This window comes from Sander lucioperca, chromosome 9 (genome assembly GCF_008315115.2).
Source record: "Sander lucioperca isolate FBNREF2018 chromosome 9, SLUC_FBN_1.2, whole genome shotgun sequence".
NCBI lineage: Eukaryota > Metazoa > Chordata > Actinopteri > Perciformes > Percidae > Sander > Sander lucioperca.
The window spans coordinates 11,100,793-11,211,829 of record NC_050181.1 but is presented as its reverse complement, the minus strand read 5'-3'; the positions used below and the strand labels follow the sequence as shown (position 1 = coordinate 11,211,829).

Genomic DNA, 111,037 nt, shown 5'->3' with positions numbered 1-111,037 from the left:
TATTTTGTTTTCTATGATACATAATCTGTGTGGATCAGCGGCTAGCAGCAGGTCATGGTCTGATTCCAGTAAAGCCCTTGAGTTATGTTTTCACCTGCAATAGACAAAATACTTCATTCATTTACTATAATACATTAGTCTTTTGCTCTAGATCTCCTTTGGTTGGATTTTATTTATTATGCTAGGCATAATCTATGTCAAGGAAATTATGTGAAATGCATTTTTTGTTTATTTTATGTTAATTTAGAGCACTAAAGCTTGTAATTCTACCATAGCACCATGTGCAGTACAGCAAGGCAAGCAAATCAACATACTCAAATCATCTTCAGCTCTAACTTAAACCAGCACACCTAGACAATACAGGAAGGACCGACTGGGCTCCAGTCAAACTGTCAAACTGCATCTTTAACTTCAATAGTGTTTTAGCTTCAGTAAGTGCAGTCTCTTGTTTGGCCTTTGAAATGACACATTGGAAATGATTCATAGATTTAAATATTCAGCCTTCACATTTAGTCACTTGGTTTTGAAAAAGGTTTGTGAGGGAGTTGTTTTTAAAAGCTGTTTATGAATAATGCACAGAAAAAGATGAGGCAGTAAGAGAGCTATACTGTATAATCTCAATGCAGTAGTCCTAGTGATTTTAAATTATAAACAGTGTCAGTGTACAGCCTTGTACAGTTTTCATCATCATAAAACAAACAAATAAAAACGACAAGTGAGTTTTTACTAAGCCCCGCCCCGGTTGCTGCCTATGCAGGTCAATCTTTCCATTCTTGCAAGTTTACAGTGGTAATGCTGGCAGATTAACCAACCAAAAATCCTTGCTGTCAGACAGACAAGGTCAAAAGCAGGCTTCTCAATTCTAGCTGGCGACCATAAAGCCTACATGTTCGAGGAAAAAGGTTAGCACCCTTATCAGCTGTCATATAGTTGACTTGGACATAAAGAATCAGCAGTGTTCTTGTATTACTGTGTAGAGCTGATTAATATAAGTATGATAAGGTAAAATGTAAGACCAGACTGTTATTTCATTCTCACATAACCATAGCCATAAGGCTTTAAAGTTTAGTACTTGTTTGTATTTTCAAACAATGTTTCCACTTTTAAGGTTACAAAAAGCTGGAGCTGCTAATTTTAGCCTAAATGTATTGTTCATCTGTTCTGTGTAACATTCTCATCTGATCTTCAATATCACAATCCAAATCATATCCATTATGTTAACTACTCTTATGTAGCGCAGAGCTAACTTTTGGTGAGCAGACATGTAGAACGGAGATGAGGAGTGTCAGATCCATTGAAAAGAGACAGTAAACTGTTTGCAATTAAGGATTTAAGCTTCAGTCTTCACTCGTGCTAATTAACGGGGCTCAGCGGGCGGACATGTCACCCCCCAGAAACATCTCTAAATGCACAGTGGGGTGCAGATTCTAGAGATTTTTTTTTTTTTTTTTAAACATCTTGGTTCTGATAGTAAATTAGTTCAAATCAGCTTAATATCAGCGTAGGAAAAAACAATCGTCGACCATCCTTTTCAATAGTTGATATATGATCCAATCACCAATTGGCACCAATCCAAGCCAAGTGTTGAAAACTGTTGGTTTTACAAAATATTAAACCAAAGATAGAAATCTATAATGCTTCATCATCATCAAACAAGGGTCACTCCATAAAAAGGTCTCTTGACCAGTGTTGGGCAAGTTACTCATGTGTAATATGTTACTCTTTACTAATTACTCCTTAAAAAAAGTAATAATACTTAGCTCATTACTTTGTATCAAAAGTAATTAAATGCGTTACTTGTTATATTACTTTATTACTTTCGTGCCCCCTCCCAAATACAACACATAAAACAAACACACAACCTGCCAGCTCCTTTAGAACTCATTCTACTTTATTCAAACAATAATTAACCTTACAGGATCGGAGTCAACAATCAGCCAAACAACTGCAAAATGCATTTAGGCTGTAACTGTACATTACCAAGATTATTGCACATTTACACAGGCCTGTTATGTTTTTTTGTCGAGTTTCACATAGGCTTACATTATAAAAAGGACCTGGCGACATAGATTCCCATAACCTTAGTAACTCGCTGTGCCTGCGTGCACAAGGCGAGAGAGGAGAGGGAAGCTGCACTGCTCACAGTGACATGTTGGATGTCATCGATGTTCCCACTAGAGATGGTCCGATACCATTTTTTGCTTCCCGATACCGATTCCGATACCTGAACTTGCATATCGGCCGATCCCGAGTACTGATCCGATACCAGTGTATCATATATTTTATTATGTTTTAACAACTGTACTACTATCCCAGTATGGATGTGATATGATTTCTATCTTTGTTGTAAGGTCTGGCTCAGGTTAAACTCTTTGTGAAACATGAACAAACACAAACAATGAATGCCACAGAACTTTCTTTTATTATCCAGTTTGACAGTCAGTTATAACGGAAAAAGAACATAAATAAACTACTTTAACGTAGATTTTCTTTAGGGCTTTATTACGTGGTATCGGATCGCTGCATAAACTCAGTACCTCCCGATAACGATACCAGCATTTTAGGCAGTATCAGAGGCAATACCGATACTGGTATCGGTATTGCCTCTGATACCGATATCTCCGATACTGGTATCGGTATTGGAACAGTAGTTCCCACTCGCATCAATGCCTTTATATAATGACAATACGTCCAGCTGTTGAAATAATTCCTCTCTTCGTCATCCTTCGTTTAGCTTTTTGGCTAGTAGCCGATGTGACGTGAGCTGCCCTTGCCCTGACCAGCCGCGTGCTAAATTACGACAAGTGTACATGTCACGTCATCATATAAGAAAGCCTACCTTGGACAAAAAACAAAACTCTTTCGGGTAACGCAGCGTTACTTGGAACGATAATTTCCAAATTACTGTTTTGGAAATTGTAATCCCTTACACTCGTTGGTGTTGAAAGTAATAATATTACAGTAATATATTACTATGTGTTATTTACTATGTAATGCGTTACTGCCCAATACTGCTCTTGACAGTGAAAAAGAAACTGACTTTATCGAGAATGTGGTGCAGTCTGTGGATATAAATGTTCTACTCCTTGTGAACTGGCAGTCTGAGCTTTTGCACCAAAAGCTCAGACTGCCAGTTCACAAAGTCAGCCTAACATGCCATAAAATATGAATAAATAGTTTTATCATAACTTGAAAAAAGTTGCCTCTAGTCTTGTTTGGATTTTAGCTCTTGCACTGTAGCTTTTTGCCTTGAGTGACTCACATGAAATAATTTACATTTATTTATATATATATATATTTATATATATATAATATGCTCTAAATTGAACTATTACAGTTGGAGCTTAGACTATGTAAGTATTACCATTATACTTGGGAAATGCCACAGACAATTTTATGATAGATTTCTTTGTAAATAAAGGATGCTATTTTACCTGTGAACATGCATTTCCATCATACATTTTGACCAGGATTAAGCGATGACATTAATAAATCTATACTGAGATATGAGATAGTTTTCACAATTTTTCTCTAATTTGTCACATTCTCAGCTTTCTATCGGATGCCGTAGAACATTCTGTGCTTTGTATCTCATTTCCAAGGTTTGTGTACATTTACAAAAAAAAAGAAAAAATTTGAAGTGCACCTTTTTCAGGGAAACCTCTTTATTTTACAACAGCACTTTGACCAAGAGCAGTCTTTATACATCAAATTACCAAGTGTCCTTGAATGTTGATGGTAGCTTTTACGGAAGGGGAAGAATGTAAAATAAGTGCAAAACCTGCCAGCGTGTGTTAACATGTAGCACTCATTTAAGTGTGCTGAATGTTTTTTATTACTTTAGACAAGAGAAAGTACAATTTCCTTTCATCAGTTGCACTCTGCATGCAATGATGCATGGAGGAAATAAGATGGTGATTGGGGACTTGGGAAGCAGGAGAAAGTGGGGACGGTGCTAGTATCATCATGACTGGCCTGTCACTACGTGTGGACAAACCATGTGGGGAGGATGGGCGACAAAGGAGGCGATTAGCTGGACAGAGCACCCGTAATACACTCTCGGGGGACCAGTAAGTCAGGCAGCTCAATGCTGCAGCCAGGTTCACTGAGCAATTAAGAGAGCCGGGAGAGTCAAAGTGGCTTAGCCTGATGCTCTGCAGCTCTGCGCCAGTATTGAGAGCAGAGGGTCACTTTCAACCTCTATCAGTCCACCTGTGTCTTAATGCACCCATCCACACTGGCTAAATGAGCTGAGAACAGAGCCAAAGGGACAAGTGGGGCCAAAGCAGTACATGGGAGGAATGATTCTCCCCTTTCCCCATAATTGTGTCTGACATATCCTTTGGCTTCCCTCCCAGATCACTAGCAATACATATATTTTTCTTCATACCCTTGTTATCCCTGGCTCCTTAATGAATTATTTATAGTGGGGGAGAGCGAAGGAGTAGAGAACATTGCCCTCGGAAGTAAACATACCAATAAAAGGAAAGATGACTGCAATAAAATTATATGGAAGGCATCATTTGCCCTTTTACCAAAATGGGTTTCAAAGTATTATGGGCTACTCACATCACACTCATATTTGAACTTCAAAAACAGCCAAACTATTGAGCAACATGATTCTCGAGAGAAACGAGTGAAATTGTAGAAACCTTGAATCAAAAGAGCTGCCTTAGTATTGCAGGGGCCTTTGTGCACTCCATCATTATTAATTTGTGCTGCACAAACAATTGACCTTAACTGTAATAATACTGGCTACTGCATACATGGAATCTGTTAAATCCTTTTACATATTGCGTTTTCTAATGCAGGTTGACCTCCATGATTGAGTAAGTTCAAACATAGGCATCAGATTTGCAGGTTTCTCCCAAGTTAGCGCTAGCATAAAAATATTACCCCATGACTACCTGGTGATAAGAAACACCAATAAACATCTTTCTCTACTGGAAACATTTTAACAGTAAGGCCCCAGGACAATTCTCAAAAGGTGTTTTTATTTATTTGCTTTTTTTTATCTCTCCACCAGTCTGCAAGATTACAAGAATGAAGGAAGTGATGCCTTGAGGGAAACAATTTCTAACGTACTGGCAGCACATTCACGAGCACTGTCTCACCTAAAGGTCCTCAGAGAAATATGTGAAATATTTGCTGCTTCCACAAGAATGTGAGCAATAACTGTCCTGAAATGAGGAATCAAGCTCTTTGTTACATTTCATTTACTTGTAGGAGAAACCGTCAGCTTCATAGAAATATCACAGGGTCCAAATTAAAACCGCACTCAATGGCCCTACCTCTCCCTAAGCATACTGTATATATGGTCTGAAGTCAGGCAAACTTGCATAATGTAATGTAATGGACAATTCCGCTTCCAACCTGTAGGGGGACCGAAGTGGGAAAAATTCTCTAGTGTTGCTTTAATGATATTCACACAAACACAGTGAAGATACGATTCTTCTACACATTAATCTGCATGAAGATTTTGCTTATTGAGACATTCTTGCTTTCAGAGATCCAGTGTTTCAGAATTGCAGGGCGAGGGCAGTGATAGGTCAAAGCAGTGAGCCTGTTAATTGGAGTTGTTCATAGTAAAAGAAGGGGGGGGGGGAGTGTAGAGGTGGTCATTAATAATTGATCAAAGAGCCGTTAAATCGAAATGTGTTTGCATTAATTAATCATCCACCCAGATGCCACTAATCAGCCTTTTTCATCGCAGCATCATATCAATCCTGCAGACTACACCAGTTGTGCTGAGCCTAAGCCATCATTCATCATGTCTCACTGTGCTCTTAAAGTGCTCACATTATGCTTTTTGGCTTTTTCCCTTTCCTTTATTGTGTTATGTCTTTTTTGTGCACGTTATAGGTTTACAAAGTGAAAAAGCCCAAAGTCCATCCCAAAGAGACTTACCATCTTCCAGAGAAAACACTGTTCACAAACTGCTCCAAACAGCTCAATTGTAGTCCAGCCTTTACTTCCGTGACGAACATGCGTCACTTTGTAACATGTTATAATGCTCACCTAGCTGCTAGCATGGCACTCCCTCATGCTCTGCAGCTGACAAGCTAGCAGTACTTACTGCGCATGTGCGACTCCCAACAAAGATGGTACAGAAGTGAGATGCCTCACTGTAGCTAAAACAGAGGGCTCAACACACAGGGTGAAAAGAGGAGCTGCAGCAATGTGCAGTACAACAAATGTATGGTGTCTTCTGAAAATTAAACCACATAAACCTATTCTGGTACAACCTCTAAATACAATTATGAACCTGAAAATGAGCATAATATGAGCACTTTAAAGTTGGCCTCAAGTCTGTGACAGAGTGATTAAAACACTATTGCCATTGAGCGCATGCCAGTGGGCTTTTCTCACAATCTCCTCTGAAAATAGGCGGCAGTCTACACTGTGTACAATGTGAAACTTGATTACCATGTTTTCTACGAGTTATTGATATTCTTTGAACTTCAACAGGCTTGTGAGGCGTTCTGCAACAGTCTGCGGCGACAGTTTCACTTCTTAAAATGTTCAGTTCAATCACTGTCAGGCTCTACAATGACCTGGTTCGATGAGGTGGTGGACACCCATTAGCAGTTTGAGAACAGTACAAAATAGAATTGAAAACAAAGGATGACTTAATTATAGCTCATGATTAAAGATGGTGTCGTTTTACCTCGGCATAAAAAGGTTATATCTACAGTATTTTAAATCAATGTTAAACGCATCATCTGGTGAGCATTCTACTGTACCAAATCAAACACACCGACAATGGTATTGTGCAGCAAACATGCATCAATGTACAGCTGTTGCTCAGAAGAAATAATAATATAATAAATAAAATTCTTTTGAAAAACAAAAAACATATAAAAAGAATGAACAGGAAAGGAAAGTTGCACTTAGGCAAACTGTGAAGGGCTTGCAGCCTTGTGGAGTGAAAGCCTTAAAGACCGTAAATAGGTCTTTACTACAGTTTATATTTACCTGAGTCACTAATGGGTTGCAACCCACTCTCCATGTAGGTGCAGTTTACAAAGCGTGAAATTGTTTCTACATAGTTTGGTCTGGTCTGTATGTTTGGTTTGGTCTACATAGAGATAAACTAATCTAACAGCAACAGTTATTATTGCAATTATTACACGTCTTTTTATGATAGAATCTCAATGCTGGCATGCCATGTCTTACCTAAGCTAAGGTCATGACAAAAGTGATGTGTTCCAAAGAGTCACCTCCATCTAATCTGCCTGAAATCAGAGCCCCCATCTTTAATTAAGATGAAAGCATAAACCTGATGCCTTTTTATATTTACTACATTAGTGAACATCCAGGTTAATCCAAGAATGGATTATCTTCGCTGACTGTGAGTGACCACTCATGTAATAAACTCTCAGGTAAGGCGACTCAGTTTCAGAGGGCCTGTTGAGTTACTAAGTCCTAATAGTCAGTCCCACTAAGCCATGTTAGGAAATGTCCCCATCATCTTTATTTAAAGTTTAATATCTCCAGGCTGTGTCTCAGGCCCGTTGCTGTTGACATGAAGATGATCAATGACAGTAGATCAGCCCCATGGGAAGAGCAAGATACACATCACATGATTAATGGCTTTGCCAGCTGTCATGAACTATACTGGACCAATACAGTGAAGGCTTCATAAATCACAAGTGTTCTGACACATGATGTTTTTGTGCACTTTATAAAAGCTAACATTTGGTGCATTTTCATTATTATTTTTATCTTATTTTTCAGCAGTACTCTCAGTAAGATAACATGATCAATTTCTGTCTGTTTATAGTTACTGTATTCTGTTGACAGTTTGCTATTGCAAAATGCCTCTGGTCTAATGATGAATTAAACATGAACTTTAAGAGTACAAATAAAATGTCCCTCAGGAAAGTCTGTCATGCGCTGTCATACGCTAATGAATGTCTTTTAAACCTGCATTCAGCATTTACCACTGGAGAGAATGAAGACTCAATAGAGTCCTGATATACCATCAGCCTATCAATTGCTTAGGGCTAAAGTATTAGTAGAAAATTGGCTGCTTACACATTCAACGGACACAGAGCAACATTTTTTTCTTTATACCTGTCAACTGTAACTCACATGTCAGCCCTGGTTTGGTCCATGAACCCTTGAGATGAACACATGTATTGGATTTCTGCTTAGATATAAATGAACTCCAAAAAGCTATAACACAAAAATCACTTCCGGGTAGACAAATGGCCGATGATTTGTGGAGATATAAATCGGCAAAATTGTTGTTGTATTTCTGTTGTCATTTTCAGCCATAACTGTAACGTTTAAAGATGTAGTTAAACACGGTGGTCCGACCTAGCTGACGTCTGTACTGTGTTGCTTTGCTAGTATCTTTGATAAACCAAATCTAGTGTTACGAACTGCAACATCTCACCGCCGGTTGGACTCACTGCTAGTTTGGGTGGTGTCATTTTCTTTAGTTTGTGGCCCAACAGGTAAATTAGGTCTCCAACCTAATGTTAGTGAAAGTCTGAATATGAAAGCATCAAACATGCATTTCAGATGAATGAAATGAGGGTATATCCAGCCGTTTCCTAGAATGTATGGGATCCAGGGGTTTTCTACCCAGAAGTTATTGTAAACAAATATTGTGATTGGGTCTATACTGTAGAGCTGGGTGTTGATTTTTAAAGTTGTAATCCTTAAAAGGGGATCTCGGTCCAGATCAAACTGAACCATGGCCTGTTTTTTCTGGGAAAGCATTTTCTTGGGTGTTTGGGAACTTAGGACCAATTAAAGGAAAGTCTGACAGGCTATCGTCATGTTATAAGAGCAGCTTAGCTCATTTAAGGAACAACTCGGTGCATAGCGATTGTGTGAGTCGGGTGAGAGAGAGACAGTGAAGGCACTCACCACAATGACTGATGCATTGCGTTTCCTGTGGCTGCTTCACAATAAAGGCCAAAACATGTTTGGCCGTTAATCGTTTTTATTGTGAAGCAGCATCAGTAGGAAATGTATCATTTGCATTAACCGTAACTTAATTTGGCTCTAATGTAAAGAGAGTGACCGTAAACAGTGCAGTAAAATTACGGTGGATACATGCATCGTTTCCTGTGAAACATTCATGCATGTGAGGGGAATTTTAATCCAGCTACGGAATGGCAGACTCCGCCACTAACTATGAAAACTATTTAATTGAGAGGTGATTACTGAAATACGCTATTGCCGAGAAAATGCTGACCATAAATAGTATAAAAAAAATTTAATTAATATTATTACAACTTTAAAGTGAGTAGCAGTAAACGCAACCCCTTCACATTTAAGGAAACCATTTGATTCAGTGTAATTCAAAATGGAGCTTTTAATGGTCCATAATGTTTTATAAGTAGTCATTTATATTCTTTTAAAGTGCATGATTTTAATTCCCCAGATTTTACTGCTGATTATTTGTTTCTAGAACCCACTTTCTGCATTCTTCTGTGTGTCTCTGAGAAACATTTTCTTACTCCTTATTATAATAATGAACTTGAGATGCTATTCCAATCCATTTTTCAGCATTTGCATTCCACACGAATCATTATGCTGATGCCATGTGGTCACAATAACTCTTCTTAATAGCCGTATTAGTAAGACAAGTCACCAGGGGTACAACTTGGGAACGATTACATATCCAACCACCAACCACCTACACATATATGCAAAAGTTCATTACTCAAACATGCATGTGTGAGCACAGCCTGCACAGACAGCAAGAGGACAACAGGAGGTGATGTAGAGAGAGGGAATGGGAAAAGAAGCAGATAGATAGAGGTCAGAATTAATAGAACATTGAACCTTTACTAACACTGTAGAATAGTGAGGCCATTACGATTATAATTATACGCATTAGCCTAATATCTCCTCCTCCATCCTGTTCAGGATGATATGCAGCTCTATTGAGATCCATCAGCTTCATACCCGTTGGGACTTGGCGAACATATGGTGCATTTAATGATGTGGAAAAATAAAATAAATAAAAACTTCACATGAATTTGAAATAACTGGTTATCTGATGATGCCTTGGGAATGTATGACATTTCTATTACCACCTACAAAATATAAAAAACTCTTACTGTAACATTTCTGCACAACCCAGCATGTCGAGTTATCACTTTCCTATGTGTTGATTGTATACATCAAATCTGTAGCTTCACTAATTCAACCATATTTCTTTATCATTATCGTAGTTTCCATAAGGAACACATTTCCATGCTAAGTTTTAGCATGGAAATGTAACGGTTTGAATAACTCATATTGTTAGGATGTGTTCTTGCTTTTAGTCTTCAATTCAGAATTTGCCAATTTCTTAGCAGTGCAAGGTTACTCCTCAAACCAAACTCTTTCACCCTCTACTCAATCCAAACAAGAGCTTGTGGGAATTAACCAGGTCTGTAAGTTTTAAATCTCACATGGCAAAGTCAACACACAATGAAGAGCAGCTATCACTGAGTGGATCTGCAGAAATATTTGCCAATGCCAAGAGGCAGAGAAAACCATTGAAAATACATCACAATTTTGAAGCATGTCAAAAACAATAAATACAGTTATTTGTGACCTGGTAAATGGAATAGGATCATTTGAAATCTGTATGTTTACCATATTTTAAAATCAGTATCTGTGCCAGATGCCCATGACTGAACCCATGGTGAACTTAGGTGGTCTATTTCAGTTTGTGTTTTCACCTTAATATTTTTAGAGCATAGATATACTTGCAATCTGCCCAGGGTACTGTATACGCTACTCTGTCTCAAGGCCAATGCATGCTGGGACAGGATCCAGCCCTATTGGGACACTAAACAGGATAAGCTAGTATTGAAAATGGATGGATGGCTGGATGCAGTGGAGTCTCCCAGGAGAGAAGATGTGCGCTATCTGTTATGAGAATGACAGGCAATCTGTTCTTACCAGCATATAAAGCTACAGGTATTCTCAAACATAAAGGCGTTTGTTATATTGTCGTGTTACATTATAGGTTAGAGCAGCAGCTAGCACAAGCAAGCAGCAGCATAAAAGCAGAAATTAGAAGCCGGGAGATACCAACACATTGCCCAGGAGCACATGGCAGCCTTGTAGGTTACTGAAATTGCAAAGCACACAAATATCACAACATAGGCAAGATCATGACACATTCATGTTAGTTTGGTGAAGTGTGCTTGATGATGTGAAGTAGTGATCCCTGGCATCTCCTCAGAGAACCATCTGTTAGTTGCATTTATCACAAATTGCCACACAATAGAGAGGAACACGGTCTTCTGTCTTCTTGAAGTGTGTTTTTGAGGCCGAGAGCTAATATAAAGAACAGAGTTGAGAAAATTGGAGCAGCACCAATGGCAAGCAAGGTTATTCCTACTCAAGGCACAATTATTTCTTCCACAAAGCCACCCTCAAGCAACACAATTGGACTCTCAGCAGGTGAGCTTCCTTATGATAAGCAATATGAGCAGTAGTGGTAGCAGCAAGTGTTACAGTAGACTTAGCTAATGAGCAGGGCAGCCCAATAACCTGAAAGCTTGTACAGACTACACTGTAACAAAGTGTGCTTTGGATGTATTATTTAGCCAGTAGAGTATGTGGGAGTAAGGCAGTGCCATTTAAGTTGTGTGTCTGAACTGGCTCGCAGGCTTCTCAACTGCTATATATAAAAAAAAAAAACAGAATAGGAATTTCTCAATTTTGGGATAAAGACCAATTTGCTGTGGCTATGGGCATACATATTTCCCATGAGTCACAAGCAGGCCTTGCTGTTAGTTAGCTTTATGCTGTCCACATTCGTCATATACCCTTACCAGGAAACTGACTGGCTTTATATTGCTTAAATGGTCAGTTTATCCACAGTAGGTTTGATATTTTGGACATTTTATTTAGATTTTATTGGCACAAACCTACTAACATTTGTTTTGGAAAAAAAACAGCTCTTGCACAACAACAGTGCTCCATGTAAGGAATATCTAGGTATTTGGACATCTATAAATGAGGTCTATCAAAGGTCTGGAAAATGCAGTGCTGTAATCAGCACACTTATGTGTCCAGTGGCTGACATTGAAGAGATCGCTTGTGAGTGTTATGGAGCCAGGAAACAACATCCTCATTAAATGCCGTGTCTTGTGCTGTGAGCAGCAAGGCCTGACCCTTTGATTACACCAGAGCTGGGAACAAAGGCAAACCAAAAAACCTCCCTCACCACTATGATTAATACTGCGGAAACCGAGGCTTTCTTCGCACATTTTTTTCACCATATCAGATAATTTCTGTCATAGTGGGTCAATCAATAAAACTAAAAATGTATATATATATGTATATATATATATGTGTATATATATGTGTGTATATATATGTGTGTATATATATATATATATATATATATATATATATATATATATATATATATATATATATATATATATAAAAAACACTGCAAACACCATTAAACAATATGGGAGGGAAGAGACTACAATATTGTCAAGTGAACCAACTCTCAGTTGACTCTTGACTTTGTGGAATCTTTGGGCAATTGAATTACAGTGTTAATTAAGTTCAATGAGAATATATTATATAATTAGTGTATTCTACAAGGCCTGTGCATGTTAATCTATTTCGCAGAAAATGTGTTAAAATGAGCCCCAAAGATTAAGTATACAACAAACATGACATATTAAACTATTACATGCATTCTAAAAATCTAGATGATGTTAAAACATCTAATGTTTAATGTTTAATATTAGCTTCCAGACAGAATAACGCCACAGTTGGATATGTTTTAACAGCCACTTTTTTTGGGGGGCATGCTGTGCATGACTCTATTGCAGGCCAATGAGGGTATAAATGAAAATTCACAACTAAAGAAAAGTAGGTTGGTGCTTCAGCTATGGACAGACCAAGGCCAAGTTGCTTCTAAATTAAACATATAAGGCTGAATAACAACAACGAGGAGTTAAATGTAATACAAAGCAATGCACAAAAGACACATTTTAAAGGGCAATTACAGGCTTCATCGCCACAATAACAACATGGATATACAGTACATGAATATATAATGTGTATATATGAAATATTTGATGAAAGGCTGAAGATCTCTCAAGTTTACTCTTCCCAGTTCGTTTCTGTTGAAGAATATATTCATTTTATCTAATTTAAAAACTAAATGTATGCAAATTTTTCCCTGCATGTGCTCATGCTTGCTTTTGCAAGCTATACGTTATTAGCTTAATCCATTAAAAGCATAAATTGAGACTGCTGTCATGAAGCTTGACAGTTTAAGCTCTTCTTATTATTATACAGCGCGATGCTAGAAAGCCAGGGACCAATGCAGCATATTGCAAAGATGAACTCTCAGCCAAGAGATAATACTGAAGTGAAAGGGAAAATGTTATGTTCCTAAAAGAACTGGAATATTAAGTGATACTAAAGAAAGATTACATAAGGTCCCTTAAACCATTAAAAAAAACTCACTTACAATAAAGTAAGGACAGACTTTAGTTTTTATGCCTCCACAATAGCCGGGGCTGGGGCCATTATGTTTTTGGGTTGTCTGTCCATACGTCTGACCCATTCTCGTGAACACGATATCTTAGTAACGCCTTCCGTGAATTTCTTCAAATTTGGCACAAACATCCAATTGGATTCAAGGATGAACTGATTACATTTTGGTGGTCAAAGTTCAAGATAACTGTGACCTCAAAAAACACATTTTTGGCCATAACTCAAGAATGCATACACTAGTTGATGACAAGATCTCACTCAAACGTCTGATAGGATAAAATGATGAAGTGATGATATTTTGTATCCAAAGGTCAAAGCTCAACTTCACTGTGACATCATAATGTTCTGCAAAATCACTTTTCTGTTGATTATTCAACGCCATAGCTCAGGAACAGGAGAGACTGTGGCTATATTTTACATTTGGTCAGATACTGAATTGGTGACACTAATCTCATCAAGGCCCACCTTGAAACTGTGATGATTGTATATCTTCTGTGCTGCCGGGTTGAAGATGTGTGTGAAGCATCCTTGTTTTAGAATTTGTAGCTTCTTTGCAGCAACATCCATATTTGAAGCATTGTCTACTGTCATAGCTACAATTTTATGCTCTTTCCTGTTCCTCTCGTGCAGTTTATATTTACAAATTGTGGTGGCCTTTCAGAGACAGAAATTTGTTTATTTTAAGTACTATTTACCCCTGAATATGAACTGATAATGGGTACAAAAAGGTATGTGGTTAAGTTTACTGTAATTCAGATGTCTTTCTACTGTTCAAACCTACTCTTTTCCACAAATGATGATTGGGATGAGCAGCCATTAACATGTCAGTGCTGGAAGTGACATCAAACCAAAGTTCCAGAGAAGTACTAATTGCTCTACTTAAATACAGATTTAGAAATATAAAGCCATAGCCTTATTAATAGTTTTGTAAAGTATTATGGATCACTGAGTTCTGTGATTCTAATAGGGTTGGTTATCATGTGCACACAAATAAGACATTTATTCTCAATTTGATTATATAAAATATAAAATGAATTGGACATGTATAAAGACAAAGAAAAAATAGGAAACAGGGTTTTTATACAGGAATTTGAAAATATGTTATTTGAAATGGCTTTAAATTGTAATAAATAAGTTTATATCCTTGATTACGGATTGTTTAGGAGGATCCTATATTCAATGTTTAGCTTTCACTGGGATTTTGTGAAATGTGTGCAATAGATTCATCATGTTCTCAAATGTTGTAATTGATTACTGCTTTGGTGTCATCTGGTAAGAATGTATCCATACCTACACTCTGATTACGCCATTTGTTGTCATCTTTGCTGTAAAGAGCAGTTACATAATGTATTATTTGTATTATCTATTCATCACTGCAATGTAAAATCGCGGACTCAGAGCACATGCAGGCAGCCCTGCGCTCAGGTAATTTGTGTCCGCAGAGAGCCAGCCACAGGAATGAATGATGGGTGGGGGGGGAGGTTGTGAAATATCATCTGTGGACGTTCTTCTGAAAGCAGACAAACAAAGTGATGGAAAAGGTGTCAAGGCTAATGCTTTAGGTTGTTAACACTGCTGATTTTTGGTGACCAGACTCTGCCCCCGGCCCACATGTGGCTCTGATTATAAGAGGCTTTGTGGTTTTGAAAAGCAATGACCCTAAGCTGTTCTGTTCTGAATCAAGGGCAAGGAAATACCCTTCACAAAATGTTTATTTTGCCTTTTCTGTGCTGCCTGCTCTAAAATATCTTAATATGATCATCAAAATGCTCTGAAACCCACACAGCATATACAATTACCAAATACATTAGTGTGCAACATCTGGAATCATTAAACTTCACTTTTTGGGGTTTTGGTGAAAGGGTTGTTAAAGTAACCAGTGTGGTATAAAACTTGAAATAAGTTAGCAGGTGGATGTGACATGAAATGTATGCTAATCACACTTCCACTGTGAAACATGAATGAATGTGAAATATGAATATGGAGGAGTGCCATCCACGCCTGCTGTTTCAGGACATCTGGCCATTACGCCGCAACATAGCTCCTACTTAGGCAAGTTTCTCCAAGGTTGCTTCTGTGCTATACCTGTACTTGCAGGCTGCAGATCTTCATTTAGCATGTTACATGACTAAGACTTTTATCTTATACGATACAGCACTACGGCTTGTTACCAATCAGAAGATGGCATTCAATGGGGAACATATCATTATCCGGAATCTATTTTCAGAGACATGGTCATTAGACAGTATTGAAGTACAAGCCAGTAGCTGAAATTAATAATACAAAAAATGAAAATGGGAAATTGATTTTTATACATTTTGTTTGATTAAGAATCATCTCAGGGGAGCTGTACAGCTTCTCAATGCCCGACATTAAATAGGCGAGCAGTGAGAGGATCAGAAGAGTTAGAATGAAAGCTAAAATCTTAAAGTAATTATCATCATTCTGTAACTAGTAAAAGGTTTCCACAGCTGAAGCTCACACTTGTCAGTATCTCTCCATTCTAGGGCAGTGTAGTTGCAAGAGACAGCTGTACTCTTCCCGATGCACTGTATGACCACCTCCCTGGTTTTGATAATCTCTTGTGTGTCTTAATCACTGTCTGAGTACTCAAGGAGGGCATTTTTTGGAGGAAAAATCATTTGATAGTGTGAATTATTAATTTAGAGAAACTAAATCATTTTGGCCCTGGATTTAGACACCACAGGATACACAGCGTGCTCGCCAGGACAATAAAAGCACAGATGCACATGAATGCATTCAGAACAAACACGCACACAATGCAGATGCAGGAAATGAGAGTTCCTCCCCCCCCCTCTTAATTCTGGTGGAATATTTTGTCATTGCTGGCTCTTGTGTGAGCGAGGATGCAGGAATGCAGCATCCAGTAAGTGATGCCCTGCAGCCAACACTGGGAGAGCCCCTGCTAGCCCGATGTGTTCTGCTAGCAATCACAGCCCATTGAGTCACGGGCCAGTGGAAAATGTCAGATAAACATCACACTGGGAATGAGCTTCCGCCCTCTCTCTCTGGCAAGTATGAGTGGTTTAAGAGTAGCATTAGAGATGGAGCTGCTTATTTTAAGTGACACCATGAGAGTCAAAAGGTCGAAAAATGGCGAATATGGTGCTGAGTAGATATGATGACTGACGTTCATGCCAGGGTATGCTGTGAGTTTCAGTCTAATTCAAACGCCATACCGCATGTTATTCTGTCTCACCGGCATCTCTGCTGTCATCCTCTATTATGTACTATGCAATAACGGAGGAAAGTCTACAGTATAGGAAGTGGGAAGGAGCAGAAACCTGAGTCAGTGCTTAGAGTTCTGTTGCAGGAACACATTAGGACTAAGCTGAGGCACTCTCCGCCATCTCAATCTCAAACCTTCACACAAACATTCACAAAAGCTTGTCGTAATTTCCTGTGAGACTTAAAAAATTAAATAAATAAAAAAAACACAGGCACAGCTCTCACTGCAGGCTGCTATTGTAAATCACATGAGGCCAGCTCTGATATTTCATTCTTGTTGAACATTTCTCTGCTCATCGACCGGTGGGAGAAAGTAGCCTGTGAAACATCTCTTCCAATTTCATGACATATTACACAAACTCTATGCTGTGCTGCAAGTGGGACTTGCACCATGTAACATTTTTGTCGGATATAATAGCTTTTTTACTTGTAGAAGAATTCCCTGACTTCTAAGGTACTATGCAGTGGTGGAAAGTAGTACATTTACTCAAGTACTGTACTTTCAAGGAACTAGAATATTCCCATGTTATGCTACTTAATACTTCCACTGCATTTCAGAGGGAAATTATTTACTTTTATTCTACTACATTTATTTAACAACTATGTTTACACATTACGTCACATATCAACTAGTACTGTCAAACGATTAAAATGTCTTTTTATCCTATTATTTTTTTCTCATTTTAATGCTCTTATCAATATGATACAACAATACTTTTAAAACGGTGCCTGAACTGAAAAATATATATATATATATTTAAAAAACGAGCACCTTGTTCAATTGTATTTGTATAACAATAAAAAGTCGATCTTAAAAAAAAAGAGCACAAAACGGTGAAAACAACCACTGGATGGGAAAAGGGTAAATGCATCAGTAATAATACTTTATCAATATATAACATGATATCATGACTTCGCGTAAACATACACGCCACTTTCCTAAAGCCAAGTGGCGTGTTATCTGCACGCATTTTGAGCTATCTGCGTGTATGTCTACGCTGTATACAGCCTTATCGCGAGGCTACGTGTTATCGCGAGGCTACGGTTGGGTTTAGGAAACGTCACACGTGGGATTAGGAAAAGAAGAACCGGTTGGGATTAGGAAAAGAAGAACGGGGTTGGGTTTAGGAAACGTGACACGCCATGCGGGTTGGGTTTAGGAAAAGAACAAACGTGGAAAACATCACACGTGGGACACGAAGGAAACTTAAGGTAAAAAGTCCTGTGTTTTACCCATCCTCCAACCTGACTAACCTTCCTATGTGGATTTTCGCCTTTTCATACTACTCGCTACGGCATCAATTCACACGCAATCGCAAGGTAATGTAACAGCGTTGATAAACACGCTAAAAAGCGAGTATGCGTCTTGATAACACACCAATAATGGCATACGAATTGGCGGGTCATACATACGCCACTTCATGAGATCAGTCTGCAATATAATATTTTGTAAAATAAATACTTATAGTTTTGTACTTTTACTTAATTGTAAATGCAGGACGTTTACTTGAGTACGTCTACATTGTGATATTGTTGTTCTAATTAACTCCTTATCATGCAGTTTTCCACTAGGAAAACTCATGTATTCCACACTGTCTGACAATATCACATACATAATGTGTATTAGGGCTGAACGATTTTTGAAAATAATCTAATTGCGATTTTTTTTCCCAAATATTGCGATTGCGATTCGATTATTTTTTTAAGCTCTTTGTCTTCTGTATTATTCAACAAATAATATAACAATTTATAGTATGAACACACAATTGCACACTAGACAGTTAAATAAGTAAAAATATAGTATATATCTATATACACACACACACACAACAGTGTATTTTTTTACAGTGCACAGAGAGGATCTGCCTCCAGCCCCTCCCCTTCGTGAAGTTGCGTGCTGCCGTGTGCACTTGTTCAGAGAGGCTATCGTTGCGTTAGCTAGTTGCTGGTGTTCTTGCCATGGGATTAACTGTACTAATAAAACTGTTGAAACACCGCGGCCACGCTGCTGTGAAAGCTCCCCGAATGTCATTTATTAGTCTGATTGTTACCGTGGATTTCCACAGGATGCAGAACGTCTGCGAACCGGCTCCGCTGCGGAACGGCTGCGTGCTCCGCCGTCCATCAATACCCACCAGGTCCGTATTTGTTGCGTAACGGCTGCGGCCAGCCAACCATGAGATCTCGCGAATTGACGTATGTTCGCGCGATATAACAGGATGTAGTTTCTATAAACAGAACCACAAAACCAACAACAGTTTGTTTCCATCCAGAGGAGTAGAGGGGAAACCACTCTGAGCTGTGTTTTCAAGGTGTAGTGCAGGAAAATATGACCCGCCGTGAGCACGGTGTATTTTATTTTGAAAAGTAACCGGATGTTTTATTTTGTTTCTGTGCTTGACTTCCTGTCCCCCACAATCTGAATTGTGCTGAATTGCTGCGGAGCTCTCCGTTGTCCGTCAAAAATAGAAGCTCTGCGTATCTGCTCCGGAGGGCTGCGGACTGACGGAACTGGGACGGAGTAGGGACGCAGACGTTCTGCAGTCAGTGGAAATACACACATTGACTTTAATGGAAACCTAATGACTCCGTCGACGTTCCGGAGACGTTCCGCAGACGTTCCGCATCCAGTGGAAATTGCCGGTTACCCCTCTCAGTGGCAGCTCCTCCACTCCATATCTTTATAACGGAGCTAACCGCTAATCAGAGCTAATCGTTGCCAACCGAGCCTTGAGTTCTGTGTGCCTGTATCCATTAACTGCTTGTATAGACTCAAGCCCGAATAAAACCCTTCATTTTATTAAAATGTCTGTAAAGGTTTTAAACTACAACTCAGAGTTGTTTGAATGACAGAAATCAGCTCAAGGTACGGCGTAGCGTTATCGTGGTAGTTGATGCTTTCTCTGCGGAGTGCAGACTGATTTGCTCTCGCGAGTCATGTGACCAAATCGCAGCCTTTGCGATTAGGAAATCTCGTTTTAACATATCGCGATATTATCGCAAATGCAATTAATCGTTCAGCCCTAATGTGTATCACCTTGTTCCAACTCTTCATTGAAGCTATATATGATGTTTGAACTGAGTGATAGATTCAAACTTAAGTCTTTATACACAATTCCCAACAAACCACGTTGACATATTTGGTGGGTTTGGACACAGTGTGGCTGCATAGACATGGGTTTGTAGGCGTAACATCTAAATTCATAAAACTTAACTGAATAAAACAATTTCCAGAACTCTTCTCAGTCGCAGTTATCTGTCTGCCTTAAATGATTCTTTTCCAGTCTTAACCCTTGTGTTGACTTCGGGTCAAACTGACCCGTTTTCAATTGTTGTTTTATATCAGAAAATATGGGACGTAGAAATAAGCGCTGAAAATGTGTAGAAGAAAAATTTAACAATTTAAAACGTTGGAAAATGCAAAAACAAAACTGAAAAAATGTCAAAAACGTATGAAAAAAAAAGTTTTTGGTCTACTTCCTCAGGACTACCTCATTGCTGAGCTGACTGAGCACTGCCCAGTTCTCTACTATTGCACAGAGCAGGGATGAGCTACTGTAAGAACCTTCTAGTTCCCCCTCTTCTTGCTCCCTGGCATTCACTTGCGGTGGCAGCCGGTGATCATGGCAACGGCGGGTCTTCTGGCAGGCCAGTCAGGTCTAGACTGGTCCAAGCTGCAGTAGTCTGCTGGCTGCAGTGCTAAGGCGCTATGTTTAATTAGGCCCATCCTGCTGAGCTGCTGCTGTTTATTTCCCCTGTGACACTCCGCTGATCTCCGCTGAGCAGCCAGAGAGAGAGAGAGAGAGAGAGAGAGAGAGAATCGTTATGCATACACTACTGCGGAAAAGCACCTTCATAGACACTTAAAGTTACGCTCACATACACACTCACACCCAAACGCAGGACAGCAACACTGTCATATGACTTGACTATACTTTGTCATACACACACACATTCATTTTCTGGCAGATTTCATTATGTGCACACACAACCACTTTTGAAAGAGACAGTATAGCAGCTCATAGTGCTCAGCCAGTGATCCTCTGGTCTTAGCCTTCCACAATATCACACTGCAGCAATGTGCTAGCCTCACACATCTCTTAAAAGCATCTCAAAAGTCCTACAAGCCAAAAGTGTATGTTTGATATTAGCTCTGTCATCATTTGGACTTGTGATCAAAGGTCTAATGAATTAGTTGTGGGTCATGTTTCCTGCTCGGAGAGAAAATCTATCTTTAAAAGACATTAGTTCGACATTTTGGGAAATACGTGCTGAGTTGAGATGAGCCGATCGATACCACTCTCATGTCTGTACGGTAAATATGAAACTATAGCCAGCAGCCAGTTACTTTAGCTTAGCACAAAGACTAGAAACAGGATGACAGCTCTGTCCAAAGTTTACTATTGACACCTTGAGGTTGGAAGCAACTTCCCCACGGCCAACAAATGGTCCAGCCCAGAACCCCCTGGAAAACGTTGTTTTTTTGTACAGATTAAATAAACAAGATGTAATGTGTTAATTTGTGAGCTTAAACCACATTTGTGTTTCCATGTTGTTTTGGTAGAAACACCTGTTCGAAACACCGAATAGTGGGTTTTTTGACGGGGTTCGGTTTCTGCCGAACCTTAGAATTTCTTTCCACCAAACCGAACCCTACGCTTGCACTGCGGCGCTACGCTGGTCGAAGTAATGTAGGTGGACCGTTCAATGCAGTAGGCTGTGAGAAAGTGAAAATGGAACTTGCTAACAGAAAAAGCCTGGCATCACCCCCAGCCAAAAGAAGGCAACCCAAGCCGAGCCTCACACCCAACCCGCAATGGCGATCTGTCCCGTGGCATCAAGGACCCCAAACAATACACAACATCACCGCTGCCAAAACACCTGCACATGAAACATTCGAAAAAATACGAGCCGCGCATTAAGGACTCCACAGACAGCAGCCAAAACGCAGCAACCCCAGGTACGGCAAAGGAAGGACAGTCACAGCTAAAAACTTGTGGTAACCAGACAGTGCCTCTCCCGGGCTGTCAGCCGTTCTCCCTACAGTGGGAGCGGAGCGACCGAACAGCTGGCTGCTGCTCGTTAGCTAAGGTTGGCTTTCTAATTTCACCCACCCAACATGCCTTCATCATACACTGGTTAGCGAAAATTTGCCAAACAAAATTGTCACTCATCTGGCGATAGCGATGTCCTTTCCTACAAGGTGAAAAGAGCGTGTGAATTCAACATTAAGTTGTTACATTTAACTATTTTAGAGGCTGTGGACGTTGTTTACATCATCATGTGTTTACTGTGTTAATGGACTGAGGATGGGAGTAGTATTCGGATTCGGCAGAATCTTAACCATTGGATTCGGTATTCGGCTGAACCCCAAAAATCTGGATTCGGTGCACCACAGACAGAATATATTTTTCTCATCGCCATACTTTGGCAGAAAGCTACATGAGTATGCCATGTGAGTAAAGCATATGCTATAAACGCAGAGATGTTTTTGTGACATTTGTTGGTGCACAAATGTATGTAAGAGTGCTACTGTGACACCTCTTTATGGATAAAATCTGAACTTCTTGTATACATTTTAAACATATACACACACCACTTTCTCCGTCTCACACACAACTGAAAATGGAGTGCACACTGTATGGGGGAAAGGGTAAAGTTATTGTGTCTCTCTGGGTCAAAAATCAATCCATCAAAAGTTAAGTTCGACATGTGGCTTTTTTCAGGGTCCCTGCAGGACAGAAACTCCATTGAGTTTGAGTATTAGCTGTTTAATTTAACTGTGGGTCCAGTGAACTGGAGAAGAATTACTGTTTATCTCTACTGGATCTCTATGCAGCAGGGAGAGGCATCGGGTCAGCACAACGCTGCAGCCAAATGGAGAGACAGAGATGGATGATTGTCAGAATACCTCAGTATCAAGCGGCTCATACTGTAGGGCACATTGTCCCTACATGCAATTTAAGCTGCTTAGCTCAACAAATCTGGATGGAGCAAAGATAGACCAACAAGATAATGTGCTATTCACACCTTTTTTTTCGTGGTTGTTACTTTCCTCCTTGTGGTTTCAGGAGCTGCAAATTGAGAACAATTGGAACACATGGCATGTTAGAAATCAGTTTGACTACGCTGGCACCTACCAATCTGTGAAAGTAGGACTGGCAGAGCAACCATATGCTTTGTGCCAGATCCTTCCTGTTCCTACACATACACACACACACACACACACACACACACACACACACACACACACACACACACACACAATTAGTTAGGGGAAATATGATTGATTTCCCTGCTTTTAAAATATGAACATCCACTTATTTATGCCCTCTGGTTGTAATGTCAGGCAGACCTGCAGCTTGAATGAAAAAAAATTAGGTTGCTTCTCTTACAGTTATAATGGCACAATTTCAATACCAAGATCATTTAGATGTTGAAGTTCAGATGAGAAGCTTGTAAATCTATATTTCAGCTCCACGTGTTTTAATTGTTATGACATTATACAAATTACATTTTTGTTTTCTGGTTTCTGGCAGGCAGTTCCCTTGGTCCCTAGGACAAGAAGAGATCCATTGTTAAATGGAACAATTTCTCCTCTTTAGGCTAAATATATGTGAAGAATAATTCATGAGGCACACTCTTATAGTATCCGCCTTGGCTTGTAATTCATTGGTGTCATTTTGTCTGGATGATAAAGTGACTAACGGCAGCGAAAAGGACATCCAGGAATTCGTTTGAAGTGCACAGCTGTGCTCATATCAGTTGTGTATGAAGTATAATGAGGGACCTCCTTGTCATTGTCACCTGTGATAGACTTATCAGACTGCAAATCACAGGGCTAATGGAGAGATCGCCCAGTGGGATACAAAGGCGAGATATTGTTGCAGCTTACAGTGGCAACTGAGCATTGAAATTGGATGCATAATAGCGGATTTATTTATGGTGTTAATGTATTTGAGAGGAGCTCATTTGTCAGTCACTATGTATACTTAACTGGAGAGGATGGAGATTAGCTGTGGAGTCAATGTGACCTTTCTTTCTGCCATTCTTCTTTCATTATTACTGTCTGTTGCACCCAGTGTTGGTATTTCTCTCAGAGTGAGTGACCGTGAACTTGGTTTAAAGAGGTGCTTGGCAGCAGCGTTTCTGTACGATGATAAAAAAAGTAGGAGAAGGGCTTTAGAAAGGAGCTGATTGCTGTATGTGTTTACTGAACCTGATTGAAAAACACACTTATCATGCACAGGCATATGGGAGTGGTTACGAAAAACGTGCTCTTGTAGTATTTGTTTGTTTTAGCCTGTCATCCCTAAATGTAATAAATATAGAGCAGATGAGAAAATGTGAGATATGTGCTAAAATTGGTTCTTTGGGAAGTCTCACATCTCAATTAAATGATCAGCAATAACAAATTATAAATAATGTGATACCCAAGGTAGTATCATGATATCCAATTAATCAATGTTTGGGAAGACTCTGAAAGACAGACATTTCTTTAGTGCCTTGACAGGCGTCAGAATCCGAAGCCAAAACAGATTCACAGCACAAAACCTTCTTGCCAAATGTTTGTAAAGATTAGCCACAGCCTAACTGGCAGTTTCATTATTTTTGATTGCACATTATTAGCAGCGTTCTCAGTACACATTTCTGTGTCGCTTGTTTGGCAAATGAGGCCCATTGTTGATTTCCTTTTCTCCATGTCACCAGAGTTCAGGACAACACTGTTGGCTTTGAGAATGATTGGAAGAAAAAAAAAGAGCAACGACAGGCTTGAGCAAACAATCTCAGCATGATCAAAGCTGCTGAGTGGAAGAGAACACTGTGTACAATGATTGGAGAGGGGCGGGAGGAGGGAAATGTAGTGAAACAGATCACCTCAACACAACGTTTCTCTGACACTGCAGTTCATGGGATGGAATGGGGGTGCAGTTCCATACCATTAATCATAACTACCACACTAATGTCAAGCTTTGTAGGCCATACACACACTCGCGGTGTAACGTTGTAGTGAGCCTGGACGTGATAGCTGTAACTGCATCGTAATTAAACAGCAGCCTTTATTTCTTCACTTATATTATTACCTGACGTGTGACAGGCAACAGGAAGCAACAATAACAACAAAACAGATGTAAGAGGGTGAGGCCCAGTTATCCGTGTGCATTGTAACCAAACTGACAATGCAACAACCTCCATTTTGTATCCCGCTCACAATCTGCCTACTTGTACATAACGTCTCTCCTGCAGTGAGCGTCGCAGGTAGGAGCTGCATCCCTGTAGAGGAGGGAGAGACGTGTGACAACCATACCCACCAAGCACAGTCATGAGACACTAAGTGGAGGCAAAGTTCAGTAGACGACTCCTGTATTAGACCTAATGGTCGCACATTGGCATGAGGAGCTGATGGGGACAGAGCAAGTAAAAAAAAGTATAATGGGGTGGTGGAATTAAATGGAGGCAGCTAACTGGGTGTGATTTAGAGTAAGACTGCAAAGCTGTAAATAACGCTTACTGATTTTAATCCTACATAAGACGTCATCCTATTTCCTCTCAATACAGCAGCTTGAGCCTTTTCTGATTATTACATCAGCCACAGAATTCATTGTAGTGCTGTATCTTCTTCTGTTCTGTATCATTTGAGGGTTTGACTAATATGGTTTTATAAAAGGCAAAATGTGTTCACATGAGTAACAATTATTTAAGCATAAGACTAAAATAGGCATTTATTTTCTATTATGATCTGCTGGAAATGTGAGTCATGGCAAGTTAAGAAACCCTTACAGCTGAGACACATGGGACATAAATGCATGCTCATTATTGTACAGTAAATGTTGACATAAACACACGTCATAGTTTACATCATATCCAATATATCAAGGTTGACTATAATTATTCAATAATCTGTATCATTCAGTTTTTTTCTGAATATTAAGTTTTATTATCTTTATTCTACATCAACAAAATGATGTCCATGACATAAAGAGTAAACATGTTTGTTCCCATGTTTTTTGTTCAGTCTATGGTCTAATTCAGTGGAGGCTTATTCTGTGTTTTGAATGTAGGGAATGTTTGTGTACTTTTGTGCAAATCTGTTTGTGTATACATTGTGTATACCAGTCTTGATATATATGCACATACTGTAAGATTATTTTAAGCGGACACTTCTGGGTCAGTTCCTTGGCAAGATTCTAATCCAATCTGTTCCTTCTATGTACAATTAAAACACCACACAGGAATACTATACTGTGTCCCAATTATACTTCTCCAAATGTTACCGGCAACATTTCTGCAGTGTGCTGTGTGCTCCTCTCCCACTCCTCCCACTTCTAAGTTTGGGTGACAGGCACCTGGAATACCTGGTTTGTCTGTAGAGCTTTTCACACAATGCCCCAGATCCATCATTGCAGGGCCATTGAGGCTCATTGTGTGCATCCATTAACTGTATCTATGGCAGAACCTTACAAAGGGCCAACTTGAAGAGGGTCACTGGTGCGTGGGCCCCCACCATCATAAATCTGGTGCAGTCCAGAGCTAAACCTCCCCTGTGCTCAACTAATGGCACTCTAATCGCTGGTACCACTTCTTGGGTGGCGCTGGGGGGGTGTGTGTATGTGCGTATGTGGGGGTTGGGGGCTTAAGAAAGGACGGGGTGTATAAAACGTTACTCATTTGTTTCCAAGCTTTGAGACCAATGAGCCCTAACTAATCACCCGGCTTTTTGTCTTTTCCGTAAAAGTGTTTTTTTGAGAGCACAAATTAGCCAACCGTTTTAGAGACACTTTCTTTCACTCCAGCACAGTGTTAATATCCATATGAATAAAATATAGACTGCGCACAAAGGATGGTCAAATGTCGTCCCTCGCTTGCTTTCGAATGGATCTCATTGTCTCTCATTATTGAAGTGGGTCAGTGCCTCTTCACCTCTCTGCTCACCTGTAGAAAAACATGGGTTTAAAGAGACATGCAATATTAATGGCCCCATGAAGCAGGCAAGACATTCTCTGCAACCACATTCAACCTATAAATATAGGTTCATGTTTTGTTTCATACCAGCTCTAGACAGTATAGTTAGTAATTTGTTCCCCTGTGCTTGTTTTTAAAGGCATTACATGATTATTTACAGCAGTTACGATATTAAATATTGTAAACTTCATATACAGTATGTTGATATAAACATTGATTACAATGGGTGATGATTGCTGCTAATCATCACAATAATAAATTATAAAACATTCTAACTATAAGTATGTTGGAATATCTTACCCTGAAGCAATTCGCAATTAGAAGAATTTGGAAATATATAAGAAAAATAGGCTTTAAAAAATTTTTTCACTTTCTTTCACTTTGTATGAAGAAAGCTGTGTCAAAGTGTGAAAACTGGCATTGGTACCAAAGTCACAACTTGTTAACTCTCTTAATGTGTTTCCCTGCTCTCTGAATGCTCAGCAACGTCCCTGTAAGCACTGCCATGCAGGTACACGTGTCTCACTAATTTATTTGAGGGCCCTGAAAACAGCAAATTCCCCTGTGCTGTATAACATTGTCTAAATTGGGTTATTTTGAGAAAGCTAAGCAGGATATGAGAAGATTCTCTAACACCTGGTATCCCACAGTGTGTCCTCTGTAGATTGGGCAAATAATCTACATTTTTTCCTTTGCCTTTTTTTCTTCTTCTCTCCACCTCCAGCTTTGTAGGCAGCGCATCTCTCACCGGAGTCTGTGGGTGTCCTCTCAAATAAAAGGAGCTCCTATTGGTTTTGCATCCCACCAACACACATCCAAAGGTTCCCCTCTCTTCGCCAATCAGTCCTTGCAAGTCCTGGCAGCCATCCCAGTGTCTGAAACACAAAAGGATTGTGTCCACCTTAATACTGCATTCTCTGGGTACAGGGAGATGCAGACTGCTGGTATTGGCAAAAAGAGGAGAGTGCCTTTGCTTAAGGGCCCTCAGTCCTCCTCTCTCCTTCATATGGTGAATGATCAAACCTCAGAGGAAGATGTGTTTTTCCTGCCAAACACTGCAGGGTTACTGGTGGAATGTAGCCAGTCGATTCTCACATCAATTACTCCATTTAGATAATAGCCTTTGTACACTGCTTGATGCCCATGGTACGTACTTATGAAACCCCAAAGTGTTCAATATTAGATAAATAAATATGAAATAAATAATCACATTTTTGTAAAATACACATTTATGAAACTCTTTATTCTTAACTCATTATTTGGAGTTAATTTTTATTAAATTGTAGAAATTGTGTGAAAAACAAAATCATATTTTTCCCATTCGCAGGTTTATTTTGTCCTATTTTATTTCATTCCACCACTTTAGTGTCATGTTTCATGACAGTAGCGTTGACATGACCCCCTTACTTTTGGCCCACGTCTGTCTTATGCATGCAAGCAAGCTCAGCAACTGTTGCCGAATGTAGCCAGTTATCTCCTGTTAGCTACAGCAACAACAATTCCAAAGTAATTCTGAATCAACCGACTAGACTATATTGAAGAAGGGATCATACTAATCATATAGTCACAATATAACACATTGTACAATGTGTGTACCCTGGAAATCCAGAGTTCTTGTGAGAGCACAATTTGAATTTGCTCAGCGAGTCACTCTGGCATTCAGTAATGATGCTCATTAACTATGCCCTTGTAGCCGAGCTGCACCAATCACATCGGGGTATCTGATATAGGCGGGCCAGAGGCGAACTAAACAGATGACGACAGTTTGATCTACCAGTTAGCTCTGCTGGTAGCTAAGCGTATGGGGTTCTGGATACTTCACCCCGTGTATTGTTGTGATTGGTCGTAGTGTTATCCAATTGCGTGCAGTGAGATTTTCAAATGCATGCTTGGTGCCACCCCTCGAGTTGGGCCATTTTCATTAGTCAATACCAGACCCTTAATCTTTCGGATTTGGGTCTGGATTTCCAGGCTACAATGTATGTTGAAATGTTTTTTTTTTTTTTTTTTTTTTTTTTTTGCTCTTTCAATTCCATCATTAGCATTAACAATCTGAGTGTCCTATCATTATAGCCTTTATGCCATGGAAAGTGCAGGTGTCTCCATATGGTTAATTCTAAACCATATGGAGATACTTTAACCCTAATACTACCACCTACTATATGGGAAATGCATTTTACTAATGAAGGCATACATCTGCATCTAAATGAATAGTTATTTTTCTGTATTTACATGCAACCATAACTAAAACTTGTGTGCTTTTCTCCTTATGACATTGTGTCAGGGGTTTAAGACAATGTTTTTCCCGATGTCATCTATAGCTGTAACACTTTATTATCAGTGAAGCGGGAGCAATGCACCAGAGAAAGCCATTTCATATATTCATCTGAGGTAATTTCCAGTGTGTAAACATGAATGTCGTCCTTGATAAGGTTGTGCCCAATAGTCCAGCAATGATGATAGATATCCACCCGTGTGTTATTCAATGCTCCTCCGAACGTGCTCATCAGCTGCAGAGATTATCATTCTGCTCATGTCCTTCTTGGGTGTCAGGACAGGAAGCAGAGGCTTTGCAAAATATGAAATACATATGCAAAGAAGCAAGCAAACAAATTAATAAATAAAGATAAATATTCATGCCTACATGCATACAATGTACTTTATTAAATGGAATTCCTATAGTGTACTTCAAGCTATTTCACTGTGTGCATTCAGTTGGAGATCAGATTATCTGCGGCGTTGTACAATGGCTCATTTTAAAACTGGTGGAGATTTTTGTCTAAAGAGATTAAATTATTTTACGGGTATTCTCTTTTCTGTCTCTCTTCTTTTGTAAGATACATTAAATATACATAGTACACACATTTGTGTCTGTGTGCTGAACACACAGAACATGAAGGATAATTTCCCCAGAGAAGATAGTCCCCAAGTTAGATACCCTAATTTGAATTTTGATTGCAAATTCTAGTTGCAGCTGAACACAGTGTCTTTCTTTCTGAATATCCACGTTTTTTGTGTACAAGTGTCCTTCCTTCCAAGCACTCATTAGTGACCTGCCACTGGAAGCCACAGTAGGTCTGATGAGTTATACTATGACAGGTTGCTCTAAGTCTCAAAATGACAACTACATCTCCATAAAAACAAATCCACAAATAAACTCAGAAATGTGGGGTAAGACATATCGATCATTGCTGAAACCCACTGCGGTACAATGAAACTATAAAACTAGCCGCGTGAATCAGAAAGCAGACAGAAAAAAATAGAACAGAGATGCAGGTAAAAGAGGAAATCAGGTGAAGGACTGAGACAAGCTTCACCTTTTTCTTATTATATAGTGTGATTGATCCCAATATCATGCCATTAATGGTGTTGGAGCGCACATTGAGACGCCGGGATAACAAGGTCATGCTACCATATCATTGTACATTGCTGTTCCTTGACAGGGTGGCAATATCCTCCGCTTCTAACTCACACTTCAAAATCTTTCCAGGTAGATTGACTTGTGTTATAATAACATGTTTAGATTATTTATGTAGAAATGGGGTTAGGATTCTTTTGAAAGCCTGTTTTGCATATGAATGTTTAATGACATAGCTCCCATCCAACTGCACCAAGAAATCATTGGCTTTGCATAGTCATTTCAACACTAATGTGTCTTAATGACATCTCAATGGTTCCTATTTAAGACACTAATGGGCAGTAACGGATCTCAAACTGTGGTGTGTTATATTAAATTAATTATTGATCTCTGCCTCATATCCAATTGATGTCTTAGTCCTTTGATACCTTGTTATTGATGTATTTTCACTCTGGTTGTAAAGCGTGTCTGAAGCCAAAATGCATTTTCAGCTGCAGTGATACAATTTGTAGTCCATATTGAAATGAAGGAAATCAATGAAACGTACACGTGGAGTTGCATTTACAATGACCGGCTCAGCTGTGGTGTCTATACATGAAGATAATGAGCTGCAATTGTTATGTTCTGTGTTAATGGTGGGCATCACCTCTGCCATATTATACACTAAATCAGAATTAGTTTTTTTTATTGTTGCAGAAGTGCTTTCTAATTGAACAAGGAAACGTGATGTAAAGGGAGTCATTAGACCGTAAGACATTGTGTAAATTAGTCACAAATATATTGAATTTGTAAGGTAGGGAATTAAATTAAGAACCCATATTATGCTCATTTTCAGATTGTTGTTTTTTGGGTTTCTACTAGAACATGTTTACATGCTTTAATGTTTAAAAACGTTATTTTTCTCATATTGTTTCTCATAACACTCCGTTTAAGCGCCTGTCTCTTTAAGCCCCCTCTTGAAAAAGCTCTGGCTGCTCTGATTGGTCAGTGTATCCGGGTCTTCCACACCTGCACTCTCAAGAGTCTCTGCACCATCATTGCAGCCAGGCACTTCTTCTACCTATATACAGTATAGTTATAGTTGTGACATCATGTTTAAAGGCACAGTTTCTTAATACGGGCTGTGTGCATTTCTCTGTGGATGGAGCATTTTGATACTTTTACAGTATTTATATGGCACCTCTGCCTTTTTTATAGTACAAAATAATGGAAATTCACTTTTTTTCAATCTGGGACCTTTATTAATGGATTAATAAATGGTTTTACGTGTTTACTTAACTCCATTAAAACATACTTTATTGTTTAGGCTCTGGACCTGGCTCTGTGCATGCACAACTGTATTGTGCATATAAACTGCATGTTCATATTTCTTGGCTGTCTTGCTCTGCATACTGCAGCCAGACAACAATATTTAAACAGCAATATAAAAAGGCACACTTGCATTGTTGTGCCTTTGTCTTGTGCATTGTTATTGTTTGTGCACCTGACCAAAACCACTTGCAGTATGTTCTACATACTGATAATAAAGTGTTTTTGTAGTTCTGGGTTCTGTGTTTGGGGATTTGAAGCCATGAAGATGATTTATCCATCTTGGCAGGCATACATTTTTGTTTGTTTATAAAGTGAAAAAGTTTATGGGCTTCTTAGCTTTGGCACTGCTGTCTTCATTGTCTTTTGTTACTGCTTATTTCCTTTATGGAGGAAATAGTCTGTACACTGCATGAGAAAACAAAACATCTAAACATAGTTTCTTAAAACCTGGGTTTGTAGGGGCTTTAACCCGCTGATGCACAACATGGGTCAAAAGTGACCCGAGCAAATTATTTTGTTTCATATCTTTGCATATTATGCATTTTATTACTTAATATTTCATGAATTCTTCAATTAAGTTGTTATTTAACATCACACACATTTATTTTTTATTATTTTATTTTTTAATAAAACCCATTTTTTGTATCACTACCCCATTAACGCGCAACATTGGTCAAAAAATGACCTGTATGTATTGTCAATGGAATTTGATAGGAAACTTTGATTAGTTTACATATTTTCTATAAAGACCATATCTTTTGCAGACCACTCCCCTCTAGGTCACTATTTCACCTTTCTACAAGACCTATCACAACAGTGTTGTTTTCACATCAGAAACATCATGTGCATACATCATTTTGTTAAGATGTGGTTCTATGGCTAGAAAGATGTTAGAATATAATAGTTATATTAAAATCATTCAGACAGCTTAACCCAATGTGTTCTCACTAACTACCTGTTGTAATAGCAAGCTGTTGTGTTGAATGACATCTGGATCCAGTGGTGGACTCAGGCTGTCTGAAGGGCAAAAAAATAAAAGGGGTACCAGCACCAAGAAAGTGCTGTAGCATATAGGGCAGACTATAAAGCACTGCAACATGTTTTCTGCACAAGAAGGACATGGGTTTGTACATCATAATTATTTTCTAATCTAACACATGTATCACTCTTAGAATGTGCAAATATGTTCGATACATGTCTAATATTTAGTCACAGTCTGAAGGTAGTGCTGCTTGGTGGTGTGGAAAGGGTCCGTCTGATGCTCTTCATGACAGATATATTTCTAATACATTTCTCTTGTGTTGTTCTTTTACATAACAAAGACTATAATAGGTGTAAAAAATAGGCTACAGTACAACAAATTATTCCAAGGGACATACATGAGGGGGTCATCGGTATATTCTCTATCTTGTTAGGGGTCCTTGGGCTGAAGAAATTGAGAACCTCTGCCCTAGAGGGCCCTGTATCACATTTTATCCACTAGAAGGGCACTCAAGAGGGACTTGAATCGCATTTCTCTTGAGTTGTGTCGGTAACGGAGAGTACGCAAGTCTATGCACCAATCTATCATCAGAGGGTTAAGACCCAACCCGACAGAGCTGGCAGCAGTTTTGGACAGTGCTGTACTAAAAACAGTTTGACCAATAAGATGATATAAAACATACTGTACATATACTGTAGATAACCTACCAGAGTGTTAAGGTTAATCTTGACAGTAAACTGTGCCATAATAATCTCATTTTCAGCCTCATGCTGCACTCCTACCTCAGCATTTTGGGACTGGGCAGCATCTGGCCTGTCCGTGTATTTGTTTGCCCACAATGCAATTCTTCCATGCTGTAAACAAGACGAGTGAGGCAGTCCTCTCGCTGCTTTGGTTTAGGGTCCTTCTTTGTGCTGCTAGTCAGCCCTGTTATTTTTCTGTGCTAAAAATACTTGTGTGGAAAAACAGAAAACAAAAGAAAAAAGGAGAAAGAAATTCATATTCTCCTGCAACACATTAAGCATCTAAAAACTGTGGAGCAGTCACATCTTTATTCCCACACGCATACTCCCTTCAGTGTGGGAGTTATTAAGGTGTTATTATAGCTGTAAAAGAAATTTGAAACTTATTCCATGGATGCAGCCTAAAAAGTCATTTAGCTCTATATTGTGCAGACTGTATACCAACATAAATCATCCTCTCTGATGATTTCATCTAGTGCATCAGTAACTGGATATATATATATATATATATATATATATATATATATATATATATATATATATATTTTTTTTTTTTTTTTTTTATCTCTTCCATCCACAAGAGACATGCAAAAGAGACAATGACTCAGTGGCAATAAGGCCCAACGTGACTCTTCTGAAATCTACCCTGAGTAAAATCTGTGATTGGACTATGGACTTCAAAAGGACACAGCTTGTAAAAACTTTCTGCGACAGAGAGAAAAGATGTTCCCAGTATAAGCCACCCTGCTTTTGAAGCTCCTCTCCACTTAGAATTGAGGGTAAAGGGTCAAACCAAGAGAAGAAGGCATTTGTAAAAATGATGGCCCATAGAGAGATTAGTCAGTTTAGGATGAAAACTCATTTAACATCATCCAGTCACTGTGTAAATCTATATTACACCTTTTGAGAGTTGCTGCCGCAACGTCATATTAGCTTGAAATACCAGTTTGAGCTGTTTAGTACATCATGGGAATTTTGTCAATTGAATTTAAAGTGTAAAAAGGGATTAAAGGGAGCTTATAATCACTGTTTATGACTACTTAGCCAAGCACAGAGGATGGTTTGACATATATGTCAGAGTTGACTAATGATTTTCAGCTGCTAATTCATCTCTATATTACAGTAATGAGCTGTAATTCATGTATTTTATGCATTTTACATGTCTTACAAATAATAGGCTGATTAAAACACATAATAATAATAATTGATGTGCGCTCACATCTCCCATTCTTTGACGATGTGTGAATGAAAGCTGATGTTCTTTAGACTGACCGTGCTCTGGAGTTTTTCTCCTGCCTGGCTGATGGCTTGTCACCCTGGCCCTCGGCTATCCATACGAATGGGTGACTACAATAGAGTCAGTAGACAGGAAAGACCGGCCTACCCAGTGGCCTCTTTTCTCCTTCATACAGACAATAATATAACGACCCAGTTGTACAATCAGCTGCACATTGATCTCGGGGCCATCTATCCTTCAGCACATTTATTAGCCACTGATCATGGAAGTCCCTCACTAGTCCATTGGAAGACCACAAGAACGGTAACATATTTGTTCTCATTGGAAGACATTATCAAGTTATTGTGTGGAAGTGGCCAAGGGACATTAAGCCTTAATGACAAGAGGGTGATGGAATGTTAAAAGCATGAATGGCTCTCGGGGGAGTCTTTGTTTCCCCACTCTTTCTGTGCCATTCTATTTTCCTCACTCCATTTTTGCATGTTTTCTTTCAAAGGACAATAAAAAATATATATCTCTAGAGTGCACAGTTGCCATTAGGGCTGCAACTAACGATGATTTTCATTGTTGATTAATCTGTGGATTTTTTTTGAAACGTGTATCCCAAAGCCCAAGATGACGTCCTTAAGTGTCTTATTTTGTCCACAACTCAAATATATTCAGTTTACTGTGATAGATGAGAGAGGAAATTAGAAAATAATTAAGTAATAATTTAAGAAGCTGGAATCAGAGAATATTTCCCTTTTTTTCCAGAAAAAATTACACAAACCAATTAATCGATTATCAAAATAGTTAGCGATTAATTTAATAGCTTACAACTCATTGATTAATCTTTGCAGCTTTAGTTGCCATTTGCTTTTGCTTAATGTAAATATTTTTTGCTGTTGTCATTTTCGAATTGTGATAAAGAAGATAAGTGCATGTGTGTGTGTGAGACAGAAGAATAGAAACAGAGAGAAAAAGAGAGAGATGACCTGGGTGTAAATGTGTGTGCATGGTTTATGATTACATGTCCTTTTGTGGAACACATCAACCATTCATGCAAGAAAAACCACAGCGAGATGAGAAATTCCTTCCGTGCACTCGCAGGCAGCAGAAAGTGACATTGAACGCTCATATACAAGTTGAAATCTCATGCTCAGCCGATATGCATCTTATGAAAGAAAGAGCGTTCATTATTTTCGTCTCAGTGCGCCCCACCCTTCCCACCTCACTCTTCCCCCAGTTCTGTGACCACAGTGTCACGACTGTGTGTGGACTGAGAATGATGGCAGGATGGGGCCTGATAAATGAGAGCTGATAAATCAGTATCGCGGACAGAGGCAGAACAATATCTGCTGAAACAGAGGGTGAGCCATTCGAGAGATATCTGCCGGCAGTCAGTGAGAACACAGGGAGCTGTAGATCAAGGCTGGATGTTGATGTGATCACCACACAAAGACCTGGGACTCAAGAACAAGTCCCTTCCAGTCTCTGTGGGTGAAGCAATCCAAACAAATTGATCTAACATTAAACTTAGAGGGCAACACTGTAGAAATGAAATTGATTGATTCTACGCAAGTGACTAGGTCTATACACAAATACATTGAAGTCTGCATGAGCCCTGTGTGTGCACTTTCTGTCATCCAGCCTACTTACTTATTCATTCGAAGGTAGCATGGAAGGACTGGGAAACCGTAAGAAATATGCTCTTGCTGCTGCGGGCCAGAAATTTCTATCGATAGCCTTGGTAGCATCCATCTTCCCAATGTCCACCAAAGGTCAGGAGCAGCATAACTTAGAAGCTGGTTTTGCATCGGATTCTAGTCTGTATTCTGCATGTTTACTGACAGTCCCCCCACGGTAGCTGGGTGGATCTGTGACACTTGCTCAGCCATCCACATGCACACGTGCATACACACACACACACACTCACACACGCACACACACACACACATACACACACACACACACTGAGGAGCTGAGGATGGCTGTGTCTAGTAAATCTGCGATGGTCAGGGGGTGTTGGTGAAAGCATTGTTTCACACTCAATAAAAGGGGCCCTGGGGTGCTTGTAAGAACAGCAATCTGCAGCCATTTTCCAAAGAGAACACCTTGGGAGTACTCGGAGGTTATAAGTTGAGTTCCTCCTCGCATTTGCAGTTAATATTTCAGATAAAAACAAAACCAATAATGTGCCAATGCACATACTGCCGTATCTAATGGGAAAAGATATGGAGTCACTGGAATGCAATGTGCACCCGTGAGCCAGAAGGATACAACCAAGCTCACACTGCTAGCCAACAAATGATAGCACATGCATTATTTATTTTTCTGATTTTGTATTTCTGAGTGTTCTGAGGTCTTTTTTTAAATGTGTTTTTCGTATGTCAGACATAAACTGGCAGATGAAACCCATGTCATTCCCATCCAACTTAATTAGCTTTGTGAATAATGTTCTGCATAATCACATTCCCTTGCATTACTATTTTTTTTGTCAGCTAGCTAAAATGTGCAAATGAGATACTTTTTTGAGCAATTATTTCACCCATCCTTGCTGGACCATATGGCAAATAAATTATGAAAATGTGCTTCTCATAAAATAGTCATTCCAATTACCGCTCAGTCAGTCAATGTCAATGATTATAATCCTCAAAATGCACTGTCCTTAAATTTCCCAAAAAATGTATTCCAGTGTCACTCGAGCAGACTCTCTTGCATTGTTTAACAACACTCGATGTCGGCACACAGCTGTATGTTTGGGGTGTGGATAGTGAAGGAGCTGTGCAGCGGCTGCCTTTATGTCCTGGGCTCTCTTAGGTTGCCAGCTTTCCTTCGAGGATAATCCATGTTTTGAAATTGAAGTGCAGTGCTGGAATATCATTTTTTTTCTCTCCTTGCTGAGGGTTAAAAATAAAACAGGACTTGACTGCTTGGTGGAGATGAACCCGTGGGAGCAATCTGAACATCAAGATGACAATACGGCAGGTTGGGAGAGCCTGCAGAGGAGTTTAAGATGGGGAGCAGGCAGTATTAACAACTGGACAAATGTACACTGTAGCACTATGCTTCAACTCTTAAACAATCCATCTTTTGTGTATAATTTGAAGCAATAGTTCAACATTTGGGATTTTCTGGCTGACAATTAGATGAAAAGATCCAAAACATTCTCAAATCTGTTCATTAAATGCATGGCTGGCAAATTTCCCAAAATCTCTAACTACTCTGTTGTAAAATCTTCCTCTGAAAGGCCATCACAGTTCTTTGGGCACGTTGGGCACATCTAAGCCATAAAAAGGATTTGATGAAGCCCTTTTGAGATGTTGAGTCACTAACCACATCTGTGCCTGACAAAAGATCCAAGCAAAGAAAACAGTTAGGCAAAGGTTTAAGTTGTGTGACGCTTCTATTGGCGAAGTACAAAAAAGGAAATGCATTCAAACCAGCCGTCTGGTTTGAAAACCTCAAAGTAAAAGGAAGTGATTTGGCAAAACCAATCTGTCTCAGCTGCAGTTGAAACAACACCTCGAGGTCAGACAGTTTGTTGTTTAACATTTCACCCGACTGGGCGACGTACAATTCCATGTTGCTTCTGGCAAATGGAATGCACAGCTTTGCATTCTCTGAGATAAGTGATAGGTACCAGACAAGGTCACTTGAAATCTACTCTATATAAATAACTCCTCTCCTAATGCAGGAGGATGTATGAAAATGGCTGGTGTTCTCAAAGTGGTACAGGATGTGGAACTGATTAACACAGAGCAGCGACACTGATTACACCAGCTGAAAAACAAAAGGCAGGTACGGTTCACTGGTTATTCTCTAATAGACATTCACTGCGTTTTGTGTGAGGACTACAAAACCAAACTTGCTCCCGTCTAATCTGGTTGAATTAATAAGCCATGTCCATATCTATTCAACTGGGTGCCAGTGGTGCCTCTGTGAATTATAAGTCCCACAGTGATAGAGGAGAGAGGGCAAAAGAAGGGCAGGTGAAGGCTAAACGGCCCACGTTCTGTGACTTTCATCATCCAGATTCACCACACACACTACGGCTGAACAGATCGTTACCACACACACACACACATCAATCTTGTCTCCATCTTGCCACGTCTCAGCAGATACATGCAGACCTCCTCGAGGCACTTTTTGGAGGCATTCTTCATTTTGAGGTCAAGTCCAATCTGACCTACAGTACTTTACAGTACACATGGCTGATAGCAGACAGGTGCAGGATGGATTTGGCATTTCCATAAGCTTTTGACCTCGACTTGGCTTCAGAACAGTGTTACAGAATGAGCTTAATGTTGACTTCTTAGCCTGCAAGCCACACAACTTATCAAGAATTGTATGTATGCCTAAAGCATTTCTCTTGTGTACAATGTTTGCAAACAATTAAATAAGGGTATAAATGATTTATTCTCCCCTCTGGTAAAACATTGTACAATTAACTATTTTTTTGTTTAAAGCTGTTGTCCTTTGAGATAGATTGCACAATTCGCAATCTAATTACGCCTCTGCAACAATGCTGAGTTTGAGTAAAAACAAAATAAATAAAGAGGCAGTTTAGTTTTTAGCTCCAAAATTAGCATTTTATTTGGATGGTTGGGGTCAGAGATGGATAATTTGTTTTCCAGTACACATGGTTATCCTCAAGGCTTAAGTCCAAAACATTTTCCAGTCTTAAAGCTGATTCAGTAATTAGTGCCTAGCATGTCATCCCACACCACCCCACCAACCCCTTTTTGGTACAAATTCAACAGTTGTGCTGACGAGATCACTACTTTTCCATTTTTATTAATGTTTTTTTCCCACATTTTATACAAAAACTCTCTTAACTTCTACACATTTAATGTCACCCAGATTTTTTATTTTTTTTTTTCACTTTGTAAATAAATTTGGGAAACAACAGTTTGCGTTTTTGTTGTCATGAAAAGATAAAAACATGCAAAAAACTTGAATTTGTAGTCCAAATTATACATTTACAGGTTTGGAACTTTTTGCACTTCTTCATATACTACATCAAAAGAAAAAGATAAAGAAAAAAAAAACATTATGTACACACATCTTTTTACAGTGAAGTTGAAAATATCAGATGATGACTAAGGCAAATGAAGTGTACATAGATTAGACCAAAACCTTCTTTTTTTTTTGTAAAATACTACATCACTTCAGAAAAAAAAGAAAAACAAATCTGCTACAAATGTATGATTCATAACTCCCTTTATTTGCAACCAGCTGCATAATTTTAATTTTTTAGTGAAAAAGTCTAGAAGTCTAGCGTACTGTACAGTGCTGTTCTTAATTGTTTTTCTTTCCATCCAAGCTAACAGATGATCCTTCATTTCTTCGTCTTTGTAGTTTATTTAAATAATCTTCAACAAACAGGAGCGTTGTGTAACCAAAGAAAAAAAAGCATGTAGAAGCATACCAGAGTGTAACATACTTTGTTTGAAATCACTCCAAAAGTCAGTACCATTAAAGCCTTGAACATAAAACTAATCATTTAGATCCAAAAAAATGTACAAAAAGGCACATTATATCCCAGTGCTTCTGTACTGTGAAATTCAAGTGTAACTGAGCGCATTCAATACCAACAATCCAAGTGGCGACAGTCCACCAGTGTTCCCTCCCACAACCTCCATAACTGGACCACAGCCTATGCCTAAGCTTTCAACAAGCATATGTATGCGTAGACTACAACAATAAGCCTAGGTTGGTTGTTTTTGAAAATAATTCTGAATCAGTGTTTATTTTTTGTTTTCTTTTCTGTCACAGTTCCGTCACTCTCTTAGGGAATATCAGAAGCTGTCCATGTCCATCAACAGGAAATCTTTCCTTTTTTCATGTTTTTTTCATCCTTTTTTTCATCTTTCAGGGAGTGGCTGTGTGTCCTAGTCATCACTTCCACCGTACATGTCTGCCAGTTTTCTAAAGCGAGGGCCCCAGTCGTTGAGGTAATCGTAGTCCTGGTCGCCCCCGCTGCTGGACGAGTTGAGGGAGCTTAGGGAGCCAGCTGTGGAGCCGCTGCCCTCGTAGTCGAACACGAGCAGGGAGTCGTAGGGAGGAGCGGTGGGGTCGTTGTCTGCTGCCTTAAGTCCCTGTACAGAAGGAAATAAAACCGCAGTTAGATGAGAAGATTAAGCCACGTCTGCACAGCAACACTGTCTGCAATAAGGAGTGAGCCACATCGACACAACTCCCTCCCCCCTACTGCTGCACATAAACAGACTAATCTATCCTCAAACCAGTCAGTGGTTCTACCTCCACTTGTTCAGGAAATCTGATTAATCAGGCTCTAGTGTTCCTGTGAGTTTCCTATGTGTTTGAGTTGGGACTCTCCTGATGTTTCTGGGATGTCGGATTATCTGCTGCTTGATCAAAAGCCAAGATTGAGCATGTCCAGCAGCCTCAGATGACTGGAATCATCTCCCCTTCCCCCACCGGCCCCTGTGCAAGCCCCCTTCCTCTCTCTTTAAGAGCGGCAGTACAACTCCAGCATCTTTAATATCATATTTATCTGAGTCCTGCCTAAACAGTAGCAGTAAACACTGAGCTCAACTGAGGCCAGGGATGAGAGGAGCGCACGTGTGTGAGTGTGAGTGTGTGTAATCTTGAGGCCCGTGATACTGGTGGAGTTGGTTCTGTTCTAAAGATTGCCTGCGACATTCCCAGAATTCCTCATAGCGTCACGAGAGGTCCTTATGGATTGTTATTGATTTCCAGCCCCATTCCCTAACGGGACTCAGGAGACTTGATGGATTGCTAATCTAGGAGTTGAGATGTGTTTTGGCTATGAACGACTTTGGATCTGAGCCTGGTTTCTCCCTCTCATCGTCACAAGTGAGGTAACCCAACAAATAATAAATGAATTAACAGAAGTGGAGCAGCATAACACAGAAAAAAACAAGACATCAGCTCTTTCGGAACTCAAAGATGTATAGTTTCCTCTCTGCTTCCATTATAGCGCTGAAATGCTCTCAAATAAAAAGATGGATTGAATTAAGGTGCCTAGGCACTTAGCGATTATTTTCCACTTGTTAGCTTTTGTTAAGTATTTGCTCAGGGCTGTGGTGCTGATAATTTGGTGGGAAATATGACAGATGGATCGTTACATTACAATTACAACCATAATCGCTCTGCTGGTTATAGCCCTCTCCATCTACATCCAAAAACCCACTGGCAGTTTCATAAGGTTAGTCAATCACAGAACTCAGCCTAATTTTGTAATAACAGAGTCATCCACTGTGTGGAGACAATCAGAATTCTCAGCGAAATGATGAACTGTCCTCAATTTCCAGAGTCGCTCTGTCCTACAGATGATAAGCCATATTATGCTCATTTTCAGGTTCATAATTGTATTTTAAGGTTGTACCAGAATAGGTTTACATGGTTTAATTTTCAAAAAACACCATATTTTTGTTGTACTGCAGTGCTCTCTCTCACTGCTGCAGATCCTCTTTTCAGCTGGTCTCTGTTTTAGCTACAGAGTCAGACCTCTTTTCTTCTTCTTCTTCTGTACTATCTTTGATTGCACTGCACATGCCCAGTAGCTCAGATGTAGATCATGTCAGCTAGCTAGCTCCATAGACAGTAAAAGAAAGGCTGTTTCTCCAACTTTGGTCAGTTACAAGGCAGGATTAGCTGGGAGACTTCTAAATGAGGGCGCACATGTAAGTAGTTCTTTTGTAGATTATGGTGAACTTGTGTGTGTTGTAGCAGTGCTTTGCTACTGAGAACGAGGTAGCATGCTAGCGTTAGCATGCTAGCATTAGCATGCTAACGCTACGAGCTAATGGTTGCGGTTAGCCTGCTCGTTTCGGCTTGTGACGTCACAAGCCGTGCCGATTTTGAACAGCTCACCCAGTGACTGAAGGCAGGACACATTCAGAAACCGTATCTCACTCTAAACAGCATGGGTGGATTTTTTTCAAAGTTTGTATGTGTGTGGATGCACCAGAGACACAAAAGAACACCCCAAATCCCAGAAAAAGTGATTTTTTCATAATATGGGCACTTTAAAACCCACTGGTATTTCTATTAATAGCCTGGGCTGAAACGCGGCACTATGCAAAAAAACAATAAACGCAATCACTTCAGCTTTGTCTCCCTCTATGGCACTTTGACCACCTGTGGCCAACAGAGGTCATGTCAAGTTGGTGCTGATGTGTCTAATGTCCGCCCCTCCTTTGTGGGAACAGACCACGAGCAGACTGATAGACCTTTGTTTGTCCGACTTTGAGGTTAAAGTCCTTATGCTAAACCTCTGCCTAATTTTTTTTGTCCCTCGAATTTAATTAAGAGCCACAAGCTCCTGGGGCGTGTGCACATTGCAGGATGGAGATCAGACCTCCCTCCCCTCTCGGTCTCCCTGCTCCTCTGGCGACTAGCCCTTATCAGTTAGGTCAGATTCCAGCTCCATGTGAGCGCTGGAGCTACCATGACTGAGCTTTAGCGACAGTCAAATCTGGGACTAAAAACAGATCAACGTTGCCTGGTTGCAGTGAGCGTTTTCTGGGTCAGGATGCTCAGACTTGTAATGTCTCAAAGGTCTGATAAAAAGAAAAAAGTCTGATCAAGGCTGGTGTGCATTGTCAAACTGTAACTTATTGAGCAGTGCAAAATATTAAATTTCAACTCAATACCGGCCGTTACGACAAATGTATTATGTGTATTCGTGACACACGCCGAGAGTGAAAATGAGTGGTGCCCGGGTAAAGGGATCTGAGAGATAGATGTTCGGGGAGCAGAGCTGAAAGAGCAAGTTCTAATCTAAAAACATGGGCGCCATCCAAAAACTAAGAGAGAACTCCATTTGTAATGCTGTGAAACTCGTGCGTGTTGGAGCTGGTGAAAAATACATGACTGCTCTTTTCATTTTACATTCTCCCTTCATGCTGGAGTCAACGATGGCCTCAGGCAAACGAGGGTGCTCTGAACAGCGCACTCTGATAGAAAGCCAATGTATTGCTTCTCTCATCTCCTATTTCTATGCTGACATATCTATAACTCTACGTTGGTGGAAAGTGAGGAGAAAAACAATTATATCTAAGTGAGTTAGCATCATGTACTTTTTGGGCTTTATGTGTGTCTGAGTGGATATGTGTGATGAGAAAAGTTTCTACTTTCTAAAGGGAAAAGATGAAAACAATTCATATAATAATTGATTCAATTTTAAGTCAATTTTGTTTTTCTCCCACTACAAGGCAGTGCACAGCTGCTTGATACGGAGTCATATAAACCAAATTTGTTTATTAGACACAAGTTTATTATAAGAAAGTCATTCAGCTTGAAAATGAAATTCAAGCTTTGCATCACCACTAATCCTTTCACTTCAGCTATTTTCCTGGGATTTGATTTCACATACAACAAAACAATCTGAGTTTTCAATAACTCTGTATGCTGGATGGTGCTTTTACCTCATTGATGAAGTCTCCGATGTCTCCAGGGTGGGGTGCTGCTGACCTCATGGGGTACTGAGGCTCAGGGTGGAGGGGTCTCTCGTCTAGACGACGGATTCCCACCGGCTTGATGGCATCAGGCTCTATCGTGTCCGGCTGCTGGAGCTGACTAAGGTCGTAATCCTGGGGAACACATAGACAGATGGGGGTTAGCTAAGCGGCGTGACAAGACCCCAAACGCTGCGTGATTATCTAACGGTATCAGTAAACACCTATTGAGCTGCACAGAGGAGAAGAAGTTCAACTGAGCGACGGGAAAGATTTTAAAGTTAGAATGCAGCGGGAAGAGTTGAGAGTACACAAGGGAAACTTTAAATCTTCTTGTCTGTGAAGCACAAGCCCAGGGACAATCCGACACATTAAAAGAGCCAGCACGGAGGGGGTCCACGCTGAGGACCACATCATATGCTGCAAGAGTGTTTGTACTTGAGCGGTGTGCTGCAGGAAGGATGTGCAGGCGACTGTTTTGCTCTAATCAATGCCTAGACACGGGATGGCGGATATGCATAAGCCATTGCTAATCCTATTAACATTACCAAGGCAACCTGAATGGCTTGCAGTTTGTGCAAAGTCATGGGCAGGCGGAGGAGAAGGAGGAGAAAGAGAAAAGGAGTCAGGAGAGAGAGAGAGGCTGCGGTGAAGAGCAGAGCTGAGCTGAATGACTGGATGATATCACGGTGACAGCAGATATGATAGAAAAAATGCCATTTGAGAATCAGGGTGTGTGCCTAATAAGCGTGCATGATGGATTGTCCCTCTTTAGAAGATTTTCGGTAATCCATCCATCTCTAATATCCCCCTTCAAAATTGCCTTTGCTCAGTTGCACATGTACTTACACAAAGACACTTGCACACTCCCAGGAAGAAGAAGAAAAAAAAAGGCGGCAGACGCTCCAATGTAAAAATAAACATGAAAATAAATATAAACCCTGTGATGATGCACAAACAACCCAGATATACAAACACAGCAAAGCATGTGGGCACTTGACAAAGACCTACTCATTTCCACACTAATATGTATCATCTCAAATCTAAAACAAACACATTGATTGTCCATGTGTAATTTGATTTCATGGGGAATGACAATAAACCCTGAGGCTAGCTGGAGGAGAACAATGGTCATCACACATCGCGCAATATCACCATCCATCATCTTTGGTCCATTTTCAGTCAGACTCCTGTTTGGCCTTCTCTAAAGTGGCACACCGGAGGGGTCAGGAGGCAATGACAGGAATTGCAACAGAGACGTATAATGGCTGAAGTCAGCAGGAAGGTCTAATGACAAACCTGCCCCCTTCGGGGAATTGACTCCTCACATGACATTGGCCTGAAGAAATGGCTGCCCCTTGGCCCTCATGACCCACATTCAAACATGGGAGACTGAACAAGGCTAAACCTTACACACTTAAAGGACAAATACGGCGCAAAATGAACCTAGGGGTTAATAACGCGTGTACGGAGTCGACTGTTCTCTGGGATTTGCTTTCATGCTAATCGAATGTGACCAGTTTTAGCGTTTTAGTCGTCGGGGCAAGGGTAAAGTAAAAAGAAGCAGATACAGGCAGTTTATTAAAAAGAGTTTATAAAGACTGTTCCGTTCACGTATACATGCGGGCGCCATCTTGGGAAAACAGTCACGGCCAGTCGAACGACGAACACCGTACAACCAGTAACCAGTAACATAGCTCAAGCACGGCGTTCGTCGTTCGACTGGTCGTGACTGTTTTCCCAAGATGGCGCCCGCTTGTATACGTGAACGGAACAGTCTTTATAAACTATCTTTTTAATAAACTGTACACTTCCAAAGTTCTCAATGCTTCGGTTTGCATGTAGGGACCCTCATTATGCTACCGTGGAAGTGTGGTGCTATTTTGAGCCTTTTGAGTGGTATAGAAATACCACTATTTATTCTTTTTACTTTACCCGTGCCCTGACGACTAGCGTTATAAGCTAATTAGCGGTTTGCGCTAAAACTGGTCACATTCAATTAGCATGAAAACATATCCCAGAGAACGGTCGACTCAGTACACGTGTTATTAACCCCTAAGTTCATTTTGCGCCGAATTTGTCCTTTAATCTGTCGTGAGACAAAGCTGAGCCATCATTCCTACTGGTAATAATAAGAGTGTACACACATTTACTCAAGCAGCAACATCACTAAAAATAATTCCAATGGGGCAAGAAACAAAAGCTGTCAGATGATCACACAGGATCCATCGCAGTTTGTAGAGGGACTTTCAGGTACGAGTCTGACCTTTCATACGTAGCGTAGTTGTGAGCACACGCAGGTTTCCTGTGCAATGATGGATTGTTTCCTACATTTCGGGTATGCTCACTTTTGGCATTACCTCCATAAAGTGGTATAGATAATGTGGCTACATTGCTGGCTTGTTGACAACATTGCTTGACATTTTGGGAAATTTGCTTTCTTGCAGAGAGTTACATGAGAAGTTTTCTACTGCTGTCCTTTCAATATAAGGCTGGAGCCAACAGCAGATCAGCTTAGCACAAAAACTGGAAACAGATGTGCTCGTAGACAGATTTTGTAACTTTTGGACAAAGCAAGGCAAGCTGTTTCCCCCTTTTTCTAGACTTTATGCTAAGTTAAGCTTCATATTTACTGTATAGACATGAGAATTGTATCTATATTCTCATCTAATTCTCAGCAAGAAGGCAAACAAGTGTATTTCTCAAATTGCCTAACTATTCCCTTACATATGACCATTAATGTTTCTCACCCTGTTGCGTTAGTTGTGGCAATGTCGCCCTGACCCCATTTCATATCCATTTCTTCCTTTTCTATAATGTAATCATAATTTAAATCAGTCCCTCCAGAAAAACGTGATTATGCGATCGCATAATTCAATGCATAATCAGCCAAAGTCTGCATATTTATGCGGGGGCCGCATTTTTTCAAATACGCCGCACTTTCGCCGCATAAATTGTTGATTTCCGCGCAAAATATGCGGGGCTTGCATGATTTCATAATCCCCACATTTTCGTTGCAAAAAAATCACATATATCTTAGCAGAAAGTTGAAAAATGTTGCGTTTACTTCACACAAGAGCAGCCATTTTCCCCTGTTGCCATGGGAACGTTATGAAGTGACGTAATTACGCGACGTGAACATCATCGAAAAGCTGCAAACCCCGCGATGAAGCCATGATGAAACCGCAGTTTTTGCAAGTTCCTGTAATTTTTGCAAGTTCCCGCAATTTCATCGCATAAAATTGCATAAATATCCCACATATTCCATCGCATTTTTTAAGAAAACGTGCCGCATAATCAAGGATTAAGGATCAAGGAACAATCACAAAAAAACTGGAAGGACTGTTAAATAATGGCCAGAAGTGCAAAATAAGTTCCAAGTTGCGATAAATCAGAATTATCTTGAGATAATATTAGAGATGTTACAGTTCCTCTTACATGTTAAACTTGTCTTGTCTCTGGTGACAAAAACATGAGGTACTTATACCATCTGCATAAACAGGTCTGATTTGTTTTGTTTCACTTACTGCATAGGGCTGAAAACAAATCATAACACTTTTCAAAGCATGCCTCTAAAGTGTGCATCAAATCATTCTGAGGTCATTTGAAGAAGCAGATGACTCATTCCTTTCTCCCATTTTATTTATTTTTTTTAACCTGCGAACCTGTGCACGACTTGATTTGCTATTATTTCAGCATTATTTCTTTCCATGTCCTGGAAACGTGGCCTGATCAGCTGTCTGCCTTTGATGAAATGAGTGCCTGACAAACCAATACAAGCCAGGGCATTGGCAGCAGCAACTAAAATCATATACTCTGAGAGCACCCAATGGTCTGACACTTCAATTTCCTCCACAGCGGGAGATAGGGAGAACAGAGGTGGGCATTATAAAGACCACATTGCTGGGAAAGTCAGGGCCATTTTTTACCAAACACTGACTCTCCCGATTCCGCAGACAAGACCATTTTCTCCTGGCACACTGCCCTCCTCTGCGCCACTCAAAATGGAAGCTTGTTTTCCCTCAATAAATTGCTGCATCCGCTTGTTTGCCTTTGAGGGGTGTTATATCATCCAACAGTTTCCTTTTCAACATGTTGTGGTCCACAAGTTTGACCATTTTGTATGTGAAAATGAGAATGTGAATACACAAGTGGGTCCACTCTCTCCTGCCTAATCACTAGCTGATGTGTAATGGCTTTCCAGTCATATTGTTACCTTAGACAGAGCTTCATTATTGTGCCACAGCAGATGTTTATCTCCATATGACATCATCTTACCAATTGCAAGTCTCCGAGGCTAATTTGGCACTGTGCTGGGTCAGACCACCTTATACCTAAGCCCCCGGAGCACTTCAGCCAGCAGCAAGAAAATAACCAATTTGGTATATTATTGCCTTTTTTATAAAATGCTTCCCTTACTGATAACAATGGGTCATTAGGACAATTGAGTTTGTGTCTGTGTGTGCCTGATCAGTGCAGGGGGATAAAGAGATGTGACTTTATTGATGCCTGTGGCACTGCATTTCTATTGTGCGTGTTTGTGTGAAACGGGAACCAGTTCCAGTTGAGCAACTAATTCCAATATTTCCAGAACCGTCTGGATCAAAATGTGTTTGTCTTATCGATTTCTCAATTTACAGCTCCTTTTTTAAGAAAAAGGGTTCTATTTCCAGGAATTGTCTTACTCCTCATTGTGACTGCGAAGTGTATGTTGGAGTTGGAGCAGCATAATAAGCAGGTCTTTGTTATTGAAAGAGTCTAGGTGGTACCCTTTGTCCTTATACTGCTTCAGTTATACAGAAACTGTTACTCTGCTGCATACTGTGAATGTGACCTCAATGTTTCTCCCTAACACAGACCATACACTCGCCCTTTCAAAAACACTGCACAGCTTCATGGTACGTAGGGCTAGGTGTGTTTTTTTACAATACAAAATAATATCTTCTGTTACTTACGCGAAATATAAAAATGAGTTGCTAAATCCCAATTGTTGCTTAGATGTATGCGTCCAAACCAAGGAGAAGAGCACAGACAAAGCAGCACAGACAAAGCAGCACAGACTGCGTTTTTTTCCCTCAAAACTAACTAATTAAAATAACCAAAACTGTTTTTACTTTAAAACAAAAACTATGGTAAAGTAGGAAACAACACTAATATAAGAAGCAGATTGAGAAAATAGTTTTTTAAATAACAACATAATTGTTATAGAGTCTACACACTGTGTTTGCCACGTCATTCTTACCTGATCCTCCTCTCCTCCACCTTCCTCGTCATACTTGAGAATGTTGTCTCTCACATCGTCTTCTGGGTCGATGAGGAGCTGCTTGGCCTGACGCTCTTTATCGCGGCGCTTCATCCACACAACAAACATCAGCACGAGAACTGATGGACAGACAGAGAGAGGGATCTCATATTACAAAACATAATAACTTAACGTGTTTTCAGACAAATGTAATCGGCTCCGATGTTTTAGAGCTTGGATCGGGGCCTGATCAAGGCTATTTTTTTGGTAATCCTACAGTAATCTAGAGATATATCTCGGATAATGTTTAGCTGTCTTTATAATCCCTGTGTGTGTTTGTGTGATGTGTGGTTTGAGAGAGGCACTGAGACACTCACTGAGGAGGATGATGATGCAGAGGAGGATGGAGATGATGGCACCAGTGCCCAGACCAGCAGCCATGATGTGTTGCTGGTCAGTGCAGTCTCCATTGATGTCGCACTGGCACACTTTAATCCGCAGATAGGAGGTGTTGGACATGGGCAGGTTGCCTGAGTCTGTGATTATGATGGGGAGCTCATAGATACCGCTTTCAAGGAAGCCAATCTTCAGGCTCACCTGAGCATAGTCACCTGAGAGATGAAGAGGACAAAAGACAGAAAGCGTGAGTGAGTGAACCATGATGGCTCCTTGTCAGAGCAAACACATTAGTAGACACAGTAGTGAGACAAGAGATTAAGTTACTCAATGTGTATAAAAATTAAAATAACATAATGTTTCTTTAGCAGAGGAGTCTTTCAGAGGGGATTAAATCAAAACTACGAATAGTCGTTTGTATAGGCTGTGTTCACAGTACGATTACACTCCTATTACCACAAATATGCAGCATAAATTCCTACCTGGAAGTTGCATCAGCATATCTAATCCAAAACATGGTTGGGATTTAGATTTGGAGCTTATAAATCTACTGAATACCTTTTGATAATGCTGCTTAGGCTAAATTCCCAGCTGCAATAATCCAAATGCCATTATCCTATTAAGATATATTCACTGCTTTTCAACTCACACTATCTAATAGCTAAACACACAACAAATGAGTTCCTACCACTCATGTTTTTATTTCAAATTAGCATAAACAATTAATGTCTGCATGGTGATGTTATTATTTTATATTGTCTCTCCCCGCTCTACCTGACCCCTCTGCAGTCTGCTATTTACACGTTTTCAAAGTGTTGTTCAGAAGGATCACAGATCAAGGTTTCAAGCTTTAATTACTAAACAACAGACTGCTAATTGTTATATCTATATTGTTACATATTCTACAGTTTCCTTTCTAATAATTAAATGAGACTAACTGAAAAATGCAGAAAAGGGATATTGCATATTCTCTTCTTTCGTTTTCCAGTAACAAATACAAATGAAGGCCAAATAGCTGAATCAACACCAAATGAAGATTAGTATATAATAGTGTATTCTGTGTCTTACCGCTGACTCTTGTGATGGTCCAGTTTCTCCTAACATCAGAGGGCCGGTGGGCTAACTCAAAGGCAAACGGCCCAGCATTGGGGTTCAGGTCTCCATCGAGTGCAGTGATGTTGATAGCATTTGGCTCTGGCTTTTCACATATCTCTGTCTCCTGAGGGAACACCTTGGGAGCATTGTCGTTGATATCCAGCAGGTAGATCTGGAGAGTACCTGTGCCACTTGCTGGAGGTACACCTGCATGGGCCATAAAATGACCCCACACTCAGTACATACATATTTATGGAATAAGGCATTTCTTTAAAAATGTACATATGGATGGGAATATATACTATTCAAATGGCAACTCTCATTTTGCAGTCATTATGCATTTGACAGAGAAAAAGTAAAGTATGGAGTTTATTCTCTGGATATCAAGCTATAATATGACACTCTAAACAGTTATTTACTCTAGTGGAAGAAGACTTATCCAAACTGCATACTGATCTGGGAATCTAACCTCAAGTGAGGGGGTAAACCAAAAGACAGAGATATCAGAACATTATTTGGTGTGTGTGTGTGTGTGTGTGTGTGTGTGTGTGTGTGTGTGTGTGTGTGTGTGTGTGTGTGTGTGTGTGTGTGTGTGCGTGCGTGAAGAGCATCTTCCTGACGAAGGATACGGGATGGGAATACTAAAGCAGACAAACAGAGCCCACTGTCGCTCCTCTCAGGCTCCTCTATGTATTCACTCAGCTAAGAGGCTTTTTTACCATTCAGGCCACGCTCAAAGGAGCTAGTCATCCAATCCTGACCCATTAATGCTGAGAAACCTCTTTATTGGTAGAGTTTTTAAGCCTATTGGCCTAAGCTATGCTCCACAGAACAGGGTAAACCTGAACAGAGGTAAATCCCGCCAGTGCAGGGAAAAGGTGAATACATCCACATGCTGGATGGTTCTGGGATTGCTAACACATTAACCTTCAACTAAGGTGGTCAGCATTCCAGACATGCCAAGTGCCTGGTACAGCGCTGACCTTCAAGCATGGAGAATGTCTTTGTGGCTGTAACTGAGAGGTTGTATTTTTTTTTTTCAACAGATATGGTGCGTTTGTGGACTGGCTTCAAGTGAAAAAACATCACAGTGGAAGTCAAAGTGATGCTAGGTGGAAGATTGACCTTTGAGAGGTAGGCAACATTAGACATCCGCTCGGCTTTCTTTTGAAAAGGCAGCATTATCTCCTCCTGAATGCTCTAACAATAATGGCCTGGAATAGAGTGCTTGTGTAACACACTGGCTAAAGCATCTAGACCATGTAGCTGGTGCATCACAGGAGCTCAACAAGGTATTTTTGGCAAGTGCAGTACCACTTGAATGGTTACATACCGTTGTCAGAAGCCATGAATGTTGCATTGTACAAGCTGTTCTTCACAAAGGGCGACTCTCGGTCCAAAATGGCAATAGTTGTGATACGACCGGTGTTCGGGTCAATCTTTAGCCAGTTGGCTGGATCTGAGAGTTTGGAGTATCTGAGAAAAGAAAAAGAGGTTTACACAGTGATTTATAATCCTAAGTATTCACTTAAGTTATCAGCGAGCTTTTTTTAAAGTAGTGAAAAACTTTAAAATGGTTCAATTTTGTTTCTGCAGAAGGAAATCTTGCTGGTGAATTTAGTCTCAATTTACAATTTTGCTTTTGTTTTTATTTGTTTACACAAAATAAATATTTCAGATGTCATGCATTTTACATAATTATTCTAAGTTTTGAGAACAGCCTCACAGGGAAAACCAAACTGGCTTGTTGTTATCAGCAGCTCAGACTAATTTGTAGGGCAAACTGAGGAATTACAAAGCTAGCTTATTTCACATGGGTCAACTCTTCCACAACCAAGCACCTGTGAGGCAAGGCTTTTGATGATGAACAGGGGAAGAAATAGGGCTTGTTCAACATGAATAAGATGCTGACTGAATATTGTTATTTGAGCAGGAATGATGCAGAAAGTCATCTTCACCTGCCATGTCACTCCTGTTTTACACAGGGTACAGTATAGTCAGTGATACACCTACCAGCATCTTCACTGCTGTTGTTGCCAATTATTTCAGCAAAATGTGTGATAAAACGTGATTTAAAAACATCTGTGCTGGATGTTTAAGGGACAACAGACATTCTAGGAAATTAAGCTATTAAGTGGACTTGATTCTTTGAAGGTGTGTACTTAACCTCCTTTTTCCTTTTTACTGTAAGAATCTACCTGATGCTTTGCTGCATGAAGCGATCAGGGTCCTGTGCAGTGAAGGTGGTCAGTGTTGACTCAGGCATCATTCCCTCCTCCAGTTTAATGAGTTTGGGGTTGGGCTCGAAGTAGGGACTCTCGTTGACATCTATCACTCTGATGGAGACAGTGGCGGTGGACTGGCGAGGAGAGTGGATCCCTCTGGCCAGGGGAACCTCGTTTCTCGCTTCCACGGTCAGCACATACGTCCTACTGATTTCATAGTCAATAGGCTGGAAAACAGTAAGGGAGAGTATATGGAGAGTGGATCACACATCAGAATGCAAGATGGATGAATTAAACAAATGGGAATCACATTACACATTACAATCACATTACATGTTTGGTCATAATCCACACTAAGAATTTGCTAGTAGCACTTACACCATACTAATCAGTCAGACAAATTAAATGTAAAAAAATAAATAATAATAATTGTAATGTCTGTGTCAAATCACCTGCAGTGACCTTCAATTTTATCAGTACTGGTTTTCCTGCGAGTTGCAAAATGCTTCTATTCTTCCAACGACTGAACTGGACAGTTGTATTATTAACTTGCTCTCATCATTACCAGGGGGCAACATAACAAATATTCTAACTGCCAGTTATTAATGATGAGACAACCGCCCCCAAACCTCTCAGTACAACAACCATATGCATCTCCAAGGGATTACACGGGTGGAGTTTGAAGAGAAGGCCTTACCTTGACGACTGTTACCAGGCCCTCGTTAGTGGTAGGATCAGTGGGCACAGAAAACCTGCCAGTGGGGTCACCCCCGGTGATTTTGTAGACAGCGTTCCAGGCCGGCGTGTTGGGCTGGTCCTTGTCAGTCACCGTCAGGTTAGCCACAATGACATTCACTCGGTTTTCAGGCACCTCGCCGAAAAACTGCATGAATAAACGATGAACATACAGAACAGCGAGCTGTTAGTGATACTGCTGTGGCAGCAGAAAATACTCCTACTGCCTCACACAGCACAGCAGGACCAATCTTGGGTAAATAGGCATCTAAAGTAACTTGTCATGTCATCATGGTCATCTCATTCCCTGTCCTCCCCTGATAGCACAACAGTAGCATCACAAATTTCAGTGATTCGCGGGCACAGTAAGTGCCTCCTTCACTCAGGCAGACATTCCAGTAGTTTCATGTGTCAACATTTGGAGGGGAATATAACACTTTATGCATGAGTGGCTACTTGTATATTTGTATGGCTTTGGAAAGTGCTGGTCAAGCAGAACTAGGTAAGTGAGCAGAACGGGCGGGTTGAGTGCATATCACTAAGATTGCTGTGTTTATGTTTCAGATATGAGTTTGTTTCTTACCGTCTCAGCAGTAAACTCTGGTGGATTGTCATTAACGTCAGTGATTCTGATGACAGCAGTGGCTGTGTTGGAGAGGCCGTACATGGGGTTGCCCTCCATGTCAGTGGCCTGGATGATCAGTGTGTACTGAGGAACTTTCTGGAAGGAGAGTGAAGAGAAGCAATAGCAGGATTAAAACCCAATTCTTTGATCTTTGAGCAATATAATTAATTCTGTGGGCACATTTGGAGAACGTGGATTTCCTCACTGAAATGTCAGTTTGTATGTCAATGAGGACAAACGATTATTTCATTCAATATAACGCAGTTCAATACTGCCACAAACTACAGCCAGTAAGATTTTGTTTTTTTGGCCCATTTTTTTTGTTTGCGATAGACTTTACAAGTGGCCCTAATAAGCTGGCAACTTCTAGCACATCAGTATTAATGCGTTTCACTAAAATGAAAACAAATCTGAACTGGCTAGCTTCTTAATTATGTTGACTAATGGTGGCTTTTTATATAAATCTCATTTATTCTCTATGGGGGATGAGAGATTGCGAGTGCATGTATGAAACTTGCACCTCTGCTATGTACATCATAGAGAGGGCTAACAAATGTTTTTTTTTCTTCACATTAAAAGCTACTCAGGTGACAGACCAGTTGCTGGGTAATGAGAGTCGGGCTGATTACTTTCATGGTGGCAACTGGTGGACATAAAACGGCGGCCCCAGGGCAGAAGTGATTGAGCAGCCACCTAGCCAGATTGCCCTCACCAGAATTGCACCAACTGGCTCCAGCTTTCTATATTATTTGTTTTATATTCTCAAACAGCTATGCGATCCAATTAAATGAAAGATTGGTGGCATTTACAGCACAAGAAATAGCCCAAAATGCAAGTAAAGCTTCTGCTTAAAAGAAAGAAAGACAGAGAGGGCGAAAATGAAGCAAAGGAAACATTTAGCTGCTCAGTGATGCACACTGCCTCCTTGTAAGAGTAAATAAGTGTGAAACAGCCGAGTCCATTTCTACTTCTCATTTAGTTGGTAATCAACAAAATTCACTTTGGCTCATTAGTTCTCAAGCAGTCTGGATATTAACATAATATACCCCAGCTGTGTTTTGTCATCATAAAAAAAAAAAAAAAAAAGTTTAGCTCATTTATGTAAACATGAAGAATGCATACGTTGATATACTGTAAATCTACAACAGCCAGCGAATGCAAAACAAAATTAAATTAATATAATGTGTGGTCTTGCTAATGAAAGTCTCACTTAAATAGGTGTAATGGCAACAACATTAAGGTGTATGAAATCATGGGAAAGAAAGCTAAGCCCTAAACCGATGAACGAGAAGAGAAAGAATAAAAGGCCACAAAGAAGGAAAGAAAGAAGACGTGTCCAGCACCTCTCTGTCCAGGCCTGCTGCCACCGTAATGATGCCTCCTGTTTTATTGTTGATGGTGAACATATTAGAAGTCGGACTCTCTGGATTCTGAGACAGGATCTTGTAGCGTAGCATCCCATTAGCTGTTTTGGGGTCATCTTTGTCAACAGAAGTCACTGTCATAACAAATGTTCCTACGGGATAGAAAGACACAGACAAGATGCAAATTCTTTCATGTCATCCCTCTTATTTATTTCATTTTTTATTGACAATCAAAATACATTAGAAGTTGAGTGAATAGTGCTTTGTAATATAGAAATCCAATGTCCCTTCTTATGATCTTAAAATACCCCCAAACGCTTTAATGCAGCAGAAGAAAAGTTAACAAAGTGGCCACCCCAGGAATGCCATCAATGCTGTTTGATCTGCTAACACGGCGGCAGCATGTGAAGCCGGAGGCTCAGACTACAGCCAATCGGTTGCTCATCACAGTGTGATGCTGTGCTTGGCTTTATGTGGTATATTACCTGGCTTGGAACCCTCTGGAACAGTGCCGTTCCAGATCTGATGAGTGAACTCGGGTCTGTTGTCGTTCATGTCGATCACATTGATCACAATGTCAATAGGGTTTTCTACCTGGTTGCCGTTCAGGTCCACTGCATGAGCTCTCAGCTGGAGGAAACACAAACACATCTGGACTGTAGAACTGTTCAAACAAGGATGATTCTCAACTGTGCAACCAATATATTGGGACAAACTACTCACGCAATGTCACCCATTCAACTGCTGTGACAATTAACCCCACTAACCAGCACTAAAAATCGATTTTCTGTATGTTGAAGAGCAAACGGTTTTAGAAAATCCTCTTTATTCAGACCAGCATGACCAAGAGAGGAATTTGATTTTTGTAGAGATTTAATACATCCCACAACAAGCTCTAGCGTATGCAAGGCAAAAGAGAAACAAAGTATTAAATCTGGTCAAATACCTGACACAGAGTCAACAACAACACAAGCATTTCAGGTGTGTTTTTATGGTTTTCTATTGAAACAGATTCTGCTGCATTTTTTTGCACTTCAAGTGCATCTTTCGTGCATACACACAACTGCAAGATTGGTGCCTTACACAGGATTTCGATTCACTGATCCATCTACAGTATATTGTGATTCCCATTTATGATCTAGACCAGGGGTGGCGAACCTGTGGCTCTTGAGCCGTATGCGGCTCTTTACCTGCTCCTGTGAGGCTCTTACTGTGTGGCTGGGGGCTGTGTCATTGGCTGATTGTTTTCTTTTCTGAAACATACAGTATTTCAGATAAGTAAAAAAAAACATTTGAATGCATCTGCCAATACTGCCAATACATTTGCCAATTATTTTAAAATGGAAAATAATGCGTTTTGAGGACAGATTCTGCAACCTGAGGAAAAACAGCGGCCACAGATCACCTTCCTCGTTAACCCTTTCACTGCTGAATCCGATTGTTTGAAAGCCCCTTTAGTGACAAATGAGTGAGAGAGTTGCTTCGAGTGGCCACAACCGAGTTCAAGCAAGACCTGAAAAGGACTGTGGATAACAAAGACTGTCAGGTTTCCCACTGAGTCAATCTAAGTGAGAAAAAAAACTATGAAAACTGCTATGTATTATGACTGTCATTAGATCTGGAAAACACTGTTGCTGTTGTAGTGTGGACGTGCATGTGTTGCGTGGCTTTTTGCTATGGTGCGTTTTATTTTGTGGCTCTTTATACCTAACTGGTTGGCCACCCCTGATCTAGACAAATACAGGTAATACAGTATGTATTAAAAAAAATCTACAGGCTAAGAAAAATACACATCATATTCTTTTGGACAACTACCTGACGTTACTAGTACAAATATAAAATAATCAATGAATTATACTCTATGCTACAGCGTGCATACAGTAAAATTAGAGCAGAGTAAAAATTACAGGACATAGGGGGAAATGGGCAAACCCATACATCAGTGAAAACTATATAAATACTAAGTTGCTCCTGTATTACTCTATGGTTTACAGTTCACACACAGTTTAAACCAAAGTATGGACATATGTGAAGGTTTTTTGTTGTGAAAGTCTTTCGTGACCTTTAAAGATAGACTCTGAAGGCAGTGAAGTCTATCTTTTCATTTTAATTACATCCTTGCTTCTGTCTTAAAGCACATGCTTGAATAGCAATAAAAAACTAAGCTATTTAATGTAAAGACCATTGCAATGTAATGGGAGAACCACTAATGAATAAAGCAGCTCTGAAGGAGATGGAGGTTATCATAATGTATCTACCACACACACACACACACACTCAATTCACTCAAAAACATCACGTTAAATCCTTTACATTCTCAGACGGATAAGTCAGATTTCCTGGGAGACCCAGTCTTTATTGGGTCTGAGGAGACTGTTTAGGCTACACATGACCCTTGAGCACATGCCAATGGGCAGGAATGTGCAGCATGGCCAGAAAGAACAAATTTCTCTTGATAAAGCAGGCTGGAAACACCATTTGTTAATTATAAGTATTTAATTAAAGAGGTTTTGTTATTATTGAGTCTGACGTACATGGAAGTTGGAGATGTGCTCTCGATCCAGGGGCTTGTTGACTGAAAGCTCTCCAGAGATCGGGTCGATGATGAAGATGCCATTGGGTGGCTGGTCAGCGCCAGGGCCTGTCACACTGTATCTGAGGGACCGGTTTTTGTCGTGGTCCGACCGGATCTGTGGGTGTAAAGATTTATTAATGAAAGCTACAAATAACAATACCCTGGCTAATGGATTTTTGAGGCTTATATCATATCTGATAACATTATATCACCTGATATTTCTCTTTTTACATTGATACATTTTTTTTGAAACAATCTCTTAAATTGGTGATTTCTGTACTTTAAGTTTATGTACGTGTGATGTTTATTTCAGCACAAATCACAGTATTAGTTTAAAGATAGGTTGCAGTTTATGTAAACAAGTGCATATAAAGAGTGTGTGCGTCTGTGTAGTGCTGAAGTTCTGTCTTGGCTGGGCTGTCTGTTCTGTTTGCCATGTAAGCTGAGGCCCACTGTGCCTACACCCTGGATCCATGCTGAGCAAACAGAGTAGTTCCTCCATTAAAGCCCAGAAACATCCCTTCTAATATCGCCGGATTAAATATAATACATACAAATAGCATGTACAGGACTTAAAACTCTGTTAGGAAGTCAGCTTAATATGCTGAAAATGATCTACTTCTTAGCTGTCCCGAGTGCTGGTTGTACTCTGTTAGCCATCTACACCAAGCCCTGACCAGAGAAAGGATTTGGCAATACATGTCCTTGAACCATGATAAAAAGAGTATAATATCTAAATAGGCAACTGAGGAACAATTGCGCTGGTGGGCACTTCAGATTTCTCTTTGCATCTAAATAATGCCAGGTTACATTAGTATCTACCACCCCTAGAAAGAAAAGATAAATAGGCTAATACAGTGGAAAAAAAGAGCCTTGACCTTGGTCTTACAGCAAAGTGCTGTAAATATAAAGCATTTTGCTGAAGGCGTAAGTCTCATGTCTGTGACCCTCTGAGTGGGAGCTTAGGGGAACAGGAACCTACAAGGTTGTCATATCAAGCAAAAGGCTTTTTCTTTCAAGTTGTGAGAGGTGTGTGTGTGTGTGTGTGTGTGTGTGTGTGTGTGTGTGTGTAGGGCTGGGCAATATATCAATATTATCGTCTTAGATTTTGGATATCGTCATATCGTGATATGACATAAGTGTTGTCTTTTACTGGTTTTAAAGGCTGCATTACAGTAAAGTGATGTACTTTTCTGAATTTACCAGACTGTTAAAGACTGTTCTAGCTGTTCTATCAAGTGTGAAGATATTTTGTTAAAGCACCAATTGTCAACCCTAGAATATCGCCGCAATATCGAGGTATTTGGTCAAGAATATCCTGATATCTGATTTTCTCCCTATCGCCCAACCCTGTGTGTGTGTGTGTGTGTGTGTGTGTGTGTGTGTGTGTGTGTGTGTGTGTGTGTGTGTGTGTGTAAAAGCTACATTACCCGGACAAGCTCCTGCGGGAATGGGCCTCGTGAGTTCTCTGGGACATTGATTGGGGGGATGACCCAGTCTCTCTTCATGCGTTTCAGTTGGCTGTCCATGTTTCGTGATGGAAATGCTATTTCCTTCAAATCCTTGGACATGACTGGAGGGGCAGCAACTTGCTGGACCTGTGAAAAGTGAATGATTTAGTTCAAGAGCTGGGTAGTGATCATGTCTTTATAGAAAAATTTGAGTAAATTCATTTTGTAGCCCAGAACCATCTGACAAGTCGTCATTAGAAACTGGATGGAAAGGGGCAGGCACTCCAAAAGAATACTTGGCAGGTGATTGGATGAACCATCTGTCTATCACGGGCTAACTTCGCCTCTCCATATCGTCACACACACCTAAGCCACGCCTGTATCTGCCAGTAGCTCTTTACAGGAAGCCGATTGGTCCAAACCACTGTTTGTCCGGACACAACTGATTACTTAGTACCGACAGTGTGATATGGTGATATCGTGGAAATCCAGCTGCTTACATGCAGTAAGTGGCATGGCTCTATTGGCTCTGTTGGTCATTCGGTCGGTCATATCTTAACTACTAACTATTTATTATAAACTACTTTTTTGTCCTCTTTTTTGTTTTGAGTGATATATGCAAGTACTAGAACCTACTGTAAACCACAGTCAAATTCCCTGTATGCATAAGCACACCTGGCCACTAAGGTTGATTCAGATTTAAAAATTTTCCTCAAGTACCAACATGATGTCCACAGTAGTGGTTTTGCATGGAATGTCTTGACAACTATTGAATGAATTACCGTAAAATAAGGCACACAAATCAGGTCACAATTAAAAAATTTTTGAATATCTGACTAAATACTTGCAAAACGAATGGCATTTCATGTCATGTTTGTTAGCTAATTAGCATGCAAACATGCTAAACTAAGATGGTGGACATGGTGAACATCAGCACGTTAGCATTGTCACTGTGAGTATGTTAGCACTGCTGTGCCTGTAGACTATTAGTATTGTTATTATGTTTAACCTGTGAGATCGAAAGACTTAATCCTGATCGTGTAACCATTAAGCTACAATCAACAGCAGCCCATGGCAAATAATGGTATAGTAGGCTGACTGATGACCCATCCCTTTTGGTTATACCAAAGGAATTGATGTGTTGATTAAAGGAAATAGGAAACCAGTTCCTGATAAACTAATAAGCTCCTCCAAATGTCATTTAATACATACTCAAAATGTGTGTTCAATCAAACAATCCATTTTATATGACTTTCTTTGTAGCTTAAAAATATCTACAGTAAAACATGTGACAATATGCCTTGAAATGCTTTGGTGTGGCTACTGCAGCAGCCACACATCGCCAGTGCTGGCAAACCTCTTCTTATGTCCTGATAAAATGCACCCACACAGACAGACCAGCTTCCATAATGGATCTGCCATCCTCCCTCGGCTGTAATGAATGAGATTTGAAACAAAGGAGGATGGTACCTGCAAGCCAGACACTAAACACACAGATGGCTCAAATTGCCTATGCTGCTCCAGAGACTGAGGAGACTGAAGTAGTGCCAGAGAAAGTTAAAATAACCTTGAACAAAACGAGGCAGGAAGGAAAACAGAAAAACAACATGTAAAATCCGTCAAAGTCAATGAATGATAGCTGGAATTTCATTGGAGCTGTCACATCCCTTGAAGTATTTTCCCTACTGTTGCCTGTAATTAGTTGAGTGTTGATTGGTTGAAGGTAGTCAAGTCCTACAATATACTACTAAGTGACCTATGCAAACACAGAAATTAATTACCACTTTGTCACCTTATAGCGTGACCCATATCCCACACTTCCATTTTAACATCTGGGGAGCTGTCGCAGAGCTTCCACTAATCATGTTTGAAATCCGATTATACTGCTTTCACACATTGGAAATGCAGAAAGGCAAGCGGACAGATAGCAAAGGAGCATGCTTCAGAAATATCTATTACCCTATTAAAATGGGCGCGAGTGAGAGCAGTAATTATTTGCAACCTGCGTCTGGAATGATGAATGGCATGGTGGGTTTTGTTCAGCCCAGCACGCATCTATCTCTGGTGTGCTGGAGGTCTGCACCTATCTACACTCTCCGAACCCCCTCCATCTTCTGACTAGGAGTCTACTTCTTCAGAGCGTTAGGCTGAGTGATAGCCTGTGTGTGTGAGTGTGGGAATGGGAAGGATTAGGCATGTGTGTACAGTATTTGCCTTTAGAAAAATTCTCCCTTTACGATACTGTAACGGTTCCTCCTCACGGACTGCGGTGGAGCTGAGGTTCTAATAGAGGTGGAGATGGTGGCTGAGGACACTCATGTTAATGAGGATTTTGTTTGGTTGTCATTGATTAAAATGTTTCCCCAAGGCTGCGGCATTCACGGACTAATAAAAAATTGTAATCGCTGATGTGATTAAGAGATGCGTGATGATTCATGACAATAATTGTGCTGGGAGGGAAGATAACCGCTTATGACCTCATAAACGTGCAAGACACAGGAAAGCAAATCCCTGATTTCATTACGGACAAATCAGGGCAAACCTAACAGCTCTCTACAGATACAGATCAGAGTACCACTGCTGATGATACAGCTGATAATTTGTATAAAAGGGTACAGCCAATGTGGGGTTTTGACTTTAAAAACTTTAAAAAGAAAAACTGATGAAAGTCTATGTTTACCTGTTTGGGACAAATATGTATTTGCAGTTGAACCAGTTGACAACAGTGACTAATGGTACCATTAAAATCACATACCTGCAGGAGTCCCTATAGTAAATTAGTGTCAGTGGCCGACGATGGTGTTTTGAAAAGCCATGAAATCATTACAGACTACAAGTTTAATTTCGGCCCAGCAGACCACCGCGCCTGCAGCACTGACAGTAACTACACATAACTGTCAGTATTAACTTTTAATCTGCGCCCACATAAGATACAACACCGCCTTTCCTGAGATTATCTGCTATGCTGCCCATTTAGGAAAAGTCACTTGTGGCCATTTGCTTAAGTGTATTAGAGAGATAAAAAAGAGACGCACATTGGTCTTTGTAAAACAAACACGATTATTGCATTTGGGGGTGTTCATTAAGACAACAGAAGGTCTAAGATCTTAAAGCAATTATTATTAACATATGCACTTAAAGGCTCACTTATAACCCTACAGAATCGCTCAGGATAGAGTGTTGAAAATAGTGTGTGTGTGTGTGTGTGTGTGTGTGTGTGTGTGTGTGTGTGTGTGTGTTACATACTATAAGATATTTAAAGTAAAACATTTTCAGTAAACTACTTTTGTTTGTTACATCATGCTTATATTCACATCGCATAGGGTCATTTAGATGAATGAATAAATGAATGTAGACTTCATGGGATGACACCAAGGTCCTACTACCTAGTGCCAAGATTACATAGTGTGTGTGTGTGTGTGTGTGTGTGTGTGTGTGTGTGTGTGTGTGTGTGTGTGTGTGTGTGTGTGTGTGTGTGTGTGTGTGTGGCGTCACTCCTGTAGGTTTATGGCAAAAGATATTATCTTATTGAGCAGGATCACATAATCCACTGGCAGTGAAGTCAAAACCTTTACAATAACACAGCCTTTAGAGCTTCTTTTCATTTCCGGGTTACAAGGCAGACGGACAGGACATGTGCAGTGCTTTTTTTGTGCGCTTCCTCTGATCCTCGGCCAACCACAATGTTGACATATGAACACGCGGTCATTCTAACTAATTGCAGATGACTGCACAACACGTCCAGCGGAATGGTTAGAGCGGTACTCTACAGCTCAAACAGATGCTTCCCGTCTTCCAAAGCACTGAAAAAGGTGCGTCCCCTTTTGGATGATAAGGCAATAACCTCACAATCACAAGGCATGCTTACTGAAATCAACTTTATGAGGAGCTATTTTGCATCTGCTCTAGCTACCCACTGACCGCGTTGAGTATATGTTTGTGCTCCTAGTAAATTGACACATTAAGTTTTAATTAGCAAGCATCCATCCAGTCTCTCGGAACACCTGCTACAATTTAGGGAACTAGTCATCTGTGAATGTGCAGTGTGCCTAATAAGCGTAAGTTATTTGATGCAAGGGGAGAATTGATCATTCAACCTTTCTACAGCAGTAGCATCAGTCAGACAATCAACAAACAAGTCAGAAACGTTATGGAAGTGGTTAAGGTATATTCACCTGCTGGCTGGAGTGTGTGGAGGGTTTCAGCCTGACTTGGGCCACCCATTGCTGCTGAGTGATGGTGTCACTGGCCTTGATCAGCAACGGTGACGCAGGGAGCGTAGAGTGCTCAATACTCCTGGCAGCATAAACTACTCCGTCAGCCTCTATTCGGAAGTCCGATGGGTTACTGCATTCAAACCGCACCAGACCACCTCGGCCACAGTCGACAAATCTCACTGCAAGAGACAGAGACAGATAGATTTAGGTTTTTTTTTTTTTTTTTTTTAAATTAGCCCAAAAGTGAGAGAGAAACCTAGGGAAAAAAATAGCTATAGAGATAAAGGAGGTGGAAGACAGACAGCCAGCCAGACACAGAGGGTCCACAAAGGTTTTCTGATTCTCCTTCTCGCTCATACATTATTCACTTCAAGCTGTGCCCCAAAGGTATTGCTCAAAGCAGGTGCAGTGGAGGAGAGAGTTGGAGGGAGAGAAAACTAAAGAAAAAAGGGGAGGGTGCCCCTTAAGGTCTATTAAAGAAGAACCCAAAACATTAACATTTAAAACCGGGTGTCCAAATTAGTCTAAATGACCCACTGTGTTTGCGTCTGAGAAAATATATACAGTGTGTATAAACATGTTTCTATAATTCTGCTAAATAAGTCTTATTTTATTCGCAGCTAAAGCCATCGCATGCTAGCTTTGTCCCCCATGACATACAGGGATGCCTTCCGCGGATGACTACCGATCCTCAGCTCCTCGAGTGACAGAAGTAAGCGTGTGTGATGTTTATTTCATCAGCATGTTGTTCACACAGAAAAAAAAAAAACACAGAAACTCACGCACGCATGCAGACAGGTGGCTCATGGGGGCTTGAGTCCCACCGGTGCCTCAGTGGCACAACACCGGTTCATGTTACAAGTGAGTGACAGTACAGCACACCCTACGTAGCCCCTACGTGTGTGTAGGCACGCACACACACACACACACACACACACACACACACACCTCAACACCTCAACACCTAAGAGTGTCATTGTGTGATCCTTTTGTGTGGAAATGTTTTCCTGGCAGGCCCCCCTTCATGTTTATAGCACACACAAAAGCATAGGAAAAGATAGAAATTCCTCCCGGCCACAGAGATCACAACGTTACCATATATCGTTTGTGTGGAGGCTCTGCCGGTGCCGCCTTGAATTATTAAAGGAGATGTGGAATTACTTAACAAAAGCCTTGAAGGAGGGTGCCTAATCTTCTTTTGTGCTGCTACCTTGGGGACCCACAGATGTCCTCAGAGTATCATCTGCACTCAGAGCGCGTCAAGTTTCTCTGGGCTTGGGGAGAAGGATGCAGTACATCAGTTCAGGGTCCACAGGAAGTCATAAGTTTAGCCCCAAGGCCTAATTTAATATTATTACCCAAACACATGCAATCAATTGTCCTAAAGTGCACCACACCCTTACTACTAATAAATCTTTCAGTTATGACAAGGGTGAATTTAGCACTTTTCTTGTTGCTTGTAACAGCAGACAAGGCAGATGTTTTCCTGCAGATACCCTAGGTCCCAGGTGTACCTATTTTTTTAGTGAGCAACTAAAGGCAGAATGGCTGGAAGCAACACAGCAGAAGGAAATAGAAGGAAAATATTTCTTTAAAAAAGACAATCTAATAATGAAAAGTAAATGTCGTGAAACAAGAGTGGAAAAATCCAAACACCAGAGCAAGCATACTATACAAACTAGCATGTTTTTGAATGTGAGAAGTAGAATGTCAGTAACAGAGGGAGAGAATGAATCAAAAATAGGAGGTTGCATAAGGTCATGCAGTGTAGTCACAATTAATTCATGAAAATGCAATCTTGCTATACTTTATCAAAACCAAAACAGGGAGAACAAATCTTGTGCAAAGACCATGAGCTGCATTACATTACAGCTGCTGCTAAAAGATTTAAACACGGATGTAACAAGAAAATAGCACTGCAAACTGCACTTTATTTACCTCAAGAATTGCAATTCATCTAAATATTGTTTAACAGCACACAAGGTAAAATAGCATTGCAGGAGAGCCAGCGGTTCCAATAATGACGATAGAAGATGACAAGATCTTTCTTCCATACTGAAATACACTTGATATTTACCATCTCCTTCCTGGCTGCTTTTGTTCAATTACCCTTGACCAATTAGCTTTTTTTGTCTCTTTGAACTTGGCAAAGCTGACATCAGATAGAGGACCTTCTCTCTCTGAAGGTTTGCCTTAAAGCCAGCCGCCTGTAAACTCACAGCCTTCAGGCAATCACCAGACAGCCCAAGTCAGCAGATCCTCAGACAGAGGTAGAATACAGAATAAGGGAATGTCAAAATAACTCACAATGCAGCAGAAGACAGTCCATAGATTTAAGAATTTCACTTGAGGTGCTTATGCTATATAATGCTATTCAGCAAGTGTAAGCTGAAATGATTAATCATGTCATGGTTCCAGCTTCTCAAATATGAAGATGTGTTACTTTTCTCTCTTTTATATCTTTGAAAATTAACAATACAAAGAATTTAAAGACGTCACTTTTGGCTCAAGGAAATAGTGATGGTCGTTTTGTTTTTACAGTTTTCTGACATTTCATAGACCAAGTTTTACATTATTCGGGAAAATAACTAGCAGTGATTAGGGGCGTTCTAGTCATTATTTAGTAAGTAAGTAGTAACAAGACAACAGTAATGTAAAGCTGACTTATCTGATCTTAAAATATTAATTTATAGGCTTTAGTTGTCAAAACCTAAATCTAAACACTTTAAACAAATATGTATGCTAATAACTCACTTCTTTTAAGTACAACTATAACTAAATGCATAAGTGTCTGGCACTTTTTCCACATTGTGGATCCATAGAAGCTGCAGCCCATGTGCTTCGATTTTCTGTCCTACTGGCACTTTTGACTATATATTTTTGTGAACCTGTGTAGCAGCTCACTTGACAGCACTGTTCCCCTTGTGAGTTATTTTAGCCCCAGCCTCTTGTTTAGCTAGGCTTCAGCTCTTTAACATTGTCTGAAACGTGGCCATCTGAGAGGCCCTTCAACAGTCAGCCCCCTCGGCAATCGCAACACAAACTCCCAGCAGGCACAACCGTTTCCAATGATAATTAATGAGAATGTCCAGCGTGTGTCTATTCATTTATCAGACACACTCTGGTGGCTTATAAAACCACAGAAATGTGTAGTGTGGTACAGGTTAAACCCTGGCTGCTGCAACTTATCTATATCTAGATGTATTGGCTCCCCAAGGTGCAGGGCTAAAAGAGGTCTTGGCTGCCACACCCTATCAGACATGTCGTCATGGGCACAACGATAAAGGCCTTTGGTTTGGACAGAAATGCCGATGCAGCAGAGGGGGGCTGGGGGTTAAAAAAAAAGGGGGGGGAGAGAGAGAGAGAGAGAGAGAGAGAGAGAGAGAGAGAGAGAGAGAGAGAGAGAGAGAGAGAGAGAGAGAGAGAGAGAGAGAGAGAGAGAGAGAGAGAGAGAGAGAGAGAGAGAGAGAGAGAGAGAGAAACAGGCCTGTCAGCATAAAGGCCTGTCCAACTAATGCCCTGCACCGGGGCCCAAAATTACCTCCAATTCAATGATCCTATTCACAGCTTAAATGCCCCCCCCCCCCTCCCCCTCACTGACAAGCAACACAAAAACCCCGGCTAACCTCTCCGTAGTGCCGGAGTGCCTCTCTATTGTCTGCTCCATCACGTGATAACTCTAACTCAGACAGACACATATAGTTAGAGAGAGATAGGGAGAGGCAGAGAGGAATACATTTAATTTGGAACATGGAATGTGGACTCCGTGACTGCACGGAGGCATAGAAAATGTTCCACAATTTTAGCTTTTAAGCCTGCCTGCCAAATACACTGGCTGCAAGTAAGCATGCTGAAAGTCCCTCTAATGTGCTGTAAATGTGACAAGACTGAAACCTCTCATGTGAGATCATCCTAATATACCATCATTCATTTCTGGGAAGTGAGGTCACTGACAGTTGAGAAATACTCAGCATAGGTGTTTCATCAGTAACCGTGGATAAATGCAGACCCAGGCAAATACCCGAGTGGCACCCCCCACCCCCCCACACCCCCACCCAACCCTGGCAAATGGTACAACACCCCTGACAAAATGCATTATTCACAAATGAATGTGACCAGGTTTAGTACAGTGGCCTGCACTGGCGATGAGACAATGCAATATGAAGCAGAGGCTCCAACTGAATGTGCTTTGAGAGACATCCATGCCAGCTCCACTGTTTATAAGATCCTGTTAAGCCCCGGTGAATCTCACACTCTGGTACCTCAATTTAAACTGCTGTGATATGAAATTCTAATCCAGTTCAAATTTGGGGAGAACATGCCAAATTAAGGTCAGCATTCTCGAACAGCGTACAGACTTTGTGCCCGACTACAAAAAAACATTTTTCAAAGCATATTGTGTAATTGCCCAATTATTGCACAGAATGCTAAAAGCACAATACACTAATGTTTTTTTGTTTTTTTTTAATAAGATGGCTGCTTGCTATGCTTAATTGTGCATGCATATGTTATTTTCTCTAACCGTACTTTTTTTTAATGCTATTATTATGAATACATATTCTACAGTTTCAAGGCTGGTAGGTAAAAAAAAATGCCATTGTGTAACTTACTACATCCTATTCTTCACAACTATGGCTATTTCCATGTAGATGCTTAAAATGTACTATACATTCAGATCATTAATATAGCAGTAAACAACTATTTGCTATGTACAGTAACACTGTCACCGTTGTTGGCACTGTTAGCGCTGCTAGCCGCCACCATTTCGGCTCAGCCACTTCCACGTTTGCTTGTGACATCAGAGGTGAGAGCCGTGTGCAGGCAATCCCAATCCCGACTCTGAATGTCATATATAGCACCTTTAAATAAGACTATTTTTTCTTTCAAGTCTTCCAAAGGAAATAACTGTTTTGTTGCTCTCCGGTCTGATGCAATCCATACAGATGCAAATGTTTAACTATGGACTAGAGCTGGGCGATATGGAGAAAATCAAATATTCCGATATTTTTTACCAAATACCTCAATATCGATATTGTAGGGTTTACAATTGGTGCTTTTACAAAATATGCACACAATGAGATTTTTCATAAATAATTATCAGTTATGTTGATATAATAAATATGTGGGTAAAGGCAAATAATAGAACAGCTAGAACAGTCTGGTGTGTTCAGAAAATGACATCACTCTACTTTAATGCAGCCTTTAAAACCAAGAAAAGACAAAACTTGTGTCATTTCAGGATATTACGATATCCAAAATTTAAGATGATATCTAGCCTCATATATCAATATCGATATAATGATATATTGCCCAGCCCTACTGTGCACATTTAAACGGATATTTTCAAAACTATTGTTTCAAGAATTAAGTCAATAAACGTGGGGTTGTGAAGGCAACATCAATCCTTTTTAGTAAAATAAACAGCACTAGTAAACCAAGACATTCATAATATCCATGCATTCAAATAAGGTGAGGTTCAGAGACAACACAAAGATATACTTCTGTTTACAGAAAATAGGGTATTCTTCAGAAAGTAAAGTGTTTGTAGCTGAAGCTTGGATCTGGGAATGATGATACTGCCTTTTGCCAGACTAAGCCCTTGAAGGCGTTTTACTAAACTTCAAACGTGCAAAGCATTCCATGCATTTATAGCTGGGCCTAAAATATGTTAGGGATTTGCATGAAAAAAACATGCAGTGTTTGTTCTCTGTTCAGTGTCTCTAGCAATTAAGAAAACTAAAGAGGAATTGCATCAGAGCATAAACACATTTAACAAGCAGCTGGCTCGTTTTCCTAGTTTGATTGCAGTGACCATTCCCCCAACACTTGGTTTGTGTAGTTTGTGCATATTGCTGGAGCTATTTTTCCTTCCTAAAGCTGCTGCCTCAATTAGAGAATTATGAAGTGGCCCTCAAAAAACGTATTGATACTACCTTCCCTTATCACACACACCCACATGGGTATACACACTGAGAAATTTAAGTAGCATGGATGTCTGAGAAGCTATAGCCATATGAGCTTGCTCAATCTCAAACACAGACATTTTTAAGATCCCTTGATCTAGAACACTGGCCCTTGGGATAGGGGAAACTATTTTAATTTGTTTAGACGTGTTCTTTCTTTTCTTTTTACACTTGCATTTATATCACATTTGCACATGGTAATTTGCTCTCAGAAGGTACTGCAACCATGTTTGACAACCATTGTATTTAAAGGACAATTACAAGGTAAGCAGACGCCCCATCAGGACAAGAATCACCTTCATTTTCTTCAGAGTGCCAAAGCTTCTTCCTGTTCCTGTTGGCTACAAATGTTCTTGGTTGTGTCTCAGCAATGATTTGCCTTTATGAAACTACCATTACCCTCTCCACTGGCTGTCCCATGCCTACATATCAGCCACATGCTTAGTAGATACCTGCTGGGTTCTGACTGAGCAAAAAGCTAGCAGAACCTATCCGGCTGCTGTGATCTTCCTAAACCGACATTCAGTACGAGCCTCTTATTTCTGTGGCAAAACAGGTTTCTCTGTGAAGAAAAAAATGCATGATGACAGTTGGGCTCTTTTGAATAAGTAATATTTGGCCTTTGGAAATCAGCAATCTTGATGGGTTAGTAGCGAAGGGGAAGTGCAGGGGGACATCACAATTATTCTCGGGCCTTTGTTGGCTAAATGAAATGATTCTGTGTTTTCCAGTACAATGACAGCCGAGCATCGTGTGGATTACTGTGTCATTGGAGCCAAGAGCTGATAAGGCTAAGCTACATCCTTCTGCAGTTATCAGCGCATAGCTACTGGGATTTTCTTCTGTGAGTTATTGAGACGAGCGGCTTGATACAGACGCTTTAGTGGGGTATTAAACTGACCACATTACCAGGATGTCAAACACTCTTACTCTTTATGGTGTCTTTCAGAAAAGCTCATTGACCCCTTGGAAAGCTTACAGGTGAAGTTCATTATAAAAAGCATCACATTAATATGCTGGTAAATCAAACTACTAAAATGACTAACGATTGCCAGATTTATAGATTGCCAAAAATATCTGCCTTCCAGTATGTTTGACTGTCCTTTCTCCTTCAAGTTCAAAGGACGATAATTGATACTTTTTGAAGAATGAAACTTATAATTACTGTAGACTATGATTGGGCTAAGTGTTAGGTAAATGTGACCATATAATAGCAATGTAGTCTTCTGTCTCTAAATCCTGTCTACAGCGCCCAGTTGGCAGAACATCTCATGTGTAAATCAGAGTTGTATGAAATGAGGTGTTGAACTTTATGACCATAACAGCTATTCTTTGACCTCCTTCTGTCTGCCCATAATAAGGTCACAGGTTTTTAATTGCTCTCTATACCTTAATTCACCGAATACCTGCTGGTATTGGTCGCTTTGTTCAATATACGAAAGCTTTAATGATTTATGGAGGGAAGGAGGAAAGGATGGAGAACAAAAGCAGGTAGGGGTTAAATAAGCAGTCTGTGTGAGGTTGGAGGCCAGAGGCATGTTGAGAAACTGAGATGCCTTTTAGAAATCAGAGTGTGAATAATAAGCCATTTAAGGCGGCCACATGCATCATTTTTTTATTGTTCCTGTATTACAGAGGTCATTCTCTGGTGACCATACGCCGCAGTAATACACATTTTAGAGAATGCTCCACTGCACGGTGCATCCATCTCTGTTGTGCCGTGGGTCTGTTACAGTGCTACTACGTCTCAGGCATTTTCAGCTGGACAGGAAGTTAACTCATGTCTGAGGCTATTGTTGGGTGAGAAATAACCATGAATAATAAACATCAGATATTGATTGGTTTATTTTTTTTTTATGCATCTACTTTGATGAACACAAAGATACTACTTAAAAGAAAGAGCTCAAGTATGTTGCACAGTCAGATTCCCTAAAAAAATGTGAATTAATTTTTAAGTAAAAAAAACACATTGGATTCATCACTTTTATAGAGATATATAAGGTGAAGAATTTGCTAAAATTAGATGAAAGAACTGATGGTTTCTAGGTGAATTTTTCTTAAATATATTTGGAGGTTAATGTTCAAACAAAGTCCGAGAGAAAGGGGAAAAGACCAGTCAGCAGCCAATGGCTACATCAGCTGATCACTATGAGCCCCCATGCCTCGGGTGCCAAGCTAAGCTGATATTTTCTGAAGAGGCTGATCACGAGGGCCAGGCACTAAAACTGCCTCAGTGCAACCTGTAATGTGACATTATTAGGTCCTTTTGATCTCAAAAGCACAGACTCAAAGCTATTTAGTTCTTCCCCTTGATCATTCCCATCAAAATACCATCATAAAAATCAAAGAGACAAAGAAGGAGGCAGTGACCAGTGATGAGGTAACCGCTGCTGACATGTTCACTGGGTCTTGTAAGACTTTTTAATCACAGCAGCAGAGTGGGTCCTGTGTCTCGGATATGCTGCTGACAGAAGAGGCGCAGAAATATATATCTCTGCCCAGAACTGTACCAATCATTGTTCCGCAGGGACAATCATTATCCAAGGCTTTTGGTGTAGAATAGGTGACTTACGCAATGATTTCAATGTCTCCTGCTTTCACCAAGTGGAAAACTAATAGTGTTAAAATAACACATTGTTAGGCTATAGCCTCCAACTTCTCTACGTCTCTAGCTGTAGTAAATATTAGCAGTGCTATGGCTCAGCACTCTCCAATTTTAACTGAGTCATGTGCATGTTTATGGAAATTATAACAACAATCACTAAAGTATTATATTTATATATTCAAAACCTGTTATCACTGCAGAAAACACTATTGGTGTCGAGTGGTTGAGCATTTCTGTCTGGCACCAGCCATCTTCAAACGCCAGTTTGTATGCAAACGTTGCATGTTTTTGTAAAGGGTGGGAACATATTGTATCAATCAAATCCTGACCACTTGCATATTTGTCATTTGTGCAGTGAACGAGTAACAAGCGGAAGCTGTGTATTAAGCCGCATTTTGGGAAACAGATGGACAGCTGAGGAATGAATTATGCAACAGGAGTGGTTTGAGAAGTTTCAACTGCTTTTTTTATACTTTTTTTTTCATGTGTTTCAGTTTTACGATAGAAATGGTTATGAAACATTAAATTAAGAAATAAGAAATTGATCCTAAATGCAGTGCACATATCACATTCCACATTGGATATGTTCCAAGGCAGTTAAAAGACAGACAGGACATTTACTGGGGGAAAACAAACCAAACAGTTCATTAAAGCTTTGATTTGCATTTGACAAAGGTTGCGCAAATGAATGTTTAAGAAGACAAAGACATTTCCCGGCAGATTGACCACCGAGGAAGCTATTTGTAGGTTATCAATTTTGATCAAATTAAAACAGATGTTATGTTAGGACATGATTAAATTCCGACAAATTGTCTAACCTCCTGTGTCATTACTTGACATGGAGTTCATTTAATACTGAAAGGAGGCAGTTCCAGCCACCGCCATGTGTGACAGGCGCCCTTTTCAAATGTAACATGCCCAATGCTTAGCTATAGAGCAGCACATGGTTAATACTAACCCTGAAGTCTTCAAGTGCTTTCAGTCTAGTAATACATGTACCCATCTTAAGCGCCTCACGATATTCAAACACATTAAACTTTCATTACATGGTGCCACACCAGTGATCAGCCAGGACAAAGACAATGGCAAGGACATCATGTGATATCAAGACAATGTAACAGAGTAATATGAATAATATTTTGATTTACATGAACTACTTCCCACTATCTGTTTCCTGAGTCATATTCACACATTCGCGAGTGACTTGAAGTCAATGCTGCTTATTGCCATGGGTGTAAAAAAAAAACATTGTGTATTAGAGCTATATTCAGAAAAAAAGTAGAAGGCAAAATAGCATGGCAATTGTTCTTGATTGATACCTCCCTGATGTTCCTCTTTTTTTTTTTTTTAGCTTTGCTGCACTTGTTAAGGTGGACCCACTAAACAATTATGATTCTTCAGACTACATTAGGTTTGATGACTTCCCACGTTGTTTATCTGAAGTGACAGCGTATCTGCCAAAATACACTCAAACACTCCAGTAGATGGACAATGGCTAGATAGAGTTGAAATGAATTCATGCACATGTAATTTTAACCATTTTCTTAGCAATAATGACTCAATACTAATTAACAAGAAAGTGATAGCTATGAAAAAGGTATGGTTTGGACATCATCTCTACCTTGCAAGGGAATAATACTTGGGCCTGCTTTGCATAGCTTTGTTGTCAATTAAACCCATGCAAATGACTAGTTCAGGTAAAGACTGATACGGTCCACTGAATCCAACTACAAACCTAACCACACACACAAACAATGCAGTTTCTGTTCACTTCCCCCCCTCTCCCCTTTTCTTTTTACCATGCACACGTGGATGTGAGCGCACACACATGCTATACAGTTTCCCTTTATCCTTCTGTGAGCTCAAAACAGAACAGCACAGCAATTTGAGCCACATTCAAAAAGTAAGGGATTTTAAACAGCACATAGTGTTTGTGAAAAGAAAAGACATGGAAGGATGTGATGCACTCACCTAATAGCATGAGATGTAAAATAAAAGCTGTAGAAAAACACATGGGGATCTGGGACTGGTTCTGGGGCCATTATAGCATGTGTATCACAGTCACAAGTTCATGCTGAGTTTTTGAGAACAAAGCTAATGGAATTCCTGCTCCTCTGCCTTTTCCTTTGGAGAAGTCGCGGCACGGGGAGAAACAAGGAGAAGGCATGTGAATCCTCTTTGGCTATGAAACAAAGCGGCAGACAAAGGAAGATGAGGCTGACAGCCTCTGGAGAAGACTATTATACTGTTAGATAGGGGTCGGATCTATGTCTCTCTCGAAGTAAAGAAAAATGCTTCTGCGTCTCTCTCAAAAGTAAAGAAAAATCCCCATATTGGCTGAGTCCTGCAGTGGTGCGGGTTCGAATCCGACCTGCTGCCCTTTGCTGCGTGTCATCCCCCATCTCTCTCCCCCTTTCATGTCTATCCACTTTAAAATAAAGGGAAAAGCCCCAAAAAAATAATCTTCTATAAAAGTAAAGAAAAATGCTTTATTGAGTCATTTTCACAAACACACAAATATATATTCTGCCTTACTGTTTATAACAACCTCTGTAAATTTTACAACATGTACATTTATGTGGTAATCAGTAAAAATATGAAGAATATAAGGAAAGAAAAAAAACTATTTTGAGGCCATAATGATATGTAAATGCATCTTTTTCAAGCTAAACAAAGCAAATGAGTCACTGTGGTGGGCGGACCATTATAGTCCCAGCTACCAACCATTATCCTCATTTTACTCACTTGTCCTATGCCACACATCACGAGACACTTAAAATGTCTCTCAAAACCCCATCATAAGACCAAAACAAACCACCATAGCAAGGCCATAGAGTCACTGGGTTTAGAAACCTGCCTCCTGTGAGAGGTTGGGGACAAGAGAAAATGTAAAAAAAATAAATAAATCTGTCCGCAAAACAATGACAGCAAGGAAAAAGAAGATTCTTCAAAGTGAGGGATTAGGGGAGCTGCCAATACATGGGGTGTGCGCATTTGCCATTGCACGTTTGAATCAATGTGTCAAATTCCGCTTGAAACACAATTAGCCCGTGCTTAAAGAGAAGACGGAAAATACACAGAAGCAAGATTAAAGACAAGCCAAATGTTCCTCTCAAAAGCTTTCACATTCAACACATATACAGCTTTTCAGGCGCATGACAGCTTGTTATGTGCTGCTTCAGTCGAAGAAGGCAACCAGAGAGGAAAGCATGCATTTGTATGAATTTACAAAAACTTATAGTAGTAATAGTAATAATAGTCTTATTGTGTCAACCGAGCTTATCCCGTTGTACTTTGTTGGTTCCTGGAGATATCAAGCTACAACTGGGATGTCGAATGCATCTTGCTACTAACCTACTTTGACCTGCTTGACCCTCCCCCACACATAGTTTGTGCTCAAAAGGGATCAACCTGGTGGAACGGAAAATGGGGAGGAGGCAGTCTATTCTATAAATGGATGTTAGTATAAAATCCACCTGTGCAAAGCAATTATTGACTGTATCTCAAGGCTGAATTAATCATATTTTTAAATTGATAGCACAAACGTATATACTTGCAGTAGACAAATAAATCCATTTTAATGCTTCTTTTAAACGCGGCCAGTTTGGAGACTATGAGAACTAGAGTGGTTTATCTGATCTTGTGCACAATCCAGAGCCATTATTGACCCCTGTTTTTGTGTTGTCTTTAATGCAGAAGTTCAGCCTCTGACGCTCAATGCGGCATCAATTTGTAAGAGAGGCACATCTTTCTATTAGGGCTGCTCACTTTCATATGCATGACTTCTTTTTTTTTATTTCTGAGCAGAAGCAATTTAACACTATCCAACCTGACAAATTGACATATTGCACTGGAGTCTCGCCTTCACATAATGCAAGGTGAGTGGCATTATAACTACACAAACTATTTGATAATTCAAAAAAGTTTTCCCATTAAAATATGCAGACTGAATAATATGTATACTCTCCAAAGCTAAAATGTGGCTTTTAACAGTTCGTAGAGATAAAGAATGAACATGGTTGTCCTTATGTGAGCAAAATCTGCGTTACACATTATAAATAGAAATGGATAATAAGTCTCTAAACTGTAACAGTTGTCCAGGGCAAATGCAACATCAGGTGTGAACAATTAGTCTTGGCATCAATCCAGCACACGGAAGTGTCTCTTCTCACATGCATTATCTGTGTTAAGGGAACAGTAGAGCATTACCATGTGGGGAGCATGGCTCTGTGACTGGACTCTTACTCCCATGTAATCAGCTGAACTGAGTGGGTTCAGAGAAAGATCTGTGCAGCTGTGCTTTATTACAGACACAATGAGTCCCAGATTAGGGGAGCTGGAAGGATGGAGAGAGAGGATAGGGGGAGGAGGAAGGAGGGGTGAAAATGACTCCAAACACATCTGTCCTCAGTTTGTCTGCAGCTATAACACCAAACCACAAGCATGGTCATGTACAAATCTGTCTCTGCTTCGAAAGGCCGCCTGCGGAAATGTTTCCAGTTCCAGTTTTTAACACGAGGACTCGTGGGAATAGTCTGGCGTCTCGCAGTGATAGCAACGTTCGTCAGGGTCACACTAACATGGACGGTGGTGGCACAAACAAGCAGGTGGCACAAACATGTGAATAGCTGTGGACAACTGCTGGTGTCTCAGGGAAACAATCAGTAATGATTTTATTGTGACCCTTAGTTTTATAGTGAATGGCATGTGCTGTTTTCCTGCTGTTTCCACTTTATTTCTTTGCTTTATCTGATCGGTCATTAAGTAGTTTAATTGTTGTCCAATTATACAAAGCTTTCAGGCCAGGCCTGACAGTGCATCTGTACAGTTGTAAAGTAGGCTTTCAAACTTCAAAAAGGCAAGGGATCACGGTGCCTCTACTTGAGTCACCCTAACCAACCCAGAGAGGGAGCGAGAGAGGCAGATGAGAGGTAGAGAAGTGAGGTGCTGTTTGGTCCTCTCAGGCAAACAACAAAATGCAGGTTCACAGCATGTTATGCCAACAGAGGCAAGATTCACCAGGAAGACATCCCACTACCATTAGAGCTTACTGAAAAGCCTTTCTATCCCCCCTTAGAACAGCTTATGCATAAGGAGTGATTAAACATCAAACCACACTGTTGCACCCTAATCCACCACCCAATTCCTGATGTGCCTCCATGTTTGTCTTGCTTTCTTCCTTCACATATACATAAGTAGAGACAACTTACTCTACTTAGAAATAATCCCACAATAAGATGTTATTTGAGAAGAAAGTGGCATTAAGACTGTTACATGGTTGGGGAGATGTCCCTTTGTTACAGTTTACTTACTAACAGCTAACGTTTTAATGAAATGCTATTTTGGTTTTGATGGACATTGATCAGCAAAGTTGCAGGAATTTGAAGTTGGCAACGACTGGCCAATAGACACATCACACAGGATAGATGCAGCTCTGCTTCTTTGTTGGAAATACTTGGAGCGATAAAATGTTCCAGGTGGGGTCCTATCTCCTTTAAAACTCCTCTGCTAGGCCTGCAAGTATAAGAATAGCAATTCCCGAAACTGGAATTGATTCATTTTTTAAAGCGCATGAACAGACCAACAGGAATGATAGGGGCTGCATCATTTGGTTTGTGGCTGGTTTTCTTACTTGCACTGCTTCTCATCTAAGGCTTTTTCCCCACTTATCCACATGCCTCTGATTCACTGGAGTGTGTACAGGAATTATGTTTTTTTTTGCTAGCTTAATCTCATTACTTTCATTGGCTGATAAAACCCTGCACTAAAAGTAAGCTTATTATTTATTGTTTTGAACAAAGTCTATCTGCACCAGGCGTGTGAGCATGCTTAGATGGATGCAGGGATGTAGACAAGCAGTCCAGGGGTAATAATAATAATAATAATAATAATCACCTTTTATTTTTTGTTCATATCTTGTGGTCAGGGCATGGCACAGCTGCTTATTAACCAGTATGATCTCCTCCGCTACTCTATTTCCTCTAGGACCACACCGGACAGATCCGGCAATATACATGGACGCTCAAGATGTACGGCCTAATAACTCACATTATATGAATTCAATAACACATGTCTATAGCTCTGCATGGTTGTTGATGGGAGCAGTAAAACAAACTTTAATATCCCAGTGTGTTAGAACTGTTAATGATCAGTGCTGAGGGCAGTTACTAGGCTGTAACTCACTGTTCACGGTCACCTTACTGCCAACGCAGGCTGTAATTATCATGCCAACACTATATATGAACATTGAAGAGATGTTCCTCTGCAGCACCCATACATTACGTTGATTTGACCTTTTTATATGCTTACCGGTTCTGTGACGTCGGCATTAACATGTGTATCCCTAAAACTCACCACATTGTCTGATCACATCTTGTTTTCTCAGGAAAGCATAAAACTGATTACTTTTGAAGGTTAATCATTAGCATGTGATTTGGCATCCGAGGGCAACTTATTAGTTAGCAGAGGTAGGGCTTTGGCACGCCTGACAAGTACAGCAAAATATGGCAAACATGGCATGTTATGAGATCACAGACCGCCAGCCAGCTGTGTCTGTTGATGCTGTAGAACCCTTTCAACCCCCTTCAACACATGGTTTGAATCAAGTACATCAGAGTCATACTGTGTTTTAAAAACAAGCAACGGTTCCATGCATTTGCAGATGCTGGATTAATTAAAACACTGAAAAACACATAAAATGCATCTTGACATGTAGAAATGCTGACACTGTACTTATGGGACCACATAATCCAAAAGCACAATTCAAAAAGCGGAAAATAAATACTTGGCCAACTGTGTGTTTTAGTGCAATCAAGCAACTGTTTCATTAAACAGTATTTGACAGTGAGGTTCACTGTAATGGCACAGTCCTACGCATTTAAAATCAAGGATTTAACTATTATGTAGTGCTGAAGTATCTAGAGACATTTTTCCAAAAATGCTGTTCAGGTGGGAAATATTCAAGAAAACAAAGTAGTTCAAATTGAATACAGCTATCACAGCCCATTTCCGTCAGCACAGGGAATTGTTCTGTTTATAAGACCGTACAGTGTTAGACTATGAGCTGTCAAGAGTATAAAAAATACTCCCCACCTCCTCTTGCGCATTTTTAGACGCACACTAACCAACAGCTACAGATACACAGAAGTACAACGGCATCTTTAATTTATTGCTTTTGAAGGCCATCCTTCTGTTATAAAGCTCATAACTATACTGAGCAAAAGTCAACATAAAAGCAGAGAGAAGGTGTAAAAAAAGACAATACTAAATACTGAGAGCCATTTCGCCCAGCTGTGCGACTTCCATTACTGAAGTGTGAAAAGGGGTGCTGTTGTGTTCATTAACCCTGCACACAAGAGGCAGGGGAAGTCTAGTTTTCTAGTCTATTTTTTAAACAAAAATGGTGAATAAATGTTTCTTTTCTTACGAGCATGTTAAAACTAATTAGTCACTGATTGGAGACCACTGTTCCTTTGACACTCAAAAGCAAAATATAAAGCAGATACTGAACACAGGTTCAACCCACATGTATCCTAATTCATATAATTTATGTGTAAGTACTTGGTCAGCTCTGACCTCTCATCACCTCTAAACTATAAACACCACCTTGTATTATGTCCTATTATGTGGAAAACCGGTTTGTCACATCTCCACATCAGTTTAAATGGTAGAGGTTTGTAGACAATCTCTTGTTACTAAGATGTATTCCTTTCTTGGCTGACATACGTAGAAATGATCACCACTATATACTGTGGTATGGTTATATTAACTAGAGGATTATTATAGTAACCATAATGCAACGCCATAGTTGCTATAGTTGCATAATAACCAGTGTTCACCCGTTCATACCAAAGCAGGCAGAACCCAGACAAGGACCCAGGTCAGAAAACTCCTGTTGAACCCATTCCCACAAATTCTGTAGTGTTTCTTTCTGTCATTTCCCATTTTTGGGATCAATTAAAATCTATCTATCTATCTATCTATCTATCGGCAAACACAGTATTTTCCTGGATTGTTTATTTGGTATGAAATGTAAAACTTCTATGACCAGAAATGGTCAGTTGATACACAGAGATACAGTCTGGGAAAGGGCGTTGCCCATGATCCTCAGCGTATTGCTCCATCTTGTGTTACACATCCCCCCATCCTTTGTGCACAGGGACAATAACGGCATTTGGGAGGAAGGGAGGGACTGGGGGGGGGATATGGTTACCTTCCCAACCAGTGTCATAACAACATATGGAGGAAGCTCAGTTACATGACAACAGGTCCACCTTCCTATATTTCTCTCCACGCTGTTTAGATGCCTCAGGACACTGAATGGTAAGCAGTAAACACAAACACACATACAGCAGAGAGAAGTTTAAGGTAGTAGTATAGAAGAGACAACTGAAATTTGTCCATTTTAAGACTAAAGCAAGTGTCACATTGTGACACTTGCTTTAGTCACATCATTGTGTGCAAACTCACAATAAAATCAGCACACATACTCAAAATAAATTGTGTTTGTGTCTGAAAATGATTATATCATCCCCCTCTTTTGTACATTCATTTACATAATGTGGGCGTAGAGGGGTCAAAGATCAGCCCCATCACAAATCCCTTTGAGTGAGGACTCACAATGGGCAGGAGCTGAATGCTTTTAGCCTAGCGGCAAAAGGGGAGAGCGGCTCCTCCCTTGGTGCTGCGTTCCTCCATCCCTATACCCGCACCTCTACTACATCCCGTTATTCACCGAGTTTACCATTTGAAAAGAATCTTGCAGCCTGCACTGTAACCTGAAGCGGTCTATTGCATATCAGTTTTCGACCGAGAGTAGGGAGAGCTGTGGAGGAGAGGAGAGGAAAAAATATAAGGCAGGCAACCTTGTGAAACAAAGAGAAAGAGGAGGGGGTAAAAGCAGAGCTCTACTAGTAGCTGTTTTATTGTATCCTGGTCCATGGCAAAAACTGTGGGGTTTCTTTCAGTTGTCACGTTAAAAGACCCATCCGTCAGAAACAGAGCTCAGTGTGGTCCCCGCAGACTGGCAAAGAGGGGACACTTTCCACTGTGCTGGCCAACACTCCTAAACCCATCTAGTGTAAATAAGATTCCCATTGGCACTCATTATGACCAGCATACAAACAAGGCCATAACATTCAACAGAAAAGAAAACAATGAAATCAAAGACCTGGTGGGAGGGAGGATTGTTGTACACTAACCAAACATAGCTAAGCAGAGAGTTTCCTAACTTTTAGTCTGAATAACATTCAGAGTGTACTATTTACAAAAAAAAACATGTAGTTCATGTAAAGTTAATTTAGCATTAATAGGAGAGCATGGCATTATGAGGGCATTAAATCAGATTCCTACCTTGATAACTACAGCTGTTTTTTTCCAGTTGGGACTTGAGCCTCAAAGAGGGCTATTGTGCCAGAAGCCTAATGATAATGTGTGCAGGCTTATGTCAAAATAACAGCAGATATCTTAAAGTGTCTGCAGCTGGTACACTAGCAGATATTGTGTTGCATCCTGAGCTGGAAGGTTTGGGTAGGAAGGGGATAACGTGACAGCTGTAGCGACCCGGGATACCAGAAAGACCTGGAAGCACAAACATTTGCCTTTCTGCCTCACTGGAATCCACATTAGGAGGTCATCGGCATTACAGAAACCGCCAGACGTGCCCGGTGGCAGCTGTGCACGGGAGTTCACTGCCCAGACACAAACAAGAGATGGGGTGTTCAGAGAGGGAGGGGTGCTGCCATGCATGTACAGTGTGACACTGACACACTATCCCTGACAGTCTGTGGATTCAATTCAATTACCATTTCATGACAGCCAGTTCCATGGAAACAAGTACACATTTACGTATATTTAGGCCTGTAACAATTATTACATAATTGTCAATTTTCTTTTTACATATATAATCGCGGCTTCTTTGTTTAACCGCAATTCATTTCTAACATTACCTAAGGTGCTAAGAGGTACGGCTGTTGATGGTAGTTGTTTATTTTGTTTAGATATGCCAAATTGTAATTCTATAAGTGATTATTGGTCGGACTATATATTTTTATTATTATTTCAATTGTTACTTGTTGGCACTTTACCCTATTCACGTTCATAGCAATAAAAATGATGGGGGGAGGTACAGATAGATATATACATAGGCTGTGTATTTGTGTTGTGACATTATCTGGGTCACATAACAGTGATATATAACCAAAAAATGTATCCTGGGATTCATTCAAAACTTGAATTTGTTTAAAAAAAAAAGTAATATATAAATACATATTTTTAAATTTGACTCAAAGAGACAATTATATTATTAATCGCAATTGTTTCAATTTTGTACAGCAACATTTGGAATTGTTACAGCTCTACGTATTTTTACTAAGTAAGAGGGGATACGTATGAGAAATGAGGCATGTGGTAACATGAGAAAGACCATTTGCATCATAAATCAATCAGGATAACATCACCAGGGTCATGTGAAATTATACCAAATACTGAAATGTTTGATGTTGTCCTTGCATATGTCCCACTCAATCAGGTTAAGGTCCTCTGCTCAAGTAGACCAGTGGGAGCCAAGCTTTTAAGATCAATGTAACATATGGAATACACCAAACTGAGAGGGAGTGGCACCCAAGGGTTAGATTTTTACACGGACAGACAGCTGGTGCCGTGAGCTATGACAGCAGAGAATTCATATGGAATTCAATTCCGTTTTTTACGGCTGTGGAATTGTGAGCAAATTGTGGAGCTTCTCTGGTAAGAACATTAAAGGTTTTTTTATGGGTCTCCTAGCAGAGAGCAGGGCACTTTAATGAGGGGCAATGTCCAGCCTATGCTCCTCCTCTCTTTTAACTGCATGCTGCCTCACAGCCCACGTTGGACCCTCAGCCACATCAGGGACATCTGGCCCCTCCATCTACAAACATGGCCCTTAATGGGCAATTACAAAGTCCAGGGCCTGGGAATTTGCTCCGATTTATAGTTCCAATGTATCCAAACCCAGATTCCTCTGTCTATCATGGTCGCATTAGGTTATATGAGACAGGAGGCCCATCAGACCTAATAAGCCTTATCCTTTCCAGAAGATGGCCATTAAACTCCCCCCCTACCATGCCGGCTCAGCCATCCGCTCCCAGTCTAGTAAATTAAACAAATAAATGGCGTCCTCTGTATTACAATTAAAGCATAGAATAACATGAAGCTATGAAGCTCATTAAAGCTTGACTCCATCTACACTCCAAGCAGAGCCCGGGAAAACTCAATTATAAATCATTTATAAGGCAGACATCCAATGTGTGTATTTTGTTTCACCCTTTCAATGTCAGGCTCATATTCAGTCCTACTATACGCATACATCTGAGCTTTCTTGAAGGGAGGGTGAGAGGGAGGCAGAGACATTTTAGTTGCCCCTGACAACCCAAGTTGCTTTTGCCAAGTTGAGCCCTCTTCATTTAAGTTCCCCTCTTCTTCATTTCATTCTTCTTCCCTCTTATTTCAGTTGGGGGTCTTCTGCTTTTATTAAGTCCCCTCCTCCCTTTCGTTACAAACACAACCGCGTTATCCATGTCAAATCCATTGGAGACAGCCTGGGGAAGTCAATATGGAGCGAATAGATTCTCTGCTTTCACTGTGGAACTCCTGAGGCAGGGAAGGCAAACACAGCTGAAACTGTCACGGACAACTCAAAACAACTGTAACAATTCTTTTTAATCTAAGGTAAGAATATATATTTTTTAAGAAAGGGTATTTTGAAAAAACAACAACAATTGAACTGCTATTTCTTCACACATTAGTCTGGTCTAAATTATTCGGGTGATATGGTTAGATGTTTTGGTAAACAGTTTTTCTTCCTAGCAATGTCAAAGTAAATGAAAATATGTTTAAATCCCCCGTGCTGGAATAAAAGGCTGGACATGTGAGAGAAAAGAATAAAACTCTTTTCAGAGTTTTGGTAAGCTCAGAACCACTGAAGAGGATTTTTGTACATAAGCATTCATTTGTGTACTTTATTAATGTCTCTGAGCAAAGAGGAAATTCATATGCAAGGCAGACCAAGAACAGAACAAGCGATTGTGAAATACGTTATTCCTCACATTTAGGTGTGGATGCGAAAATAAAACTACTGTTCAGAAGATATTCTTAGCAGTGTGAAATATCACTCAAGTGAGAGCAAGAGGGACTACAAAAATATATACAGTCTCATGCCTTGTTCTCTGCAGTCTTTTTTTTTTTTTTTTAGCAATTAACACCTGCCAACAGCCTTTCACCCTCCTGTCCTGAGCCGCAGGTGTGAGGAGACCAATGTGTGACCTGATGAAAGACACACCGTTAGTGTAGTGCCAAACAGTCATTTCCCCTTACTGATAGGCCATTCTTTATTTAGCGTAGCCTAAGGAGGTATGCGTAGCCACCCCGCAGACCAACACTCACCAGCACCAACACTAAAAATAAACCATTACCACAAGCACAGCCCACTAGTCACACATTAACCACAGCAAACTAGTTATTCCATACATGATATGATAGTGAGTCTTCGAATTAAACACAGACAGAAAACACGAGAGGGAAAAGACTAAACATGGTGGAAATATGAATCACCACCTGTACAGCACTATTTCTCCAACTCTTCCCTTTGCTCATCCAATGGCCGGAACTCTAGAAGTGACAGTGAATACTAACAACATGAGCTAGTCTCTCCTGGGCTTCTGTACAGCAGACACAGCGTAGAGTCATAAATGAGCAACTTTGACAGAAAACATAAGGCTTTTAGAAAAAAAAAGGGGTGAAGGATGAACAGCAGAGGAGGCAATGAATTTAGAGGTTGGGGGACTTTCGATATGACGGGGGTAGTTATTTGCTGGCAGCAGCAAGCCCTTTACCAACAAAGGGCCTTTCATATTTCCTGTGAACAGAGACAGAGACTCCCATTAATCCCAGAGGGAGTGCTCATCTCAGGCTTCTCCTCCTCACATAAATTACTCTTCTTATGCCCTTCCTCCCATTACTGCGCAGTGTTTACAGCATAACGACTAAAGAAAGAAAGTAGAGGAGCCAGCCACACATCTTTAATGTGTTAGGCCACTCTTAAAAACAGTTATGTCAGCACTAACTCATAACACGTGTGCCAATATTTGCTTTGCCTCTAGCCACAGTCATGAAGCTGTGGCAACCCCACTCTCCATGTCCCTCCTCTCATCCTGTCTCTCTATGTCTCATTTATATCTGTCTTTCTCATATAGGAGGAGTGAAAAAGCTCTGCCCAGCTGTCGCATTTTTGAGCAGATGAAACCCGCTCTGATGGCCAGAGTACATGCCAATCCCCACTTATCCCACACAGAATGGAGTTTAACAGTAGTGCACAGCTGCCTGTGTAGTGTACACATGCTTAGACCCCTTGTTGGTCTGGTGGAAGGCATGGTAAGTGGCTAAGGAACCATCTTCTTGCCTGTGTGGCACAATGAGAATGGATTTGTAAGATGTAGAGGAGAGAAAGAGATAGGGATGGAAATGGAGAGGGAATGCGAGAGAAAAAGGGTAAAAGAAAAAACTCTAACTTATGCACATGCCCAGTGTCTGGATCACCTTATTTCAAATACACACAAATCAATGCTGGTGCAATTGCATTTTCCAAGCGCACTACAGACACACCAATAAATGAGTGCTGGGGATCAGAGGATAGGTTGAGGAGAGGCTAGACACTGCATTGGCTGTGGCCAACTTTCATAGAATGCTGTTACAGCTGTCAGCAGGGTCTAACACCTACTGCCACACACACACACACCCTTTAATGCCTGCAACAGCCCTGTTCATAAGGTGCTCAGCGTGAAAGGGCTCTGGTTGTTAGGTTGTCTACCATTAAAAGCAACAATGGCCACACTGTTTTCCTGTGAGATTGTACTGATTGTAGTTAGAAGTGGCGCAAAATTGTGCACAAATCATCTTCAAAATGTGATGATCCGATGGCCTTATCACTTTATATTCATTTACGCAGTTGTACTGGCCCCTGGATTAAACACTATGTATAATTGGTAATATTGAAGTCTAAAGTCATCCTCTCGTATACTCCGTAGTACAAAATCTCAAACACCAATTTCAACTTTTATTTATTTGGCAAGAAAAACTGTTTGCCTTAAACAAATTATGGCTTAGAACACAGGTGCATTATGAATTAAGTGCAAAATAATCCAAACACACACTGTACAAGGTTTTGAAAACAACACTGCTCTGTTATTTTATTTTCATGTTCCTCTACCAGAAAAATACAGTTCATGATTTACTGTATTGCTGAAATGTCAGCAAGAGGGGATATTATAGCAGGCTCGAGTTACTTTAATCATATGCTGAAAACCTGCATCCTCCACAACCGCATATCTTTTGCTATAAACCTGCCAATGCTTTAGTTATGGATTGGAATGACATGTCTGAATCTGCATGTAGAGTCTGTTTAAATGCTGCGGGGAGGAGTTGCTCTGTCCTACCTGACTCTATCCTTCTTGTCTTCGTAAATGTGCCATCAGATTGGAAGTATTGCCGCTAGCATAAGCCACACGTGTTGCACAGTGCTTGCACACAGTCGCCACTTATCCACCACGTTTTTCCATCATAGTCAAGTTACACTAAAGCTGTAATGCTTTTATACAGCAGAGCGAGACTGACAGCTACATTCAACACCCCATCCATGCCAACTGCGGTTTCACTACAGTGCAAGGTAGAGCTGGGCGATATGGAGAAAATCAAATATCACAATATTTTTGACCAAATACCTCGATTTCGATACCGCAACGATATTGTAGTGTTGACTATTGGTGCTTTCACAAAATACAGTATTTACACAATGAGATTTTTGATAAATAATCATCAGTAATGTGGATATAATGACTAAGTGGGTAAAGGCAAATAATAGAACAGCTAGAACAATCTGGTAAGTTCAGAAAATGACATCACTTTACTGTAATGCAGCCTTTAAAACCTGGAAAAGACAACACTTATGCCATATTACGGTATCCAAAATCTAAGACGATATCTAGTCTCATATCACGATATCGATATAATATAGATATATTGCCCAGCTCTAGCGCAAGGCTTCCCCCTCCCCCCAATAACTTTATTTGAAGTTTTTATTCTGCACAAGCCTTTTTGACTAAAATCTGAAATTAACCAAACAATACATACATGCTCCTAGTTCAGATTTTTGATTTGGACCGTTCCACCCCTAGTAAATGCAGTATAAAGCCTTGTTTGTGTCTTTTGACCTCAGCTTTCCTAGATAACACATTCTTGGTAGGACAGAGGGGAAACATTTGTGTGTGTGTGTGTGTGTGTGTGTGTGTGTGTGTGTGTGTGTGTGTGTGTGTGTGTGTGTGTGTGTGTGTGTGTGTACGCACGCACTGGCTGTGGGGAAGTTTCTTCAAACAAACACTAAATACAGAAGTAATAATGCCATGTCAACCTGAGTGTTTATGTTCTTGGCAAGTCATCCACAGCACACTTATTTTAGGACTGTTCTCAGCTGAGGAATTTCTTTTTCAACTAGTAAGCAGTTAATCTATTACATGATTTAACTGCAAAATCTGTCAAAATGTTTCTCAAACATCATTTACTAAAAGGTTCCCAGGAACGAAGAAAGAATGAATCTTTGACTAACATGTCTAAGTCGATTGAAACCCTAATGACTGATGTTCATACTGAAAGTTTGTGATTGACAGCTCTATCAACCACTTGCAGGGATTTTAAATTACTTACTACATCAGAGCATGATGAGTATAAACAGGTAAATGAATTTAATGTCCTTATCCATTACTAACACTGTACAGACCAATAAATGGTGCCACCACAAGCTTTATGAAGTGGGTTTTTTTTTCAGCTTTGCTTGATTTCTCAGACAGCCAAAGGTGTGATGTTATCCATCAGCATGTGAAAAACTGACAGTGACTTCATGTGCTTTTCCTCCTGACAAATTTAGTTTGTTTAAGGAACGCACTCAATGTAAAGTGCAGCATTTGGTCGCAGACAAAGTGGCCCACATTAGGGGCAACAGCAATGGAAAATGAAAAGCGTCTGGATTGAATATTTCCTCTCTATGACACATCTCTATGAGTAACTGGCATCTTGCATGGGAAAAGGCAACTCACACCTCAAAGAGGAAGGAGGCAAATGTAAAAAAAAAAAAAAAAAGGCCAGCTATGACTATAATGTTGTAGACTTATAGTCGTCCAATGCGTTTTTAGTACAGAATATAAATACGCTCACTTTTGTTTTTCAGTATTTGGTGGTCGTCCTCTTTTGTAACTGAACTGTGTGTGAACATCACTTTAGAGTGACAACTATATTTGGCTGCAGTGTGATCATACTCAGTGCATGTTTTCCCCCAATCAGCTGGCACCCACTTGTCCACAGTCCCAGCTCCAGGTATAAGCTTTTGCGATAGGGAGCTTTTCAGGTCCAAAATAGCCCTTCCACTTATACGTACCCTTGTTACCCAAAGGCAAAGATAATTTTTTTCCATACTGTACATTTTGATAAGTAGTCCACCTCAGTATGCAAATATGTCCCCCCCCCCCCAACACACAAGTAGTGTAGCCTCAACATTGCACTCTCAAGCACACAAAATCCTCATGATTCTTAAAATTTCTTTTAAATTCCTCTGGCTCTCATTGCAAATAAACAAACTGAAATATTCAACAAGATCCTCTAAATGAATACTACAGAGGGTGGCTGAAGCAGCATGAGTAGTTCCTGCACTCCAAATGAGGTTATAGCTAAGCCCACTTGAAATATCTGAGCTAGCCTATATGTATGAACGGAACAAATGTACAATATTAAAAATGTCCTCTAAGTTGGACCTCACCGGGGACAACCTCTAATAACAAAAGCACATTATGGTACACATTCTCTGTTTTTATCTAGGCTATTGCTTATTTCCACTGGGATGTGATTGTGGTCCTATGTACAAACAATGCATCAGGCATAGATAAGCTCCTTCAGAGTCAATAAAAATGGTTTTCGTTGAACCCCATAAGGGACCGGGTATGATTATAAACACAAGTAGTGGAGCTGGAAAAATAACATCATAGCATGTTGATCCAATATAAATGCATGCCTCCCTTGCCTCCCACCAGGTTTTACAGACTGAAGCTCTGAGGGAGGATGGGGCTGAAATAACATGCGCTCAATTTTCTCTGTCCTCCGTTTCTCTGCAGTCCACACAACATTCTTTACATGCTTCATTTTATTCAAATGGTTTTCTGCCTGTTCAGCTTTCCTCCTCTGTTTTATAGCTACAAATGTACAGGTAAATCACAAGCAAATACCCACAAAGACAAAAAGATTTGTGATTGAAATAAAACTGCGATGTCTGTCTAGTAAAATCGCCTTTGCAACAAGACTTTGACTGGTGATTCTAAATCCACAAAATCCTTCATCTGATAATAATGACCTCAGTTGAAGATGTGCTGCTGTAATGTGTTTTGTGCTCCAAGTGTTAATCCTTCAGGCATTTCACGCACTGCACTCTGGTCTCTCCCAGACACATTCAGGGGAGCATTATGATTCAGTGTAGCTCCTGCTGTATGTGCTCTCAGTGTCTACTTTGGCAGAAGACAATTGGTCAAACAGCTTTAAAAAAAGTAATGATTTAAATGAAAGAGAAAACTGGAGAATAAAGTTGCCCCCTCGGTTTGATTCAAAGCCCAGCTCCTTAATAAGCCCAATTAATTTTCTTCCTGGGCCTGGCTCCCTCTATCACTAGTGACAGGCGTGAAAGGTCAATAACCTTGGCTCATAGCCCTCATATGGTTAGCAATGCCATAAATTAATGGTTGAGGCCGTTATTTCAAACTCTTCAAGTCAGCCGAAGGAAGCTTATCTTCTACAAAGGTCACAGTGCTTAGAACACTTAGTGTGAGAGTGAAGGGCTGACACAGGACCTATATAAGATTGAGTGTATTGCACTTGGGTGGAATCCGATGGAAGGTATGTGTGATGCTGGTAAACATTTGTAAACCCGTGTTACTGTTGCCAAGTGTACAGTGTGCATAGTGTTAGGACATAAAACACCAAAAACATTAGACAGGGCTTTGGCATTTCTGTTTACAGAAACAGTTTAGAGAAACAAATGTTAAGGCGCACTATTTTTTATATTAACATTGTATCATAACTCTTTGGAATGGGGAAGGGTTATACTTCATTTGCTTTATTTATTATGGTTAAAAAGCACAGTAAAAGTTACCAGAAAATAGCAATACCTGTAACACTGCAATGCAATACAATACAATACAACAGCCCTCCAAACAGTACTACCTTGAAAGTTTTTGTTGAGACTACTTGTTTTTCTCCTCCAAACACCAAGAGATTAGATCCTCCAGGTAGCAGAGATTTTCTGATTTCTTTTTATGGCCTTGATCATTATTGAACAAATTTGTGGGCGTTAGCTTGCAGTGCTGCAACTATGGTTTGCTTGCAATGTGCTTTTGACATGTCATCATCATCTCACGTCTTACTTCTGAAAGTTTTCATGCAAAACAATGTAACCTTTAATTTGATTTACTTTAAGCATGTTTACTTTAGAACTGGATTGGATACATTTATTTCCTCTTCCTCCCCATCACCAGCAGGTTCTTTTTTTGTGACTTATTTTGTTAGCAGTGTTTGGCTTAATGCAACTGATCTTCTGCTAATCCAAACTCAACAAAATCATTGTCATGTACGAATGAGATTTCAGAGTTATGAATGCAAATATTGATTTGAACACAATTAATCATGCAGCTCTAACGGACAGCTTCTCCCAGCTCCCAACCTCAAACAAGCCGATATTACCTGCCCGGGATAAAATGGCAGAGAGCCAAAGAAAACAAGAAACTAGTAAAGAGATTTAAATTGTTGTGAGGTTTGTGAGTCTTGCTGTTCTGTCTTCAGTGCAAACTTTAGTGTAACTTGATTAATGAACACAGCAACTTGTAGCAACTGATAATAGAACCATTGTATTCTTACACAATTGTGTTCATTGTGCTCACAACTTGAGGCAGAAAGTAATTTCAACAAGAGACATTTTCATCAAAATCACAATTAAACTGTTACGCCAAATGCCTTTGTCTTAGCCATCTCATTTGTGCAGACTAGGTCAGACTCAACATGTTTTGAGAAATTAGCAGACCTTCATCTTGTAGCAGCAGTTATATCCTTCAGTAAGAATGTACCCCCCTCTAGCCCCTGTCCTGCTGAGCAGGCAGTGCTACAGGAAATAAAGTGGCGACATGCTGCACGCTCTTTAATGCCTCAGTAAATATCGACAGAGGCAGAGATAATATAAACTCAGACAACGCAAGCCGCAGAGCGATATGTTGCTCACTGCCATAGTGTGCCCTCAAATGGAAACTAGAAATTGCTGCAGGTCAATCATAATATCCGTGTGGTGATGGCAGACACTGGTGTCAGCAAGGCCCGGTAACAGTAGATCACTTGGGACAAGTAATATGGTGGGCTACATATGCTTATCTGATGAGCCAACAGTTGGGAGGGGGAAATGAAAGGCAATGTTCCCAATCACCCATCCAATCAACATTAAATGAAAAGATTAATTTATCATAAGTAAAAGTAATGATTTTCTTTATTTTGTAAGACAAGCAAAAATAGAAATAACTATCACCCCACAGGTCCCTGGAATGATATGATCAATAGTGAATGGGACTTAGCCTTATTTATATATGTTAGTGTAAAGAAAACTTGTTGTAAGAAACCATATTTTTTTTAAAAAGCACAAGTTCCACAAAACCTAAGAAAGCCATCTATGAAAAATATTACCAAAACCACTAAAAGCACACTCATGAATGAAGCAATGAAGCAACCAAGGTCACTCCAAGAAACAAACTCAGTTGTAGAATAAGGGACTAAATGCTGCAGTACTGTCCTTGCATTCCTCAATTAAGTCCCATCAATCATTGCACAGAGCCGAGGGAGCTCTTCCATCTTAAAGCTCACGTGTGGCAGGGGGGAAGGGAGGGAAGGGAGTGGCGGAAGTGAAAGAAGGCTGGATAAAAGGAGGATGCATGGAGAATGTCACGAGATATGACCTAGTGACTCATCAGAGGCCAGTGTCCAGAAAAGGCGCTGGTGCGTTGAAATTGAAGCCTCTGCCGGAACACAATAGTTGGCGTGGCCCGCGGGAGTTAGACATCTATTCCCAGGCAGGATATTGGCTTTTGTGAACATGGTTACAATATCTGGGTCAATTAACGTGTCCCTGCTTCAAATTTCTCTTTTGTTGGCGGAGGAATAATAGTGTGCCAATTCATGTAGCCTCTTGAACACAGCATGAGGTTTACAAATGTGAGCTATGTGTGTCACTCGCATACAGAAAAAGGCTAAACACAAGGCTAGTTCTGTTTCTATTTTCTACGTTTGCTCGAATTCTCATTAATATATTCATTTGAGCATTAGCTTCCCGGTTTGACCCTGCACACAAAGACGTTGTGTCTGCCTGTTGTCTGTCGTTTAATGCTGTTGAATTTACATCTGGGCAGCAAGTGAATGCATTCTTGTCTAAAAGCAACAAAGCTGAATCTAAACGTATTGCCTTAAGAACAAAAGATTTAATGAGAGAGAGACAGAGAGAAAGTAGTGGGGACTGGGAGTGGCTTCCCTTCACTGATCCGCCGATGTAAAATGTGAAGCCAAGGCTCTCTATACTCTCATCTAGCTAAACATAATGAGAAAAACAAGCACGGCAGAGAGAGAAACTGTGGGCAAAATCGAACGGGGGTATTGCACAATAAACAGCTGGGGCAACACGGCAAAAAGAGCTTTCTTTGTAGAGACGGGATCTAGGAAAGAGATATGGAGCTGTTTGCTCAACCAGCCAAAAGAGGCTGTCCCACAGAAGAAAAATGGCACTGAAATCCACAAATCAGTCCCAAGTAAAGTAAACAATTCACTCCATAGTGCTGATGAATTGTCTTCTAGGTGCAAGCTGGCATTTTCGTTTCCACACTTGTTCTAGCATTCCACTTATGTTATGAAAAATAACACTAGCCAAGTTATAAGGAGGCACATATGCAGAAAGTCAGGTCAATATGGCTATTTATACACAGCCTCATTACATAGTGGGGTCATCTTATGCACTTCCTGGGTGTTGGTCACATTAACTAAAACTAACTAAGAACCAGTGTGCTAGCTACAAAATACCACAATCACGAAGAATGATTCCAGCTCCCTCTCATGTCACGACAAACTGCAAACAGAAAATATTATTTTAGAAGAATAAATCAATCTTTTCTCTTTTGACAGTCTTTTAGATGGAAGCACACACGTCAATTTTAAAACCTTAGCAATACAGCATCACGGATGAGAGGCCAAGGTGTGATCTAGAACCAAATAACCTATAAAACCACTCTAACCTTCACATGACTGTGTGAAGAAGCAATACAGTGAAAGGTCTGCTTTACTGATCTGTATCCGGTCTCTGTGGATCATAATCGACAATGACAGTTTGATTTGCAAACCTTGTGAAAAATAAATTACAATCTACATTTAAGTAGTCAGTCAGATTATACAGCATGGTCTGGCTGCTGATTTTCAGTCAAATCTTGCGTTGATAGAGGCAGTCTGGGTAAATCAGCCTAGTTACAACAGCTAGTTATAGACGCCTCTGTTACCAGAAGCTGCACATACACTTCAACAACACCACCAAGAGCCATCTGGGTTGAACAAGCTAATTATATGCCAAGGACAACCCCCCACACATTCAAACAGGCACGAAAGAGGGACACCTTAACCACTGCCCAATGTCAGAGCCACACAATGTTAGGTGCCAATAGCAAAGGGCAGGGCCTGAAGCTGATAAGAGCGATATGAACAGAGGTGATGAGAAGCCGTCAGGATAATGTCAGCCCTCTACAAAATACTTTATCTACATTTAGGCCTTACTCAAGTACCTGTCTACCTCCAAATATGGAGGTATTCCTTTCAGACTAACATTTGGTTTAGTTAAGAACTTAGAGCCTTTAAAAGGTCAGACATAAATAAAATATGCCTTATTCTGTCATGCCACCCAGTAGGCTCAGAAAGCACACCCATAAATTGCCACAGATGGGTGCACTTGTTTTAATATGCAAACATTATTATTTCATTTTTACGATATGGCCTTTGGACTGCAACAGAGCAGCGATCCTCTGACAAACGGCTGTGGTGGCCCTAACACTAGCACTATACTGGAGGCAAACCGTATCAAAAGGTTACTTCCCAAAACCATGCACTGCCAAGGTTCAATCTGCCGTCACAATATGTGGTGGTTATCTAGGCCATGGCACTCTCAGGGGGATAAAAGTACACAGTAACAGGAGATGAAAATGAATGTATGCAGGCTGATAACAATAAAGAATAAAACAAATTCAACTCCAACCCACCAGTGATGCTTTAGATGGGAATTGGAGCGCAGCATTCATTACAACATATTGATCACTGCAAACAAAGACCCTGGATTCATTGATCTACTTCCAGAAAAAGAGAGCGGGGGGCGGCGGGGGAGATGGATTACTCTTACGAACAAACTTACACCAAAACTGCTGCCTTTGCTGATCCAAATTTTAAAAAAGAGCTGGACTTTGAGCCCCATCAAAAAGAGAAAGATGGTCACGAGGTTGTTCTGGTTTTCCCCCACAATGGCAATGAGAATATGTGAAACATGCAGCAGCTGCTATAGAATAAAAAACAAAGAGCTTCACAGTGTCTCATGTTGCTCTTCATTTTCTCATCTGCTGTATGATGGCTCCTTGGAGCTCATGGATCTCATCTTGAACAGGGATTTGAATATTAAGAAAGTCATGTTTGACTATTGAATTATTCAGCATTAGCACAGACATCAATGCAGACCCTTATACACCTCAAACACAAAGATCTCAATGGCTGACACTGGGCTTCAGCAGATACTCTATTCCAGGCTATTCCTCAAAGTTATCAACCTATACTGAATAATTCAATAAACAACAGAACTATATGAAAATTTTAATTCTGCAATGTTCTAGAGACAGTCCCTTATCTTTGGTCCTTACCACAAAGGCCATAATAGTGATTTTCTGTCCAACAATACTTTGGACGAAAAATACTATCAAACTTGCTATGCAGACTGCCTGAAAACCTGTTTTTTTTTTTGTTTTTTTTATTTGTGTTTGTCAATGTGATGAACGATCGACTTCGTAGGTCAGAACAACATGAGGTAGTGACGCCTCCCTGGTAAAGGGTCAGGACCTCTTTAGCTGGTCTTTCACTCATCTATACCTCACCAGGAAACCCCCAACAGCCTCATCCCAAACCTGAGAGCAGGAAAAAGGGTTGAGTATGTTGCTGAGTACTTGGCCCAGTTTACAGGAGAGGGTCGAGCAGGGTCACGTCTCTCCAAACACTGGGGCCCCTTAAACACATCTGAGTGGCCCCAGCTGTACCCAGAGCCATCACAATCTTAACAGGGCGCAGAGAACCAGAACAACATAAAAATGGATTCAGTCAGGATTTCATGAACGATGTTTTTCTTGTCAAAAGGGTGAAATTTAGTTAGTTTAAAAGGTTTGCCTTAAACAAACACAGCAAAGAGAGGTAAGTATGCCTAATGATAGATTAACTGAAAATTATGATATATATATATATATATATAGCCCGAGAGCGCTTTCTAGTTCATGTTCTCATTGTTGACATTAATTGTTGACATTATTAAACTGGTCAACTGTAAATCCCTCCCCACAACTCATCTGTGGAGCTGGACCCTCTTGATACACTCACATTTAAAGCACTTGAACCAAGGCTAAAGCAGGCTATAGACATACTTCTCTTTCATCACCAGAGCTCGCATAATTGTCAAGAAAAAGAAGCAAGACACAGGGCTGTGGGGTGGAGGAAAGAAAAATGAAAGCAGAATACATGGTTGGGGGTAGGGATGGCAGAACAGCAGCATAAGAGAGTGTATTAAGCTCAATTAGGCTTTTGGGCTTTTCATTAACCCAGTTTTTAGGGAGGGAAACCTCTGCTGAATAATGCTCCGACTGACTCACTTTGCAACCCCGCTTTAAAGGCCTCATCTGAAAAAAAAACTGTGCAATGTGTGTCAGCTCTCCAAAGCCACCAGAATTCCATTAGACACCCAGAGGCAAACCACCCGCAGGCGCAGCCTACCTGAAATTAAATGCAATTTAGTAAAACAAGTTACTTTATCAAGCAACTAAACAAGATAAGTGGAAACACTGCACAAATGTTAAAAGACTTCAGCCGCTTTCATCTGTATGATGGTCTGATAATGAGTAACTATGTTTGGTCGTTTCTTTCCACTCAGTATCAGGCCAGAGCAAATATTCCAACCTTAAAAGCAAGGTCATATGGGCCCCAGAGGGTAGACAGTGGGTAACCCCCTAATCCTGATGTGGTTTTCCATCTGCAAACAATGAGCGTAACCTCCCTTTAATGGATCATTGGAGAGGAGTTCTCTTAGAAGAATAATTGTCCTTCCTGGCTTTTCTCTGTGCTGCTCTGCCAAGCAACTTTGAAGATATGCATTTTAACAAATCTATCTAAAATCAATGAGGCATCACTTGGCCAACTAACAGTGAACATCTAGTTTACGCCCCCAGGAAAGTGACTCAATCTTACAATCAAGTAGCTATGTTAACTGGCTGGCCACAATTGCCATCATTAAATCCACAGGATGTATTCAATTTAGCACATACAATGTCAGCTGTTGACATGATAACTGCCCCCCATTTCCAGATTTTACAGACCACAGGATGTGTATTCTCTTGATCAATAACAAAAGGAGTGACTGCCATTAGATGGGACAAGATATTTAACAGCTCACCCCCGTTGTGTCTCATGCATATACTGGGGTCAAAAGCAATACAATACAAGCAAGGGACTCATATTACTGACACCTCACACGATGTACAGATAATATTACACAGATATGCAAGCAGGTCCTATTTTAAATAAGCTAAACTACCAACCAATAACAAGAGGAGAAGTGTAGGCTATGCGTACTAGAATTAGTTGACTGAGTTATTTATAACATGACAAAGGGTATGTGTTCTGTTGAAACGTGTTCAGACATTCAGTTATGGTTAATATAATGACTCCAACAAGATTTACTTTTCTATTCATTTCTATTCATTATCTAAAGCCTTCCCGGGGCACAGTTGACAAAGCTAATGAAATTCAAGGAAATGTAAAGCATTAGCCCGCTACATGCGGCTACAGAAGCATCAATATAAAAAAAAAACTCAGCTCCTGGTCAAAAACAATATCCCAAACCAGCATGGTGAAAGCAAAGTTGAAAAACTTTGGGCATACCCTCCACAATGTGGGGGCTTTGTCTTTCAAAACATGCCACAGGAGCTATTCATTAGAGAATGCAGTTTCATTAACATCATCCCACGCTGCTGAGCTCTGCTGCATTACAATGACACAGGAGTGCCCCTCTCTGTCAAGGAAAACTCCACAGAGCAACAACTCGCTGGGGGAGGGGAAGGTAGAGAAAAGAGAAGAGGGGGTAGTGTGTGTGTGTGTGTGGAGGGGGGGGGGCAAACAAAAGGGAACCTGATTACCCCCGGTCACGGCTCATCCACAAGGCAAAAGAGGGAAATCCATCACCTGCAGGATCAAATGGAAACTTGTGCACAAGGTAAAGCCCAGTGAAAGCTGTAACCACCCATCGAAACACTCTCTTCCCTCTCTCCTTTCTTCTCTCGTCATTGCTACCTCCCCCTCCACCTATCTGACTCACAACAACGGCAGCGTGCAAGTTTTAGGCACACACTGTGAAATCCAACACAACTGAGAATGTTTTCTAGTCCAAATGACCTCAAGGCTCTAACCTCTCTAATAGCACACTGGTGATATATTCCAGTTTTTATTACCGTCTATAGGCCTGCGTACTCATTCATGGTAGCTGCATCCTCATTTTGCCAATATTGAAGAGGCAGTATTGGTCATGCTTGCTGTAATGTAATGGGCTACTGAAAAAAAAATTTAAAAAATCATTATTTTTCACTTTCTTGTATGCACCAGGTTAAATATATATTATATATGCCACTACATCTGAGTTTCCCACAGAAAGACCATTGCTGTAACAAACATTTTGAAAGATACTGTTATTACTGCCCATGAGTAGGCTTAGCAGTATAACACTGCAAATGAATGCATTACAATATGATTCTAGCAGGAACTTTTAGGCATACAAGTTTTTTAAGAAACATATGGTTTAAATCTGTATTGAAGTGATGTTGAACTAGTTGCAAGCCAAATGCAAGATAATGGCATATGGTAATGGGAATAATTAAATGCACCAGGACAAGGCATGGAATGTTTAATAGCTAGGTTATTTGCTTGATTAAAGTTGCTTAAGTATTCAAATCTGTGTGTAATTGACTTTTTAGTCATTGCAACAAGTCCCCAGTGCAATCAACAACGTTTTCCTACTTTTAATGACAAAGCCAGCCGTTAATATTTGTCTCCACAAAATGCAAATTACAAAAACACAAACTATTTAGCCACAATGTATGATCTAGCATTTAAGTAACAACCTGCTAATGTTTGTGTCTGCGTTGAGGAAAAAAAAAAAGGCATGAAACCAAAATTGACAGGAGCTACGTGTATAGCTAAGTTGAACCACATTTGAGCTGGTTTACAAGGCAAACTGCACCACTTGCATTACAACACAACTACACCGAAGCTAATTGTTTAAATATGTCAGGCTTGTTCTGATCCTCCCTGAAATGTAACACATGAAGGCAAGCACGCACATACAGTACACACACTCAAACAAACGGACATAACAAGCATCCGGCACAGCAGGCACTAGGAATATTTCACCACTCACCGTTGAAAAGGGGATGTCCTTTCTCTGTGATATCTGGCACCACAACCTTGTATACATCATCAGAGAAGCCTGGCCTGCATGGTGGTGGGGTGCCCCTGCCCTCTGCTGCAATCTGTAATGTTGGGGGGAGGGCAACAATAAGTCATAAATCAACCTTAAAAATGCACTCTGTTGCCTCCAAAACCTCTTGGTCACGTTCTGAAGTCCCCAGAGTTGTACAAAAGCATCTGTTGTTTTTATAGCAGGGACCGCAATTAGGATAATGAGGCCAAAAGGGTTAAGCATTAGCCAAAAAGCATGGCTAGGCAAGAACAAGCTCCATTTGTATCCCTGGAGGGGCCTAGGCACAGGGTAGGGTTATATGACCAACTCTCTCACTCTGCCCCCACGATCAACACACTACTCTAGACAAACACTCTACTTTGAAGTACAGGAACAAAGCAATAAATGAAAAGTAAAAATGCTAACGACCCACTGTTGTGGGAATAAACATGTATGTGTTTATGTCTGATGGACAATACAAAACTGATGGTGTCTAAAGAAACTGCAAGGCGATGACTGTTATCAATAAAGTGCTTTTTTCTTGGCCTAATTTGAAAAGAAAAACTCTGCTTAGGGTGTCAACACAAATATTAAGGGAATAATGGTAATGTTACAAAGCAACAAAAAAAAATATCACTGGGGCTGGTGTTTCCGTAAAGCATAGATTTTGCACAAATAAATAAATCACTAACAGTAAGAAGCTACAAGCAGAGGATAACTAATGTCCAAGCATGTCCAAATATACTCCATCACACAACCTCACCATTGATTCAGCTCCTAGGAAGGGCCCTGTTTCTTTGCATGCATTCTCAAAAGAATGTAAAACGAGAGGAGTCCTGCTGAAAAGAGCATTGTGGGTATCCGTGCCACTTGCCATTTTTAATCAGAGGAATTTAAATGAAAAAATGCTTGTCGAGGTGGGAGGGGGGGAGCAGAGCTGGAATTCTAGCACGTTACAACAACGGCACCAGGATGTACATTTTTGAGTGTAAGTGTTAATACAAACGCCAACCCTTTACAACTATTTCAACTGCCCAAACTGCATTATTTAACTGTGTGGCTGCTATATTTTTTGTTGACAAAAGGGACACGGTTTTAACAAAGTAGCCACATAGTAAAGAAAAGAAAATAATTTCCCCCAAAACACTCCATTACACTGTAAGGTTCCTTCCTTAGGGTTCAACAACAATCACTATACCATCACTGGTTACATGTAGTTAGGCTATACATAACCACACTGTTTTACAGTAGGCTACTTTTCATTGTTGCTCATAACGGCTTTTACCAAAGAGGCAATTATCTCGCCGGGGGACAGGGACACGCTGCAGTCATCTACATAAATATTCAATCTAAACTAAATATAACCAAGTGAGAACTAGGTTAATGTGGGCCTATATCGCCCAACTTCCAGACAATAAAATATTCAGCTAACGTTATATGAACTCATAAATCAGTCTACGTCATTGCATATTTGAACTATTTTAGATGAAATACATTTATGTGCGTAACACTGAAACACAGCATCTCGTGAGAATACTTAATACAAATAAAAAATAACCGTTAGCCATTACAGCACGTGCTAGACCTACTTTATCTTGAATTTCTTGGTATATTCATGGCACTGTTTCAAAACTGCACTCTATGTAAAGTGCCTGTTGAAAAGCTAGCAGCTCGACGGGGCTTTGCGCTCGTAATCGCCACCAAACAAAAAGCACCTAAACTGTCCGGTGAAACTCCGCTCGAAACCGCTCTGAAATTACATTACCTGCAGTCCTGCCAACACCGCCAGCAGAAACAGACCGCTGCCCTCGTGTAGTGGGTGCATTGTTACGCCCGCGACTGCTTAATGTCCCCCTTCGGAATCCGTGTAGAAAAAGAAAAAAAAAAGAAATTAGGCAAAATATCAAGAATATCCGTCTGGCACAAGTGTTGCTGCGGTGAAAAAAGATCCCTCTACGACAAAGGCAGGAGTAGCAGGAGCGGCGGCGGCAGCATGTAGCAGCCTCCTCCACTATCTATCCAGTCAGTAGTGAGGGAGAACAGTGCCTGGTACTGAGGCTGCTGCTCCCTCCCATCCAGTCCAACACAAACACAAAAAAGAGCCCCAACCACTAGTCTATAAACCGCCCATCTCACTGTCTCTCCCTACTGGTCACACAGCCAATTTCACTGCTGGGACGGAGCGGGGTCCCCTATGTTAACTATCATCCCAAATGACAGAGTAGGCCTATTATGTATAGTATACTACACAGTGTGTGGTATTCAGTGTCGAGTTTATGGTGGTCTTATCTTATATTATGGTATATTTATTTATTTTTGTTTATATTTTTCTGTTGTAACCTATTATCTTGCATCTGAAAAATAGGCTATTTGCTAACATTTAAGTATTTAAGTAATATACAGTATTTATAGGCTGTTTTATATTTATTATGTCTAGAATTGTCCGCCTGAAAAAAAAATACATATGCAAACTGCTGATAAGGCTTTGGTATCTTGATTTAAATCACATAATATCAATACCAACCCATTATAGTATGACCAAGCTGTACTTCAAGTCCAAATTAAATTAACTTGAAAGACAATGTCACACCATTTCAGATTACAACACCTTGCGGTAGTTCAACATGTTAAGATCAGTTTGAGGTCACCATTTATTTGCTTATTGTCTGGTTTCACTTACTCATGCACATGCTATTTAAATGACTGAGACTGAGAAACTAGAAATGCAAAACAGAAACAAATCAAAACAGACCTTGTTGTATGTGATTATTTTACAACTTATATGCATCGTCAGTGTTTCATTTTGAATTTAAGTTTGAAGTTATCAAAATGGTAGTGTGTTTTTTTTCTGATCATGATACACTGGGTTGTATGTATAGCCTATCTATGTTGTTTTCAATTTCAGTTCTATGGTTATTAGCCTCAGACTCCTCTGAGATAAATGCTTTTTGAATGTCATGGAAATCAGTAATTTAGGATTCAATCAGTTGTCTCTCAGCCTGCACAAACAGTAACCCAGACTCTATTGATCATAAGGTGGGAGATTTTTATCACATTGCCCTTAGGTCATATCTGTTTACTATACGTATGATTATTAATTGTCAATGTTTGTGCTAAATCTGTGTGTGTGTGTGTGTGTGTGTGTGTGTGTGTGTGTGTGTGTGTGTGTGTGTGTGTGTGCATGTGAGTTGCTGCCGAATAAGCTCAGTGTTTCACAAATTACTAACACTGTGGAATTTTGCATTCTATCATTCATCTTCACTTAAGCCTACAATCCGTAAGTAAAGCTTTTTTCATGTTCCACTAAAATGTGCAATGAATAATTCCCTAACATTATCTTCTCATGTGATACAGGCTGATGAAGGTTAAATTACCTTGGTTGTGCTGATGACATCTAATTAACTATCACGAGATGGCTCTATGGAATAGATTGCATCTGTGACACAGAGATATTTCAGTTTGGTAGACGAGAAAAAATACTCACTCCATACCAAGTGATAAACAACGGCTGACTTTTCGTTCACCTTCTCCTGGGCAATCTGTTTTTTTTTTCAAGTTATTGGCGTTTTTGTGGTGCATGTGAGTATCTGATGGGAGCGATGCTGCTCCCCTCCTACAAATCAAACCATCCGCTCCTGAGAGTGTGTTGTAATCCTAAACAAACAGTAAGCACTATCACATCATCCCACTTACAGTCAGTACACACACACAGGAAGAGAGGGCTGAATAGTTTTTGAAAGTGCTTGCGTCTTGTAATAAGAGACTCATGACACTTCACACTCTTGTCATTGATTAGCACGCCTGATCGTCCATGTTTTAAAATAATTACACTCTCTCTTCAGCGGAAATGAATGCAATCAAAAGAAGAAAGAAAGTGCAACAAAATTAAGATAACGTTAAAGACATGGTTTGCCACAGCCATTCAGTTTTTCTCACAGCTATTAAGAAACATCACAAAATCATGTTTTCACCAAAAGCAGTCAGATTCAATGTGCACTTTGGCAGAATTGGGCAAGAGATCAAACTAAATGACCTGTTGATAATTGATATCGCATTTTGTACAAATTGATGTAATCTAATCTAATTGAAAGTGGGATCAAAATGCTCCATCTCTTTGATTAATGCAGAGGCGGTTATCTTTCATCAGCACTTGTCTAGGCAGGGAGGGGAGGAGGCGTCAGTGGGAATCCAATTTGGACTTGGTGCATTCAATCAAACAATATCATGTTGCATGATTCATAAGACCCCCGGTCCCCCCCGAGAACTCTATGTGCAGCATATACCTGAATTTGGCATGGTCTAAAATGTGCAATCAAAGATGTACCATTCAAGGTCCCTGTGCAGTCTGTGGTTAATATATTCTCTGGCCTGTGCTGTGTGTCGACAGATAACGTTGTTTTGCAGGCATGTGTGAGGCAGCTGTATGATGCATGTTGGTCGTGCTGCTGACACTGCTGTTGACTCTCATAAGCGCAGGTGTCCGAGGGCTGGTGGCCTGGAGGGGCCATTGATTCAACACCTTTTACTCTGCACAATTTGATGCAGCGTGGAGCACTGCAGCACGGCGGCCTTGATGGCACTGGAAGAAAAATGGACGAGGTCAGCAGCACTTTCACATCCGCTGCACTTCTTCATGCTGACTTTGTGTTGATACAAGAATATCACACAGTTCACAATCCCACATACTGTAATTCAGGGCTCAGTCATTTCTGCTGAAAGCCAAAAATAGAAAACAAGACACACATGCACATAACCTCTTTCTTTTGAATTCACTGGCTGCTTATGTAAATCGACAGAGCCACAGATCCAGTATTTTGAAATGACACTCAGTATTCAATCAGTAAGGGAGAATATATTCTCTTTTGGTATAAACACACATATTGTGACCCCTCTCAACTGTTTTCTTATTATCTTGTCAGCATGTCAAAGGTGGCTTTGGAACAAATTAGTGACTGAAAAGGAGCAACCTAGTCCTCAAAGCCATTATCAATTCCAATCAAGCCTCATTGTTATGCATTCAATAAAAGATCTCTAAGGACCACAGTAATGCTCTGATTATTCTCCTCTTGTGCCAAATCGGCTCGTTCAATCTTTTATGTCATTTGAACAATGGTGTCAAATAGAGCTATGCATGTATTAGGGAGCACGTACACACACATTTGTAAATGTATGGTGTGTATCTATGCTGTGCATGTCTCAATATTATCTGGTTTACTTGAATTTGTTTCTGGCGTTCACACGTATTTTATAGCAAGGTCATAGCATGTCATCCTCCACAAATATAATGCATGATGTGTTTTAACCAAAAAATATTGCGTGATTACTTTGCTGAAAATGTGTAACCTTAAAAAGCATCTGCTTATACTGTAGTGTATGCAAAGTGACAAACAGCGACAGTGACATGCAAGAACATTTCCGCTGAACGTTTTCTCTGTAATTTCTTGTGAAAAGACATGTCAGTAAAGCAGCTTGATGCCATCCCTTGTCGACAAATAAAGGCAAAATGCTGCTTAGGCAACAGCTCCTACAACGTCTACTGAGTCACAGGGCTCTGGCCCAATTAAGGGATTGTAGTTTTGTTGCTGGGAGCCACATCTGCCTGCTGTGTGCTGGTGTGGCACACAGATCTAATAGTGATTGATTGCCTGATTAAGGCAAATTGTGTTGAACTCCAGAGCAACCCAAGGAGAGAAGAGAGCATCTTCAGTTAGCGATGCAATAAAAGTGTGGCTATTGATTTGTAATGGCACGTGTGCAAAAAGGCAGTTGTCTCAATTATTCATTTTTCACTTGTTATCCTGTATTTCCTTTCAAACAAACAATGTCCAAAAGCTTTTTTTTGCATGCAAATTGTTTCTTGCTAATTTCTTCATCATTTTATATTAAAAAAGGTACAAATAAATATTTTAAAATAACTGAAATGTTTACAACAAAAACAGAATGTTATGGTTGTACAAGGTCTGTACCATATTTACAATACTAAAATACAGCAATTACATTATTCTTTTTTGTTTAAACATGACAGTCAATGGTCATGCTAGCAGTTCTGTGAGGCTGTACTGAGGCACAGTGCTTTGAGCTAAACGCTAATTGTAGCATGCTAACACACATCACAATGTCAATGCTAATATGCTTATGTTTAGCAGGTATAATGGTGACCATGTTCACCATCTTAATTTAGCATTTTATATCATTAGGGCCCGAGCGCCGACAGCGGTGAAGGCCCTATTGAAACTGAAGGAATTATTATTCTTCCGGCAAATGAATCGCCTTTTTGAGGGGCTTAACATGCTCAAAAACTCACCAAAATTGGCGTTCGCATCAAGCCTGGTGAATATTTATGTATTTTAAGGGTTTCGGGAATAGAAGCACAAAAATGGCTCTAGTGCCCTCTACAAAACTTAAAAAATGTAGCTCCTGCAGTACGTTTAACGTAGACTAACGAAACGTGGTACTCATATGTAGCATGTCAAGACATACAAAAAAGCTCATTGGAGCCATACCCTAAACCCAACAGGAAGTCCGCCATTTTGAATTGAAAGTTCGAAATTAGTGCAATTTTGGCCATTTCCACGTCATACTTTAACAAACTCCTCCTAGAGATTTCATCCGATCAACTTCAAATTTGGTCTGTGCCATCTTAAGATGTTAAAGATGAAAAGTTATTAAAAGAAAAACCTTTCGTCATAGGGCATGGCCGTGGCAGGGTGGCCATTTTGTGCGTTTTGCCATCGAAACAGGAAGTGGGTGTAACTTGAGTGTACATTGTCCAATTGGCTCGAAACTTTTCAGGATTCATAAGAGTCCAACCCTGACGACAATTACAGGCCGATATTGGCTCAATGTCATAGCGCCCCCTAGTGGCAGCAGGAAGTAGACCTAAAAGTCAAGGTGCTATACTTTAACAAACTCCTCCTAGAGATTTCATCCGATGGACTTCAAATTTGGTCTGTACCATCTCAACACCTTAAAGATGAAAAGTTATTAAAAGAAAAACTTTTCGTCAAACGGTGTGGGCGTGGCGTGGCGGCCATTTTGTGCATTTATCGATGAACGAAGAAGTTGTTGTAACTTTAGTGTACATTGTCATATCTGCCCGAAATTTCTCACGTTTGACAAGGGTCCAGGCCTGAGGACATCTACAGGCCAAAATTGACTTTTGGTCATAGCGCCCCTCGCTGGTAACAGGAAATCCGCCTTATATGACAAACATCATCCGATTTACATGAAACTTATGTGTGGTCTACATGTGATACTGTGCTGCCCCCCGTACTTTAACCATGCCCATGTACTTAGGCCATGCCCCCCTCATATGGCTTTTGAACCGTTTAAGGTAGAGTCTTGTGTGAGGTATCATTGAACTCAGCAGAGAGTTCCTTCTTCATTGGTGATGGTTTGGCCCGCCCCCCTATGCTTTGGCCACGCCCACTTGCACAGATAATGAACTGTATGACGTAGTGTCTTGTGGGAGGTATCATTGAACTCAGCAGGGAGTTCCCTTTTCATTGGTGACGATTTGTAGTGTCTGAGTGCCACACTAATGCACGGACGCAAGGAGCGGCGTCCACCAGTAACCCCAACGTGCGCAGAGGAGCGAGGGCCCGTCCAACGCTGCTTGCAGCTTTAATTAGTTTTGTAGTTATATTTTATAAACCAAACTGGACAAATTAAAAGTTAGACGTGATGGTGGCGGACAAATTAAAAGTTAGACGTGATGGTGGCGCTACATGAAAAGTCAGGAGATCACCAAAGGCTTTATGATACATCATCTGGGGACCATGAGAATGTCTGAACAAGCTCAACAGTTGTTGACATATTTCAGTCTGGATCAAAACTAGCTAAATAGCTATAGGACAAGAGAGAAGCAACTAAACATATCTCTATTCCTCTGTTCAGCACAGAGTAAATTATTAGTGGCTGTGAGGTTGTTATTTGAGTTTTCAGGGCGAAACTGTAATGTTTTGCTTTAATAAATAGCTTGATCTTCCATACATGACAGGTTATTCGCTCAAGTGCTCACACACACACTTGCACTTCAAATGAAGCCTACAAGTAAACAATTTAGAGTTATTTAGAATGGCTTCTTGTTATCAGTCACATGTTTTGAATCAGGGCACAGCCATTTTCCACATTGCATCCAACAAGTACAGCAAAATCATAAGTGACAAGACATCACCTCAATGACTCAGCTCATCTTTGCTGTTATCCTCATGTTATCCACTTGAGTAAAGTCAACCAAATTATTGTCAAAACTTCCAGTGTGCAATATTTCCACTATAACAATAAAAAAAAATGCAGTGCTTATCACGCTTCTTGCAACCTGAGTGCCTCTTTGGTGTCTTCAGTATTTGAAGCCCAAAATGTATTCCCCCTTATCACTAGAGATCTGCAAGGAGACAAGGTCTCTGGTCGTGACAACATGGCCTGTCTGATTTAGGTGTGGACCAACAGCCTGTCTGAGCACAGGGGCCTGGAGGGATTCATTTGAGGTCTGTTGCTGGTAGTGATGCACCCATGCACCTTCCTCGGTCTCACACTGGGCTTTCTGATCATGAGCTTAATTTTGGAGGCAGTCAGGGAATAAGCCACTATTTTTTTTGTAATCACATCGGTAAAGAGATTAGAGGTTACTTTAATATGCTTGACTTTTTTGATTATGTTAATGTTTTCAGCTGGCAGAGTTTCATTTTCAAATTTATTAGATTGCTTTCATACAAAATGCACAGGAGCCTGATTACAAAAATGCTTTAATAATTACTGTGGGCTTAAGAAGGTGGCAAAGAGCTGGCTTGCTCCCTACGTTTGTCAAATTGCATAAAGAGCTACAGTGTGTTCATTAAAAGAATTAAAATCATGATGAAAAATATGATAAAAAGCAAGCTATATTAATATTTCACCATAATTAATGAATAATTTAATATTAAGATGCATTACAATTATTATTATAATAATTATTATTATTGTTATTATTGCAGTTGCCTTTATATATAGCCAGATTATCTTAAACACATGTAATATGTTAACATTGTAGATGAAAAACCTCTAACCCTACAGACAGCAACTACATTAAAAACGTTTTTTTTTTTATTGTTGATTTGACACAATATACTGTGTTTTAATGAGATTAAAATATGATCCTAATTCATGATAATTGCCATAGTAACTATTCCAACACAGTTGCCTGTGGGTATTAGTATCTATTTTTTCTCTGTCAATGTGAACAGGATTATTATCTTGTGCATAATGCTATCTCCACGGCTCATTAGCCGTCAGCAGGTTATCAAATGCTTAAGATGCTTAATTTTCATTAATTCAGAAAATAATGCTGCATTTTTCAACTGAACAGGAATTGCTGAAAAAGAAAACACCTGCATACCAACAATATGGAACAATGCACATAACATTGTATCCGCTTGTAGTGATCCTCTCTGCATTGCACTCAGTGACAGCCTTTCCACTGCTGACATGCCTTCACTTCCAGTAAAGCAAAGTCCTGCAGCCAAAATAATAATAATCTAAATTAAGAAAAGGTGAATTATTTGAAAGAAGCACAAAGGTTTAGTTTAGGTTTTTATCCTTGTAGCATAGATAGACAATGGTTCAAACCAATAAGCAGACACGATGTAAATAACTTCGAAGAGCATTTGCAGCCAATGCAGCAGATGTTAGTGGCAGGTTGCTCAGAGCGAAGGGTGCCTCATTTGGCTCGCTCAGGAGGTGATCATGAGACATATTGCCTTCACTCTCACCCTCCACACAGACACATGACTGCTCCCTTCACCCGCTGGAGAATTCAGCCAGAGTAGTATCAAAGGGTCAGTAGGACGCAAACCGTCTGAAATGAACCAGTTCAAGTATTTCAGGCATCTCCCAATGTTTGTTCATGAAAATTGTAATATCAAAAGCTCTTCATAGTCACAGCAGAACTTTATTTGGTTAGAGGGAAGCAGAATGATGCATCAGTGTGACTCACACAATTCCCACTTCTTCAACACACAAAGCATGGCCCATACAATACCTTTGAAACGCCCACGAATCGTGAGTGAAGCTGTCTTCAGATGTGTCGTTTTCAATATCAGCTTTTGCACTGTTAAACCTAAGGAGGATGCGTCAGTACGACAAAGATGTTTGATTTACTCTCAGGTATTTTCACAAAAAGTCTCGAGGATCGCTTTTTGTCTCAGTCTTTGCTTTTTTAGCTGCTCAATTCCTCTTTCACCTTTCTTGGTGTCTAATTGGGTTTCATTGATTTACTCCTCCATGATGCTGGCTTGGCCAAGTCTCTGCTGACCCTGCAGAAAAAACTCAGCCGGGCTGTCTAACAGGCACTGTTCCGGCAAAACACACACACACACACACACACACACACACACACACACACACACACACACACATACACATACACATACACACACACACAGCACCCTCAATACAAGCAGTGAATGATTGTGTCAGTGAGCTGGAAGTGAGTCAACCTGCCGCTCCTGTGGCCCTCACAGCAGAACCATAGATTTGCGTCGCACTGAAACAACAGAAGGCTCTAGGGGGGGTGTTTGTACCCACTGCTCTGGGACTCTGGTACAGCTGTAGAGGGGAAAAAGTGAGGGGGCCAAATGGCGGCCATCAGAAGGCCCGGGGACACAGCCACTCATCTGTGCCTGCCATGTGTCACCTTGAGCTCTGTGGAGGAGGTGTCCGGACACAAACCTGCTGGGCCAGGCGGGTGTGAAGAAGGAGGCAGGATGGAGGCAGAGAGGAAGTAGAGCTAGCTATCCAGCTTTCCATATGCGACAACTGTGACTCAGTGGATGAGAGAAAGCGAAGCAATAACTTCGAGCAGCGAGTGAAATTTAAAAAAAGAAGAAGGAAAAAAAGTCCCCTTTTTAATTCTGCATACACCAATAGAGAGGATAAGAAGAAAAGGATATAATACAGACAGAGCTTTGATACCAACTGTGTCCTCGTTTCCTCCACTCGACTCCTGTCCCCCTTCTGCCATGCATTATAAACGGCTGATTATGACAGTGACAGCTCCTCAGGTGTTCAGTATGCTAGATTTGTTATTCAGCTCACAGGCATTGCTGTCCCTCCCTCTTACCACCTGCACAGGCAAACAGACAGGCACACGAGCAGAAGTGCACACACATACACACACCCCCACGCACGTACGTATTGCTCACAGCTGCTGTGTCAGCGGGACTCAGAGATAGGGGGATATTACATGAATCAGCCTCACACAACTGTTGTATTCACAGTGCTATGATCCAGACTCACAATTTAAATTAGGCTTTTATTGTTTGATTTAGACTTCCATGGGCCACTGGTGGTTTCGTGAACTCAGATTTGTTTAATTTTGGGGATATTAATACATTTTAGTGGGCAAAATGGGCAGATTTGCATTCCTGGAGCACACTGAAACGACTTTAATCTTAAAAACAAACTCTGTAAATCTGTATATTTACACTTCTAGGATGATTTGTGAATGTGTAGTGATCCAAAGGACATGGTACTAAGTGTTGAATGCATTACATGTTTAAGCTTTAAAGCTGCACTATTCTTATATTAACAACTGATCATATTAGTATGAGTAATGTTAGTTAGTTTGTTTATTGTCCCTGTGGGGAAATTAGGTTGCAGCAGTAATCACAAGGCATTTTTGACAACAAAAGACAAGAAAACAGAACAACAATGAACACAATTTATGACATATAGATATCATTATTAATATGTGTATGATATTAATGTGAAAGGGGTCGCTTGAATTGTCAAACCAATAGACAATTTCTAATTCCCCTCAGCTCAACAAAGAGTATAAGCGTCTTTCAACTCATTGTTTTGGTTTTACGGCCCAAACCTTTATTGTTTCAGTTCGGTCTCATCGCTCTCACCACCCTTATTTTTCCA

The 111,037-nt window shown here is 40.3% G+C and overlaps 1 protein-coding gene across 1 annotated transcript; it reads right to left on the bottom strand.

Annotated features, from left to right (window-relative positions):
- Positions 1-38,875: 38,875 nt before the first annotated feature.
- On the bottom strand, positions 38,876-100,958 carry cdh2 (cadherin 2, type 1, N-cadherin (neuronal)). The gene is made up of 16 exons (XM_031294197.2): positions 100,899-100,958; positions 99,092-99,203; positions 63,643-63,863; positions 59,447-59,614; positions 57,976-58,131; positions 55,927-56,071; positions 55,421-55,593; positions 54,036-54,173; positions 53,415-53,600; positions 52,691-52,944; positions 51,826-51,968; positions 50,466-50,699; positions 49,379-49,612; positions 49,002-49,141; positions 43,730-43,894; positions 38,876-40,411 (listed from the first exon to the last, which is right to left on the bottom strand). The coding sequence occupies exons 1-16, from the start codon at positions 100,956-100,958 to the stop codon at positions 40,205-40,207; spliced, it is 2,736 nt and encodes a 911-aa protein (XP_031150057.1). The 3' UTR covers positions 38,876-40,204.
- Positions 100,959-111,037: the final 10,079 nt, after the last annotated feature.

Excerpts from the sequence above, each read along its gene's own strand:
- cdh2 (XM_031294197.2), bottom strand. The coding sequence starts at position 100,958 with ATGCACCCACTACACGAGGGCAGCGGTCTGTTTCTGCTGGCGGTGTTG. Across the intron at positions 53,601-54,035 it reads CAGAGTTTACTGCTGAGACG|TTTTTCGGCGAGGTGCCTGA; the intron begins GTAAGAAACAAA and ends TTATTCATGCAG. Across the intron at positions 50,700-51,825 it reads ATTCATGGCTTCTGACAACG|GTGTACCTCCAGCAAGTGGC; the intron begins GTATGTAACCAT and ends TGGCCCATGCAG.